Source organism: Myotis daubentonii, chromosome 10, assembly GCF_963259705.1.
Source record: "Myotis daubentonii chromosome 10, mMyoDau2.1, whole genome shotgun sequence".
NCBI lineage: Eukaryota > Metazoa > Chordata > Mammalia > Chiroptera > Vespertilionidae > Myotis > Myotis daubentonii.
Window position 1 is genome coordinate 62,017,529 of NC_081849.1, and position 132,181 is coordinate 62,149,709.

Consider the following 132,181-nt stretch of genomic DNA (forward strand, 5'->3'; position numbering starts at 1 on the left):
TGTGAGAACAGTTGTCTAACACAGAACTGATACTGAGCTGATTTTTTTAAGTGAAAATAAAACCTTCCCTAATAAAAGCTATGCATTCCAAATGATTTTAATATATGCAAAGGATGATAGACCTTAGAGGATCTAGATTCTCTGGTTCACTTCTTGAAGAACTGTATAGCTCCAACTAACAGTTCTGGAACCCCAGAATTTGGGATAGGATCTATACTATACCCAAGGAGTGTATGTCTGAACCCACCTTTGGCTAGAGGTAATAAATAGACCCTAAGTTCCTACTTTGGTCTCAAGGTCTAGAGATTTTCCAATGTTTGTTCCAACTTGCAGTTGACTCCTAGAATGTCCCTACCCTAATGGAATGAACCCTACACTACCCTAGGTTTGTTATAAGCTTACCAGGCTCCCTTGGGTCCCACTTGAACTTGCCAGGTCCTGGAAGCTCTGAGGATGGAGGTAAGGACCCAATGTTTCTAAATTTGCCTAATTATAATTATCACCTGAATACTTGTTAAATAATGCCCATTGGGTTAGACCTGGAAATGTGTGCTTTTTTACGAATTGTTCCATGAGCTCCTTCTGTCAACTTTGGGAAACAGGAGCCTAGCCGGCTACATTTAGGCTACTTAGTAATAGGTGATTTGGGAGTTTCTTTTTGATTTAATTATTGAAGTCTGTTTTCTGTGTTCTCACGCATGAAAAACTGTGGTGAACTTAATGAGATCCATCATGGTCAAAAAAGCACAAATAAGTGCTATTGGTTACTTAAAAGTGCGAGAACTAAAGCAAAAATGTCCACAAAGTAGAAGCAACTGTGTGCATGGGTATTGGTATCAGAAGTCCGAGAAAGCTAGGAACTCCTAATCCTAGGCTAAGGGGCAGCAGAGTTTCAGAAAATCAGAAACAGGTAGCAATGAGCTGGTGGCCAGGCCTAAAGGTAGATTCAGTCAAGACCCTGAGAGGGAGAGGAAGTGACAATTGCAAATAAGGTTGTATTACAAGTAAACTGATTTAACTACCTTGATTATCTGATCACAGATTAGGAGAGAAGTGTCATAGCTGAAAGCTGGTTAGAAGGGGAGAGATAAAACAAGTTGATGTTAAAACACTTTCAAAGGCATAACAGGATTCAGTTATACAATATTATTCTTAAGGGTAAAATAATTCAATCTCTTGTCCAACAACAGGAAATTGGTTAATTGTAGTAGATTCATATATTGGTATACTTAACAGTCTTTCTTTTTGGGGGAGAACCAAGATGGCGGCATAGGTTAACGCCGGAGTTTGCTGCTTTGAACAACTACTTCAAAAGTGAAACTAAAACACGGAAGGGACATCACCCAGAACCACAGGAACGCTGGCTGAGTGGAAGTCCTACAACTAGGAGGAAAGAGAAACGCATACGGACACTCAGAGGAGGCGCAGTGCTGAAGTCAAATTCTGAGGTGCGGAGTGCGCGGAGCGGGCTGGTGGCGGAGGGCGCGGTTGTTGTTTTCAATTGGGAGGGAGTCGCAGACTCTGAGCACCAGATCCGGGCGAGTCTTTAGGGACCCAGACTCAAACGGGAGAAGCGGGACTGTCTGGCTTCGGTCAGAGCGAGTGCAGCTTTCTCTCCGAGCTTTGCAGCGGGTGCTGGGACTCAGAGAGGCAGAGGCCCTGGGGACAGGACTGAGAGCCGCCATAACTGCTCTCTCCAGCCCACCCTGTTGATCCTGTGCGACCCGCCCCGCCCAAGCCCTGCACAGAGGCATTTGCCGGATAGCCTCAGGCAAAGGCTAGATTAGCACCTCCCTAGAGGACAGAAGTTCTCTCACTGCTGACACAGCTGATTCTCATAGCCACTTGGCCTGGAGGTCAAACCCTCCCTGGAATTAGCTACAACAATCAAGATTTAACTATAAGACTTCGAACAAAGACCACTAGGGGGTACACCAAGGAAGCGTAACAAAATGCGGAGACAAAGAAACAGGACAAAATTGTCAATGGAAGATATAGAGTTCAGAACCACACTTTTAAGGTCTCTCAAGAACTGTTTAGAAGCTGTCGATAAACTTAATGAGATCTACACGAAAACTAATAAGACCCTCGATCTTATATTGGGGAACCAACGAGAAATTAAGCATACACGGACTGAAATAACGAATATTATACAGACGCCCGACAGCAGACCAGAGGAGCGCAAGAATCAAGTCAATGATTTGAAATGCGAGGAAGCAAAAAACATCCAACCGGAAAAGCAAAATGAAAAAAGAATCCAAAAATGCGAGGATAGTGTAAGGAGCCTCTGGGACAGCTTCAAGCGTACCAACATCAGAATTATAGGGGTGCCAGAAGATGAGAGAGAGCAAGATATTGAAAACCTATTTGAAGAAATAATGACAGAAAACTTCCCCCACCTGGTGAAAGAAATGGACTTACAGGTCCAAGAAGCTCGGAGAACCCCAAACAAAAGGAATCCAAAGAGGACCACACCAAGACACATCATAATTAAAATGCCAAGAGCAAAAGATAAAGAGAGAATCTTAAAAACAGCAAGAGAAAGAAACTCAGTTACCTACAAGGGAATACCCATACGACTGTCAGCTGATTTCTCAACAGAAACTTTGCAGGCCAGAGGGGAATGGCAAGAAATATTCAAAGTGATGAATACCAAGAACCTACAACCAAGATTACTTTATCCAGCAAAGCTATCATTCAGAATTGAAGGTCAGATAAAGAGCTTCACAGATAAGGAAAAGCTAAAGGAGTTCATCACCACCAAACCAGGATTATATGAAATGCTGAAAGGTATCCTTTAAGAAGAGGAAGAGGAAGAAAAAGGTAAAGATACACATTATGAACAACAAATATGCATTTATCAACAAGTGAATCTAAGAATCAAGTGAATTAATAATCTGATGAACAGAATGAACTGTTGATTATAATAGAATCAGGGACATAGAAAGGGAATGGACTGACTATTCTTGGGGGGGGAAGGGGTGTGGGAGATGTGGGAAGAGACTGGACAAAAATCGTGCACCTATGGATGAGGACAGTGGGTGGGGAGTGAGGGCGGAGGGTGGGGCGGGAACTGGGATGAGGGGAGTTATGGGGGGGAAAAAAAGAGGAACAAATGTAATAATCTGAACAATAAAGATTTAATTAAAAAAAAATTAAAAAAAAAAAAACTTTCTTTTTTAAAAAAGTTATATTTTTATTGATTTCAGAGAAAAAGGGAGAGGGAGAGAGATAGAAACATCAATGAGAGAGAATCAATGATTGGCTGTCCCCTTCACGCCCCCTACTGGGGATTGAGCTTGCAGCCCGGAACCCTCCAGTCCACAGGCCGACACTCTATCCACTGAGCCAAACCAGCCAGGGCTTAACAGTCTTTCTAAATGACCTAAAAAAATAGGGAATAACTTGGAAAGGTTTTTACCCTGTAGTCAACAGGCAAAAGCCTGTTATAAAGTAGCATGTACAATGTTGTCCAATTTGGGGGAAAATATATATTCATTGGGGGAGAGGAGCTAAAAGTTAATAGCTCAGATTTGTTTGTAATGGTGGTAAAAAATAACATTAAATCTACCATCTTCACCATTTTTTACAAAATATATCTTTATTGATTTCAGAGAGAATGGGAGAGGAAGAGAGATAGAAACATCAATGATGAGAGAGAATCATTGATAGGCTGCCTCCTGCTTGTCCCCTACTGGGCATCAAGCCTGCAACCCGGGCATGTGCCTCTGACTGGAATCGAACCTGGGACTCTTCAGTCCACAGGCCAACACTCTATCCAGTGAGCCAAACCAGCTAGGGTCATCTTCACCATTTTTAAGTGTATAGTTCAGTAGTGTTAAGTAGTGTGTACAACATTCACATTATTCTGTAATATCTCTGGAATTATTTATTCTAGCCACATTGAAACTCTATACCCATTAAACATTAATTCTCTCTCCTCTTCCCCCTAACCCCTGGAAACCACATTTCTATTTTCTGTTTCTATGATTTTGACTATTTTAGATACCTCATATGAGTATAATCATACAGTAATTGTCTGTGAATGGCATATCTCACTAATCATAATATTCTCAAGGTTCATCCGTGTGATAGAATGTAGTAGGATTTCCTTCTCTTTTTAAGATTGCATGCTATTTCATTGTATGTATACACGTTTTCTTTATTCCATTTCTCTGTTGATGAGATTTGGGTTGCTTCCACCTCCTGGCTGCTGTAATGAACATGAGGACGCAGATAGCTCTTTGGGCTCCTGCTTTGAACTCTTTCACTCATGTACTCAAAGTGAGGTTGCTGGGTTATAGATGTATCCTTGGAGTTTTTTGAGTTTTATAAATTTGTATATGTTTTTATTCTCAGATTTTGGGAAGTTTGGGCCCATTATGTTTTTCAAATAAGCTCTGCTCCTCCTCCCCCTCCTCCTCCTCCTCCTCCTCCTCCTCCTCCTCCTCCTCTTTTCCTTCTTCCTCCTTCTCTTTCTTCTTCCATAATATACATGTTTTTCAACTTAATGATGTCCCATAAATTCCTTAGCTCTCCTCATTTTTCTCCAATCATTTTCCTTTTTGCTCCTCTGTTTTAGAAACTTGAAAGTCCTGCCTTTGAGTCCACTGAATTTCTCTTCTGCCTAGTCGGATTTGATATTGAGTCTTTTTAGTGAATTTTTTTGTTCAGTAATTATTTTTTTTCATTTCCAGAATTTCTGCTTGGTTCTTTACAGTTTCTGTCTCTTTGTTGATATTCTCATTTTGGTCATGTATTGTTTTCCTGATTTTGTTGGTCTATCTGTGCTCTCTTTTAATTCATTAACTATCTTTATAATGCTTATTTTTAATTCTTTGATAAATTATATGCCTATTTATTTAGGATCAGTTTCAGGAAATTTAATTTTTTCCTTTAAATGAACCGTTTTCTTGTTTCTTTGTATGTCTTGTTATTTTCTATTGGGATTTTTAGCATTTGAAAAGTCAGCCACCTCTCAAACTTTATGGTCCTCTTTCATACAGAGGGGGACATTCTCCATTCAGCCCTGCTGGGGTTCCGGAGACCTCTCAAACCTGCTCTGGGATGAGTTCTCCCTGAGCCTGTGTGGAATATCCTAATTAAAAAGATCTGCCTGTTTCAACTCTACCGCTCCCCCTGATGTCTGATACTGTGGCTGCTGGTGCTATAGTGTGCCATGGTACTGGAGAGTCACCTAGTGTCAGTCTGTGGTACTGCATTTTCTAAGGCATGTTGATCCCCTTCAGTTCTCAGAGGCCAAGCTCCCAGTCTGGCTCCTGGTTCTTGTCAGTGCTTGGATTCAGGCAAGAAAAAAACTGGTCCCTTGGGACGTCCACCTAAAGGTCAGCCGGAAGGAGCATAAGCTAGACCAGGGGTGGGCAAACTTTTTGACTCGAGGGCCACAATGGGTTCTTAAACTGGACCGGAGGGCCGGAACAAAAGCATGGATGGAGTGTTTGTGTGAACTAATATAAATTCAAAGTAAACATCATTACATAAAAGGGTACGGTCTTTTTTTCTTTGGTTTTATTCATTTCAAACGGGCGGGATCCGGCCCGCGGGCTGTAGTTTGCCCACGGCTGAGCTAGACGGAGACGTTCTCCCAACTGTCTTGATGGTAGCTGCTTCTCTTTGCTTCCTTCCGTTCCATTCTGTCGGTTCTGCCTTTCCACTTTTATTTCCAGCACTTAAAGAACGAACTATTGAAGCCTTGCAAATATGAAGGAATCTTTTAAGAAGAATGCTTTAAAGAATGAAACAGATGAAGATATTTTGTTTGCCCAAAATATTAGTTTATGTTGAGAATTATTGTAGAAGAAGAAACTGAAGAGGCCCAACTTCAATAAAACTCATGAAAGGCAAATTGACAAGCTACCACTTCATGCTCATAAATTGGCAAAAAGTAAAGTCTGACAATAACAGGCATTGAAGACAAGGTAGAGACTTGTGAGCTGCTGACAGGAGTGTGGATGGGTGCAAGCACTTAAGAAGGCAAGTTAGCAACATCTGGTAACATCAAAGATGCATCTCCTTACAACCTAGCAGCTCCATGCTGCAAAACCCACAGTGTGGTCTGAGCAGCAGCAGCAGCACCATCTGAGAGCTTAACGCAAATGCAGAATCTCAGGCCCCATTTCAAACCTACTGAATCAGTCAGCCCTTTAACAAGGCCAACCAGGTGATTATATGTGCCTGAACACAGTGTTGGCAAGAGGAAGTTTACAGTTGTGAGTACACTAAAGAGAATATTCTTGTATTATTTGTTTATTAAATTATTGTCTTATTTATTGTTATTAACCTAATTAACCTACTCTCCCCCCACTACCCCCCACCCCCATATATCAGGAACTATGCATTTGGGAAAAGGAGACCTGTACAAAACCACATAGTATTCTGTGTAGTAGCATTTCTCACAGCCTCTCACTGACTGATCAGGGCCATCCTGGATCAGCCATGGGATACACAGAGGCTCTTCTGATATTCCGACCAAACTCTGATACCAAGAGCTACTCCTATTTAACAGCTGAAAGGCTGGGCCCTGAGAGAGTGCTGGATTGTAGGATGGACATCTAGACCCCAGGAGGAGGTCTTGGCATTCGATACAGGAATGGATACTGGGTTCGAGGTCAGGGTCCTGGGATGGAGTTCTGGGCCCTGTCATAAAGTCCTAGGACCTGGATGTAAGTCTGCACCCAGGCTGTAAGTCTGGGTTGGAGGGAGATCTGGATCCCCGGATGGAGGTCTGGGCCCCAAATGGGGTGCTGGTCCCTGAATGGATGTCCGGGACCTGGTATGCAGTTCTGTATTCCATTTCACGAATGTGTTGTAATTTATTTAACCTCTCCTCTGCTGGTGGACTTTTAGATTTTTCCAAATATTTACTAACACAAATGATGTCAGGATGCACTTTCTTGGATCTTGCCTGCATACACTCTCTCTCTCTCTCTCTCTCTCTCTCTCTCTCTCTCTCTCTCTCTCTCTCTCTCTCACTGGTCTTTCCTCACCAATCTGAACAACCTCATGACTGCTGACTTGGGCTTTTTGTGCTTTTACGGAACTGTCCATCACACCACCACCATGTCACATTGTATATTCCTGACCACTTTGAGGAAGAGGAGTAGGGAGGGGTCTGTGGAGCTGCAATGTCTAGACTTTTTCTTCATTGTCTTCTGCTCACCAAATGGAGCCCACCTGTCAATAGAGGGGTTCAATGACGCTTCCCCTAAAATCGGGGGAGTAGGGAGCTTCAAATGTCTATGGAAGACCCACTTGCTTTCTAATTTCTCTCGGTTTCCTGGGTGTGGGTCACCTTTCTCCTAAGCTGTCCTGCCTCGTAACCTCTACTTTCACCATGACAGTGCAGAAGAGCTGGTAAAAGCAAGGAAACAAACAAAAAAAACCTTGACATCTGCAATTTCCTTTTTTTTGCTGTTGTCTAAGGCAGTGATGGTGAACCTTTTGAGCTCGGCGTGTCAGCATTTTGAAAAACCCTAACTTAACTCTGGTGCCGTGTCACATATAGAAATTTTTTGATCTTTGCAACCATAGTAAAACAAAGATTTATATATTTTTTTATATATATTTTATTGATTTTTCACAGAGAGGAAGGGAGAGAGATAGAGAGCCAGAAACATCGATGAGAGAGAAACATCGATCAGCTGCCTCCCGCACATCTCCCACTGGGGATGTGCCCGCAACCCAGGTACATGCCCTTGACCAGAATCGAACCTGGGACCCTTCAGTCCGCAGGCCGATGCTCTATCCACTGAGCCAAACCGGTTTCGGCAAGATTTATATTTTTGATATTTATTTTATATATTTAGATGCCATTTAACAAAGAAAAATCTACCAAAAAAATGAGTTTGCATGTCACCTCTGACACACGTCTCATAGGTTCTCTATCACTGGTCTAAGGGCTGCTATAACCCAAGCCACTGAAGGAGGTGACATTGCCCCAAGCCAATGCTTGACTTCTCAGCCCTTGTCTTAGTCCCCTAGCTTTGTGGCGAATGGCCTTGCCTGTCCCACCATGCCCTTACCTGCCAACCCCTCACCCTGAAGCCATGAGTCAGCACTTCCAGCTAACTGAGTGCAGCATCTCTCAGAAGTATGTCCTATGTCCTCTCTGCTTCTGATGCCTGCTTTTTAAAAAATCACTTTACAAGCCTCTCTGGGCTAGCCTCAGTTTTTAAGTCCTAGAACTTAGCTCTAACATTGTCCAGATCTCGAGTTAATACCTAATAACACTCCCCATCCTTGTTTTATTGCTGATAATCAAGCTTTCTCTTCCTGGCCTTGCAGAAAATTGATGTTTCTCTTTTGCCTTCATATGCTCAAGTGAGCCATAGCCAAATACCCCCAACCCCATTTTTTAACCCATATAACAGCATGGAGTGAAAACTGACTATGAAATATTCCTCTCTCACCCTTTGCTGATGGGCCCTCCACCCCTCTCCATCAGCGTTCCTAGTTCCACAGGGTTCCTGACAACACTCCCAGCCTGCTTTGGAATACAGTCTTCCCTCAGGCCACGGCATTTGCTGATATTTTATAAACAAGACTTTCTTTAACTGGTGCTTGGTAAACTGAATGAACAAGTACTACTCAAAAGATGGAGCGAGGCCGAAACCGGTTTGGCTCAGTGGATGGAGCGTCGGCCTGCGGACTGAAGGGTCCCAGGTTCGATTCCGGTCAAGGGCATGTACCTGGGTTGCGGACACATCCCCAGTGGGAGATGTGCAGGAGGCAGCTGATCGATGTTTCTCTCTCATCAATGTTTCTGGCTCTCTGTCTCTCTCCCTTCCTCTCTGTGAAAAATCAATAAAATATATATTAAAAAAAAAAAAAAAAAGATGGAGCGAGAACTCATTATAACTGCCAGCATTGTTTCCAAAGGGCTTAACAAACTCTGCACTATTGCACTGGTAAACATTTGTTTTAAAGATTCGGTCTTACCAGAAGCAGCCTTCTAAACAGAAACAGGAATGGTGTACAAGTTATAGTCCCTACCTTGTAATGATTTTGATTTTCCAAAACCTAATTTTTTTCTACACATTAGTTATTCTTTATCCTGCGACAGTAGCACTTTATCTCAGCCCCAATTCCCATTTAATCGGGAGATTCAGAAGAGAGGAGTACAAAAGGAAAGTGACTCAACGTGAAACAAAATTTCTAAGTAATGCTTGAAGCAGGAGACCAGCTGGTCTCCTGACCAAATTTAGAAGGCCGGATCAGTATACAAGTGTTTGCTGACAGTGTGTATGGAGTGTGTCAGTCTATAATAATGTGTATATGTACATCTGATTCTTTTAAAGGACAGGTTCTCGAATCCCCCAAATCCCACTGTAGCCAACGCTTTCCTGGGCAGCCCTATGAGAGCCAGGATCCCTCCGTGTGTCCCAGAACGCGGCACGTCACCACCGGAGGTGCGTGAGATGACCTGAGGAGGTACGCAAACATGGTTTTTATGTGTGTTTCAGTCAGTTTCTAATATTTATTTTACAATTGATTATTTTTCTATAGGAACATTAGAGTATTGTTTATATATATATATATATATATTAGTATAGCCTATCAAACTCCTGAATTCATGGGCACTACTGTTTAGAATGAAATTAAAGTATCGCTAGTAGATTCAAAGATGAACATTAAGTAAACACGGTGATAAAATGTACGCAGATCTGGCCAAAACCGTGAAGGTGGTACAGGAAGGACTGAAGCTGCGAAGGCCCTGCCCTCTCGCGTGCTGGTCAGAGCATGGAGGTGCTTCCTCTGACTCTGCCACGGGATGCCTGACCTCATCCTTTCGTTTCCTGCCGTATTTCCAATCAGCCGCCACGGGCCAAGTAAGCTAACTCGGCGTCTGCTAACTGGTGGGCGAATTATGCTGCATTTGGATGTGGGGCATTTCTCCGTTCAGGAGACAGTGAGTTGATGTGGATTTGGCTTACTGTTGAGAAAGAGGAAGAGGGCGTCTGACCTCCCCAGGAGCCCTGGGCAGCTGACTGGATGTCATGGGGCTCGCTGGCCTGCAGGCATCTTAACAGCAGGCTCAGGCCCTGGCAGAGCAAACCCCATGACTCCATGGGGCTGCCCCCCCGCCCCGCCCCCTGCCATTGGCACTGTTGCGCCAGAATGCCCTAGTGAATGATACTGCTTAAGTGAGCAGGTCCTGGAAAGTCTTTAGTTTATTAGGATTAGAGGGCACTTGATCTTGTAGGATTTTATTTATTTTAACAATTGTCATTTATTTGCTGAGTTATAACATTTTTTCTAGAAAGGCTGTGAGATGACTTACAAAAATACATACAGTAAGCCCTGGCCGGTGTTTCTAAGTGGATAGAGTGTTGGCCCGCACACTGAAAGGTTGCAGGTTCCATCCCCGGCCCTGGTTGGGGCGCATGTGGGAGGCAACCCACTGATGTGTCTCTCGCACATCCATGTTTTTCTCTCTCTCACTCTCTCCCCCCACCTCCCTCCCTTCCACTCTCTCTAAAAACCAGTGGAAAGAATACAAACAGTAAGATAGACGTTTAAAAGAATAAATGAGGAAACGGGGCAAAAGGAAAGTGAGGGCAGGAAAAAATGGAGCCAAGCAGGAGAACTGTCACCGCAGTGTCCCCGTGTGAGCTCGACACTTGCTGCTGCTGGTGGCAGCGGTGGAACTTTGGGGGAGCTTCTTGGGCATACAATCCACAGGGAGCAAGAGCCATCGGAAAGGAGAGGGAGGCAGGGTAGCTGGCCACTGCCTTGTAACTCACACAGAAGGTTGATCATTATCACAGGACACCTCAAGGGAGGCCACAACAACCTACTGCGTTTGAAACAGTCTCCCCTCCCTGGCCAAAGTCCCCCTGGGGCATTAACGCCCCAATTCTTCCACCTCCTCAGGTCTGCAGGTAGTGCTCCTGTTCTAGGGGGGGGGGGGGGGGGGCAGGGCAGCCTTCACTCTGACCACACAGGCTAGGAGGAGAGGTAAGCAGGGTCAACAGATCCGGGGTAGAATTGGGTGCCCTCAGTCTGTGCACAGAAGGCTCCCCATATCTGGATAAATCTGGAGTTTCCAAAAGAGGTTTGTGGGGACCGGGGCCGCAGGATCGGAAATTGCCCTGGGGCTCAGGGGTTGTGGGACAAACGCTTTTCAGTTTCCAGCTTCTCTGCTCAGACCCCTCGGCAGAAATGAAAGCATCTAAGGATCACCCGGATTTCCGGGTTGCCTTTCCAGGTTCAAACAGCAGCCCCGCCATCAGTGAACCTTGGGGCTGGCACTATTCATTGCCTACCTCAAAGCCCTTCCCTTATTCCTCATTTTCTGACGTGTTCAAGTTTTGGGTGAAAATCTCTAGTTCTCAAGGGAGGAGGTCAGTCCCTGGTCTAAGTGAGCACGGATCATTGATTTCGCGTCCCCGAGCAACCTGCGCAGGTTCTGGCTTTGACCACAAGGGGAAGTCTGCTCCCGGGGCCTGGGGGGTATTTTCCCCTCCAACAAGAGGGGAGTGTAGTCGGTCAAGGTCTGTGGCCATGTTGCTGCCAGTTCTTTGCCTTTGAATGTGGTCAATTGAGGAAACTATTGAGGAACTGCTATACTATCTTGAAACCCTAAGCCCGTGGTCGGCAAATTGCAGCTCCCGAGCCACATGCGGCTCTTTGGCCCCTTGAGCGTGGCTCTTCCACAAAATACCACGTGCGGGCGCGCCTACGGTGCGATTGAAACTTCGTGGCCCATGCGCAGAAGTCGGTTTTTGGCCTGGGCGAGTCTATTTTGAAGAAGTACTGTTGATATTTGGCTCTGTTGACTAATGAGTTTGCCGACCACTGCTAAGCGGACAGAACAGGCCTTGCCCCAGGGCCCTGAGCAGACTTCATCGAGCTGTTGAGTCAATGGATTTTTTCTGTGAGAATTAAAAGCCTTATCCGTAGGCTATCCTGTTACTTGAAGCCAAAAGTAGCCCTAAGATCTTGTCATTAGCACTGCAAGGCTCTGTGTGGAGCAATCAGAGAAATAAAAGATACACTGGGTGTGGTTTTCATCCTCAGGAGACGTTTGGTCTGGTTTAGGAGCTGGCAAAGTTTTTCAGCAAAAGGCTGGAGGTGTTTTAGACTTTGTGAGCCGGACAACCTCTGTCACAACCTCTCAAGTCTGCACGTGTGACAAAGCCACAGAGACGGTGCACGAGTGAGGAAACGTGTATTTCAATAAAGCTTTATTTGTAGACACCAGCATTTGTATTTTGTATACTCTTGTTCAGGTGTCACAAAATATTATTTTCCCCTCAACCATTTAAAGATGTAAAAACCTTTCTTAGCGGGCTGTACAAACTGCGAGGTGGGTTGGATTTCATTCATAGATTACGGACTTTGTGCGGGCAAGGAGAAGCCTTGGGGAAAATGTTATCTTTTCTATTTACAGAAAGGGAAAAAAGAAAGTAGGGAAAACACAGGTTTTAAAGTCTCACTGTTCTTTCAGTTTTGTCCTTAAATTAAAGAAAACCTCTGGGCAGTTGCCAAGGGCTGACCCTAGTTGAGCAAGGACTGGACAACCAATGTGAATGGCAGAAATATTCAAGGACTGTCATGCTTTTGGGGTGTCGGTTGAGATATGTCACTGAGACATTCACCCACACTTTTTTCTGTTAACCCCACTGTTTCAGCTTCCAAATGTTAGCCTTGAATGGGTCTAGAGCTCACTTTGTATGTAGTGTTATGTGGGGATCTAGTTTTATCTTTATCCACATAGCAGCAAGATTTCGCAAGGCTATCTTTCGGAAACCCCTCTTTTTCCTGGTGTGTTATAGTGAATGGGTGAGTGTCTGTAGCCTGGAGAAGAGAAGGGTCACATGTAAGGATGTGCACATGGGTACCCAGCAGCAGGGAGAAGCAATGCCTAGATGTCCTCATGGCGACATGGATCTTAAGACTTTAGGGAGAACGTTACACATAACACGTGTGTAACACAGGGACACGGGCACTCGCCACCACGGCACCCCCTCCACACAAGCCCTGGGAGCAGAGAGTCACCTCCAGCACCGGATGCAGGGGTGGGGATACGGGAGTGAGGAAAGTGAAAAGAATAAATGAAATATAAAGCAAGGGAGCGGGCTTATGTGGAGACTAATGATGAGAATGTGCTCCAACAGAGGAATAAAATTAGCACTCTTCATCTAGGTTAACGCTGTAAAAAAATTTATTAGCATCTCGATAAACCAGATCTGTTTCATGTCGTGGCCTGGGGTTTCCTGATGGTTCTTGCCTTCTGAGCGAAAGCTTGGGAATGTGTCACGCTGCAGCCAGGTGACTGCCTGCCGGGAGGCGTGGCAGCCACATGATGAGGGGAACATGCCAGTGGTTGTGTCAGGTTTGGGTGGGTGTCAGGGAGTAAGAGCGTGAGAAAGGATTGGAGCAGCATTTTGGGAAGACCGGCGGGGTTGTGAGGCGGGATCAGAGGCTCAACGATCATCCACCCAGATGACAACAATGACTGACAGTGATGGTTACTTTTCTATGCCCGACAGTAATCTCAGTGCTTCACATCCTCACAGCTACCCACTGGGGGCAGACCCTTCAATTGTTCTGTATTTTTTCTGATGAGGAGACTAGGGCTCAGAGAGGTGAGGTAATTTTCCCAGGGGCACACAGCGAGTAAGCAGTGCTGGAAGTGGGATTTGAACCCTTGCTGTCTGGTTCCAGAGTCTGCCACTGAATCCTCTCACTGTGCTGAGGGTTTCACTCGGTGTTGGCTGTGTCTGGTTGAAGCTATATCACCAGCACCACTTAACTTATGCTCTTGGTATTAATGATTTACTTATAAAAGGTTTAACTTTTTTAAAATATGGGGACATTCGGTACTATAGGAGGGACAGAATACAGATTTTTTTGGCCTTAAAAATCTTTTTTACAAGAATATTTTTCCCGTGGTTTTATTTCTCAATAAATTAAATATGCCACTGAGTATTTTTTAAAATATATTTTTATTAATGATTTCAGAGAGGCAGGGAGAGGGAGAAAGAGATAGAGACATCAATAATGACAGAGAATCATTGATCGGCTGCTTCCTGCACACGCCCTACTGGGGATCCAGCCCACAACCCAGGCATGTGCCCTGACTGGGAATTGAACTGTGACCTCCTGGTTCATAGGTCAAAGCTCAAGCACTGACCCACACCCACCTGGCACCACTGATTATTTTTAAATAGAGGCCCGGTGCACAAAATTAGTGCACGTGAGGGGGTCCCCTCAGCCCAGCCTGCACCCTCTCCAATCCGGGACCCTTTGGGGGATGTCCATCCTGGATTGGGCCTGAACCGGCAGTTGGGCATCCCTCTCACAATCCTGGACTGCTGGCTCCTAATCGCTCACCACCTGCCTGCCTGGTCACCCCTAACTGCCCCCCCCACCCCCGCTGGCCTGATCGCCTCTTACTGCCCCCCCATGCCAGCCTGGTCACCCTTCATGACCTCCCCACCCCCCACTGGCCTGGTCACCCCATGCAGCCTGCTTGTTCAGTCGTTTGGTCGTCCCTCACTAACCCCCCTGCCTGTCTGGATGGAGGCAGCCATCTTGTGAGGGCGTGGGGGTTAATTTGCATATTACCTCTTTATTATATAGGATAAAAAATATTGAGGGCTGTATTCTGTGCTGTACTATGACGTGTCCTTCCTGGACCTGGACACTGAGAACAACAAAGGTGAGAAGGAGCCGTTTTGATGGTGATACCATGAAGACAAGTTCACTGGTTAACTCAACCTTTTAATCTCTAATTGTATTATTTGTAACCTAGTCAATGGAAAAAAATTGTGGCGTGTCTTCATTTGTCTTGAAATTAAATGGTTGCAATTTACACAACCAAACAGATTGAAATGCTGTCGGATAAAAAGAAGAGGAAAGGAAACAATGAGGATGATGTCAGCGCGCTTATCAATGGGAAAGTTAAAGGCTTGCATTCAGGGCTCTCCGGTGGTACGCTGCTCTTTCAGACCAATGTTTTGGAGTGTGTTCAAGCCCAGAAGAAAGAGCAGCAGTCTTCATTAGCCAGAGACAACAGAGGCGTTTTCAGTGGGATTTAATGCTGGGTCGAGACTGCAGCAAGCGTGGAAATAACTGCGGCTGAACTCATTGAACGGATTGGTGCTGTTTACTGCTGTTCAAAATGAAAAGACCCCATTGATTCAAGTTCTCTTCCCCGATTCCCTTCATCAAGTGTGCAAGGAAACTGGCATGGCACTGCAGGCCAAAATGAGTGGCAGCATGAAAAAGAGGCACGTGAAGGAAGTGGACTTCCCTGGCAGGAACACCCAGCGCCCGTCAAGAGGAACATTGACTGACCACGGGGCCAGGCCAGGGGCCACAGCTGTCAGATGAGGCCGAGGGAACACGTGGCTTCTGCGAGGAATCGGTTCTGAGAGAGAATGAAGGCTGGGGCTGGGCCGAGTGGCAGAGATCTCAGAGTGGTGAAAAGACAGCTGGGTTGGCGCGGGAGAGCTCGCAGGCCCCCTGAAAGGCAGCCCTGCTGGGAACGAGGGCCACTGTTCCATGGCTGCTGCCCCCAGGCTCCCCACCCCTGCCCAGAGGAGGTGGCCCTCCCTGTGGGTCAGCTCACCCTGGACTGCAGCACACACGGGTGGAGTTTAAAGGTTAATCCACCTTTTAAGAGGAGAGGATTATGACAATACGTTTTCATAGGCACATCCTTCAGAAAGACAGCAGGGCAAAAGGGGACTCTCTCGTGAGGCACAGGAAAGCAACAATCAGGAAACAATATATAGAAAGAGGAGGAGCTTTAGGACTGAACTCTTCCTCCCTAAACACATATCTTCTACACTAATAAAAGACAAACATGAAAATTGACCATACCTTCACTATGCCTTAAGCCACGCCCACCAGCCAATCAACGTGACTATATGCAAATCAACCCAACCAAGATGGCGGCCGGCAGCCATGGAGCTGGAGCAAGCAGGAGGCTTGGTTGCCCCGGCGATGGAAGAAGCCAAGCTTCCTGGCCAGCTGCTGCCTCCTCTCAAGGCAACAAAGTTTCAATTATAGAAGGTAAATAAACCCCAGATACCTGCTTCCAGTCGCCATGGCCATGGAGCTGGAGCAAATAAAAAAAGAGGAAAGGCTGGGAGCGTCGGTCGCAGTGGGGCTTGGTCAGTCTGAAAAAAGCCATCAGCCCCTCACCCAGGCTGGCCAGACACCCCAGTGGGACCCCCACCCTGATCCAGGACACCCTTCAGGGCAAACCAGTCGGCCCCCACTGGTGCACCAGGCCTCTATCCTATATAATAAAAGGGTAATATGCAAATTGACCCTAACAGCAGAACGACTGGGAATGACTGGTCACTATGACACACACTGACCACCAGGGGGCACACCTAAGCTGGCAGTTGGATATCCCCCAAGGGGTCCCAGACTGCGAGAGGACGCAGGCCGGGCTGAGGGATCCCCCACTCCAGTGCACGAATGTCATGCACCAGGCCTCTTATCTTTATATAATTTTTCATACTATTATAAAAAAAGTTTAGATGCATCTGAAAACAAAATAGTACAGGGGAGGGTAGGTGGGTGAGAGGCAACCCACCAAAAACCTTATATGCATATATGCGTAACCCATGGGCACAAACAACAGGATGGTGAAGGTGAAGGGGAGAAGCAGGGGGTCAATGGGGGGAGAGGGGGCATATGTAATCCTTTCAACAATAAAGATTTAATAAATAAATGAAAACAAAATAGTACACGCTGCTGCATGTAGAAAAGAAAGCCCAGGGTGTGAGCACACAGGTTGCCAGGAGCCGCAAAACCAGTGCCCAGCATGGCACCGCGGCCGCCATGAGTCAGAGGCACGGGCTCGCTGAGCGTGCCCCAACAGATGGCTCCTTTGATTCTCAGTCTCAGAACCTGTTGCACATTCTGATCGTGAACACCAGAGTCATGATCAGACGAGCAACTGAAGGCACGGTCGGACAGGGTCTAACAGGAAAAGTAATGTAACTTTTAAACTCTGTAAAGAAAGTGGTGTGATACGGTGGCTTTTGTAGACTTCTTTACAACGTGGCTGCCTGGCTTGCTCCGAATCAGCGTTTCCCAGCTTTTTTCCAACTGTGACTTTGGCGGGATCCGTCCCAGCACTCTCTGACAGTCCCATGTGCCTTTAGGACCCAGGCATGAACAAACATCAAACTCCACACAGTCCTCCCCACAGCAACTTGGAGGACATATTGTGCTAAGTGAAATAAGTCAGGCGGAGAACGACAAGTACCGTATGATTTCGCTTATAGGTGGAATCTAAGTGAACAAACAGAACAGAAATAGACTCATAGATACAAAGAACAGACAAAGTTGCCAGAGGGGAAGGGGGCTGGTTGAAAGGCTGTGGGGATTGCAGATGGACCCTGTAACCAAGGCAGGTGCCCTTGATCGAACCGCAGGCTAACTCTCTATCCACTAAGCCAAACCAGCTAGGACTCTCTGTACTTTTTAAAAATGTGAAGTGATGTATGTGCCTCGCATTATATTGCATTGTACAGTGCTCCCTCTGCCCTCACAGTGCACCCTGACACAGCATCTGCATGCCTCCTCATCTGGCCACTGCCCCCACGTGGGTTGTGAGCCCCATCAAGCTGGGTCCTGTGTTCTTCTTTTCATCCTCACTTTCTAGCACCGTGCCCAGCATACCGGACAAAGGGTATTGCACAGTTAATCATTATGTAATTTTTTAATTTTTTAAATATATTTTTATTGATTTTAGAGAGTAAGGGAGAGGGAGAGAGAGATAGAAACATCAATGATGAGAGAGAATCATTGATCAGCTGCCTCCTGCATGCCCCCTACTGGCAATGGAGCCTGCAACCCAGGCACGCACCTTTAACCGGAATCGAACCCGGGACCCTTCAGTCTGCAGGCCGACATTCTATCCACTGAGTCAAACCGGCTAGGGCATTATGTTTTTGTTTTTGTTTTTAAAATTTTTTTTAATATGTTTCTTTATTGATTTCAGAGAGGAAGGGAGAAGGAGAGAGAGAGAAACATCAATGATGAGAGAGAATCATTGATCGGCTGCTTCCTACTGGGGATCGAGCCCGAAACCCAGGCATGTGCCCTTGACTGGAATCGAACCTGGAACCCTTCAGTTGGCAGGCTGACGCTCTTATCCACTGAGCCAAGCAGGCTAGGGCTAGGGCATTATGTGTGTGTTTTTTTAAATCCAGATGAAATTCTCATATTATCCATTTTGAAGTGAACAATTCAGTGGCATTTAGCACGTTCCCATGTTGTAGAGCCACCATCATTACCTACCTCCCAAATGTGTCCATCACACCAAAATAAGGCCCCTCACCACCAAGCACTCCCCCCATTCTCTCCGCCATGCTGCCCCTGCAGGCACCAATCTGTTTCCTATGGATTTGCTTGCCCCGGATATTTCATGTAAACGGAGTCACACGATATGTGGCCTTTTATGGCTGGTTTCTTTCTCTTAGCATCATGTTTTTGAGGTTCCCCCACACGTTAGCATGTCTCAGTACATTTTTTTAAATGTTCCTTCTTCTATCCAAATTATTCCATCCCACCTGGAATGCACTCTCCCCTGCCTCCCCTGTGCTCAATCTAACTCATCAGGCTAACAATAGAACAGCCATTGGCGCTTTGTGATTGCAGAGGTGAGCGGAAAAGGACGCACTGACCTTCGTAATTAATTTTCTCCTCTTTCCCTAAAAAGCTAGAAGAAATATGTTGGTTGACGTATAGCTTTAAACCTTAGTAACCCTGAAAGCGAGGCCGTTTCATTACTTATTCATGCGGAGAGCACCCAGACAGAGACTGAAGCACTAGACGAAAACAGAAGCCCGTGAGTCACTCGTTAATGCTTAAATCTGAAAACCGTGACTCTGATTATAACACGTTCAAAAGCCCACGGGCGGACAGGGCACATCACATGAGCTTTCTCTCGCTTTGAACTGATTCTGTATCTTCGGTTTATTCTTGCCTTTCTGTTCTGCCAAGTATCAAAGGCTGTGTTTCAACAAGTCTTGAAAGCTTGGAGAGGTACTTCCCATCGCTGTTCTTATCACATGCTCTTCTTCACAAGTAGACTTTTTTTTTTTTTTTTGCTAACTCATCTACTGTACCATTTTAATAGGCAGAATAATGGCCCCCAAAGCTGTTCCCATCCTAATCCCTGGAACCTGTGAAGATGGGAGGTGGCAACGGGGGGATTAAGGTTGCAGGTGGAATGAAGGTTGCTGATCAACTGATTTAAGACAAGGAAATGAATCTGGATTATCCAGGTGAGCCCCATGTAACCACAAGGGTCCTTCTAAGGGAGAGAGCAAGGAGGGAGGGTCATTGTCAGGTGGGATGTGAGAAAGGCCCCACCGGCCAGGCTGGCATTGCAGGTGGACGGGGGCGGCGAGCCAGGACTTCCAGGGAAGCCGCTGGAAAAGGCAAGGAAACAGTCCTCCTACAGCTTCCCTCTAACGCTTTTATTTCTGCCCAGTGAGGCCCATTGTAGATCTGACTTCCAGAATATAAGACAATCGATCTGTATTGTTTTAACCCTTGGAGTTTCTGCCATTTGTTACAATAGCAATCGGGAACAAATGCAACAGCTGTTTACAAACGTTGGGGAGAAAAGAACCTTAATTTTTATTTTATTGCTTAAAAACGCCAGGTTGGCCCTGACTGGTTTGGCTCAGTGGATAGAGCGTTGGCCTGCAGACTGAAGGGTCCCAGGTTCAATTCCAGTCAAGGGCATGTACCTTGGTTGCGGGCACATCCCCAGTAGGGGCTGTGCAGGAGGCAGCTGATCGAGGTTTCTCTCTCATCGATGTTTCTAACTCTCTATCCCTCTCTCTTTCTCTCTGTAAAAAATCAATAAAATATACATATTTTTAAAAAACACGCCAGTTTGAACTGAGCAATTCCTAAAGTTAAAGGTGTTAACTCCACCCCTCCACCCCCCCTTTTTCAGGTGCTGCTCCTCAAGCAGGGACTTTGGCCACCACGAGGGGCGTCAGAACCCAGGAGGCTTAAAGGTAATTTTGTACATTCTCAAAAGTTGACTATTTTCTCAACATCGTTTCCAAACTGAGTAATCATGTCGATGATACCAAGTAATTGAGATGGGTCTCTTCTTCCATTGAATAATTTCAAACTTAAATTACAGTATCATTTTATCTATATATATAAAAAAAAAAACCCCAAACTTGTCCAAAATAGCCCTGTGTCTGGTCCTATGACATAAACTAGTTCACATGTTGTCTGTCAGCTGTTGCTGCTCAAGCTACCCGTGACCCAACGGGTAGTGCTTTGAAGGAAGAACTGGTGTCCTCTTCACCTGCCTTCCTCTTTGCCTGCTGCCCTGTCCATCTCCCCTGGACGGGCCAGGGAAGGAGAGAAGACATAAAAGAAGATTTGATCCCTATGTCTGTCTCCCTATTTTTTTAAATATATTTTTTATTGATTTCAGAGAAGAAGGGAGAGGGAGAGAGGGGGAGAAACATCAATGATGAGAGAGAATCATGGATGGCTGCCTCCTGCACGCCCCACACTGGGGATCGAGCCGCAACCCGGGCATATGCTCTGACCGGGAATCAAACTGTGACCTCCTGGTTCAGAGGTCGACGCTCAACCACGGAGTCACGCCAGCCGGGCTCTGTCTCCCTATTAATGAAGGTTTTGTTACTTCCAATTTAGAGAGAGTTCGTCTGGCCAAAAACACAAGCCAGAACTAATTATCAGTAACAAGGGGCAATAATACTTAGAAAATAGGTCAACAGTAAGTTTTTCCTAAACTGAAGCTGTTTATGAAATTCTAAACGTCACATGTTTGTTGTAAATAGCAAACAGACTTACATAGATTATTCATACACTGTACGTAAGCACGTGCATAATTTATTTGTAATGAAGACACTGTTGTTTCTAGCATGAATCATGTATTCCCTCTGGTGTTTTTCCTTCACATTTGTCTCTAAGGCTGTCAAAGGAGCACTGAAGAGCGGCGTGTGGCCTTCGGGGAGGGAGTTGGCCACTCCCGCTCTGTGGATTTCTATTCCTTGTTAGCGCAGCTGAAACACCAATCAACACCCCCCCCCCTTTTACCCTCACCCCACGCAGGACGTCTGAATCTGCTGAAAATGGTTCTGTGGCTGTGACTTGAAGATCACACACAGTGAAGTGTTCATGTTGCCACCTTTCCTGCACATTCTGCAGCCAGAACTAATCTGAGCGTATAAAATTCATGTTCCAGACGAGCTTGTTTTGACATTTAATGCCTGCGTTCTGCAGCGCGAATAAACATGCTGTACGTTCTCTGCAGCTGACCCTGAGTGATATAACACAAAGCTCTGAGAGCAGTTACCAACAAGTATGCAGGTTGCTTCCACATTTAGATGGAATTGCACAGAGATCATAACGCGTGCTTTTGAGTCCGTTTCTCAACCAAGGGGGGTCTGAGCAGCTGTTTCAAGCATCTTCTGCACAACATGTGTTATCCATGCACATAATTCACAATTTCAAGTGACCGAAGACACACACACACACACACACACACACACACATACACACACACGCACCATCACCATCTTCGCAGCATTAGCCAGCACTGGGAGGAGCTGGTCATCTAGCTTAGAGCAAAGGAAACATAATTGTGACATTTCAGCATGAGCTGGGTGAGTGAGTCAGTAAAGGAACAGCAGCAAGTTGATCACCCATGAGGCTGGAGATTCCGATTTTATTTGGCGAAGGACCTTAGAATAGGGTCCAAAGGGAAGGAAGTTACTAGGAACTTCTTGGCACTGTGGAGTCGCAGCGTTGAAAGCGTGCCTCTCGAAAGCGAATAAACATGCTGAGAGCGAGTGAGTCAGAAGCACATGAATTGTAAGAGGTTGAACCCAAGAGGCCACATCAGGCAGTGCTGTTTAATACCATCACATGATCCGCCCCGAGGCCCACATTTAATTAAAAGGAGTGGGGCGCAGGAGAAGAGGCTGCTGTTTGCAGATGGAGCCGGAGGAGTTGGGAGCTAAGCCTTGATTGCTGGGTCCGGAGAGCACGGTCAGCATGGAACGCGCCTACTGCTTCCTGGGGTGTCTGCTTCTGGCTGCAGGAGTGCCCCTTGATGCCGCCAAACGTGAGCGATTCTCAAAGCTTCTGTGTTTAACCCGTTCTCTGGCTAGGGGCTGCGTGCTGGGCTGTCTGGAGTCATGTCGCCTGAGCCAGAGCTAGACTCCATGCTCAGTCATTTCTGGAAACCGCTGGGAATGTTGGAACCACAGCAAAATGCCGCCGGCTCCATTCTTTGCTTCAGGCTCATAGAAACTAATAACCGTGCAGCCTCTCTCTGATGGAGCTTTTATTTGTTTATTTGTTTGTTTATTTATTTATTTATTTATTTATTTATTTATTTATTTATTTATTTATTTATTTTCCCCATCACAGTTGGGACCTACTGTCTTGCCAGACAGGGGAAGGCGGGGGTGCGAGGGGAACAGTCTCTGGCTGAGAACAGAGCAGCGCTTCCCCCCGAACTTTGGTTTCGATCCGGTAGGGCAGAGCGCTCAGGTCAATCAGCTGAATCTGGAGACAAACTCTCTAACAATCCCAACCCAGAAGCCCACCCCCAGAGGTTTCTCCCCAGAGCTGCGTGAACTCGCGGCCGCTGTGGTGAGGTTACTGCGAGAAGAGCTGGAGCCCAGGCCTCTATTCTGGTTTGCACTGCAGGTTGGCGACTTGTTAACAATACAGATGCGCAGAGCCCAGAAACAAGAATCTTTGGAGGGGGGTCGGAGCACCCTTGTTTAAAAAGCTCCGCCCTAGCCGGCTCGATGGATAGAGCGTCCGACTGTGGACCCACCGGTCCCAGGTTTGATTCTGATCAAGGGCACGTTACCTCGGTTGCAGGCTCCTGCCCCGGCCTGGGCCCTGGTCAGCGGCGTGCAGGAGGCAACCAATCGACTTCGATGTTTCTCTCCATCTTTCCCTCTCTCTTCCACTCTCTCTAAAAATCAATGGAAAAATACCCTCGGGTGAGGATTTAAAAAACAACAACATAAAAAGCTCCTCTTGTGAGTGGAATGCAAAGCCAGAATTTGAGCCATTTAGGTCAGATGCAGCCCACTGGTCCAGTCCAGGGGTGGGTGGCGATGGCGGCCCCGTGCTCCAGCAGTTAGAGTGGAGCAGGAGTGAAGTGTGCATCACCCAGAAGGGCCACCCCACCTGGCTCCAGAAGGCATTCACTGGATGAGAAGTCAGGGATCCGGGCCCAGGGGAGGGAGGCGCTGATAAAGGACCACATCTGCATCCCCACTGGCAGCCTGTGTGCAGGCTGCTTCCCTCAGGTCATCCCCACAGCACCTTCCTGGAGCAGCCTGTCCTCGCCCAGTCAACAGGCAAGGACACCAGAGCCCGGCCTGCTGCTCCCCTGCTCGGCCTGAGGGAGCAGCATCTCGGACCCTTGGCCAGAGGGACCTGTGCACACATCCTTCCCGCCGCCTCCTTGCGGGAGAGAAGTGTCTGTAATTAAGTTGTCCTCACAGAGTGGGAACCCGAGAGAGGAAGGAGCAGGAAACTGCTGGCAGCCCTGGGGGGCAGAGCACGTGTCCCTGGGGCTGGGAGGCCCAGGCGGGGCGGGACGTGAGAAGGGGGCGCTAGGGGTGCAGGAGCCCCAAGGTCGGGGCAGGGATGACATTTGGGGGGAAATAGAGGGAAGTGGCCAGAGGCATGACCAGTTCTGTTCAGGTCCAGGGAGACCCTGCCCGCCATCTCCTGAGAATGGGCCCCGTGTCTTTGACCAGGGACTGGGGTGGGTGCCAGGGCCCGAGAGCGCTGGCCTGTGTCGGCCTCACGTGGCTTGTGCACAGCTGGGGAGGCCGGCGTCGTGATGATCCCGTTTCCCAGACCAGGAAATAGGCCACAGAGAGGCCAAGAAACTGGCCCCAGGCCACACAGTGGGTAAGGGGAAGAAGGCCGCTGCCACCCACTGTCCTTCCTGCGGTGGCACGGCCGTGGGCTCCCTGCCAGCCGTGGGCAGGCACAGTGACTTAGCTCCATGCAGCTTTCGTTTCCTCCTTTGCCAAACTGGGTAAAGGGGTTCTTGAGAGATCAGCCAACGATGGGTGCTTGGAGTGGGAAACCTACAAGGTGGCGATTGTCTTCCTCAAAGAACCTCCTGGGTGGCTCCCCGGGAGTCCGGGAGGTGGAGGGACCGAGAACTGACCGGTCCCTGGAGGCCTGCGCCCAGCTCTAGCCTCCTTTCCACCGACACCCCTTTGCTCTGCTCAGTGAAACAGATTAGCGGGTTGAATCTCTCCGTTGAATTGAGAGGAGCCCCAGCCCGTTAGGCAACGTAACAAAACCCTGATGTTCCTGGCTCCTCCTGGCCCTAAGCCAGAGCTTCTGGCCACAGGAAACGGGATGGGTAGGATTCACCGCGTTTCACACGCTAAGGGATCCTTACCGCTGTCCAGTCACAGCCCTGGGAGGAGGGAGGGAGAGGAAGGTGCTGACAAGCTGGTTAAGGATCAGCCTCAGCCTCAGTTGGCGATGGGCGAGCAGGGAGGCCAAAGTGCCCACAGGAAAGCCAGGGCTGAGCTAGGAGTGACTCCATTGACCTTCACACGTATCCCCACCCCCAGCACACCTCTCTTTTTCCCCTTCTAGTCTGCTTACTATTGGGTGTTTTTTTTCTTCTTCTACTTTTAATTCAACTTTTAACTCTGAGGTCATTGTAGATTTATATACAGTTGTAAGAAATACTACAAAGAGATTCCCCAGTGCCCTTTACCAGGTTTCTCCCAATGGTAACATCTTATAAAACTAGTGTATGATATCACAATCAGGATATTGACATTGATACAGTCAAAATACAGACAGTTCCATCACCACAAGGGTCCCTCATCCTTTTAACAGCCAAACCCACCCAGCCCTAGCCCCTAGCAACCACCAATTTATTTTCTACATTTATAATGTTATGTAAATTGCATCGTTACAGAATGTCATCTTTGGGAATTGGATTTTTTTTTTAACTCAACGTACTTTATTGACGATGTTGCATGTGTCAGCAGTTTGTTCTTTGTTATTACTGAGTGGTATTCCATGGCATGGATGAACCACACTTTAACCCCTCATCCAGTGGGAGATATCTGGGTTGCCTCAGCTTGGGCTGTTTGAATAAAGCTGCTAGGAACATTCATGTCCAGGTTTTTATGTGAACATAAGTTTCCTTTTCTCTGGGATAAATGCCCAAGAGTTCAATTGCTTAGTTGCATGGTAATTACATGTTTAGTTTTACAAGAGACTGCAAACTGTTTTCCAGAGTGATTGAACCATTTTACATTCCCACCAGCCATGTATGAGTGATCCGGTTTCTTCCCATGGTCACCTACATTTGATGTGTCCCTATTTTTCATTTTAGTAATTCTGAAAGGTGTTTAGCGGTGTCTCATTGGGCTTGTAATGTACATGTCCCTACTGCTTGGCGATACTGAACATCTTTTCATGTGTTTCTCTGCTGTCTGCACAACCTGTTTAGTGAAATGTCTGTTCAGGTCTTTTAATTGGATTGTTTGAGTTTTAACATTGAGTATTGAAAATTCTTCATATATTCTAGATATCAGTTCTTTCTTGGAAATGCAGTTTGCTAATATTTTCTCCCAGTGTGTAATTTGCTGTTTCATCCTCTTCACATGGTATTTCACAGAGCAGAATTTTTTTCATTTTAATGAGGTCTCATTTATCATTTTTTTCCCTCAATGGGTCGGATTTTTGGTGTCACGTCTAAGAATTCTTGTCTAGCCTGGAGCCTGAAGACTTCTCCTGGGCTTTCCACATTTTTATAGCACCATTTGCTGGCTTTCCTCCATCAGATTGCTTTTGCATCTTTGTAAAAATCAGGGCATTTTTGTGTGGATCTATTTCTGGGTTTTCTATTCTGTCCCATGGACCTACGTCTATTTCTTGTCACTCTCCTTTTAATTTTGTATTTTTCCTTGACTTCTGACATTTAACATCAGAAGAAAGATCTGCTTTGATTGTGTTTCTGGAAACACTGCCTTTCTCTCAGGAGCTGAGGAAAAGGGAGGTTCTTGAGAACAGTGGGAAAAACCGGTTCTTGGAATCAAAAGGTGTGAATCTTCATTTCTCCTCCATTAAAGATGATCCTGAGTGGATCCTCTCACTTCTCTGGGCCCGAATCTCTTCATCTATAAAACAAGGGGTTTTGAACTAACTAATCTTAGTTCTTTCCAGATTGAACATTCTACCATTCTGTGATTCAGTTCGAGTAAATTTCCAGTTACAAACATTTATCGATAAGCATGCATTTCCTGCCCTTGCTTAGTAGTATCATTTTTCCAAATAGGAACAATCTCATAGAATCACAGGACATTTGGTTTTCGTCTGATTTGAAGGCCCAGAGAAGACATGGCCTGGGGTCACCCAGCCTGTCTAGTAGCTGAACCAAGACTAGAGACGAGATTCTGTGACTCCCAGTTCAATGTTCTTTCCTATTCCATCTGCCTCCCTTATAAGAAGGGAACAACACACCGCTCCCTCCTCCTTCCAGGAAGGAGGAATAGAAGACAGAGGTTAGTGGCATCCATTCCATACACTCCTCTGACTGCCTACCAAATACCACCCTCATGGAAAGCCTCTTCCAGGGTTTAAGAGAAGACAGCGTTTCTGGCCGTAAGAATCCACAACCACACCAAGAAATAAGACCATATGAATTGATGCAAAAACAGTTTATAATGGTGTATAATCTGTAGCTGACAGAGTTTGGGGATGTAATGGATTACTTAAATAGGTTGAGTAAGACACTTAGTATCTCAATAAGTCCAAAGGTAGGCAAGACTAGCGCAAGAGCTCAGCAATATCATCCAGAACTGTTCATCCTTCCATTCTGATATGTTGGCTTGCTTCCTCAGATTTGTGACTTCATGGCTAGGGCTACCCCAGCTCCAGGCATCACATCATTGCCCTACCATCTCCAAAATCTATTCTGAGTAGAATTACCTAAATACACCAAGTAAAAGATAGAGTGAATTTTTTAAAAAACCAACAATATGCTATCTATAAGAAATACACACACACACACACACACACACACACACACACACACATATATATATACACTGGTATATGATGGAAAATGATGTGCCAGTTCAACACTGGGCATTAATATCAAGGTATTCTCAGAAGAAGGAGTATTACCAGAGACAGAAGTCAATTCCTCATGATAAAAGGATTAATTTATGAAAAAGATTAAACATTCAGAGCTTCAAAATACATAAAGCAAAACCTGACAGAACTGAAAGAAGAAACTGGAAAATCCATCATAATAGTTGAAGATTTCAACATTCCTCTCTCAGTAATTGAAAAAACAAGTAGACAGAAAAACAATAGGAACCTAGACGTCTCAAAAAACACTGCCAACCAGCCTGACATAAATAACATTAAAATCAAACACTTTGCTCAACAACTGTAGACTATACAAGTGCCTATGGGTCATTTACCAAAACAGACCATATGCTGGGCCACAAAAAAAGTAGATTGTTCAATAGTGGGCTGCCCAGTATGGATCTCTTGGAATCCTGGAGGCATTCCTGAGCCTGGCATTCCTTTAGCCAAGTGAACAATTCAGGATGGGAAAAGATGCAAAAATTGATCTGAAAACTATTGGTATCTGTGTTTTCCTGATGACATTGTGTAAATCAAAATATTCAGAGGAGATGTGTTGAACAAACAAATGATGGCTAAGAAATGCTGACTTTCAAATTTTTCTTTGATTCATCTAACGTACATGAAGTTATAGTGTCTGAATACTTGTATTAAAGGTATTTCCAGTGGAGATTTTTTGAAAAAACCTTAACCTGTTTGACATATTGGAAATATTATGTATGTTCTTTCTAACCTTATGGAATAAAAAGTGACTTTAACCATTGTTAGGTAAGTATTAAACGAGGAATAGAGTTGACTAAATAATTGGTTTTTCAAATATTGATACAGGATTTCATGATGTGCTGAGCAATGAAAGAACTTCTGGTCATATGAGGAAGCACAGCCAATTAAATGGTTGGTATTCAGATGAAAATGAATGGAATGAAAAACTCTATCCAGTGTGGAAAAGAGGAGACCCAAGGTGGAAAAACTCCTGGAAAGGTAAGTGGAATGATTCAACCCAAACAACTGTCACTTCCTATTTAAGTCCGTCTGAGATCATGGACTTGGAAATCACGTGGCTTATGTTTCTTCTGTGAATGACAGTGCTCTAGGCATCTGGATTTGGCAATCTCTCTTTTATCTCAACACATCACTTTCTAAGTCACATATACACACGCAGTTTGATCTCCTTAGAATTTACAAGTTTATGGTTTTTGGAAGATTAGAGAGTGAGCAGGTTTAGTCTCAAACCTATTTAACGAATGTGTGAACAGTCCTCTCCAGATCTGAGACTCCAGAGTAGTTTTTGACCATCTCAACACTGTGGCTTGTCAGGAAGTGAGTATCTTTCTATTCACATGAATGAATGACTTCTTCATTCATTGGTTTTGAGTTTTAAAAAAAATATGAACTTTTAGTACTTGGCTTCTCAATCCAATTAAGCAGATTGTAAAACTTATTTTAAGTGAATGTTCTTTCTGTGTTTAGAGAATTTTTTAACTGGTCTGACTTTTATTATTTATTAATTCCTTTTATTATTTATCTTCTAGAATGTTGTATTCTGATAACAAAGTTAGGAATCCATAAAATAAATTAATTTATTGTAAAGAGGCATAAGGATCCTCTGTCTGGTCCTTAGAATTAGATGTAACTTGATATCATTCATCAGTGAAAGGAAAGAGATGCTTGATCATGGAGCTCCATTTTTCTTTGCCCTAGGAGGCCAGGTGCAGGCGGTTCTGACCAGTGATTCCCCAGCCCTGGTGGGCTCAAATGTAACATTTGTGGTGAGCCTGGTGTTCCCCAGATGCCAAAAGGAAGATGCCAATGGCAACATAGTCTATGAGAAGAACTGCAGAGATGGTAAGGAAAGTTATTCACTTCACAGGAACACGCTAGTTCTCCGAACTACTGGAGACCCAGCTCAGAAACCTTGACCCTCGCAGGAGCTGCTCCCGTAAATGCAAGATGCTGCTATCATCCCATGTCACCCTCTCAAGTTGATGATGGGGAGGGTGAGAGTGTGATTCTACTCAGTCCCTTCACCATTAGCCAATGATGACTAATGATGACTTGCAGCAAACAGATGACTCTTTGCTACTTGGAACCCTCTTGTCAAGCTCAGTTTTTTCTTAGTGTCCAGGTGATTGGACAGAGAATACCTTGTTGATTCTCAAGTTTTGGTTTTATTACTTGGAATTCTTTTGGCTACTCAAGGAATAGCCAATTTGACAGATGTTTGCTGCTTAGAGTCATTCTGCTCACAGGCATTTCTTAAGCAAGTGCTGTGTGGCTAGCACAAATGACAAAATATCTCATTTTGGATTTGTTTTGCTCTTAGTTAAAGCAGATAAGTTCCTTGTTAAAGAGTGAAAACACACACAAATACATTAAGGGAAATTTTCTCGTTGGAACTGTACATTCTTAAAAATGCGAAGCTAATTACCGGGATTCTTCAATCAGTGACAAGGCTATTAAATGCATCTAATGATCTAATTTTATCATTTAGAACTTCAATTAAATGGTCAACATGTTCATTCCTTATTAATTTATCATATTCCTATGAGGAAAACACTAAATTCTGTACAGAACAGGTTTGATAGTTAAAAAGTGTTGTATTTAAAATTCTGTAGCATTTTTCTCTTTGTTCCTAAAAAAATATGCTGATTCGTATGAATGTTTCAAATGACAATCTAGCCCTCTGAGCATTTTTTGTATGAAAGAGTTCCTTTGACTTATGAAAATTCTAATGAAATATTGATCACCACTACAAAGGCCTGGGGATCAGTAAAGAAATGACTGACTCCAGATGTAGGGCAGGGTTGCAGGTGAGCTGGGGTATCTCCCGGCATGGGGGAGGGGGGGTGCTCAGAGACTGATGGGGACCTGTCACAAGGACACAGAAGCCGGCTTGAAGGGGCTCTCACTGGCCCTGTTTGAGTCTATTGAAGAATAAAAATACTAATTGCTGTAATGGATTGATAAATAAAAAACTCCGTAAATGTCAGTGACATAAAATACCAAGGGTTGTTCTAGATGAAAAACAATACTGATTGTGACTTATTTAAAACGAAAAATGTCATACGTACAGAAAAGTACTAGTAGAAAGTAGGGTACACTGAACAGCCAAACACCCTACCTAGCTTCAACAATTTAAACATTCTGGGTATTTGTGGGGTTTTTTGTTTGTTTGTTCTCTCTCTCTCTCTCTCTCCTTCCCACCCTCCCCTTCCATCTCCCTTCCTCCCTTCCTTCTTTCCTTTCTTCCTTTCTTTCTGAAACAAAATAGCCAAATGTAGTACGTGACCTTGATTACTGTGGGAGGTGGTATGGCTTGTGCCTGTGTAAGAGAATGCCCTTATTCTAAGGAAATGTGTGCTGAAGTCTTTAGGAGTGGGCAGTCATGATGTACAATGAGTCAGGAAGAAAGGCTACAGATAGAGTGTATCCAAATAAGAAGACAAAACTACCCTCAGTTTGGTTTGAATACAGTTGTGATTTGGAGACTCAGTGTGAAGATAAAGTATATGGAGTGAGATCTCTAGATCAAGCATGTCAAACTCAAAGGCTAACACGAGCCAAACAGATGAGGCATGTGGCCCACGGGCCGCGAGTTTGACATGCTTGATCTAGATCGAACATTCCTGATTTTTGTTCTATATACTTACTGAAATTGAACATATATCACATATACAGAAAAATGCACAGATCATAAATGCACCATTGGATGAATTCTAAATATTAGGGCTGTAGTTGTTCAACTATATTTAAACTAGGTTTGAAAAAATATGAGAAGTGTCTAATTCAGTGACGAGCATTGAGCAGTCTGATCCAGACGATGATCACAGTTTTTCTTTCTCTGCTTAGGAACGGGCCCATCTGCTGACCCGTATGTTTACAACTGGACAGCGTGGGCCGAGGACGCTGACTGGGGAAATGGCACCAACCAAAGCTACCACGTGTTCCCCGACGGCAGGCCTTTCCCGCACCACCACCACCACCACCACCGGTGGAGGCAGTGGGGTTTCGTCTACGTGTTTCACACACTTGGTTGGACTTTTACAAACCCCTTTAGCTTTTCCTTTATCTTTCCTTAAAATTTAAAAATGTGTCTCTTTTCTTATTCTATAATCAAGAATTAATAACATTGAGAGTTTAATCACAGTTAACCTGTTAACTTTCCTTAGCTGGGATGTATATGGCTTAGTCTTGCCAAATTTCCAGGACACCAAAGAATTGAACGGAGGGGGGGAACCCCTGATTCAGCTTTCTTTGTTAAAACAAAACTCATTTTTTTTCTGTCTGAAACAGTAATCTAAAAAAAATACTAATATTTATTTATTTTTAATATATTTTATTGATTTTTTACAGAGAGGAAGGGAGAGGGATAGAGAGCTAGAAACATCAATGAGAGAGAAACATCGATCAGCTGCCTCCTGCACACCTCCTACTGGGGATGTGCCCGCAACCAAGGTACATGCCCTTGACTGGAATCGACCCTGGGACCCTTCAGTCCGCAGGCCGATGCTCTATCCACTGAGCCAAACCGGTCAGGGCTACTAATATTTATTTATTTGAATGGCACACAGATGGGCATTTGTTGATTTATTCTTTAGTTTTTTATATTGTCAAATGAATTTTTAAGAATTAAAGGAATGTTTTTTTAGGAAATTTGGAAAATGCAGAAATGTACAAAGGAAAAATAAGTTACCCATAATTAATACCAGAGGTTATCACTGTTAACATAATGGTGTTTTCTTCATTAGTATTTCTTGATTACGATTATAATGTACGCACATTTTTTTCTTAATGTCACGAGTTTTTGACCACATCATTAAAATTCTTTATATACATTATTTTAATGACTATATAATATTCCATTGTGAAGAAATAACATAATCTAACCACTGCTCTTCTTTGGCATAGCCAAAAAAAGAAACCTTTGTTTTCTTTTTTCACCCACAAATGGTATCCACTTTGCATTATTGCTAGGAATTTAGGTTATTTCTAGCAAAGCTGCTAAGTCCTTAGTTAAAAATGTCACCAGATGCCACCTGGCTCTGAGGATTTGAAAATTGCTACCAATAGTGCAGCCTCCAAATTTCTAAATGTTTTGTCTTTTATTTCGTAAATTAGAGAAAGCTTCTCTTTCTCCAATTAACTATTTGCAAATCAAAACAAAATATTAATAATGCATTCTGATCGAACGAAGTACAAAATACCTGTCAAATATTGTGCCATCTATTTAAATCATTGGTTTAAAGCTGACTTTTTTCAATGCATGTCTGGCCCTTTGTCTGTCACCTCACCCAGTGTCATGATTTCTTTGACCTGACATGGAGTTTTCACGGAGTCACTTACGCTTACTGACACTCAGAGTCTGTTTAGCCTAGTTAACATCCACTCACTTAACTAGTTAAGATGTCTTTATTTACGATCAGCTTTTAGCCAGGAATTTTTGGTTTTCTAACAAGACTATTTTGAATTCTCATCTTCTGCTGAGGTCTTAGAGTTAACAGATATTGTCCCTCAACTAAGCATTGCCCCTGAGGTCTCTCTCTCAGTGCCAGAACTAACATTTTCCTCACATATAATAAACCTCCTCAGAGACTCCATCAGAACTGCCTCTGCATGTCACTGGTACAGGGGGGGTTCCAAATTACACATCCCTGAGAAGTCTAGTGTATTTTACTAACACCTTTGACCAGGCGATAAACATGGTCTTTCACCACCCCCACCTCACAAGCATCCATCTTACAATACCTGTCGTTCCACTGACACAGCTATACCAGGTGACTCAAAAGGAGGAGAAACATCCTTGTGCCCTGAAGGAGAGGAGTCCCTTTCACTGCTGGACAGTGGCAGTTAGATTAAAGGTTAGGGTTCAGAAAGACAAAGAATGGCTCCAGGGTGTCCTAGAATGCTTTTATAGAACCGCTCCGTTCCTTTTTATACCCACCCCACCGTCCATCACTTACTGCCTAGTTATACGCAGCTACTATTAGAAAGTGGAGGATTCCAGTCCCCTTAAAAAAAAAGATTCTTAATAATATAGCCAAAATAGTAATATTATTACAAAAATAAGGTTGATTCTTGGATACATTTTTTAAAACGCCATTGGCCGCTTCACCATTACATTAAAAGTATTTCCTGTGGGAAATACATCTATTTCAAGTGCCAAGTCACTTATTTATAGTAAGTGTTTATTTATGAACCAACGACTGCATTATCCCACCAAACGGCTCTGTCCGTTTTACCCATGCAGTTACGTTTATTTAACTGTGGGTTTGTTTTATAAAGTTTTATGTAACAACCCTTCCTGGTGCTCCCTCCCCAGAACAATCTCAAAATGTCCGTGGCCCGTCGTTAAGAAACAACTTCCTATAAAGGTCATGTAATAGTAACCAGCACCTAACCGTTTCCACCCTCTCACAGGTCAGTATTACCAGAAATTGGGACGGTGTTCAGCGAGTGTTTCTATAAACACAACCAATGTGACGCTTGGCCCTCAAGTCATGGAAGTAGCTGTCTATAGAAGAAACCGAAGGACATACACTCCTGTCGCAAGAGTGAAAGATGTGTACCTGGTCACAGGTGAGTGGTGTGAACGCTCAGGTAACTGAGGAGGAAGGAGGCCCTTCGTTCTGATGGTGCTAGTGGGCTCAGAAGCAGTGAGAGCCGAGTGCTCTGGGTGGGGTTACCATTCATCTGGACTCCTCCTCCAACTTATATTCAAGGATGTACGCCCTCTGTTTTCCAGATTAACGTGGGGAAACTCTAGAAAAACTTACCCAGAAAAAAGAAAAGTGATGCTGAATTATCCCTTATTTAAAATTTTAACTTAAAAGTGTTACTGAAGTCATCCACTTAAAAACCAAGCAATCATGCATTCTTTGTATGTATCTATATCTTTTAGATCAGATTCTTGTGTTTGTGAATATGTCCCAGAAGAATGATCGAAATTCCTCTGATGAAACCTTTCTTAGGGACATTCCCATTCTGTTTAATGTCCTGATTCATGACCCCAGCCACTTCCTGAGTGAGTCTGCCATTAACTACAAGTGGAACTTCGGGGACAACACTGGTCTGTTTGTTTCCAACAATCGCACTTTGAATCACACGTATGTGCTCAACGGGACTTTCAGCCTTAACCTCACTGTGCAAGCTGCAGTGCCTGGACCTTGCCCTTCACCTACACCCAGACCTCCAAAACCCACTCCTTCTTTATGTAAGTGTTTTCCAGGTGATCTTTGCGGGGGGGGGGGGGGGGGTCCTTAACTGCTAAAAAAAAAATGGCATGTAAGTTAGAGTGCAACATTCCTAGTTAAAAGGGTTGTGTAGAGACTCTGCAAAAATCTGTTGGTTTTTAAAGCCATTTTATCACTATTTTAAGCTATTAGAATATGGACGAAAGGAGAATGTGCTCAAAGACACTTTGCAGGTAAACGCTGGTGACTTGTAAACCACTCTTTGACCTTCCTGGTTTTCACTGGCCTCGGTCACGTGCACGGGTACTTCCCCCTTCTAGCTCACACATTCTTGTTCGTCTCCCAGAGTTTGTTGCTGAGAAGACACACTGGCGCCTTGCAAACATTCAGGCCATCCCACTTTCCTTCCTCCCTCCCCCTTTTCTCGCCACTTCCACTCTCCTCCCTGCGCTGCCCACATCCACTCACTGTCCCATGAAGACACAGCCACACCTAAAAGCTCTTCCTAAATGGCCCAAAAGGAATGTACCTTCAGAATATTTCTTGGCCAGCAAGCTGGAAAGACTCCAGGCATTAAGACTGTTCCGGCTATGAAGCTTAATTAATTAAATCCCACCCTCTACTAACAGTACATGAGGACATTCCAGAAGTTCTTAAGCATCTACACTGGGAAGCCTCAGCTTCCCTTGCCCACTCAGCCATTAGCACATCTTCGCGCCCCAGGATCCAGGGGATTGTAATAGGCTGACATCCTCTCATTGGACACAAGAGGGCGCCATCACCAAGCCCAGAGGGACCACGCCATCGTGATGTCTAAACTTGTCATTGTTTTTACCAAAAACCTGTTTGTTATCAACAATAAACTATCATAATAGTGTTATTCATAAAATGAGATCTTATTAAACCAAACATATGTAAATCAAGACACTATAATTTATTACTAATTGTATTCTTTAAAATATATTTTATTTTTTAAAATATATATTTTATTGTTTTGTTACAGAGAGGAAGGGAGAGGGATAGAGAGTTAGAAATATCGATCCAGCTGCCTCCTGCACATCCCCTACTGGGGATGTGCCCGCAACCAAGGTACATGCCCTTGACCGGAATCGAACCTGGGACCTTTCAGTCCGCAGGCCGACGCTCTATCCACTGAACCAAAACTGTTAGGGCTATTTTATTAAATTTTATTTATTGATTTTAGAGAGAAGAAACAAGGCAGGGAGGGAGGGAGGGAGAGAGAGAGAGAGAGAGAGAGAGAGATAGAGAGATGAAGAAACATCCACTTGTTATTCCACTTATTTATGCATTCATTGGTTGAATCTTACATGTGCCCTGACCAAGGATGGAGCCCACAACCTTGACAAATCCGCATGATGCTCTAACCAACTGAGCTACCCGGCCAGGGCCCTTCTGTCTGTTAAAGTGTTAGTTTTTCTCCATTAGCCATTTAATCATACCTTGACTTTATAAATATAGACACAGAGATATAAACTTGATTTTAGGTGTGTCTGCAAAACAAGATGTGCATTTTTATAAGCATTCTACCAATGATAAAAGCAACTTTCATTATTTGGTCATTTTTAAAAGTTTTATTTTGAAGTATAGCAGAGTCATGATTCCATGCTCTAACTTGACAGCTAAATTCTGCCTGTCAAGAACCCTAAAAGAAGTTCTCTAGTTTCCTGGCAGCAGCCAGCCATCTTTAATACCCTATACATACCAATCTATTGCTACAGAACATAGCGGTTAAATTCCAGGATTAAATGAGTGATTACCCTGTAACTTCTGAAGGACCACTGTGAGACTCAGGGGACATCCCCAAGAGTCTGCCACAGACCATCCTGCTGATAAACCGCTGCCTTTGAACCCAACATGGCATCGGAACCTTCGGGCTTTACCCAAGTGGCATTTCCCAAAGTGTGTGCCACGGAACACTTGCTTCCAGAGATACTCTGAGAAGTGCTCTGAGAAGGCCCCTCAGAGCTGAGGAGCTTCTCGCTCAGTCCCCAGTCAAGGCTCTGAGGAGGCCTGGCGAGCTCTCCCACAGGGCTTCGTGCCTGCGTGTCCCTGTGGTAAAAAGGGGGCCCTTCTGAATGAAGCTTGGGTGCCCTTCCCACAAAACTGGGTCCATTTCATGCCTTCTTAAATTTTAGAGAAAGTAATGTTGCACTTTCAGTATCATACTTTCTTTCCAGTCTTTTTATCTTGTTAAAGGAATACCAACACCTTAATTAGAGCTTTTGAAATTATAACTAATTATCATTTTATTGGGGTAAAATTGTTGTATCACATTATATTAGTTTCAGGTGTACAGAGCATTACATTCTTTGCTTTAATCAGATTCAAAGGGTTATTTTTTAAAAGCATCCTGTGCCCACTCCTTTTCTTCCCCACATCTCTGCTCACCAATAACTGAGGACTCTTAGAGTGTAAGTTTAGCAGCTATGAGACAGCCAAACAGGGGGAAAATTGCCTTCTTCCATGTTGCTTGTTTCTGAATCTATGATGCACCTACCTTACTATTTAAAATTATATATCTTATATGTGCTATAGCATACCGTATCTAAGTAGATGTATAGAAGTGCATGATGGGACAAGGAAACTGATGTTTATTAAGTACTTCCTAAGTGGCAGGTATGAGAAGCAGGTTTTATATACCTCATCTCATTTAAGTTTCATAGTTCAACCTCACTAGGTCAGGAAGTATAATTCCCATTTTACAGATGAGTCCACTGAGGCAAAGAGAGGTGAAATAATATGCCCATGGTCTCAAGCAGCTAAAAACAAAGGATCTGGGATTTGAGCCCAGAAAACCTGCCTCCAAAATTAAAATATGTCCTTGTCTATGATGGCCTGCTTTATTTCATCATGACTGTTGTGTCACATATTTAAAATGGCTTCTACCTTTCATTTGCTTCCTGTGTTTAAGCAAAATATGAGATTGTGTTTACTTACATAATTTTTTTAAAAATATATTTTATTGATTTTTTACAGAGAGGAAGGGAGAGAGATAGAGAGTCAGAAACATCGATGAGAGAGAAACATCGATCAGCCGCCTCCTGCACATCCCCCACTGGGGATGTGCCCGCAACCCAGGTACATGCCCTTGACCAGAATCGAACCTGGGACCTTTCAGTCCGCAAGCCGACGCTCTATCCGCCGAGCCAAACCGGTTTTGGCGAACTTACATAATTTAACAATTATAATGCCTTACAGCTCTCACATCTATATGCATCGTTACACGTTTAGTTCACATTTCTACAGCAATTTAAAAGTATAGGATTCTTGATGTTTTTCTAAAGAGCAGGCAGACAGGTGTTTAGATTTTTGGTTCTATCATGTACATCTTTTACATTCTCAGCAACTAACCTAAACTCTATTATTCAAACTCTGCAGCACCCGCCGGGGACAGCCTGCTGGAGCTGGGGGAGGTTCCCGATGAAGACTGCCGGATTAACAGATACGGCCACTTCAGAGCCATCATCACAATTGTAGGTAAGACTAGCAGGTGAAGGGTGTTGGAGTCTACCTCAGGCCACCCACTCACTTCACTGACTCTGGCGGGTGCGGGTGGGGAGCAGGGCCACCCACTCTCTGTCCAAGGTGAGGCCGCGCATACACGAGCAAAGACTCTGCTGGTGTCTAGATTCCCACCTGCCTGCCCAGCCTTCCCACCACATCCCAGTGGAAATGAGCCTTCCGTGAGGCCCACATGCTGATGAGCCTGCCCAGGCCCTGAATCTCCGGCCCCGTGCATCCCGGAAACCTGAATGAATGAGCCTTGAAAGAAGGCCAATGACAAGTGCCCACAACTTCTGCTTTCTTCCCTAGTTGATTTCACAGCCACACTTCTTGTATGTAAGAAACGAGAGTGAACAGGCCACCACACACATTTGTGCATTTCAGGCACCCACAAGCACCCAGCAGAGAAGATAGGTGGGGTCTGCAGCCAGGCCATGCACCCTGGTCCTCGGGGTGGGGGTAAAACCCACGCTGTGTGCCCTGGGGCTGAGCCGCTCATGAGCAAAGCTGGCCAAGGCCTGCACCCTGGGCTGCATCCCCCTAGGGCAGCTGTGGGCAAACTACGGCCCACGGGCCGGATCCGGCCCGTTTGAAATGAATAAAACTATTGAAAAAAAAGACCGTACCGTTTTATGTAATGATGTTTACTTTGAATTTATATTAGTTCACACAAACACTCCATCCATGCTTTTGTTCCGGCCCTCCGGTCCAGTTTAAGAACCCATTGTGGCCCTCGAGTCAAAAAGTTTGCCCACCCCTGGTCTAGGGGCACCTTTTCCTGGAACGCCTGCCCAGAGCGGGTCCTACCTTCTAACACAGACACGGGATCCAGAAATGAAGAGCTAGGGTGGGCTCAAGAGCCATTCAGCTTGACTTTGAAAATGCTGCAGGGACATGTATGCGAGGCGATGGGGTCGATTCCCGGATCTGGGGGTGTGGTGTGTGAGAAGGCTGTCTCCGTTTGGTTTGGCCTCCTGATGTGTTAAGGAGTAGTTTGATTTGGGCTGGTTTCCACTGTATGTTGATGTGTTTTTCCATGGGGGCTTGTTTTGTTAGAGGGAATTCTAGAGGTGAACATCGTGGATACGGCAGAAGTCCTGATGCCCCTGCCACAGCCCGAGGACCCCTTGATGGATTTCCTCGTGACCTGCGAAGGGACGTGAGTACTTCGCCTCCCTCAGCGGGCGGGTCAAGTGAGGACCCCAGGCCTGAGCAGAGGCCTGACTCCAGTCTCCCCGACTAAGTGGATTCATATTTCTAGTTCATCAGTAAGTCAGGACAAGAAAGGGCCCTATGAGGCTTTCTCAAGGATGCGTTTGTTTTGCTAAAGTGGAGCCATGCTCATTACCTTTAACTGTTGATGAAGCTGAATAATAGTTACTGATTGAACAGTTACTATGTTCTTACCATTGTACATCTGTTCTCACACGATCCTGTGAGTCTCCTCATTTTACAGATAAGGCCACAGTAATTATAGAACTTGCCCTCATAGACAGTGGGTACCTGACAGCACAGTTTACAGGTCAAGGTCTGGCTCAGAAACCCACTCTTTTTTTCCCCCAATATGTTTTTATTGATTTTAGAGAGGGAGGAAGGGAGAGGGAGAGAGAGAGAAACATTGATATAAGAGAGAATCATGGATAGGCTGCCTCCTGCACGCCCCCTACTGGAGATCAAGCCTGCAACCCAGGCATGTGCCCTGACCTGTAATCAAACCTGCGTCCTTTTGGTGCATAGGACGATGCTCAACCAACTGAGCCACACTGGCCAGGGCAGAACCCCACTCTTAAGCTCCCCGAGGCTCCTCCAGAGTGGCAAGAGGCCAATGTGGAATAGCTGGGTCCTAGCATTAATTAACAGCAATGCCTGATAATCCTGTCTCTCTTTATAATTTACAAAGCTCCTCTAGTGCATTATATAATTTGGCTTCCTACGGTTTGATTATAACTATAGACTATAGACCAGCCGTGGGCAAACTACTGCCCGCGGGCCGGATCCGGCCCGTTTGAAATGAATAAAACTAAAAAAAAAAAAAAAGACCATACCCTTTTATGTAATGATGTTTACTTTGAATTTATATTAGTTCACACAAACACTCCATCCATGCTTTTGCTCCGGCCCTCCGGTCCAGTTTAAAAACCCATTGTAGCCCTCGAGTCAAAAAGTTTGCCCACCCCTGCTATAGACTATAGACTAACTATAGACTAACTAGATACTAGTGAATATATGTACTATATCAATTAATTGTTCATGAATTAACTGATTCACATACACATAAATCCAGTGATTAAAATGTATGTGTATGTTGCCCTAGCTGGCTTGGCTCAGTGGATAGAGTGTCAGCTTGCGGACTGAGGGGTCCCAGGTTCGATTCCAGCCAAGGGCATATGCCTGGGTTGCGGGCTCCATCCCCAGTAGGGGGTGTGCAGGAGGCAGCCGATCAATGATTCTCTCTCATCGTTAATGTTTCTATCTCTCTCTCCTCCCTTCCTCTCTGAAATCAATAAAGAAATATATTTTAAAAATAAATAAATAAAAATACATGCTATTTAAAAAAAAAGAAAATGTATGTGTATGTAAAGGTATAAATGAACAAGAGCGTGGAACAGTATAAAAATGGTAGCTAAGCCCTCACCGGTTTGGCTCAGTGGATAGAGCGTCGGCCTACCGACTGAAGGGTCCCAGGTTCGATTCCGGTCAAGGGCATGTACCTTGGTTGCGGGCACATCCCCAGTAGGAGGTGTGCAGGAGGCAGCTGATCGATGTTTCTCTCTCATTGATGTTTCTAACTCTCTATCCCTCTCCCTGCCTCTCTGTAAAAAATCAATAAAATATATATATTTTTAAAATGGTAGCTAGGAAGCTCTCCAGCTTGGTGACTGAGGGTTGACAGGAACTAGAGAAAAAGCCGACTGAAGAGTGAGGCTGTGGCAGAGGCCAGGGCATGCCTCCATCGCAGCCCATGCCCCCATGGGACCCAGCATCAGAGCCCTGTCTCTCCCTCCAGGAAGTGTACTCAGAAGTGAAACAGTGACCAAGACAGTCCTGCCTGGCCGGTAGCCTAGTGGTCACCAGGGCAGCTGTCAGACATCTCTAGTTCAAGTCCCAGCTCCACCTCTGACTGCTGCGTGACCTTGGGCCAATTATTTTCTGTCCTGGGTGCTTCGTCCCTTGCTGCACTGGGATAAAGTTACCTTCCTCATAAAGTCATTGAGAGGAATAGACAGGCCATGTCATATATCTAAAATGCAGCGCCTCACACAGTAAATATCGTCTACTCAGCTGTTGTCACTGCTGTTGCTGTGTTTTCCTCTGCAGGAAGCTAGGCAGGGCCGGCTCCAGCATTTAATAATGTATTTGCCTGAGACCTACGCCGCCTGCATCCTAGAGAGTCAGAGGGTAGAGGGAATGGCTTGGGCTTCACACAGGGTCCAGCAGCCCCTGCCTACCTTGGTGGCACATAATTTCTTCCTGTTCCATCCCTGGGCCTCACCTTCCGGACAATAAGGAGGAAACAGTAGCTCAATCCCAGGCTTGTTTAAGGATAAATTACGTGACAATTTGATATCACATGGTTTGAGGAAAAATAAGGTGGATTTCAATTTTATGGAAATGATTTTTCCTTTAAAGCTGTTTCATCCCTCTCTCCCCCTCTCGGTGCCGTGCACGCCCTCAGCATTCCCACCGAGGTCTGTACCATCGTTTCTGACCCCACCTGCCAGCTCGCCCAGGACACGGTCTGCAGCCCCGTGGAGGCGGCCATGGGCGACGCGTGCTTGCTGACCGTGAGACGGGCCTTCAGTGGCTCCGGGACCTACTGTGTGAACCTCACTCTGGGTGACGATGCGAGTCTGGCCCTCACGAGCACCCTCGTCTCTGTCCTGGGCAGACGTGAGTTCTGTGTTTTGGTTGTGGGAGCATTTCATAGTGTAGATAAAGGGCATCGCGTTTCATACTGAAGAGCTTTGTTATCAATGTTTAATTTTATTTCAACGCAAAGTTTATTGAACTCTTGTTAATGTGGGTTTGAGGACTGGCATTAAAATCCAACAGCAAATCTATTTAGGGAAGAGATGAGAGAGAGAGAGAGAGAGACAGAGTGAAATCATGGCCAAAGAAAGCTTTTGATGAAAAAAACTCAGCTCTGATCACGGAGCAGTAATCACAGGATCTGATCACTGAATGCTCGAATGGATTCCTATGCCAAGGGGGAGTGTGAACCAACATCAACAAATAACAGTGTTCTCCAGTTAAACCATGGCAAAGGGGAGGCTGGGATCAAGTTGTCATGAAAGCCGCTGGGCAAAGATATGAAGCCAAGAAGAGAAATAAGAAATCAAGTGGGGTGCTCGCTTCAGCAGCACATACACTAAAATTGGAATGACACAGAGAAGATTAGCATGGCCCCTTGAGTGTCGCTCTTCCACAAAATACCACGTGCGGGCGCACACGTACAGTGCGATTGAAACTTCGTGGCCCATGCGCAGAAGTCGGTATTTTGTGGAAGAGCCACACTCAGGGGCCAAAGAGCCGCATGTGCCGACCACTGCCCTAGGCTATGAAGCTTCCTCGGTGCCGGCAAACCACTGTTCTCTTATCTGGATTCAGTGCGAGATGCGTGTTCAATGCTTCTTGTAGTGAGTGATAACTTTAGGGGTGACCCGAGCCATCTGTCAGAATCCAAATTAAGGACGTCCAGGAGAGCTTTGAATCCAGTGGGGCTGTCCCTTGGTGACTCAGGTATCAAAGTCAGAATTCAGAAAAATAGATCATTGCTCAAAGGCAAATCCATAGACGCTCAGCTTTTACGCATTGATCCAATGAACACGCACGAAGCAGCTGCAATTCTTTCAACAGATTCTCAGTGAGCATCTACTCCGTGCCCAGCATGGCTCTAGGCACAGGCTATACGGTTCTAGGTCGAGTAGGGAATGAGACGAAGAAGACCCCTGCTTTAGTGAGCAGACACGGAGCACAAACAGATAAGAAGGCATTGTGATGAAATCAGAGCAAGGCAGGGGAGGGAGAGTGACTGGCATGGGAGAGAGGCGACAAATGCTGGCTTTTCAGATTGGGAGGTCGGGAGACTTCCTGCCAACCCAGCCGCTCCCACGTGGTGAGGGGCCTCCGCTGAACGGAGACCGGAATTTGAATCATGAGCAGCCGGGTGCAATCCTTGCAGGCCACCTGCAGGGTCAGGGGAACCACTCTAACGGATGATTTCAGAAGGTCCTACTGACTGCTGAATGCAGCAAGGGTCATTGGGGGTAAGAGATCTTCCCAGGGGAGAGGGCTGGTGGCTGGGACGGCAATGGTGGTGGCAGAGGAGATGGAGGGAAAATAGATCAACTCCAGTTATACTTTGGCGGTAGAGACAAGATTTGCTGGGTTCCTGGAGTACAGAGAAGACATAACCCTTGCTTCGTGGTTCTCACAATTTAATAGGAGAAAAAATGTGTGTAAGGAAGTAACTGCAACACAACGGGATTGAGGCAGAGGAAGAGAGGCGAGCAGTGACCAAGGAAGGGGCGACCGCCGCCTCATGAACGTCTGGAAGGCGCCTCAAAGGGGTGGACACTGGAGATGACCTGGGGAAGGACATTCCCCGCAGAGGGCGGGGGGATTTGAGGGTGTGGGGAGGATGGGCAGCTCCCAGGTTTCCAGCACAGCGGGTAGGTAGGTAGGTAGGTAGGTAGGGGACCATGAGGCCAGAGCCGTGGGCGGGAGGATCAGGGAGCCCTCCATCACATGGGCGCTGCTGGGTCCACTGAGACCTGAGCGGGTGTCTTCAGGACGTGACATCTCTCCCCTGAGCCCTTAACACAGTGTTCCAGACACGCTAACTCGTTCTCCAAATGGAAGATCAGCTGACCCGCAGGCCATGTATTATTTAATGGAAAAGATCGCCGAAAGCCAGAGGGAGCTGTGTATCTTCTGAGAGCTCCCTTTGTCATTTATTTAATTGCACGACAAGCTGCACGTCCTCCAGGTGGAAGCTGTCGCTAATCTGGTCTTTCTTCTGTTTTTAAGGCCCAGGCTCCCCCGGGAGAATGGCGAGTGGTGCCCTGGCCTCCGTGGGCTGCTTGGCCATATTTGTCGCTGTGATCGCCCTGGCGGTGTACAAGTAAGTTGCTGGTTCTAACACTTTCCATCACTGTGGTACATTGAAAATAAGTAGCAATGTGCTGCGCAAATGGGCCATTTCCCCCTTTTTGGCTTTTAACCATTTTGCGTGTAGGAGGAAAATCTTCCATTGAATGATGAATACCAAACTAGCCTGTTGATTTTGCTGCGGTTTGTTGTGTGTGTGTGTTTTATAATCCAAACAACGCTACCAGATGTCAGCCACTTAGCAAAATCGTGTCAGCTCAATATTTAACATGGAAGCTCAAATTGTAGTAAACAGGCACATGTCTTGCATGAAGAAGAGGAAATAAACTTATTTCCAAAAGACATCCGTGTCTTAGTAAAAGCCATAGATTAGGTAAAACGAAATGAACCCTTTTGTACTTGGGCGTGTAAAAGCTTGGGGGAAAGTAATATCTTCCAGGTGGGGATGTTTTAAAAATCTTTCTAACACATTGCTTTTCAGAAAACGCAAGGAATACAAACCGATAGAAAACGGTGCTGGGATCAACGGCAAAGGCCTGAACGTTTTCCTGGAGCACGCAAAGGTCAAGTTCTTCCCCGGCAGCCAGGAGAAAGACCCACTGCTCAAGAACCAGCCAGGAATTCTTTAAACCTTCAGCCCGATTTCTGACCAACAGCTCGCTCTTCAGTGCCGTGTGTGTGAGCTGTGCTAGCGTAGAGGACTATCAACTTTTTTTCCCTAAATGTTACTGTAAGATATATACTGTGGTTTAGGGAGGTGTAATTTTTTTTTATAGGTTAAATGACATTATAGAGAAGTGGAGAGACTTTATATGGCATGCAGCCTCGCCGTGTTATGGAACTGATGGAGTCGGTCAGCCGTGCTTTCTTTCATTATGATTTATGTTTCACTTATAATGTCTTAACATGATTAGTAGGATCGACATACTGTGTCCAAAGAGTAGGTGGAGAAGGTACTATTCATCAGAGTGACCAGGTTGCCTGGAAGGCGAGGCTGGACGCTTTCTAGCTTCCCATATACACACATGCGTACAATCAATGCACTGTACCCCTGTCCCTAAGCCCACGTTCCCAGGTAACTGACGCCTATTTCAATGAGCACGCATGAGCTCCCAACAGAACAGCAGGCTAAGCCTCTACTATGATGCAGATGCTTGTTACACTAAAATAATCATCATCATCATCATCATCATCTAATCAATGGGTGTGAATATTTTTGCGACAACCTGCTCTGCCCAACTGTGTAAAGAAATGGTATCCATTCGCTTATCCCATGGACAGTTAGCGCTTTCTGTATGTCAGGCATGTTGCTCCACAGATGGCCCAGCACTCGGTGTTGACGGTCTTGTGTGTGTGTGTGTGTCTGAGTTTCTATGCACTCCAGCGCATTTATTTGAAATTACATATTATGATTTTCCAAAGGAGACCCCTGGTTGTCCTACTACTTTCTCTATTTAAATGATATAGAAACTTGCCCTGGCCAGGTGGCTCAGTTGGTGGGAATATCGTTCCATATAACAAAAGGTGACAGGTATGATTCCCGGTCAGAGCACATACCCAGGTTTCGGGTTCAATCCCCAGTCGGGGCGAGTACAGGAGGCAACCGATCAATGTTTCTCTCTCATATCAATGTTTTTCTCTCTCTCTTTACCTTCCTCTCTCTCCAAAAATCAATGGAAACATATCCTCAGGTGAGGATTTAAAAAAAAAAGATACAGAAATTTGGTCAGTAAGGGTTTAACCTCCATTTGTAACTAAAACTATTTACCATATGTCAGACATGACATTTTTTCCCTCTCTTCCCTGGAAAATAAAGTATGAAAAGAGACAAGATCCTGGAATTGTAATTATTTTTTAATTTGTTGTTTGCCTTTTGATTTTATTTATAATTTTGGCACATAGAACGTTGTTTAATGTGGCCCATGGAGCAAGAGAATTTCATAAGCATTTTATACTTTTAAATGTATATATTTAAAATTTCACAGTGTGTGAAATTTCAATAAATTTAATATGTAAGTGTATGTAATCAGACCAATCTAAAAGAAGAGGTTTTCCATAAACAATTGTTCTGGACTCCTGAAACAGTCAGTATTATATTAAAAATGAAGGCAAGAGGCTAGTTCTAAATCCTAGATCAGCAAACTTCTTCTGAAAAGGGCCAGATAGTAAATACTGTAGGTTTTGTGAGTCATACAGCTTCTGTCGCAACTACTCAACTCTGCTACCACATACATAAATGAAAAACAAGTTCAAGCAAACACCTTCTTACAAAAGCAGGTGGGCCCTCGCCGGTTTGGCTCAGTGGATAGAGTGTTGGCCTGCGAACTGAAAGGTCCCGGGTTCGATTCCGGTCAAGGGCACATGCCTGGGTTGTGGGCTCAAACCCCAGTTCGGGGCTTGCAGGAGGCAGCCAATCAATGATTCTCTCTCATCATTGATGTTTCTATCTCTCTCTCCCTCTTCCTTCCTCTCTGAAATCAATAAAAATATATATTTTTTAAAAAGCAGGTAAGAAGTCAGATATGCCCCACGGCCACCATTTCTAGACTAAAAGAGACTAGAGAGACACAGCAACTGAAAGCAGCTTAGGAGTCTGGGTCAGAGTCTGCGTGGAAAGTCAAAAGGCTATGAAGTATATTCTTGGGACAACTAAGGGAAATTTAAGTGCATACATACTGGATGCCAGATGATCTTACGGAATTATTGTTAATTTTCTTAAGGAATGGTGAAGAATTTTACAAGGAGCTGGTGGAGATCAACATTTAGTCTTGTGCATTCACTTCCTAGATGGCCTAGATGCCAAAAATTAAGCTATTTGTTCTGAAACCATCTCCGAAGTATAAAGAAATTGCAGAACATGAATTGTGATATTTCTCCCCATTTATGTGTTGGCTGCAGGTCTCTGTTCTCAGCCATGGGCTACTCTGCCCCTTGGGAGTCATTGGTAATATTAGGAGGCATTTTTGGTTGTCACTACCAGGGTGAGGTGCTCCTGACATCTAGTTGGTAGAGGCTAGGAATGCTGCTAAACACCCTACAAACTACAGCACAGCACCCCACAACAAAGCACCCCATATGATCTGGCCAAAACGTTAGAAACCCTGTCATGGATTAGTTGAAGAAACCCTTGACCTGATGTAAAGACAGAAGACGTGGATTCAAGTCCGGCCCTGCCACTTAAAGGTGAGTAACCTGGGCAAGTTGTTTGACCTTTCTTGAGCCTCGGTCGTCTCATCTGTAAAATGGATATGTGGTCCCTCCTTGCTTATTTCACAGGGCTGCGACAGACCCCTCTGAGAGAATGGACGGGCATGAAAGGCCTCTGTATATGGCACTGTGGTATATACCACTATGTGAGGCCTGAGGACAGACAGTGGAAAGATGCTTTGTCATCTTTATGACGATTCGGAGGCCAGGACATTAGTACCTACACAGAAAAGTATTATCAGGTTGCAACAGAATCCCTTGGAGGTTAAAACACAGACGCCTGAGCCCCACCCCCAGAGTTTCTAGTTCAGTGTTTGGGGATGGGCCCCATAATTTGGATTTCTCACCAGTTCCCAGTGATGCTGGTAATGTTGCTCCCAACACAGAATTTTGACAACTATGGTCTTGAGATCCAAACTTTCCTTCTATCAACAGAGGGTAGCAGAGAGCAGCAAATATGCAGTCCATCACCAAGGACTAGTCAGAGGCTGGATGAAATTTTTATCAAGCCCCCCAATATTTAAATCTAACAAATAGCAGGAGAGAGAGCTGAAATCATGAATTATTTAGATTTATATTCTCTATGTGACCTTGGCAACTACTCATTTAACTTCTGCTGAGTGGCTATCTATAAAATGGGGGGGGGGGTGACGATTAATGTTTGCTGAGAATTAGAACTTCCCATGAAAATTGAAATGTGTAGGTAATAAATTATTCTGGGAATTTCTTATTCTTAGGACTTTTTATAAATGTCTGCTTTTTAAACACTTCTGACTCACTCATAAACATGATTGCCCTCATTGAATTTTCAATTGTTTAACAGTTTAGAGGCAGTACTCTCCCTCTCTCTTTTAAAGTTTACCAATAGACCATTAAGTAATCATACTTAGTGGCCTCTTTTTAAAAAATATTTTTTATTGGTTTCAGAGAGGAAGGGAGAGGGAGAGAGAGATAGAAACCTCAATGATGAGAGGTAATTATTGATTGGCTGCCTCCTGCATGCCCCTTGCTGGAGATCGAGCCCACAACCCAGGTCTGTGCCCCAACCGGGAATCAAACAGAGACCTCCTGGTTCATAGTTCAACCACTGAGCCACACCAGCCGGGCTAGGGGCAGTACTCTCAATGCATTCATTGCATCCGGAATGTACAATAATTCCAAAAGTTAGTGACAAGCTAAGGATAGATGAAAAGATAGTCATCCAGGGGTGACTACCTTCTGATGGGGCTCCTGGTTGGGGAAATATCCTTTAAGATTTTTTTTTAAACAATGGTCTCACAGCTGTTGGAACCCGTACCCTAAAAATTCAGAGATCAGTTCCCAGGACTCACCTCTTGCAGACTGATCTTCATCCTTCAACCATCCTGGACTGAGCATCAGTATGGCTCAAGCTCTGGTCTGGAGAGGACACAAGCAATGGACAAGAGAAAAGGACTCTGCTTGGAGCTTGGGTTCCAGATGTTAGTGCAGTGAGAGCACCAACCTCTGGCCTGCAGCCCCATCCTGGCTGACCCCACTGACCTCAGCTTCATCGGCAGAAGCAATTCCTCTGCTATTTATAACCGAACCGCCGTTCCTTCTGTCCTTGAAATTCTGGGATAAAATTTGCTTTGGAGAGCTTCCAGAGGCTTTGGGAGAATTTGGGTGCTTTAATGGTATTTTAGTATTAACCACTTTTAATTCTCTGTATAATTTTCCCATAGATATCATCATGTCACCTCACTAATCAAAATTTCTCTCATTTACAATGCAACTCTCACTGTAAATTGCATTGTACAGGTTTTAATGATGAAAATTAAATATTAAGACTAGCTTAGTGAGTCCTTAATTTTAAGGTGTTTATTAGAATAAATTTCTCTAGTATATTTTTTATATAAAAAAAGATTAACTGCTAATGAGAATGTGGCAGGAGGATTTTGTGGCTGTGGATAGTTTAAAATTTTTGTTTTTGGAATTAAGTAGAGGAGGTAGTTAGGACTTAAGCCAGGCATCTTCCCTTTAAGCACTGGAATCTCCTCATCTATAAAACGGAGGAAAGGAGAAGAAGAGGGAAACTAGACTGGAAGGACTCTAAAGTCTCTCTGACTTCTAATGCTTGTGCAAAATGGGGAGGATACTACCCGATTTCTTTACAGTGATGTAGGGAGGATTGTGTCCTAAATTCACAGTTGGCAGTACAGTGTATGGGCCAGATCTGACTCTCTGCCTGTTCTTCTACGCTCTATGAGCAAAAGTTGGCATATCTTTAATAATAAAAGCATAATATGCTAATTAGACCGAATGTCCTTCCGGACAAAGCCGGGGCTGCGAGGGAAGCCCAGGTCCCGGGTGCCAGAGGGAAGCCAGTGCTGGCAACCAGGGGAAGGAAGACCTACTCTTGCACAAATTTCATGCACTGGGCCTCTAGTCTATATACACTGAGTGGCCAGATTATTATGGCCACCCATCAGTACTTCATTGGGCCACCTTTTGCCTTCAATACTGCGACGATTCTTCTTGGCATTGACTCCATGAGATGTTGAAAGGTGATGCGAGGAATCTGACACCATGCCTGATGAATAACACTGTCCAGTTCTGTGAGATTTAATGGTTGTGGAACCAGCTGCCTGATGGCTCTTTTAACTTCGTCCCACAAATGCTCAATTGGATTGAGATCTGGTGATTGTGGGGGCCACCTAAGCAAGGTAAAGTCTCCCTCATGTTCTTGAAAGGACTCCTGCACAATACGAGCACCGTGGCATGGCGCATTGTCTTGTTGGAAGAAGCCATCTCCATTGGGAGGCGCCATCAACATGATAGGATGAAGTTGATCAGCAACGATACGGATACGTAGGTATGTTGTGCTATTCAGACGTCCCACACGAATTAAAGGGCCCAAATCATGCCAGGAAAACATACCCCAAACCATACCACTGCCCCCACCAGCTTAAAGGGTTGTATTCATGCATTTGGGGTGCATGCTTTCATGCTGTTTCTGCCAAATTCTCACTCTGCCATCTGCATGATGCAACTGGAAACGTGATTCATTGGACCACATGACTTTTTTCCAATGCTCGACTGTCCAATCCTTCTGTTCCTGTGCGAATTGGAGATGTTTTATCTTGGTAACTGCAGACAGCAAAGGTGTTCTAACAGGCCTTAGGCTTCCATATCCCATACGATGCAGTGTACGGCTAATTTGCCTACAAACATCAGGTGGTCATAATAATCTGGCCACTCAGTGTACATAAAAGGCTAAGCAACCATCCAACCGTCTGGCCAGTTGCTATGACATGCAATGACCACCAGGGAGCAGATGCTCAATTCAGGACTGCTGAGCTACAGTGACTTGGCAGCGGTGGTTCTTGGGTGACGCACCCCAGAACCAGAGAGGAGGGAGCCCGATTTCAGGGTGCATTACCCGAGAACTGCCCTCTCACAATCTGGGACCCCTTCAGGGGATGTCAGAGAGCTGGTTTCCCATGTTATTTCAGAACCCTAAAGAGAACAATGGGAGCAAAAAAAAGGAAGCAAAATCCCCAGTGTGGTCCAGTCAGAAATTACTTCTGGTATTTCACTGATGCACAAGAACAATGGGCAGAGCTGGCTTAAAACCTCCCACTGAAGAAGTTACAGGCACGGGGTGTGACTACCCACCATGACCTGCCCAGTTAGGAATTTACGATCAGATCACCCTGTGAGGTTGCTTTCCATAGAATCCTTTTTCTTCCACATTTTCAAAAATAATTTGAAGCAATTGTTAAATATTTGGGGGTAGTACCCACAGGTGCCTATATTAGTTTCTGTAGTTTTTAGTTTCCCCTAAATTAGTGCTTGGAGTTATTCCTTCAAAAGAAATTAAATAATGGATCAAGCACTTGGAGAACCTACTATGTGCTTGGCACTGTTCCAGGCATTTGGAATATTTGTCCTTCTCTGCTGGGCTCTTCCTCTCAGAAGTCACCAGCCCTAGAGTTCAGAGGCAGCATCTGGCTCCATGACGGCCACAGGCACGTCACTTTTCCTCCCGGATCTCTCAACTCTCAAATCCCATGATTTAATACTGTAACTGCACCTCGGCATTCCTTATGCTCACAGGGTGGACCCCACAGTGCAATCCATTGGCATAAACAAGTCCATCTGGAGAGTGTACATACCCTAAACGGCTGACCTACTAAAAACGTTCTCCAAAAGACCCGTTACACCTCCGCCCCCCACCCCAGCCCAGTCCAGTCCAGGATACAGACTTTCCTCATGGCATTTCCAATTTGCAAGGGAATCTTGATAATTTTTGGTAATGAGCGATGAGTAGAAAGTGATATGTCCTAATTCCAGTCTAATCAACAGCAGCAACGTCTGTTTATTCACTACCAGCTGTTTTAGGCGTTGTGGAGAGAACAGTTAAAAACAAAATGAAGCCCTTGCCGGTTTGGCTCAGTGGATAGAGGGTCGGCCTGTGAACTGAAAGGTCCCAGGTTCGATTCTGGTCAAGGGCACATGCCCGGGTTGTGGGCTCGAGTCCGTTCAACCGGCCGCAGCTGTCTCCCTCGGGCTTCAGACTCCGCCTACGGCCCCGCCTTCGGGCTCTGGCCCCGCCCACGCCCTGACGTCAAATTTCCAGGCCGCGCCGCATGGATCTGGCCAATCGGAGGCCGCAGAAGCTGCTGGGGGCTCCCTTAAGCCCCGCCCCGTGAGTCGACGCGCCGCGACAGCGATGGGGCCTGCAGGGTGCGCGGCTCGGCGGGTGTGGACGCTGCTGGGCCTCAGGGCCCTCTCCCCGGGCGCGGGGCCGGTGGCGGGCGCTGGGGCCCGGCTGCGGGCGCTGGCTCCGGGGCGGCTTCCCGCGGGACCAGCGCTTGGCCGGGTCTGCCTGACCCCCGACCGTGCGCGCGGCCTGCACGGCGGGCCCGGCCTGGAGGAGCGGACGGAGTGGGCAGCCGGCGCGGAGGAGGCCGCCGGCGAGGGGCGCCGGGAACCAGACGCCGCAGGTACGGGCGCGGGGGAGGGCGGCGGCCCCTTGCGGCCGCGGGAAGCGGGGCCCGGCCGTGGAGGCTCGGAGGAGCCCTGGGGGTCACACACGCCCACGGACCCCGAGCTGGAAGGGACTTGCGAGGCTGTTGGCGCCAACTTGGCCATTTCACGGCGAAGAAGCCGTGAGGCCCCGGACGACCCCAAACCCCCGGTGCCCTGGGCATCACAGCCTCGCCCCCTCGCCCGCCTCCACCCTCCTCCTGGGGTCCTGGGAAATGGCCTGGTCCGCTAGCGTGTCGGTGCGTGAGGTTCTGGGGAGGAGCCGGGCTGGGGCGGGGGCGTAAGAAGCGTCGTTGGAGACGGGCGCATGAAGGTCCCCTAACCGCTGGAGGCTTTTAGAAACGAGACACAGTCCGGGAGCGCATCTGCGAAAGCTGGTGGCCGGGCGGGGAGGTGGGGGGGCGGCACTACTGTTGCCCAGGCTAGTGTTGGGGAACTAGCCCGGGCCCTCGGCGGGCCGTGGTGGAACTTCAGGGAGTTATCAATTCCCTTGCTCCAGGGTAAGGAACGGAATATCTAAATCTCTGCAGGAAAGAAAAAAGAGAGATTTTCACAGATAACGGTTGTTCTATAACCCAAGTGGCTTTATAAGAAAAACTCGAGGGTTCAACAGAAGAGCCGTTTTAAAATGTTTAGCCCTCTCCTGGGTTCCCCGGCGAGGCCTGAGTTCCTTCATCTCAGACGAAGGCGGTGGGCCAGGTAACGCAGACAGCGAGAGCCCTTCCAGCCCACGATCTGGGTTCCGCGACCCTCGGTGTCCGGTGTTGGATTTCCACGCCCTGCGCTGTCACCCTCCCCCGCGCGCGCCTGTTCCCTCCCTCTCTGCGCCAGTTCTGTGCCTGAGGCTCATTGCTCCTTCCCTCCGGGACTAGTCACAGAAAGGCTCTCGAGGTTGGGGTGTGGCTCGCTCTGCACACGCAGTAGCAAAGGGTGTGTGGTGGCTCCGTGCGCCCTGAGCATCCTTCCTACAAAAGCCGGGCGGTGCTGGATGGAAGCCCTGCCCGGGTTCGGCGGGCGTCCGGGGGGCCTGGCCTGCCATGTCTTTGAAAGCATTTCGGACCTCAGTCCCGCCCAGCAGCAGCGGTTCCACTGTCAGGGGCCCGTGGCTCCGGGTGCACCCGGTGTTTGACGCCGACTGGGCCACCTGACACGAGCACAACTTTGTGCATTTCAGATCACACGGGGCCCAAGTTTGACATCGATATGTTGGTTTCGCTTCTGCGGCAAGAGAATGCAAGAGACATCTGCGTGATCCGGGTTCCGCCCGAAATGAGATACTCAGATTACTTTGTGATCGCGAGCGGAACTTCCACCCGACACTTGCATGCCATGGCCTACTACATCGTGAAAATGGTAGGTAGGACGCTGTCTTCTCCCTTAGGGACCGGGAACTGGGTGAAATGGAGTCAGTTTGTTAGGCGGAGGAGAAACACGTGAAAGTCAATCTGTCAATGAGATTATATAAGCCCACATTTTCAGAATTTGCGTGAGTGTTTTATGTTCTCTGATAGTGAAAATGATGGGGGTGGGTTAAAGGGGGGGAGGACCAATGTAGTACTGTCAACAATAAAGATTGTTTTAAAAAAGGAAGTTATGGGGACAAATATCCAACCCTAGTGAATCAGGGTATTTCTAATTCTTGTCTTTTAAAAAAATATTAAAAAATAACCTGGGACAGACTAGAGATAGTATATAACCCAGAGGGATTTCTAGAGCAGCACTGTCTGTTATGGTAGCCATTAGCCACATGTGGCTATTTAATTATAAATTAAAATTTAAAATTCAGTTCTTTATTTGTACTAAGCCAAATTTCAGGTGCTCAGTAGCCACATGTGACTAATGGCTACCATGTTGGGTAGTACAATAAAACATTTCCATAATTGCAAAAAGTTGTATAGGACAGGGCTGACCTAGAGTTAATTCAAATGTTTGAGCATGTCCTGTGTTCTCAAGCACTGTGCTGGGTATTGGGAAGGTAAAAATGAGGAAGATTTAGTCCTTACCCTCTGAAGTCACAGTTGAAGAAAGGGAAGGCAGTTCATTTTGCAGCTGTACCGAATATAAATCAGAATGAGGAAGAAAATGTACTTGGCAGCCTTTGCCTGATGCTGATACCACTTTACAGGGAAACATACCTCTCTCACCTTGTTGAAAATTGGACAATTAAGACCAAAAGGGATTGCCTAGAGAAAGGTGGTAAGATAAGAAGGGGGCTGGCCTTACCCGGTTTGGCTCAGTGGATAGAGCGTCGGCCTGCGGACTGAAAGGTCCCAGGTTCGATTCCGGCCAAGGGCATGTACCTTGGTTGCGGGCACATACCCAGTGGGGAGTGTGCAGGAGGCAGCTGATCGATGTTTCTCTCATCGATGTTTCTAATTCTCTCTCCCTCTCCCTTCCTCTCCGTGAAAAATCAATAAAATATATTTAAAAAAAAATGAAGGGGGCTAAAAACAGAGCCTTGGTCCCCGTACACATTAAACAATGACTTCCCGTTCTCCCTTCTCCCAGCCCCCGGCAACCACCATTCTGCTTTTTGTCTATAAATTTGACTACTCTAAGCACCTCATATGAGTGAAATAATACCCTATTTGTTGTTGGTTTTTTGTTTTTTTTGTGACTGGCTTATATCACTTAGCATAGTGTTTTCAAGGTTTGTCCATGTTGTAGCATGTGTCATGTTTTATTGTATGTACAACCAGATTTCATCTGTTCATCCAGTGATGGACATTTGCGTTGCTTCCCCCTTTGGGCTATTATGAATAATGCTGCTAAAAACGTGAGTGTAGAAATATCTGTTCATGTCCCAGCTTTTTAAAATTTTCATTTTTTAATTATAGTTGATATGTAATATATAAGTTTCAGGTATATAATATAGTGATTAGGTATTTATATACCTTAAGTAATGATCACTATAAGTCTAGCACCCTTCTGGCACCTTACATAATTATTACATTATTATTGACTATATTCCCTATGCTGTACTTTACATCCCTGTGACTAATTTTATAACTGGCAGATTGTATTTCTTAATTCCCTTCACCTTTTTTTGCCTATCTCCCCACCTCCATCACTTCTGGCAACCATCAGTTCTGTTTCTTTAATTTCTTGCATTTTTTATTGTTTTGGGAGGGGTGTCACCAAGTTAACTTTATTTTATTTAAATCATTTGTTATTTTTCAAATACAATTGATATATAGTATTGAAATGTGGAGTTTGGGGTGCAGACTTTTCTTCCCATGAGTTCTTGTCCTCATCAAGTTTGAAGAATAAACTCACAGACAAAAAGACTTCTTTAATAAAAAATGTAGAAGCTTATTGGAAGCAGATACAAACTCCATCTGGGCAGGGGTGTCCCCAAAGGGGACAGCATGGGGAGGGACCCCCAAAGGGGACACCATGGGGAGGGACCACCCCCCCATGGGAAAAGCCTGCTCTTTCTCTTTCTAATGGAAAAAAATTAAAATATTCTGCCTCGTGTCCCTTTGTCTCCAGTTTATGTATGCTGCAGTTCTTAGTTTGAATCTGACTTTTTCTTCTTTTTAATTGTTTTATTGCTTAAAGTATTACAAAGAGTATTACATATGTCTCCTTTTTCCCCCCGCCCTTGACAATCCCCTGGCCTCCCCTACCCCCCAGTGTCTTATGTCCATTGGTTATGCTTATATACATGCATACAAGTCCTTCGGTTGATGTCTTACCCACCCCACTCCTGCCCCCCAACCCTCCCCGGCCTTCCTGCTGTAGTTTGACAGTCTGTTCGAGGCTGCTCTGCCTCTGTATCTATTTTTGTTCATAAGTTTATAATGGTCTGTATTATCCATAAATGAGTGAGATCATGTGGTATTTTTCCCTCATTGACTGGTTTATTTCACTTAGCATAATGCTCTCCAGTTCCATCCATGCTGTTGCAAATGGCAAGAATTCCTTCTTTTTTACAGCAGCATAGTATTCCATCGTGTAGATGTGCCACAGTTTTCTAATCCATTCATCTACTGATGGGCACTTAGGCTGTTTCCAGATCTTAGCTATGGTGAATTGTGCTGCTATGAACATAGGGGTGCATATATCCTTTCTGATTGGTGTTTCTGTTTTCTTGGGATGAATCTGACCTTTTCTTATAGGTCCCTTTCCTTTATTTAGGACCCCTATGTTTTCCTTATTGGTCATTTTGCTACAGAGAATTAGTTTCAAAGCTCAAAGCCCACGTGGTGTCCCCCCCATTTTCTCTCCCCCTTATCTTGCTGGTTGGAGTCATTTTTGATTTATCTTACGGTTTTCTTCCAGTTGTGCTGGCAGAGAAAGCCTTATCTTATAGCTCTCCCAGCTACTCAGGTCAGGGCTACTTTTGGTCTAACTTATGGTCACTTTAATTGCTCAGGCCAGAGGTACCCCTGTCTGTCCTTGGTTTATGGCTGTTTTAATTGCTTAGGCCAGAAATATTTCTATCTGGGTGTGGCACTTTTCTATCCTCTGTAGAAGTAAGTAAGATAAGCATACCCTGGCGTCTTTACTAGTAAGTCTCCATCTATGCATTCCTCTCCCTTGGACCCTCCTCATTCTCTAAACCTCCCTAAACAAGCTACTAGCTAACCCTTTCAGTATTATATTAGTTTCAGGTGTACACCCCAGTGATTCACTATAACTTACTAAGTGATCATCCGGATAAATCTTGTACTCATCTGATAACATACATAGTTGTTAGAATATTACTGACTATTTCCTACTCTGTACTTTACTCCCATGACTAGTCTGTAACAACAAATTTGTTTTTCTTAATCCCTTCTCCTCTTTCACGCATCTCCCAACCCCCTCCCATCTGGCAACCATCAAAATGTTCTCTGTATCTATGAGTCTTTTTCTGTTTTGCTTGTTCGTTTATTTTGATTTTTAGATTTAATTGTTGATATATGTGTTTATTGCCATTTTATTGTTTATATTTTTTATCTTTTTTTTTCTTCTTTAACATTTCATGCAATACTAGTTTGTTGGTGATGAACTTCTTTAGCTTTTACTTGTCTGGGAAGCTCTTTATTTATCCTTCTATTCTAAATGATAGCTTTACTGGATGGAGTAATTTTGGTTGTAGGTCCTTGCTTTTCATTACTTTTCCATAGTGTAAATGTCCCACAGCTTTTTTATCCATTCATCTACTGATGGGCACTTGAGCTGTTTCCAAATCTTAGCTATCCTATATAATAAAGAGGTAATATGTAAATTAACCCTCAGGCCCTCACAAAATGGCTGCCTACATCCAGGCTGGCGGGGGTTAGTGAGGGATGACCAAATGACTGAACAAGCAGGCTGCTTGGGGAGACCAAGCCAGCAGGGGGGCAGTTGGGGGTGACCAGGCAGGCAGGCAGGTGAGCGATTAGGAGCCAGCCGTTCAGGATTGTGAGAGGGATGTCCGACTGCCGGTTTAGGCCCAATCCTGGATTGGAAAAGATGCAGGCTGTGCTGAGGGGACCCCACTGCCACCCTTCCCCCCCGCATGAATTTCGTGCACCAGGCCTCTAGTTGTAAATAATGCTGCTATGAACATGGGGGTATATATTCTTTCTGAAACTCCATACTGTTTTCCATAGTGGCTGCACCAGTCTGCATTCCCACCAGCAGTAAACTAGTGTTCCCTTTTCTCCACATCCTTGCCAGCACTATTGTTTGTTGATTTCTTTATGATAGCAATTCTGACAGGTGTGAGGTGTTATCTCGTGGTTTTAATTTGCATTTCTCTGATGATATGTGACTTTCAGCAGTTTTTCATATATCTCTTGGCCATTTACATGTCATTTTTGGAGAAATGTCTGTCGGGTCTTCTGCCCATTTTTAAATTGGATTGTCTTCCTTTTGTTAAGATATATGAGTACTTTATATATTTTGGATATTAACCCCTTATCAAATGTATCCTTTGCAAATATGTTCTTCCATACAGTAGATTTTCTTCTCATTTTGATGGTGGTTTCTTTTATTTTGTGCAGAAGCTTTTATTTTATTTTATTTTTTAAATAAATCTTTATTGTTCAGATTATTACAGATGTTCCTCTTCCCCGCCCCCCCCCCATAGCTCCCCTCCACCTGGTTCCCACCCCACCCCATGCCCTTACCCCCGCCACCTTTCTCATCCATAGGTGTAAGATTTTTGTCCAGTCTCTTCCTGTACCCCCCACACCCCCTTCCCCCCGAGAATTGTCAGTCCACTCCCTTTCTATGCCCCTGCTTCTATTGTATTCACCAGTTTATTCTGACTTAATTTTTAGATTCACTTGTTGATAGATATTTATTTGTTGTCACTTCGTTGCTCATAATTTTTATCTTTACCTTTTTCTTCTCCCTCTTCTTAAAGAATATCCTTCAGCATTTCATATAATCCTGGTTTGGTGGTGATGAATTCCTTTAGCTTTTTCTTGTCTGTGAAGCTCTTTATCTGACCTTCAGTTCTACATGATAGCTCTGCTGGGTAGAGTAATCTTGGTTGTAGGTTCTTGCTATTCATCACTTTGAATATTTCTTGCCACTCTCTTCTAGCCTGCATGGTTTCTGTTGAGAAATCAGCTGACAGTCGTATGGGTACTCCCTTGTAGGTAACTAACTGTTTTTCTCTTGCTGCTTTTAAGAGTCTCTCTTTGTCTTTAGCCCTTGGCATTTTAAGTATGACGTGTCTTGGTGTGGTCCTCTTTGGATTCCTCTTATTTGGGGTTCTCTTCGCTTCCTGGACTTGTAAGTCTATTTCTTTCATCAGGTAGGGGAAGTTTTCTGTCATTATTTTTTTTTTAATATATTTTATTGATTTTTTACAGAGAGGAAGGGAGAGGGATAGAGAGTTAGAAACATCGATCAGCTGCCTCCTGCACACCTCCCACCGGGGATGTGCCCGCAACCAAGGTACATGCCCTTGACCGGAACCGAACCCGGGACCCTTCAGCCTGTAGGCCGGCGCTCTATCCACTGAGCCAAACCAGTCAGGGCCTGTCATTATTTCTTCAAATAGGTTTTCAATATCTTGCTCTCTTCTTCTGGCACCCCTATAATTCGATGTTGGTACGTTTGAAGTTGTCCCAGAGGCTCTTTACACTATCTTCGTATATTTGGATTCTTTTTTCTTTTTGCTTTTTAGGATGGGTGTTTTTTGCTTTCTCGTATTTCAAATCTTTGACTTGATTCTTGGGATCCTTTAGTCTGCTGTTGGATCTCTGTATATTATTCTTAATTTCAGTCAGTGTATGCTTAATTTCTGACTGGTCCTTTTCCATTTTTTGGCATTCTCATTAAGATCTTTGAAGGTCTCACTAAGTTCCTCGGAGGTTTGTAGAAGATTCTTGAGTAACCTTATAACTGTGGTTCTGAACTCTATGTCCAGTAGTTTGCTTTCCTCCATTTCTTTCATTTGTGACATGTTTCTTTGTCTCCGCATTTTGGCTGACTGCGAGGACCCACTGTGTCTACAGTGGAAGAACTGCTGTGCTGGAGATACCCTTATGGCATAGGACTTGCTTCAGTGTGGCTTTGGTGCTCACTGAGTCTGCCTCTTGAGTGTGTTCCTTATGGATGTGAGGAGTTGAAATCTGGTATCTGACCACTGGGTACCCTGGCTCCTGGATCTCCAAGTCAACCACTATGTGAGTCCACCCAGCAGGAGCTACAGCTATATCAGCAGGTTTCTCCTCTTTGTTTGGGGTTTGGAAGTTTTGGAGCTCTCTGACCCAGCTGCAGTCTGTTAGGTTAAGGCTGCAAAAGGCCAGGCGGTTCCCTTGCCCTGCTTGGGTGGGGATGTAAATTGAGTGGGGCGGGTTCTCAGAGAATCACCAGGGCGGAGCAAGCAGCAATGGCTGTCATCAGCCATCTCCGCGACTCCTCGTGTCTCTGCGTCTCAGCGTCTCTGCGTCTCTGCGTCCCCGAGTCCTGCGCCCCCACAGTAACAATGATCCCTGCGAGCAGCTCTGTGAGAAAGCCACCCTCGCTTTCCAACCCACTGCAAGACAGTCCAATTTCTCCCCGTAGGTGTCTGGGTCCCCAGAATCTCGCCATAAATGAGTTCAGTGCATTCGAGAGCTTGTATCCCCTTCAAATTGAAAAAAACCGCGCACCCAGGTGCAGCCCGCCTTGTGAGCGCCTCTGTACCTCTGCTCTTGGCACCTCTGCACCTCCTACCAAGTCTCAAGGCACTTTTTTCTTTCCTTCAAGTTGTAGAACTTCCACTTGGCCAGCTTTCGCGTGGTTCTGGATGTTTTGTCTTTTAGTTGTAGTTTTAATGTGGTCAAGGGGGGCAGCACGTACAGGTTTATACCTTATGCCGCCATCTTGGTTCCAAACTCTGTTCCAGAAGCTTTTATTTTGATGTAGTCCCATTTGTTTATTTTCTCCTTAGTTTCCTTTGCCCTAGAAGATGTATCCATAAACATATTGCTACATGAGATTTTACTGCCTATATCAGCCGTGGGCAAACTACGGCCCCGCGGGCCGGATCCGGCCCGTTTGAAATGAATAAAACTATTGAAAAAAAAGACCGTACCCTTTTATGTAATGATGTTTACTTTGAATTTATATTAGTTCACACAAACACTCCATCCATGCTTTTGTTCCGGCCCTCCGGTCCAGTTTAAGAACCCATTGTGGCCCTCGAGTCAAAAAGTTTGCTCACCCCTGGCCTATGTTCTTTAAGTTTTTTAGGGTTTCATGCCTTACATTAAGTCTTTTATCCACCTTGAGTTTATTCTTGTGTGTGGTATAAGTTGGTGGTCTAGTTTCATCTTTTTGTATGTGTCTGTCCAGTTTTCCCAGCACCATTTGTTGAAGAGCCTGTCTTTACTCTATTGTATGTTCTTGCCTCCTTTGTCAACTATTAATTGACTGTAATGGTGTGGGTCAGTTTCTGGGGTCTCTGTTCTGATCCATTGGTCTATATGCCTATTCTTGTGCCAATACCAGGCTGTTTTGGTTATAATGGCTTTGTAATGTAGTTTGATATCTGGTATTGTGATCCCTCCCATTTCGTTCTTCTTTCTCGAGATTGCTGCAGTTATTCGGGTTCTTTTATGGTTCCATATAAATTTTTGGAGGATTTGTTCTAGCTCTGTGAAGTATGCCATTGTCCATGTCCTTTTTAAAAAAAATTTTATTGTTTAAGGTATTACAAATAGTGGTACATATGTCTTTTTTTTCCCCACTGACCCCCCCCCCCCAATCTCCCCTATCCCTGGACATTTGCCCTCGTCCCTCCACCCCCAGTGTCTTGCGTCTGTTGGTTGTGCTTATATGCATGCATGCAAGTCCTTCGGTTGATCTCTTACTCCCCCAACCCTCCCCTACCTTCCTGCTGTAGTTTGACAGTCTGTTCGATGCTTCTTTGCCTCTGTCTATTTTTGTTCCACAGTTTGTAATGTCCTTCCATAAATGAGTGAGATCATGTGGTATTTATATTTCACTGACTGGCTGTCCATGTCCTTTTTAATGCTGTTGAAGTAAGTTCTCATTAAGTTCATTAAGCATCCTTATAACCAGTGTTTTGAACTCTGCACCTATTAGATTGTTTGTTCCCATTTTGTTTAGTTCTTTTTCTGGATTTTAGCTCTCTTCTTTCATTTGGGTCATATTTCTTTGTTTCCTCATTTTGGCAGCCTCTCTGTGTTTGTTTCTATGGATTAGGTGGAGCTGCTGCATCTCCCGGGCTTGGTAGAGTAGCCTTAAATAGTAGGTGTTTTGTAGGATCCAGTGGCACAGCCTCCCTGATCACTCAAGATGTGCACTTAAAATACGCACCCTCATACCCCCAATGTGGGCTGTGTATACACTCCTCTTCTAGTTGAGCCTTGATTGCTGTTGATATGTCAATGGGAGGGATTTACCCCCAGGCCAATTGGCTATAAGGACTGTGCAACCATGGACCACAGACCACTGTGGAAGATCAGCTGTGCAGGGGCTCGTGCCACAGAGCAGGACTTAATTCAGCAGGGCTCTGATGTCTGCCGAGTTCACCCCTTGAGTGTGTTGCTTGTGGAGGTGGTTGGGTGGTGCTTTGATGTGGTCTGAAACTGTCCATTGGGTGCACTAGCTCTGGAGCCTTTTGGGAGGTGCAGGCCAAGGTCAGCTGCCACCTGTATTCTGCTGGGGGCCACCTGGTATGAGCTACAAAGCAATCTACAGATGGCTATGCTGGGTTTAGGTTGCCTAGGCAAGGCCAAGCTGTGAACCAAGGCTGATTGCTGCTAGTGCCAGGCCTGAACCCACTTGGTGAGAGGTATGGGGCACACTGTTGTGCGGGTGCTGATCCTATGGAACAGGAGTCATTTTAGTGGCATTTTGGTACCAGCTGAGGCCAGCCACTGGTTGTGTAGGGTCTGGAGCCTCTTGGGAGAGGGTATAATGTGAGCCAAAGCCAGCCATCACTTGTGACAGGTTGTGGCCACCTGGTAGGAACTACAGTGCAAGCCGAGGTGGTTGGTTGCCACTTGTGCTAGGGGTTTTGGGGAGACACTGCAGTGCAAGGCGAGGCAGCCACAACTTGTGCTGAGCTTAAGAATATTTGGAAGAGATTACAGTGTAAAGTGAGTGTGATTATGTACAGCTGAGCTCGAGGGTGTCTGGGAGAGATTGCAGTGCACATTGAGGCTCGCTGCTTGTGTGGAGGGCCTGGGGACTGTGGAAGAGAGACCAGCCAGGAGAACAGGTTGGGTGGGGCAGGGTCTCAGGGAAATGCCAAGGCCAGGTGAATGGAGAGAGACAGATTTTGCCAATTAGGTGGGAGGAGAACTCAACAAAGGAACAGTGGCACCTGCCAGGTCTTTTGTCCCTGAGAGAGTTTGCATGATCCCTGCCCCTCCAGCCCTTACTGTAAAGTTAGTCAATATAATGCCTCCCCAAATGACCCAGGTGCTGTCTCTCTGCACTGGAGCTTAGAGCAAGTGAGTTTGTGCATGAACTCTTTAAGAACAGTGTCATGGTCTCCCACTGTCCTTTGACTCTCAGATGTAATCCCTGCTGGTGTTCGAAGCCAGATGTTAGGGGACTCCTCTTACCATCATAGTTGACCCAGGCTGGGGAGCTCTATGTGGGGCTTGGACCCTTCTCTCATCTCAGGGGCAACCTGAGATGTTCCTCCATTTATTAATTACCACACTGTGGGTGTGGGACCTGCCTGCACCATGCCTCTGCCCCTCCTCTCCATCTTGATGTGGCTGCTGCTTTATATCCTTAGTTACAGGAATTCTGTTCAGCTAATCCTCAGGTGGTTCTCAGTCTGATGGTTCTATAATTTAACAATAATTTTGATTTGTTCATGGGAGTTCAGGATTTATCTACTCCACCATCTTGACTCCATCATGTCCCTGCTTTTAATATCAAAAGTGGAATTGCCAGATCATGGTAATTATATTTTTAATTTTTTGAGGAACCAGTAAACTCTTTTCCATAGTGGCTATACCACTTTACATTCCCACCAGCAGTTCACAAGGGTTTCAGTTTCTCCACATCTTTGCCAATACTTTTTATTTTCCGGCTTGTAAATAATAGTAATCCTAATGGATGTGAAATGGTATCTCATTGTGGTTTTAACCAAAAGAGAGATTAACCAAAGAATTTACATAAAGATTATTGTTGAGCATTTTTTCATGTGCTTATTGTCCATATGTATGTCTTTAGAGAAATGCCTGTTCAAGTCATGTGCCCCTGTTTTAATTCAGTTGGGCAATGTAGGAAGTTCTCTCTATATTCTGGATATTAATCTCATGTCAAATGAGATTTGCAATATTTTCTCCCATTCTGTAGGTTGCTGCCTTTTTACTCTGTTGATAGTGTCATTTAATGCACAAAAGTTTTTAATTTTGGTAAAGTCCAGTTTATCTATTTTCATTGTTGTTGCCTGTGGTGTCATATCCAAATCATTGCCAGATCCAGTGTCACAAAGCTTTTCCATTGTGTTTTCTTCTAAGAATTGTATAGTTTTAGGTCTTATATTTAGGTCTTTGATCCATTTTGGGGTAGTTTTTGTAGGTGGTGTAAGGTAAGGATCCAACTTCATTCACATGCATGTAGATATCTAGTTTTACCAGCACCATCTGTTGAAAAAACTGCCCTTTCCCTACCCTGGCCAGTGTTGTTCAGAGGTTAGAGCATCAGCCCACGCACCAAAGGGTTATGTGTTTAATTCCCAGTCAAGGGCAGGTACCTGGGTTGCAGGTTTGATCCCCGAGTGTGGGAGGCAACCAATCAATGTGTCTTTCTCACATCGATGTTACTCTCTCTGATATTGATGCTTCACTGTCTCTCACTGTCATTCTCTCTCTCTTCCTACCCTTCATCCCTCCCTTCCATTCTAAAAAAAGAAAAAATATATATGTAAAAAATATCATCTGGTGAGGATTAACCAAAAAACAAAAAACTGTTCTTTCCCCATTGAAGGGATTTGAAACCCTTGTTAAAAATCATTGGACATAAGAGCTGTCTTATTCCATTGTTCTATATGGCTACCTTGATGCTGTTTTGTTTTGTTTTTTAATTTCATTATTGATTTCAGAGAGAGAGAGAAATATTGATTTGTTGTTCCACTTATTTATGCGTTCATTGGTCCTTCTTGTATGTGCCCTAACCCAGGATAGTACCTGCAACCTTTAGCGTATGGGGATAACCCTCCAACCAATTGAGCTACCTGGCCAGGGCATGTAGTAAGTTTTGAAATCAGGAAGTTTGAGAACTCCAACTGTTTTCTTTCTTTTTCCTTCTTTCTTAACCATTTTAAGTCTTTCAATATATGAAATCAGGGTCTTTCCACTTAATTGGCATCTTTAATTTCTTTTAGCAACATTTTGTAATTTTCAGTGTACAAGTCTTTGGCTTTTATAGTTGTTTGTTTCTAAGTATTCTTTTGATTCTAGTGTAAATGGAATTTTCTTAACACTAGAAAGACTGAAATTTAGTATATACCTATATTGCCCAAAAGCAGTCAAAATGACTGCATTGTGAAAGAATAATATCGGAGCACTCTTCACTTATGTTCCTTAGCTTTTCCAATAACTCACTTCTATTCGACATTTCTTTCATGAATTTAGGGCGCAAAAGAAATAAAATAAACAACTTATTAGAACAAGTATCACTGCATAAAGATTCGAATAACAAGTACTAGTTTAGCTTATTGAGCAACTGCAACTTATCAAGTATCGACAATTTATCATGTACTTGTATGTCATCATGTGACGGTAATCGAAAAAAAATGAAAACTGTTATTTCAATACAGAGCCGAACTGTTATTACTCAATTCAATAATAAGAATCATTTGATTATTTAAAATTTCCCAAGCAGTCAAAATGTCTGCTTTTGGGCAATATGGGTATAACACATATATATATAACGGAAATGAAGGAGGGGGGAGGTAACTACAATTATTAATAAACGCATTTATATGTCGTACAAAAAGTCACAAAATTCTAAGACATTGTGTCCTTATATACATAATTGTTTTTCTAATTGAAATTAAAAAGCAGTCAAAATTACTTCCTTGGGCAATCTAGTGTTAATTTCCTTTTCAGGTTTCTCATTGTTAGTGTATAGAAATGCAACTGATTTTTGTGTGTTGATTTTGTATCCTACAATGTTGCTGAATTCATTTACTAATTCTAATGGTTCTCTTCTTCTTGCTTTATTCTTTAAGGTTTTCTACATATAAAATCATGTCTCTGAAAATAGATAACTTTATTTCTTCCTTTCTAATTTGGTTATCTTGCTTTATTTTTTCTTGCTCTAATCATCTGGCTAGAATACCAATACTGTGTTGAATATGAGTGAAAGTGGACATTCTTGTCTTGTTTCTAATCTTAGAGGAAAAATCTGGTCTTTCACCATTGAGTATGATAATAGCTGTGGGCTTTTATTATCATGAGATAGTTTCTTGTTGAGTGTATCATGAAAGGATGCTGAATTTTGTCAAGTGCTTTTTTTTGGCATAAATTTGTGATGGTCCTATGGTTTTGTCCTTCATTTTACTTATGTGGTTTATTACATTGATTTTCGTGTGGAACCATCTTTTCATTCCAGGAGTAAACCCCACTTGGTTGTGTATATATTTTTCAATGTGTTATTGAATTGATTTGTTGGTATTTTGCTAAGGATTTTTGCATCATTGTTCATCAAGGATTCTGACCTATAGTTTTCTAATAGTCTTTGTCTGGCTTTGATGTCAGGGTAATGCTAATCTCATTAAGTGTATTAGGAAGTGCTCCCTTTTCTTAAATTTTGTTGGGAGAGTTTGAGAAGAATTGGTGTTGGCTTTTTAAAAAAATAGTTGGTAGAACTCACCAGTGAAGCTTTCTGGTCCAGGGCTTTTCTTTGTTAAGAACCCAACCACCACCACCCCCCCCCCCCCCGCCCACCCTTTGTTCATAAGCTGATAAGCAAAATAGATCCAGAAACATAGCAGCATGGAACAGACTATCGAATCTCAAAGAGAAGGGGGTGGTGGGCGAGCGGGAAGAGATTAACCAAAGAATTTATATGCATACTAGAGGCCCAGTGCATGAAATTCATGCATGGGTAGGGTCCCTAGGCCTGCCCGGCCATTAGGACTGATCGGGGGCCTTCTGGCTGCCGGTCAGGGCCTCTCTTCCCCAGCTGCCGGCTGGGGCTTCCCTTTGTTCTGCGCCCCCTGGTGCTCAGCGCATATCATAGCAAGCGATTGGTCTCCCAGTCAAACTCCCGCAGGGACTTTGCATATTAGGCTTTTAGAGAGAGCTATGCATATCCCATGGACACAGACAATAGTGTGGTGAAGGCCTAGGGCAGGGGGTGGGTGAAGGCTATAAGGAGTCAATGGGGGAAAACGGGAGACATCTGTAATACTTTCAACAATAATGATTTTTAAAAGTTGAGATAGACTTGTTTTGAGAGGTTTTTGATTATTGATTCTGTCCTGTTACTATTACTGAATAGGTCTATTCAGACTTTCTATTTCTTCATAATTCAATCTTGGTAGGTTTTGTTTCTAGGAATGTGTTCATTTCATGGAGGTTATCCAATTTGTTGGTGTACAATAATTCATAGTAGTCTTCCTTCTCTAAAATTGATAGTAATGTCCCCTGAATTGTTTCTGATTTTAGTTATTTGGGTCTTCTATTTTTTTCTATCAATCCACCCAAAGATTTGCCAACTTTATTGATCTTTTTAAAAAACAAATCTTGGTTTCATTTTATTCTCTCTGATCATTGTTTCCTTCTTTCTGCTAGCTTTGTTTTTCATTTCTTAGTTCTTGTAAGTTTTTGATTTGGGGACTTTTCTCATAAGCATTTATAGCTATAAGTTTCCCTCGACACTGTTTCATTGCATCCCATAAGTTTTGAAATGTTATGTTTTAATTTGTCTCAGCGTATTTTCTCATTTCCCTTGTGATTTGTTCTCTAACCCATTGGTTTCTTAAAGTGTTAATTTCCACATATTTATGGATATTTTTAGTTTTCATTCTGTTGATTTCTAGTTTCTTTTCATTGTGACCAGAAAATATACTTTATTTCAATTTTTTAAAAAACTTATTAAGACTTGCACGGTTGGTGTGACTCAGTGGTTAAGCATCCATCCATAAACCAAAAGGTTCAATTCCTGGTCAGGGCATATGCCCAGGTTGCAGGCTCGATCCTCAGCAGGGCGGGTGAGAAGGTTGCAGAGGATTGATGTTTCTGTCCCTCTCTCTTCCTGTCTCTAAAAATCAATTTTAAAAATTTGTTAAGAGTTGTTTTGTGGTCTGGAAAATGTTTCATGTACATTTATTTATTTTTTTTTTTAATTAAATCTTTATTGTTCAGATTATTACATTTGTTCCTCTTTTTTCCCCCCCCATAACTCCCCTCCTCCCAGTTCCCGCCCCACCCTCCGCCCTCACTCCCCACCCACTGTCCTCATCCATAGGTGCACGATTTTTGTCCAGTCTCTTCCCACATTTCCCACACCCCTTTCCCCCCCCCCCCCAAGAATAGTCAGTCCATTCCCTTTCTATGTCCCTGATTCTATTATAATCAACAGTTCATTCTGTTCATCAGATTATTTATTCACTTGATTCTTAGATTCACTTGTTGATAGATGCATATTTGTTGTTCATAATTTGTATCTTTACCTTTTTCTTCCTCTTCCTCTTCTTAAAGGATACCTTTCAGCATTTCATATAATCCTGGTTTGGTGGTGATGAACTCCTTTAGCTTTTCCTTATCTGTGAAGCTCTTTATCTGACCTTCAATTCTGAATGATAGCTTTGCTGGATAAAGTAATCTTGGTTGTAGGTTCTTGGTATTCATCACTTTGAATATTTCTTGCCACTCCCTTCTGGCCTGCAAAGTTTCTGTTGAGAAATCAGCTGACAGTCGTATGGGTATTCCCTTGTAGATAACTGAGTTTCTTTCTCTTGCTGTTTTTAAGATTCTCTCTTTATCTTTTGCTCTTGGCATTTTAATTATGATGTGTCTTGGTGTGGTCCTCTTTGGATTCCTTTTGTTTGGGGTTCGCCGCGCTTCTTGGACCTGTAAGTCCATTTCTTTCACCAGGTGGGGGAAGTTTTCTGTCATTATTTCTTCAAATAGGTTTTCAATATCTTGCTCTCTCTCATCTTCTGGCACCCCTATAATTCTGATGTTGGTACGCTTGAAGCTGTCCCAGAGGCTCCTTACACTATCCTCGCATTTTTGGATTCTTTTTTCATTTTGCTTTTCCCGTTGGATGTTTTTTGCTTCCTCGCATTTCAAATCATTGACTTGATTCTTGCGCGCCTCTGGTCTGCTGTCGGGCGTCTGCATAATATTCGTTATTTCAGTCCGTGTGTGCTTAATTTCTAGTTGGTTCCCCAATATAAGATCGAGGGTCTTATTAGTTTTCGTGTAAATCTCATTAAGTTTATCGGCAGCTTCTAAACAGTTCTTGAGAGACCTTAAAAGTGTGGTTCTGAACTCTATTTCTTCCATTGACAATTTTGTCCTGTTTCTTTGTCTCCGCATTTTGTTATGCTTCCTTGGTGCACCCCCTAGTGGTCTTTGTTCGCAGTCTTATAGATAAATCTTGATTGTTGTAGCTAATTCCAGGGAGGGTTTGACCTCCAGGCCAAGTGGCTATGAGAATCAGCTGTGTCAGCAGTGAGAGAACTTCTGTCCTCTAGGGAGGTGCTAATCTAGCCTTTGCCTGAGGCTATCTGGCAAATGCCTCTGTGCAGGGCTTGGGCGGGGCGGGTCGCACAGGATCAACAGGGTGGGCCGGAGAGAGCAGTTATGGCGGCTCTCAGTCCTGTCCCCAGGGGCTCTGCCTCTCTGAGTCCCAGCACCCGCTGCAAAGCTGGGAGAGAAAGCTGCACTCGCTCTGACCGAAGCCAGACAGTCCCGCTTCTCCCGTTTGAGTCTGGGTCCCTAAAGACTCGCCCGGATCTGGAGCTCAGAGTCCGCGACTCCCTCCCGATTGAAAACGCCAACCGCGCCCTCCGCCGCCAGCCCGCTCCGCGCACTCCGCACCTCAGAATTTGACTTCAGCACTGCGCCTCCTCTGAGTGTCCGTATGCGTTTCTCTTTCCTCCTAGTTGTAGGACTTCCACTCAGCCAGCGTTCTTGTGGTTCTGGGCGATGTCCCTTCCGTGTTTTAGTTTCACTTTTGAAGTAGTTGTTCAAAGCAGCAAACTCCGGCGTTAACCTATGCCGCCATCTTGGTTCTCCTGGATCTGTTTCATGTACATTTAAAAAGAGTATGTATTCTGCTGTTGTTGGGCGCAGTGTTCTATTTAATGTCTGTTAAGTCCGATTGTTTTGCAGTGTTAAGTCTTTTATTCTTCATTGATATTTTGTCTGGTTGTTCTGTCCATTATTGAAAATGGGGTAGTGAGTCTCCTATATTACTGTTGCCATCTATTTTTTCCTTCAATCCTATCTGTTTTGTGTGTCTAGGAGCTCAGACTTTGATACATATGTTTATAGTTCTGTCATCTTGTTTAGTTGCCCCTTTTATCATTAATGTCCTTCTTTGTGACATTAATATATCTGTTGGGAATAGATGTGGGCATGATGAAAGTCCCATTAACATTGCCTCCCCTGAGAATGAAGGGAAGCTGGGATGGACAGACAGGATGATGTAGGTGAGGACCAGATATTGAATGAACTTAGGACTCTGTGCACCAGAGACACTGTGGTGAATGTGTAGGGTGGCCCTATCAGAAGGGTTTGGGGCAGGGGTGTTCAGTAGAGAGGTATAGAAACTGGGAAGGACTTAGGTGTGTGGGGGGGTGGGCTAGTTTTCCTAAGTTATTAATTATGGGGCAAATAGGAATGAGTAAGCTAGGTTCCAAGTTAAGACCAAGAAAAACTACCACCAGAACCTCAGTAAGATTTCCCCCACCCCGTCTCCCTTTAATATACGATCTCTCCTTTTCCAGTACAAATTCCTAAAAAGTAAAAATGAGCCTCATGTGAAAATTGAAGGGAAGGACACTGATGACTGGCTCTGTGTGGACTTTGGTAAGTTATTTTGATGCATTGAACTATTTTCAGTTGCAGAAGGATTGAGATCAAATTGCTGTTTTCCATATAAAATTTTTGAAATGTTTTCATTGTAACCCAGGTGATCTTATTCACATGTGAAAAGCTTACCTAACCTGGTATGTATGGAATGAGTCAAAGAGGTGAAAGATGATAGAGAACAGGATGGGTAACATGGTAGAGATGGTACAGATCCCTTAGTGGTGCTAGAAGGCTTGGGGTACATATAACCTTGGCCTTAAATATCTTGGCTGAGGTGAAGGGCACTCCAGACATAGGACTGGAATTTGAAAAGACCTACCAAATCTGGGTATTAATATATACAATAGTAACTGTCAAGAACTGTGAGGAGTCTGAGATTTTATCTTACTTATAAGCTAACAGGTTAGTTGGCCAGTATCTGGATATTGGTAAAAGATTAAAGGCTACTCCAGGGTGAGAGATGGACTCATAACAGCAGTAGCCAACAGCAGCACTTTTGGAGCAGGTTCCTTAAGCCCCAGCTTCTATAGAGCAACATGGGGCCTGTACACATAGTTCTAAGAGAGGAACTGGGTATTTACATAGTTTATGATGGGCAGGAAGCAGGTCTGCTTTTGCTCTGGTGGAAGACACTTTTTCTGGCAAGGCTGTAAGTCAGGGTTTCTCAGCTTTGTCACTTAACGTTTTGGACCAGGTAATTTTAGTAGGAGTGGGTAGGAATATCTTGTGCATTGTAGGATGTTTAGCAGTATCCCTCTCCCTCTCCCCCATCCATTGTACAAATAAAAAATGTCCTTGAGCCCTAACCAGTTTGGTTCAGTGGATAGAGCATCAGCCTGCGGACTGAAGAGTCCCAGGTTTGATTCCAGTCAAGGGCATGTACCTTGGTTGCGGGCACATCCCCAGTGGGGTGTGTGCAGGAGGCAGCTGATCGATGTTTCTAACTCTCTATCCCTCTCCCTTCCTCTCTGTAAAAAAATCAATAAAATACACATTTTTTAAAAAAATGTCCTTGATTGAGAACCACTGGTGTAAGCAAAGCTGCCCTTTGCTCCAGAAAGAGAGTATCTCAAAAAAGATAGCCCAGCCCTGACTGCTTTGGCTCAGTTTGATAGAGCATCAGCCTGTGGACTGAAAAGGGTCCCAGGTTCGATTCCAGTCAAGGGCATGTACCTTGGTTGCAGGCACATCCCCAGTGGGGGGTGTGCTGGAGGCAGCTGATCGATGTTTCTCATCGATGTTCTAACTCTCTATCCCTTTCCCTTCCTCTCTGTAAAAAATAAAGCCCAGAACAAAACACATTTGGAGAATTCTCAAGAGAAAGCTGACTGGCTAGTGGATACAGTTAACTTGTATATATTGGCATCATGTACCACCTCTGTGATGCACTGAGACAAAAACACAGCATTTCGGTGGTATTTTGCTGGATGGGGCCCATAGTTTTCTAACAAGTTTTCAGATGGTGCTCTTCTGTGGTCCACACTTTTGAGAACTATTATTTGCGTTCCTATATTTATACTGTAATGAACTATTAAACGGTTGTGAGATCACAAGCATAACAGCAAACAAACTGCTTCTTTGTCACTCTTACCTGTCCTTGATAGGCAGCATGGTGATTCATTTGATGCTTCCAGAGACCAGAGAAATGTATGAACTGGAGAAGTTATGGACCCTGCGTTCTTATGATGACCAGTTAGCTCAGATCGCACCTGAGACATTACCTGAAGACTTCATTCTTGGAATAGAAGATGACCCTTCTTCCCTGACTCCAATGGAGTTCAAATGTGAATAAAATACTGGTTTCCTCATTTCAGACTGAGTCGCTTCTCAAAAATATAGCTCCTAACCCCCACCTAATTGGGTAAGTTATTATCAAAACAAGTCTTATCTGACTGTGGACATCATGCTAACTGACACCAGGATGTGGAGACTGCAGGTAAAGGAGCTTCAACTACAGTTTTAATGTTGTCTTTGTTCCTGAGATCCCAGGAGGATTTCCTGGAGTTATCACTGGTCCCCATGTTTCACTTGAACGCTCTACTCAGATTTTTAATTAATTTTGCTTAAGTGTAAGTATTACTAGGTAGAGTGGAATAGATAACAATTTTAAAAATAAAGCAGAAACACATAACTAGCCCTATAATTCTTAGTTCATTTGCAAACAGTATTATCAAGGTTCACATTAAGTACCATGCAATAAAGAAAATAACTAATAGATATTGGTGCTTTAACTTGAGAATGACATAGCATTACTAAAAATCTGTTTAAATTTATAACTTACATTCATACTTATTTGAAAAATCAAAAATAAAAACATACTACACATCAAGCTGCACCTAATGATGAAAAACTTTATTCTGCATCAAGGTGTCTGGAAAATGAAGCTGCATTTGGGCACATTACAAATGAGGAATGATCCATATGCGGTGAGTACAAACTCAGTTACAGAATTATTTTCTAGCTATTACCAGATACTCCATTACCAATGCTTAATTGAAAGTAAAACATGATTTGCCACACTAAAAGGCTAGAAGTGAAATATGACAGAATTTAAACCAGCAGATATAAATGCAGCACCTATCTGTATTTTTAAAAAAACAACTCATCAAATATTGGCAAAATCAAATACTGAGGAAGAGTTCTGGCCATAAGCACATCTCACCTAAAAACCAACCCAAAAGCCAGTCCATGATTATTTTTTAAGCAATTCGCTGTTGGGGGTTGGGGGGGATTATGAATGCTAGATGAATTCAGTGACAAAAAGGGCACTTTTTGGCTAACACTACAAAATAAACTGGTTTTCTGAAAACATTTCAAGTCATTTCCAAAATGTCTGATACACTGATCATCGGAAAAACTTACCTAGTCTGTAGAAATTCATTTTGAAATACAAATGAGGCAAAATGATTTTTTAAAGGCAATTATATATGTCCTTCAGATCCATGTAATATGACGACTGTGATCCTTTTATGAACAAAAAGCAACACAAACAATTCTGAGAGCAGTGTGGCCTTGGAGACCACCCACACCCACATCATTGTACATACTGGGCTTTACCATCAAGTTACAGAATGGGCAAATGAGTTCAGGTCAAAAGTTTTATCACAGTCATTCGAATTATATTCCAAAAATTGTTTTCTTACAATAACTGGTTGCACAGAATACAGAAATTCTGCTGTATGTAATGTAATATTTTAGGTGGCCTTTCCTTTTTTATCATTGTTTAAAAATCTTCAAAACAGCTTAGTGAGGCTCATGGCAATGCCTGGCACATGCAGATATAGCTTTTTATGGCCTTTAAACACTCACACCATCTGACTGCCCCATTGGTCTTTGCAATCAACTCTTTTGGGGTCTGCTCAAAGGGTAAACCAACTGCTCTGAGGTGGATTGGCAAACTAAGCATCCTGTAAGACAAGCTGGGGCTTGCTTTTTGCCAATCAGTTTCAAGTCCACAGGGGCTGCATATCTCCACTGATGCACTTTCTTTAGGTAGTGATAGTCAGAAGCACAAAGCAATTATGCACTCAATCACTTAGCCAAACAAAAACATTGACATCTCCTGAAGCCATTTAAACTAGCCATTCCAAAACTTCCTGTGACCACTTTGCTCTGTTAGTACCATCAAAAACTTTCCCTACCATAAACAAAAAAAATAAATGGTATTGCTGCTCTCCAAATATAGGCACTGCTCCGTGTCACTGGACATTTATTGGATTTTCCAACTAAAAACTGTCAAAAAGCCTCAAAAACCTGAAATTAATTTTCCAGCTTTACTGTCACCAGCCTGAAGTAAAAAAATTTTTTTTCACTTATTTGCCTGTTAGCTAATTAAATTTTATTTTTTAAAAAACAGTTGGACTTTTATCTTTATAAAGTATATAAAAATTTCAAAAAAAAAAACCCCCACAAAATTTGCTTTCATTGCATTACTGAATACCTGAGGTAGTTGAGTAAAAATGCACATTTAATACCCCTGCCAACACCATTCAGCACTTCCCTTACGTTATTCATGTTAGTGTTAGATAAAAATAAAACAAGTTTTTCTACGTTGATACCTTAACATTTTAAGTTCCTATAATAATTCTATTCTCACTTAGGAGCAATCTATTTTTATTTGATGAATTTAGTGAGTGCATTGTTAAGCCAATTTCTTGCATAAATGGAAAATGTTAAGAAAAATTAGAAAATTTTTACACTGAAAATACAACAAAAGGGAAGTGCAGAGCTCCTCTTTTCCTCCCTCCCCCTTAATTTTTTTTTATCTTTTTAAAGCTGGGTGTCATACATTTCAGAGAGCATAAAGTATACATTCTCACAGAGACAGGAGTTCGAAAGTTGCCTGGTCCTCAGAAACAACTGGCTAGGTAAAAACTTGTGCATGTGATTCTGGATGGGGGGTCAGCCCGTCTGTTGGTTAAGCAATCTGTCTTTGGTTTGGCATCTGCCTCTGTGGTGGGCTGTTTCCTGAGCCTTTACTTCCGTCTTGACTGAGGTGGTCCACTTTGCAGAGCTCTCTGCTGTTGGTGCTGCTTTACCTGAGTCAGAATTTCCTGAATTTTTCTCTGGGCAACCTACAGAAGGAGAGAGTTTTGAAATTTCCAACTGATGAACAGTTACTCAAAGTTGGTTTACTTTCCCATTTCAAAAAACTTCAAACAGAAGTTTATTTGAAGATTAATTATCCATACTAATTAGTTTGCTAGTAGTCTCTGAAGTCACCTGCTAAAAGAAGAATTAAGTGTTTGGCACTAGAATCAATGGGCCCACCTGGAGGCATAGACACGGGTGTGACGGAGAGCTCAGTTTCTGGGGAAGGGGCCATGTCCATCTGTGAGGGTGGCAAAGAGATGGATGAGGAAGATAAGGCATTCCAGGAGAAGCATAAAAAGAAACTCAGGATAGAAGTGTTTCCTGGCCATTAGTGGAATTAAATCTGGCAAAACGTGAGCTGGTCCTTGAGCCTGAGGCAATTCCATTTATTTTAACATCCGAATTCCCTGTTATAACATCTCTTGCCACCTATAAGCTAGAATGAAGTGTTTTGTTAATAGTAATAATGCAGTGGCTCATCTCTTTAGTTCTTCTCGGCCATTTTTAACTTAGCTATGAGATCACAGTAGACCCAGCCTGGAGTCCTATCAAAGTGTGTTCTTCAGTCTTTTTTCTATCCCGAATTCTGTACCCCCTGGAATTAAACCAACTCATTTGAAAACATAAATCAATTAAAAAAAATTTTTTTTAAGTGTTTGGTACCCACAGGAAAATTGTTTCCATTTGGGAAAAAAGCATTAGAGCTTGCTTATCACATCAGAGCCCACTTGCCTGGCAAGCATAGAAGTGACCAGTTATTTTGACCACCACTTGATCATTCTCATCAGGCGTCTGGTCACGAGGGACAACAACTTCTGCACTAGATAAATTCTGGAGCTCATTCACCTGAAAAAGATAAATACAAATCATGTTAAGTTTTGTTTTGTTTTTGTTACCATTTCCTGAGCACTTACTATGCCAAACACTAGCTATGGCTTTACAAATTTCACTGAATCCAGTAATGTTTCTGTACAGTTAGTAGTATTGTCCCCATTGCAAGATGATGAAAACTAAGGCTTAAGGAAAGAAACTGATTTGCCCAAAGTTACACAAGTGAACGACAGAACCAAATTCAAACCCTGAGAGTCTGCTTCCAAAGTGTACGCTTTCAGTCACTTCAAAATTGTAAATAGCTTTGAAAATGACTTAGTTACATGCATTAAAACTAGGAAACAATTTTTTTCGGTTATAGTTACAAGTTATAAAAGATGAAATTAAAAAAAAATTTCTCATGTCATTGTGCAATAAAAATTAAAAGCTGAGTTATGTCAACAGAAAAATGCTGAATGCCCCTTATAAATGAGTTTTCTCACACAAAGTGGTCTGAAAGAGAGGCATTACTTTCACCAGTAGCTAACACCAACACTCAGGAGGAACAAAGGACAGTCTTCTCCGAACCTTGGCCCAGATGGTCCTGCTTTTTATAAATTAGCCAAAATTCAGGGACTTGGAACTCCTAAGTACCTTTCAACGCTCTCCCTTTCATACCACTGCACAGGTTTTGCTGAAGTACTTGCCGTTTTGCCTCCTTTTCCAATAACTCTGCCAGCAGCAAAGGATGGCACTCTGATATGAGCTTCAAGTTTCACCTCTTCTTTAGGACTAACAAAGTTTTCTTCTTTAATTTTTCCATAAATTCTTCCCTGAGCCTACAGATGAGAACATGACCTGTGAATCAGTGTCATTCATGTAGGAGACAAAAAGTCCTTGAACATTAAAGATTGCCCAAGTCTACGGAATAGTCCTTCGCCAGTGATACGTCTGCATTTGATAGATGGAAGATTGCATAAGAGACTGAGAAGTTAGGAAGCCCGAGAAAAGGTTGACGGTAACTGCATGTCATAGATGAGTCAATTGAATGTTGATGAAAGAATGGACCATATTCTTTACACAACAGTTAAAGGCATTTGCTCTCCATCTGAAAGGTAAAACCTCTCCTCCAGGCAATAAATGAATATATCTTTCTGAGCAGAAGAGACTAGGGAAGAACTACAGAGCCAGCTGTGCTAGGCTCACAGGAAGCCAACTCTTGTCTAAATGGGCCAGTGAGAAACCTGCTGAGAGAAATAGTTTGTTTTTTCCTCTTAACCAGATGGTTTCTACTTTGAATAAGACTATAAAAAGTTAACATATACTTCTGATATTTACAGTCAGCACATCCTGTCACCTACTGCATACAACTAGAAGTTACACATAAGAAACCTTCCCTGTGGTGTATAACCATTAATTTGCTCTGCTTTGTACCAAAGGAAAAAAGTCAGAGTTAAGTTTAATTGGACAAGAGTAATTAGAGAGACGATGAACTGGGGCTAACAGTTAATCCACGGAAAAGAGGAAAACACATTTTAATTCAAGTTTATGGCTTCTCAGGGACAAGAAAATTTGAGAACAAGTTTTCCGAGAACAAGTTTTCCAAGGCATATTAACCAGGCAGGTTTGTAAATTTCAGTATTAAGGGTTCACCTTCACATATGATAATGACGCTTTGAGCAAATTCTCTTTCGGAAGACAGGTAAATCCAAAAACCACTACAGAACTCTCAAAATTAAAACAAAGGCTTTGGTTTTGAAATGTAATTGGTTTGTTTCTACTCTTTTTTTTTTTTCAATTTAATTTATTGTGGTTACATTGGTCAGAAAAATTATGTTTCAAGTATACAATTCTAATTTTTATAGAATTGTATGTGTGCCAAACTGACCACAGTGGCTGGCAAGCAAGACCTCAAATTGCTCCTCTGTTCTTAGTCTTAGAAATTTCCATCGAGAAATTGTTTCTACTGAGTATTAGAAATACATTGAAGGGAGAAGCCAGGTTAGTGTTCCTGAAAAGAAGGCTTTCATATTCTCCACATCCATTCATTTGCTCCCTGTGCACAGACTCCAGGGCACATACCTTGAACTGGGCCTCCGGTGGCCCGGTTATAATCACCATCCTCACTTTCGCATCTGGGGCTTCAGCTGGAGCAATCTGGAACAGACCCATCAAGGGGTTATGACAGAAAGGTGACACAAACCAGCCTGACATTTGCACCTGACTTAGTGATATGTAGAAAGCATTCCAGAAGGAAGTTATGAAGAGGCAATAATGTGGGTTTATTAGTGATTGCTCCTGCCACACACTTGTCCTTACATTATGCCTGGTCCTAATGTAAAAGTCCATTTGCAGCCCTTCCGCTAATCCTCACTACATCCTGACGAGGTATTCCCTCTATACATATGGGCAGACGGAAGGCTGGAACAGTTGCATTACCTGGCCCATGATCACACAGCTAATAGAGCTGGAGGGAGAGTTGGGTCTGTATCTCCACCACCCATGCCCCTATCACTACACCATCGTTACTCAGAGTGTGGTCTTTGGCCCTCGTGCATTAGAGCTCCCCAAGTGTCTTGTGTGAGCAAGAAACTGATAAATTCATAAATTTAGACAACTGGTAAATTCCCTCAAGTATCGCACTGAGTACCATATGAAGTAAAGTAACCTCAGGACAGACTCTACCTTCAATTCCAAGTATGAGGTGTCAAGAAGACTCATGTTTCTGTAACTGACTGTATTTAAAGCTCCAGGGCAGCCACAGTTGGCAGAACAGTACCTTAATAGAAGCTCCTGCAAAGCGAGAAAGCTGTTTGATGTGCTGCCCCTGCTTGCCAATAATGGCCCCGACCGATAAGGCTGGGATAAACAGATGAACAGTCTCCGTTTCTGATTGCTGTCGGGAAAGAAACACAGGACATTCATGCTTGCTGCATACAATCAGGCTATTATCGGTGGCATAGGGATGGGGGCTTCACATACAGCAGGAAAACGGGGCAGTTGGAAAACCACCGCAGTAAGCTGACGTGAGTTTACCTAACACATCGAGAAGATCTTATTTATATACTCATCCTGAAAGCACTTGCATCTAAATTATCACTTCTGTACGCAATGTTCTTAAACTTTAAAATGTCACCAAATTATAGATTTAGAAGTTATATAAATGTTATAAAGTTTAAATGTATTGCAATAGAGGCACAGATTATGTTTACAATGAAGATTCCCCCATCACTATATCCAAGGAAGATTCTAACAAGTAAATGAAGTTATGAGAATAAAATCACATCACAGAAAAGTCAAGAACAAAATCCATTGTTCCTTCACCTTAACCTGACAGTTATTTCATTATATCTGAGGATACTACTTTAAAGACCTTCACCTGGCCAGATGGTTCAGTTGGTTACAGCGTTGTCCCATATACCAAAAAAAGGTGGTGGGTTTGATTCCTGGTCCTGGCACATAGGATCCCTGGTAGGCGTGTACAGGAGGCAACCAATCAATGTGTCTCTCTCACATTGATGTGTCTCTTCCCCCCACCCCTTCCATTCTCTTAAAAAAAAAAGAAAGAAAATATATACTCGGGTGAGGATTAACAAAAAATAAAAACCAATTCTAAAAAAAACATGACCTGGCTGATGTGGCTTAGCTGGTTGGAGTGTCATCCCATGCAACGGAAGATCGTGGGTTCAGTTCCCAATCAGGGCACAAACCTAGTTGCGGGTTCCAGATGGGGCGTGTACAGAAGGCAACCAATCGATGTATCTCTCTCATGTCTATGTCTCTATATCTTCAAGTGAGCATTAAAATAAATACCTTCATAAAGTCTGGTTTCCAATTTTTCACTAATTCATGTAAAAATCTTTAAACATAAATCTTGTGCCCTTGTACAAATGCTTCTAAAATTTTATGTAATAGAAATGCTGTATCAGAGCATAACCATTTAAAACTGACATATTTCCAAATTCTCATGCTAATAAATGTATCTTGCAGTCAGTATATTAAGGGGGTATTTTAGTCTAAACCATGCCTTTCACACTTACGAAAAACACAGCAATGTATGATTCTAGACCCCACACCTAGTTTTCTACAAATGAAAATCATCTAAACTCTGCTTATCTTGAGTTTGTTCCTTTATGGCCTCACCATGTACCTCATATTTCCTGTAAGAGAACCTAAAGCTCAACTCCAGGAAATATTCTTATTAAAAACAATGGATTTTTCTCTGAGTACTGGATTTTGTTTCTTCAGCATCTGTCTAGATAGACGCACTATATTCTTTATAGCTTGGCATTAATTTGGTATTCCCTATTGTTTCCCAGGATGTCATAACACACACAACACAGTTGTCAGCTAAATGAAGTCTTGTCTTGTAGCTCTAGAGCAGTGGTTCTCAACCTTCTGGCCCTTTAAATACAGTTCCTCATGTTGTGACCCAACCATAAAATTATTTACGTTGCTACTTCATAACTGTAATGTTGCTACTGTTACGAATCATAATGTAAATATCTGATACACAGGATGGTCTTAGGCGACCCCTGTGAACGGGTCGTTCGACCGCCAAGGGGGTCACGATCCTACAGTTTGAGAACCGATGCTCTAGAGCATTCTTAGAATAAACATCAGAAGACTGCCTTATCACTAAACTTTTTTTTAAAAAAAAAAATCACAACTCTTGCCTGTGGAGATTTGTAGTAGGGGCTTGTCCTGCACAGCTTGGTCAGGTGACTACTATTGCTATCCATCAGTGAAAAACACCAAATAAAATTACTTCATCAGCATTTCCAAGTCATAAGAACCATGTCTTTTTTCGGAAAGCACCATACCTCAGCCTGCCAGTGTGTTATGCAGTTAGCATATGCCATTTATTCTTGAGGGACCCTTTAAGTCCTATCATATTTTAATAACTAGATAGACCAACTGAATTAATGCTGACACTGACCATAAACTGTGTTCAATGTCAGCATCTATTACCAGCATTCTCCCGGTGCATGAGATGACACTCAACCAACTGAGGGAGACACTGGCCAGGGCTTAACCAATTTTTCTTTTTTTAAGTAAAGCTAGGATCTAAAAATTTGTGTCACTGAGAACATCCATATCATGTTCTTTTGAATTATTTACTTTTTGAGGGGGGAGGAGTTTAAATGATCAGCCTAAATCTAAGGTGTAACTTGCCCAGATCTGTCCCACTGTATTTTGCTGTGACTATAATTATTTGTTTTCTGGGCCTTGTTCCAGTAAGATTTTATGCTGCTTACAAAGAACACATAACCTAAAAAGATAAAACAAAGGTGAAGAAATAAGAGCATAGGGACCTGAACAGAAGAGATAAGATGAAGCCAGAAATGCTAGTACACAAATTCGACTCTCAGCTCCTTAGCAGCTGATTAAGAGAAGAAGGAAAAAAATCAGTTGCATGATTTACCATGTCTGTAAGAGAAAAACTTCATTTGCTTAGTAAACACTGCTTTTCCTGTGACTAATCCTGGAGAGCGACTTGTGAATGTCCTCAGAGGATGCAGGTAACAGGCATCATCTTTTGAGCGTGAGACCAGCCAGCAGAGCTCCAGCATGTCTCAGCCTGGAAAGTACTGAAGACCACTGCTCGGAGGCAAAGACATGTCGTCAAAACTCAAAGGCTGAACAAAAGGTAAATCATCTCTCCACAAGTGATGAAAGGTATCTATGCATTTGTTTAGTTGAGGTGTTGGGGGTTTAAGAGAAAAGTTGTGTAAAGTTTGGAAAAGGAATGGTGGTCAGTAGAGAAGGTTCCAAAGGACCAAAACCGAAGAGCAAGAAGGGGCAAAGACCTGAAGAAAGAATCAGTATGTAGACAGAAATGTGTTCTGCACAGGGATGAAAACAGCAGCAGAACCTGTCAAATATAGAAGGCATCCGAGGGAAGCAGACTGAGCACCCCAGGAGGTGGTGCCCAGTCTGACAGTGACGTGTCCTCTTGGCACCGTAATAAAACGTTGACTCATCAGATGTCTTGATGAAGACATTTCTGAACATCGCCCAGTTCCCTTTGCTCCAATTCCATATCCACCAGGCATCTCCCTGGCCCTAAATTATTTTTAAAGGAAACTTTCCTCTGAGAATATAAGGACCTCACATAAACATCCTGTCCCCTTGACAATCATGACACTGGCTCTCTGGTACAAAGCAGTCTTACGTGGGATTCGGCATATTAAGCCATGCTTTTAGGACTCGGGCCATAAGATAAGCAGATAACTTCATGTTTACTTACAAAACTAAAACCAGAACAATGGGTATGATAAGCCTCCTCCACCTGTGAATTCAAGTCTCTTGAGATGGAGCTTGAAAAAACTCATCAGCATTGCCCTTGCTCTTAAACACACTGCGTTTAAGTTAATGTTAGCTGCATTATCTCGGACCCTTTTTCCTAAACCTTCAGAGGTGAAGGATATTCACAGGACACAAGCTGCTTCCCAGTGGATTTCTGCCAGATGCCTATCGGCAGAACTTCCTTTGGAGTTGTTGGCAGACTCTATGTTAGAGCTTAAAAAAACAAAAGAACAAAGCTGCTCAACTGCAAGTTTGCATAACTGGTGCAGTCTGCCCATGAGTAATTCCTAATCATCTATGATACAAGAATGAGCAAACAGTAAGGTTAAGTGTATTTACTTTGTGGGGAACAGAACCTAAGACATGACAAAGGCATGGAGACGTGCATGCCAGCCAACAAGAGCAGCCTGCAGGAACCTGGAGGGACGCCAGTGTTTTCCTTGGGCTTGTAAAATAGATACTTCTGGGTTTCTTTGTTTTGTTTGTTTTGTTTTAATGGATTTTGGTCTGGAACTGGAATTGAGTTTACTCAACTCCGTGACCTAAAAAAAGTATTGAAATCTTAAAAAAAAAAAAGGGAGGGGGCAAAGAAACTTTCCCCCCATAAGAAGTTATCAGGGCCTCTTGGAGGTAATTAATGTGTACAAGGAATTATTTACTTTGAAACTGTTTACTGATGAAAGAGCTGTACCCATAGCAAGAAATCCTCAGAAGGACTGAGATTCCACCAAACAATCATCTGATCTAAAAATTCCTTTCAACTCATATTTTGTTTCTTGAAGAGCACCTTAAACTAGCTAAGACCTAAGGAACTGCTCACCTTTCTTGCCTCTTCCATAAGCAGGAAGTTAGCAATTTTAAGATGATGCTATTATTTGGAGACTTTTGGGAAGACTCCAAAGGCACTACCAAAATTAAGACAACAGCACTTGGTCTAACTTCTGCCAACCCCAAAGCAAGCTGCCAGCACTGTCAAGCTATGGATGTTGCTGTGTGGGTGACGCTGTGTGCCAACTCCAGCTCTTGCTCTGCTCACTAGCTGCCAATTGCCTCTTCCCTACTGTTTGAGCATTTCTGAAAGGAGCATTTCCTGTCATTTATAAACTCGAAGTTTGCCAATTAAGTACTGCATGAGCCAGCTGCTAGGCGGAACTGCAGACTTTTTGTCTGCTGGAGGAACCAACTCCATGGCTCTATGGGAATAATCAACCTGGCAGGTTCCAGGGAGAAGAGTATGAACAGAGGCAAGGAATTTATCCAAAGACAAGCTGCATCCATTCTATCATGTTACAAAGCAGAAGTGAGGAAACGGAGGGGGAAAAAGAAAATGAACCAACTATAAAAGAAAGAGGGAGCACTACATAAAAAGTCAGATTCCTTGAAACATTTTGTCATGAAAACCTACTCCTTGCCAGGCAATATACACTTGAAGTAAAAGCAGAGATGTACTGCTAACGGCATCAAGGCGCAGCAGGCTTCTCCACAGCAGCGGTGGCTCCTGGCTGTGGTAAATGCCTGCCAGCCTTTCACTCTAGCCTGCGTTTAAAAAATATCCCAGACCTTCCATATTATGTTCTTCAGAAGAAGAAAAACGAAGCCAAAGGGAATAAAAGGACTGCAGGAAGCAATGGCAAGCAAAAAGATAAAGCTTTGGTAAATTTCACTATTGCCTTTAAAAACAGTAGTTGGTGTATTTGTTTCAAAAAGTGGTGACCACTTAGTGATTTGGGTTTAGAAAAAGAACAGTCTACTAATAATACAGGAAAGGCACAGCTATTCCAACTAAGTATTCCTCCCCTGTGAAGTTATATCCTAAAACAAAAATGACAAGGAATTGTTCTCTCAAACGTTAAGCCAAAAAATTCCCTGACAGTTATTTGGAAGTAGACTTTATGTTAATTGGTATCCAGAGACAGTAAGATTCTCTGAAAATGGTGTTTTCCCTTTATTCGATTAAAATAATCTGCAGGAGTGAAACTAGAGCATGCAGTTTTCTCCTCCAGAATTAATTTAGGCTCCTGGTTTGGGGGGAGGGGAGGGTAGACAGGTGGGAGGACCTTAAAAGTTTACCTCCTCCCTTCCAAGCGTTGAGAGATCCCTTTAACATGCCATACTGCTAAGTCCAGGATGCAAATAGCCATCCCTGACACCTGCTCATCTCTTTAATGGTAGATTCAGTTTTCCCAGCTTCTCTTGCAGGTCGAAATGGACAGGTATTATGTTCTAGCAAACAGGACACCAGTGGATGTGTGGAAAGCTACCTTTAGGCAGCCTCTTTAAATGAGGTGACTTCCAATTCTGATCCTTCATCCTTGCTGGCTGGAATCAGACTCAATGGTTGGAGCCTGAGCGATCACCCTGGACCAGGAGACAGTATGCTAAGCCAACAGGCGGCCGGCCCTAGATGAAACAGCAGAACTACCACCAGAACTACTTGGACTATCTGCCCTCCAACTCTTCTCTTAAAAAAGGAAAAATTCATTTTAACTACATTTTTTTCACTCCAAACACACAGCCAAACTAATCCCGATGATATAGCATGCCAAAATCTAGAAGCATGAAAACAGACATATGGCAGCATCCCACAGACAGCTTTGGCCTGGTAGTTGCCTATGGGTTGGAATGACAGGTGGTGAGAGAAAAGAGGGGGGCGTGGGGTGGGAAGTTTTCTCACTATGCTTTAAAGTAAAGCCTCAAACAAGTTAGAAAGAGGGACATATGAGTGGTGTGTTTATGCTTATCCCAAATATTGTCTCCCACGCATTAGTCTTGATAGGAGATACACTTTTCCAACATTTAAGTCCACCCTCCACAGACTAGTAAACATTCTTTCCAGAACAGCAGTTCCTGACAATGAATGGGCAACAAAAAGCTCCTGAGGACCCTTACAAAACCACAAGCTCTGAGCCTCCATCTACTCCGACTGAGATTCTGATTCATTTAAGTCCAAGGTGGGGCACAGTTAAGAAACAGGGCAGCTGTTGTGAGTTAACCTTGGCTACACAGGGGAGTCATCTATGGCATTTTCCAAAATAATAATGCCTAGGTCTCACCTCCACTCCCTACCCTGTGCCTGGGGAAGGGGAGGATTCTAATTCAAAAGGTCTGGGAAGTTCTAATGCAATTAACAAAAACACACACACACACCCTTAACATATGGATCAGAGGAAGCTATATTATACAAGACTGTCAACTAATGAATGTAAAAGAAGACATTAAGGCAGTCACATGCTTTGGGCAAATGTCAGCAATGGATATTCAACCCACTGCTGTGAAAGACACACAATCTCAAAGTACTACTGATTACTTCTTAATCACAATTGGGAAAGGTATTTTTATAATGAAAAAATCAAACAGACCTGGCCTTGATCATATGATCAAACTTAACATGACAAATAACGAGACACTGACATCACTTGTTTCCCATTGGGACAAGATATTCCTGCCTCAATAAAAGGTCTGATCTGAGCCTAATCTGAGGCAGTCAATCAAATCCAAATTAGGAGATATTCTCTAAGACCACTAGCCTGGATTTGTCAATACCATAAGGAAGAAAAAAGCGAGGCACTGAAGGTGAGTACTGTTAAAAAAGAAGGGGAGGACTAAAGATATGACAATTAAATGCAATGCATGATCCTTGATTGGGTTCTTTATTGAAAAGAGAGATAGAGAACATTGTTGGGGTAACTATGGAAATTTAGACATGGCCTGCATGTTAAATAGTGTTCTGCCAAATTTCTGAAGAGTGATGATGATATTGTAGTTAACATCAAGGAGAATGTACTTGAGAAAAGTTCAAAATAGTGCGATGTTCTCATTAATAATCACCTATAATGACAAAGTTTGTAAAAATATATACCAAATATATGAGAGGACTGTCCACAGATGTGCTTGTGAGAGGAAAAGGCAATTGCAAAAGCAAAGATTTCTTCCATTTTGAAGAAAAAGGTAGATTACAAAAATATATCTCCTTTCCATTTTCTACTTCTATGGCTAATTCCTGACACATTCTTTGAGGTCCAAGATGAAGAGAGAGATGAGTTAGCAGTAGCTTACAATCTATAGAAAAACCACAAGATCACACTCATCAAACACATGCAATATATACACAATTTGTCAACCTTCCCAGCTGGGTAGACAGATGTGCCTTTCTTCTTAGCACTTAATGTGCTAGGTGGTACCTGCTACACCAGTGTCACCAGAAATGTTCGGTTCAAAGTTGGGGATTCCATGTTATCACTGCCTAGAACACGTAGAGTAAAACGCCCATTGGAATTTTTCAGAGAACATGGATTTCTTTATCCCCTTTAAGAGTGAGAATGTCTTTTCCAGCCCTTGAACCACAAGGCCATAGGGGTTCTGAGCTCTTGCCCTCTGAAGTGTTTGTGCCTTCCGGCTGGCAGCCTCCGCATCTTTTCCTGTTCTAATTGGCTGCTTCTAATTGCACCTACTTGGTTTTTTCAATATATATGTATATTATTTTTATTTGTATTGATTTCAGAGAGAAAGGGAGCGGAGAGAGCTAGAAACATAAATGAGAATCATCGATCAGCTGCCTCCTGCATGCCCCCTACTGGGGATCGAGCCCGTAACCCAGGCATTTGCACGTGACCAGAATCAAACCCAGGACCCTTCAGTCCGCAGGCTGATGATGCTGTATCCACTGAGCAAAACTGGCTAGGGCAGCACCTACTTGATTTTGTTTTAAAGTCTCAGGAGAACCAAAGACCACAATTTAAAAAAGATCATTGACCTCCTTCTCCCATTCTTAAAATAAAATTGCTACTCGTTTAAGTCAGACATTTCAAATTATAAAAGTGCTTCAGAAGTATAAGTTCTTAATATGAGCTCCCTCTTAAAACAATTTTTTAACAACATAGAAACCCAATACACAAAACTATAATCAGAAAACGGACTACATCCAACGAATATTCATATTCTTTTATTTGAATGCTTAAAATATAGATACCTAGCAATTAAATTTAGGAATTCTTGCTACTGAAGTATAGATGATGATGATGTCCAAGAATGTTCCGACATGCTACCACTCGTAGTATGAAAGGCTTTACTGACTGGAACATGACATACAACCAGCAGAAAGAAACAGAATGAGGAACAGAGAAGTTAGGTGACTTACCCAGAGAGAAAGCTGGTTAGGGCAACTAGCAGAAGTGGAGGTTAGAGGAGAGCTTCTACAGCACAGAGTTACTTTGAATCGGCTCCTAGTAGCTTTCAATAAATGTAATTTTATACAGAACTGTCAGGGACACATCTGCCCTAACCTCAGCCATATGACAAATGCACCTTTTTGTAATCAAGATTGTAGGAAGCCTATCAGAGGTAAGTCCATATACTCTCAAATTCCCACTCCAACTTTTCTACAATATTGAATTCTTTAAACACTAGAAGTGTGTGACCTAATAAAAGAGCCTTTCGAGATTACTCATCTAGTTCAGTTTCTTCACTGTTCAGGTTAGAAAAACCCAAAGCGAAGAAGAGACTGACCTATGGTGACACAAACCCAGGGCAGAGTTGGGCTAGACCTGGAATCTCACCTGCAGTGCTCCTTCCCCTACCCCGGTTAACATCAAGGTCAAACACATCAGCTACTTCCACCACCTTTGGCTGTAGTGGACAGTTTCACTTAAGGCACAGTGAGTCTGTTCACACGACATGGAGCTGGGACTCTGAGGCCTATCCTTACATTGATGGGCTTTGTCATATTGTTTCCAAGCCCAAACATGTGGGAGTGGCAGGGGAGATGCAAATGCTGCTGACAGTCAAGGCAGAAACACACCCTAAGAAGAAAGCAAAAGCTATGCACACCCAACAGTGGAGGTTTCAGGGAATTCCAATCTTAGAGAGAAAATATGGACAACCTCAGCGACCCGTGTTCTCTGTAGAATTCCAGTGGCGTTTCACTCTACACATATTCTAGGCAGTGATAGTGGAACCCCCAACCTATTTCACCCAGACATGTCCCTGAAGTAGCACAGGCGATACCACTCAAAACGTTATATGATAAAAAGAAAGCCAAACAGGAAGGGAGAGATACAAAACCAAAAGCATGAAGGAAGACCCTAGACCAGGGGTGGGCAAACTTTTTGACTCAAGGGCCACAGTGGGTTCTTAAACTGGACCAGAGGGCCGGAACAAAAGCATGGATGGAGTGTTTGTGTGAACTAATACAAATTCATAGTAAACATCATTACATAAAAGGGTACGGTCTTTTTTTTTCAATAGTTTTATTCATTTCAAACGGGCCAGATCTGGCCCGCGGGCCGTAGTTTGCCCACGGCTGCCCTAGAACGTTAATTTTATTTCACATGATTGTCTACCCCCAATTATAATTGATAATATAGATTACGTTCAAAAAGAATTATTGGATAAGGTGTCTACTATGCTGCAATTATTTTCATACTATCACTGGTCTCTTTCTGACCTCAGGGAAAATGCTATTCTTAAAAAGCAAATATAAAAATAAGGTTTATTTCTTTTTTTTTTTTAATTAAATCTTTATTGTTCAGATTATTACATTTGTTCCTCTTTTTTTTCCCCCCCATAACTCCCCTCCTCCCATTTCCCGCCCCACCCTCCGCCCTCACTCCCCACCCACTGTCCTCATCCATAGGTGCACGATTTTTGTCCAGTCTCTTCCCACATCTCCCACACCCCTTTCCCCCCCAAGAATAGTCAGTCCATTCCCTTTCTATGTCCCTGATTCTATTATAATCACCAGTTCATTCTGTTCATCAGATTATTTATTCACTTGATTCTTAGATTCACTTGTTGATAGATGCATATTTGTTGTTCATAATGTGTATCTTTACCTTTTTCTTCCTCTTCCTCTTCTTAAAGGATACCTTTCAGCATTTCATATAATCCTGGTTTGGTGGTGATGAACTCCTTTAGCTTTTCCTTATCTGTGAAGCTCTTTATCTGACCTTCAATTCTGAATGATAGCTTTGCTGGATAAAGTAATCTTGGTTGTAGGTTCTTGGTATTCATCACTTTGAATATTTCTTGCCACTCCCTCCTGGCCTGCAAAGTTTCTGTTGAGAAATGAGCTGACAGTCGTATGGGTATTCCCTTGTAGGTAACTGAGTTTCTTTCTCTTGCTGCTTTTAAGATTCTCTCTTTATCTTTTGCTCTTGGCATTTTAATTATGATGTGTCTTGGTGTGGTCCTCTTTGGATTCCTTTTGTTTGGGGTTCTCCGTGCTTCTTGGACTTGTAAGTCCATTTCTTTCTTTTTTTTTTTTTTTTAATATATTTTATTGATTTTTTACAGAGAGGAAGGGAGAGAGATAGAGAGTTAGAAACATCGATGAGAGAGAAACATCGATCAGCTGCCTCCTGCACATCCCCTACTGGGAATGTGTCCGCAACCCAGGTACATGCCCTTGACCAGAATCGAACCTGGGACCTTTCAGTCCGCAGGCCAACGCTCTATCCACTGAGCCAAACCGGTTCCAGCCTGTAAGTCCATTTCTTTCACCAGGTGGGGGAAGTTTTCTGTCATTATTTCTTCAAATAGGTTTTCAATATCTTGCTCTCTCTCATCTTCTGGCACCCCTATAATTCTGATGTTGGTACGCTTGAAGCAGTCCCAGAGGCTCCTTACACTATCCTCGCATTTTTGGATTCTTTTTTCATTTTGCTTTTCCGGTTGGATGTTTTTTGCTTCCTCGCATTTCAAATCATTGACTTGATTCTTGCGCTCCTCTGGTCTGCTGTCGGGCGTCTGTATAATATTCGTTATTTCAGTCCGTGTATGCTTAATTTCTAGTTGGTTCCCCAATATAAGATCGAGGGTCTTATTAGTTTTCGTGTAGATCTCATTAAGTTTATCGGCAGCTTCTAAACAGTTCTTGAGAGACCTTAAAAGTGTGGTTCTGAGCTCTATATATTCCTTTGACAATTTTGTCCTGTTTCTTTGTCTCCGCATTTTGTTATGCTTCCTTGGTGCACCCCCTAGTGGTCTTTGTTCACAGTCTTATAGTTAAATCTTGATTGTTGTAGCTAATTCCAGGGAGGGTTTGACCTCCAGGCCAAGTGGCTATGAGAATCAGCTGTGTCAGCAGTGAGAGAACTTCTGTCCTCTAGGGAGGTGCTAATCTAGCCTTTGCCTGAGGCTATCCGGCAAAGGCCTCTGTGCAGGGCTTGGGCGGGGCGGGTCGCACAGGATCAACAGGGTGGGCTGGAGAGAGCAGTTATGGCGGCTCTCAGTCCTGTCCCCAGGGGCTCTGCCTCTCTGAGTCCCAGCACCCGCTGCAAAGCTCGGAGAGAAAGCTGCACTTGCTCTGACCGAAGCCAGACAGTCTCGCTTCTCCCGTTTGAGTCTGGGTCCCTAAAGACTCACCCGGATCTGGTGCTCAGAGTCTGCGACTCCCTCCCGATTGAAAACAACAACCGCGCCCTCCGCCGCCAGCCCGCTCCGCGCACTCCGCACCTCAGAATTTGACTTCAGCACTGCGCCTCCTCTGAGTGTCCGTGTGCGTTTCTCTTTCCTCCTAGTTGTAGGACTTCCACTCAGCCAGCGTTCCTGTGGTTCTGGGTGATGTCCCTTCCGTTTTTTGGTTTCACTTTTGAAGTAGTTGTTCAAAGCAGCAAACTCCCGCGTTAACCTATGCCGCCATCTTGGTTCTCCCCTCCTTTTTCTTTCTACGGTTTATTTCTTAACTAGAGGCCCGATGCACAAAATTCATGCACTCGGGGGGGGGGGGATCCCTCAGCCCGGCCTGCGCTCTCTAGCAGTCTGGGAGCCATCAGTCGTACATCCTTAGCGCTGCTGTGGAGACAGGAGAGGCTCCCGCCATCTTCGCTGCACTCACTAGCAGTGAGCCTGGCTTCTGGCTGAGCAGTGCTCCCCGTGTGAGCACACTGACGACCAGGGGGCAGCTCCTGTGTTGAGCATCTGTCCCCTGGTGGTCAGTGCACATCAAAGTGACTGGTCATTTCGCCATTCGGGCGATTTGCATATTAGCCTTTTATTATATAGCAGAGGTCCTCAAACTTTTTAAACGGGGCCAGTTCACTGTCCCTCAGACATTCCACACATGCGCACTGTGGGCCGGGACAAGTCGGCTGCTAAGCAGGACAGGCAGCAGCAGCAAAAACACCCGGCGGGCCGGATAAATGTTTTTCGAGGGCCGCATGTGGCCCGCGGGCCGTAGTTTGAGGACCCCTGTTATATAGGATAACCTGTTTACAAAATAAAAGCTATTTAACATTTGCACACAAAACTGAGTTCAGAGTTTTAAAAAGTACAAACACTCAAAATGAAAAAGTCCAGCTTTTACTGATCTTCCAAAGCAATTAACTTCCAGATAAAGTTAAAGATGAAGGAATACTTTTAAAAGTCCTTTACTCCAATATTTAAAAATAAGTAACCTCTTCCCCCCTCTGCAAAGTCTCAAACTTTTGACCTTTGAAAGCGCATGCTGACAGCTGTGCCGGCCACCCCAGAGCCCCAGTAATAAGTCCTGTGTCTACAAGGAACAGAAAAGATGGTCCTATTGACTGGAACCAGAAAGCATGTGCTGGCTCTACACTAATTCCAGATCACATGGGAACCAGGTTTTACATTGAGATTTCCCCCAACCAGCTCACATCACACCACTCAAAGGCAGCAATGCTCCCCCGCTCAACCATAAAGACAGCCAAGGCGCATCATCTTACCTCAAACTGTGGGTAAGGGGGAGTCATGGCTGCAGGGGGCCCTGAGGTGGGAGGTGGCATCCCTGAAGTGGGCGGGAACAGACCCAAGGCATTCAGGTTTAACCCAGGAATTAAATGTGCTTGAAGCTGCAATGGCAAAATTAAAAAGATCATGTATAAGTGAGTATACATGACAATATTCAGATTGTAACCTCTTGTCTAGTTAAAATCATCTGACACAAAAATTTTAGAACAAAGCAGATGTTTCCTGTGACTACACTTGAGCAGATAGTTTATATCCGTTTATATTCTTGGTATTTAAAATCCGTGTGCTTGTTTGCGGCCTCCTTGATCTGAAGCCACACGGAGTTTCTCAGGGCAGGGACGCAGCCGTCCCTGCCCTTCAGGGCAGCTCGCAGAGCTCAAAGACGCACCGTACACTGCAGCACAAGGTACAGGCAGACAAAACCCCGCACCCGTCGAAGAAGTAAGGGAACAAGGTTTGTTCACTGAAAAGCAGACCAGACCAGACATAGAGAACAGACTATTAAGAGATCTTTACTTCCGGATAACATTTGGAGTCATGGGTCTAAAGGCCTAAAACAAAGTCAAGGCCTTTGGAAATCAGGTCCTCTCTGCATGTAGCTCCCACAACTAAACCTACCCTGGAAGGGGCGTTCGTTTCGGTTTAATTTATAAGGGCTGAGGAGGTGAGGTGGAGATCAGAGCTGAGACTTGTGCGTACTTGAGAATCCTTTTAAAAGGCCTGTAGAGTTGGATTTACTCCCAGTTAACTCGTACATTTGGATGAGCAGTGACAATGTGAAGGTAGGAAGGCAGTCAAGTGGACTAAAGTGATTAGCATTCTAAGCTCCCCTCACAAAGGTGACAACATCTTTACATTTCCCTTCTGTTAGGTGTAATGTTTCAGATGAGAGGCCCAATTGAGGACAATCTTTTTTTCAATCATTTACTTTAAAATTGAAGATGAACTTTACAAATGTTATATCGTGAGCACCATTCCATCCATTAAGGAACGTCAACAATTCACTATGTTCTAGTCGCTACACAGATTATTTTTATCTCCAAGGAACCAAGTTTAAAATTCATATTCATAACAGTAGTTTTACATGCACTGTTATCTATTGTAATTCTAACAGGCATGCAATGTAGGCAGTAGCCCCATTTTTCAGATGAGGAAACTGATGCTCAGAAAGACCAAATTAAGTTGTCCAAGAAAACAGAGCTGCAGTTAATAAACAGGTGAACTGGGATTCAAACACAATTCACATACCTCTACTGTATTAATTTCCTTCAAATTAACGTTGTGCAGGAGATAATAACCTTTTTAAGGAAAGTATTAGTCTTACCTCACAGATAAGGGAACTAAGTCTCAAAGACTAAATACTTTGCCAAAATCACAGAGATAGCCAAGCCTACTGTCAGAGCCCGTGTTTTCTAGGGCACTTCCCTACGGTGCTAAAAACCAATGAGAACCTAATCTAATGACAACGCCATTAAAGAAATCAGTATTAATGGAACTGAAAACATCCTTTAACTTCATCAAAATAAAGACATGCCCTTGGTATTAAAACTAACATTCATAGAAGCAATATCGTTTTCATAAGACTCCCTGATTTTCTTCATTATCTCTTCCTCAGCTTTGGCACATGTTTCCACGCTGCCTTTCACTGTGATGGTGCGCTCCGGATTATACAGCGTCAATTCCTGCAATCTGCAGATTGAAAACGGAAGGAGAGAAAGAGAATGGAAATTATGGGAGGAAGATAGTAGTAACAGTTCAGCCACAGATGGCTGTTAACACCCAAATGAGGGGGCTGGCAAGCTGTAAAAGTGGGCGGTTAGACATGATAAAAAAGGAGTGAGCCTCAAAAGACTTAAATCCAAGAACTGTAAAGCCAGAGGAGAGAAAACACTTCCCCTCCCACCTTCTCAATAAAATTCCCTGGGTGCACGTAGTTCAATTAAATTCATGGCTTAAACACAGTGTGCTTCTTAGCCACTTACAGTTGAACCACTTTCATAATTTACCAGTAAAATATAAGGTACATGATTGGAAGGATATAGTTTCAGCAGAAACCAAGAACCAGATGCACATAACCTTTAATGAGTATGTTCCCGGTCTGCATTGACCAGCTCTAGGCATAAGTGGCATTCTCCAGCAACTGCATTTTCTGGGTCACCAGTCAAAGAATAAGCATGGAAATGTTTCAAAAGGCAGAGTTCACATGTATATAATTCCTCTTTGCCAGTAAGCTCAGAATTTAGATAAAGTATGCTGGAGGAAATCATGTAACTCAATCCACATTTTTGTTTTTTACTTTTTACTTTTATGTTTTCAAAACATTTTTCAATCCATTTTGACTACATAATTTTTTTAAAAGGGTCCCTGGATGACCATTTAGAAAAGTAAAAAATGAGAATGCTGCAGCAATATTCAGAAACTCCCTGCTCAACCCAGGTCCTGCTGAAGCTTCCAAGCCTTCCGATGTTATGAGGCATCGACGCCTGAGCCAGTCCCGTGGAAAGTAAGGACGCAGAGTGGGAGGGTCCGGCTCTCCTTCAGATTCCCAGAGTACAATTCTCATTTTCACAACTAGCAGAATACCGTAAGCTCAACGTGAGACAGATGAACAGGGTATTATTCCTTTTTCTCTCCAACTTGCTAAAAATGTAAACACCGACGTACTATTTGTCTTAGGCTGTTTAAAGAAGAAGTGTATTTCTCATCTCCATCTTCAACCACCTTGCCCCTGCCAAGCTTTTAAATTACAATTTTCAAAATAGCTGCTTCTAGAACAGCTTTTAAGATCTTCCCCCACGTAAAACCCTCCCTTTTCTGAGCATAAACATCAAGACAGGGTAGGATCATGCATTATATTTACCACTTAGTGGTTTTTTAAATTTCTTTAGTCAGGCAGGACCGTCCTCCTTCCTTTCCACCTCCTGCTTTGAGAACTCCCTGCTACACACACCCAGTGCTCAGCTCTCCTTAGCCCATCCGCCTCTTCCCACCTTATCTTTTTTCTGACACTCAGATGGGAACTAGGGCCAGTCACGCTCGGAAAAAGGAAAACCTCTCCAAATCATTCCAGAGCTGTGGCCCCAGGTGTGGTACCAGCCTCCCCACACTGAACAGTAAGAGCGGCTGCGACTTCTGAGGCTGTGTTACAGACACTGCCGCTTCCGTCCTGCTCTCGGATCATTCACACGGGCAGGAGGCAGCCCTGGCAGGAGACAGCTGCCGTGTCTCGTGTCCCAGGGACACCCACGCAACCTGTGGAGCGGCCCCTGTGGTGAGGAGCTGAGGCCTCACACCATCAGCCAGCACTGACTTGCCAGCAACATGAGCTGAGCAAAACCACAGCCGAGCTGCTCCTGAATCCCTGACCACAGAGACTTGGTGACCCATAAGCCTTTCCCACTGTCGTAAGCTCTCAGACGCTGGGATATTGTCTTACACATCCATGGGTAATAACCTGGGTTCTCTCTAGGCACTTGGGGGATACAGGTCATCAAACCTGAGCAAAGCCAGCTAGGAAATACAAATGTACAGCTTTCGTGCCCCTGCCTCTGTGGTGGGATTAGAGAATCTTTCAATGTGGGCTGGAGACAGGCAGCAGACAGTGGACTGAGTCTGAGAAACGAAGTATAAGCAGGGTGGTGCCAGCTGGCTCGGTCAGATGGGACGGGCTATGCTTAGCATGAAACTCCGGAGAAACACAGCGCTCGAAATTTTCTTATTTAAAAACAAGCCAGGCAGCACTTACGGAGATATCGTGATTTTAGTGTCTGTGTCTTGCTCGATTTTTTTAAGATTTCTTCCTTCCTTACCAATAAGACGGCCTACAAAGTTATTATGGGCTAAAATCTTCAAGGGAAGCTCTTCTGTGCTGTAAATAAATATATAAAAAAAAGAAAAGGCCATGAAATCGGGGCAAGTACCCCTGCTCGCAGGGAAAAAGAGAGTATTTGTTCATTAAACATTTACTTCCTACCCACCACTTAGGAAGCATGATGCCAGGAGAGTTTGAACTGCCGACCATCAGCCACATTCTAGCAATGCGTGAACAGGGGGTAAAATCATTAATATGTATCTGGATAGAAGTTAATTTTTAAAAACGGTTTCCTTTTATTCATCTCAGGGACTACCTTCCAATGATGGATTCTGTTTAGCTTTGAAAACAGCTCCTACTCAAATTCTTGTTCCTAAATTCCCAACTCCAGAACACAATGTACAGATGCAAATAGTATGATTTTAGTATAAATTTTAAACTCCATACCTGGCAACACAGGCACAGTTTAGACAAGGAAACAAGGAACTCAGCGGTATTACACTCTGGGGACGAGTGTAAGAGCGGGGGGCGGGGGGATGGGGGGGGGGTCACATTTCATTTGCACCTTTCTGAATTTCCCAAACACATACCATTGTTTATAAACGTCATTGGGCCTGGCTGGTGTGGCTCAGTGGTTAAGCACTGACCTCTGAACCAGGAGGTCATGTTGTAATTCCAGTCAGGGCACATGCCCAGGGTTTGAGCTCAATCCCCAGGAGGGGGCATGCAGGAGGCAGCTGATCAATGATTCTCACTAATGTTTCTACCTCTCTCTCCCTCATTTCCTCTTTCTGAAATCAATAAAAATATATGTATTAAAATTATTTTAAAATAAAAAAATAAAAACATGCCCTAGCCAGTTTGGCTCAGTGGATAGAGCGTTGGCCTGCTGACTGAAGGATCCCAGGTTTGATTCTGGCCAAGGGCACATACCCAGGTTGCAAGCTCAATCCCCCGTGTATGGCGTGCAGGAGGCAGCCAATCAATGATTCTCTCATCTATCTCTCATCGCTCTCTCTCCCTTCCTCTCTGAAATCAATAACAATATATTTTAAATAAATAAATAAAAACATTGGGGTTTTGGGCGGTGGGCCTTTTCTTTATTGTTCTCTATACCAAAAAAAAAAAAAAAAAGAATTAGAATCTTAAAGAACCATATAACTAACCTTATAACTAAAATATATTTAATATACTTAAAGGTCCCTACAAATTAAATGCTGCATTAGGTCCCAGGCTAACTCCAGCACCTTACTCTGGATTCTGTTCTATGCCCAGCACTGCGCTGAAGACTGAATGGAGCACAAAACCCAACCTCCGCCCAAAGTTCCTGTGGGAAAGATAGTTAAGACTTCCGACCTGGAATATCCAAATAAATCCCCCGCTTATCTCAGCACAGGATTAGGGTTCCCACCTCAGGCTCAAAGCCACGGCATGAGGACTTGGGCCCTGCGGTGGGTAAATCCAGGGGTGCTCCTGGACCCCAGGTGGGCTTATGTCCCCCAGCCACCTTCTACAGCTGGACTGTCCTCACTCATGCCACTCACCCCACAGCCAAACACAAAGGAAAATATGTGAAGGACTTAGGCTTTACACCAAATCAACGTGCCAACCCCCGGGCCTCCTGGGGCAGCAGCTCCCGGGGTTTGGTGGCAATCCCCCAAAACCGTGTCAATTCAAAGCAAAACAGCACGGACATCAACCTTTCCACGGGTTCCCCCTCATTACTCACAATTTTATGTCTTGGGCCTCCTTATGCATAATCTCCAGAATAGACTTACAAGCCGCAGAGGTGCCTTCCGGGGTAGAGAGGATAGTAATGGACTTCTCAGCAGCGCCTGCGTTCTCTTTACGGTGGACATCGATCCTTAGGGTGGGTGAAAGGAGGGGAAAGCGAGGCCGTGAGGCACGCATTCACAGAGCTTTACAATGACCCACACCCACGTCAGGGCTCTGGGCAAGAGATGAGTCACTTCCCTCAAGAGCAGAAGCTCCCGATACACTGTCAACGGGATGCCTCAGAGAGGATTTTAATTCCGGGAACACTCCCCTCTCTCCTCACTCTGACCCAGCAGGGACCTGGTTTCATTCTGCCCGAGCTGCAACTGCTTCCGGGTCCCTTTTCGATGGCACAGAACAAGCGTGTCGCATCGGAGAGCCTCGGTCCAGACAACGGTTTTCTCTGCTCTGAACCACACAGGACCTGGACCTGGAGGGCGGGAGCTGGAGGCCCACAAACCAGATGGAACTCTTACTCCATGGTTTGCTCTCGCTGTCCATCGGATGAGCACATTTCACTCGCCCGTTTCCTTTTGCAAAGCTCACCCTGTATTTTGCCTCCTTCATAGAGGAAAGTCCACAAGAAAACCTGAAGAGAAGGCAATTCAACTTCAAAGAAAAGCAAAAGGCCACTTAATGCAATGTGTCAAACCTCACCAGTAATTATATACACACCAGTTAAAGTAAGGCATATTTTCTTCCAGACCTGCAATTATTTTGAGAGATAAAATTAAGTACTGGCAAGAGGACGGGGACTCTGGGCACACCCACACTTTTGGTGGGAATGTAGAACACCCTTGCAGGACCTATCAAAGCTAAAAAGCTTATCAACTTTGACTCAAGAATTCTACTTCTTGTAACATCTCAGAGGCCGTCCCCCAGGTGTGTCGAGAGAGTGTTTTCACGTCAGCACTGCTGTGGTGAAAGGGAAACTCTGCTGTGAAAACTGTCCTGCACACTGCAGGGCTCAGCAGCATCCCTGGCTCAACCCACCAGGTGCCTTAGCTCATCCCTCGTCCCGTTGTGCTGACCAACAATGTCTCCAGACACTGCACGTGTCCACGGGGCTGAGCGGGTCACCCTGGGTGAAAACCACCAGCACAGAAACGTTCACTGCAGCATGATTTGTAGCAGAAAGAACATTGGGATTAACTTTAAAAACTCACCAGGAAGAGATGATTAAATAGGCGTATACCCGACCAAGGGGGGTGGGTAGGGACTGGGAGGAGGGGGATGGAGGGGGGAAGATGGGAGATATCTGTAATACTATCAACAATAAAAAATATAATTAAAAAAAAAGAAAAACTTCAGCATCAGGTAAATTAAACAAACAAACAAACAAACAAATAATGAATGTATATCCATATCAGAGAGACGTTTAAAAACGTGTGGTATAATTACAAATACCAACATTATGAGAGTCCCTGACCTTCTGTGAAAAAATACAATGCGTACCATAAGATTTCTCCTTTAAAGCTACACTTATTAGTAGATACCAGGAACAAATCCTATAAAGATACAACCCCAACTTAACAATGGCTACCATAGGGGGTGACATGAAGGGTCACCCTTTTTTCTCATTTGCATACGTGTTCATTTTGAATTAAATACAAAAATAAGAAGGGCCCGGGAGGCGGGGACTTGGGGAGACGTTCTAACACTATTGCGGGGTTGGATGGACCACAGCGGGGAAGGTTTGTGGGTGATGCTCGGGTCCCCCGCCCGCTGAGGAAATGGATGAGGACGGGCTTCCTCTCATGGGGTCAGGCACTGACCTGACCAAGGTGCCAGCTATTCAACAGAAAAGAACGGTGGCATTTCTAAACCAGTTTGTGGTGCAGTTCCTCAACCGCTTCCCACAATCTGTGAGGAGAAGCTGGCAGACCTTTCTCTCAGGCACTCTTCGTATCCAGCAAATTGAAACAACTCTCAAAATTTTAGATGCAAGGTTCTCATCTATCCCAGGCCTAGATGATGTCACAGTGGAAGTCTCCCCTGTAAGTGTCCCTGGAGTCACAAATGAAACCACTTCAGAGCCATCACAGCAGAACAGTTTACAAGAATCTGGACCACAGGAAAGTGAAGTAACAGCAGAAAATATCTTAACTGTAGCCAAGGATCCAAGATATGCCAGATATCTCAAAATGGTTCAAGTGGGTGTCCCAGTGATGGCAATAAGAAACAAAATGATATCAGAAGGACTAGACCCAGATCTTCTCAAGAGGCCAGATGCTCCAGTGCCTGATGGCGAAGGTGAAAAAAATGCAGAAGAAAGTTCAGATAGTGAATCCTCTTTTAGTGACTAAGATTAACTTTCATAATAATTACAGATAACACGTGTAGAGGTACTTTACATTCTATCAGAAAGAGAGTCTGAACTTGACCTCTTTTTCAAAACATCAAGTGGCCAGATATTTACCACCAAGCTTCCTCAGTGCTAAAATTGTAATAATAATAAAGCATTTATAACCTGGCAAAAAAATTAAAATAATAAGTCTGCTGTTGTTGAAAAGATACAAGAAAGAAAATCAACCATCCAAAAAACGGGGTTCAGTGAAAATGAGACCTTCATGAGTCCTTCTGGCCCCTCAGACACTAGAAGACAAAGAGCTGTGCAATTCCCCGTCGTGAGAACGGCCACTTCACCTTGCCAGTAAAATCTAGGTTTGGATTTCATTTTCCTAAATGTTGGCTGAAAACTGAAGACATATTTCAGAAGCAAAACCTATTGCTAAAAATAAGGGCAATGCAGAAATGAAACAAGTAAGAGCTAACTCGAAATAACTAATTAAAACAGCACCTTAGACAGCAATCTCCTTTTCAGGCACCATTTTTCCAGCCACTATTTCAGAAATCCCCAGCCACCTCCAGCATTGCTTATCTTCTAGGAGGGGACACGGCAGACTCCCCCCTTCCAGAGCACTTCCGCCCGCTCACTGTGCTTGGGATCACTAGACTCTGATCCTCAGAGAGAAGGGTAACCCTCTGAGGCCGTGCCAGAAGCAGAGGACCCGATAACAACTAGTTTCAATGGCAAGAATTAATTGAATCCTCTGGATGTAACAAAAACTGCTTCCCTTCCCTCTCCATCCGCCATCTTCTTGCCTTAAATAAAACAGCTCAGTTTAAAGAAGCTCTTTCCTCTGACAAGGAAATGAATAGCATTAAAAAGACCCCTTCTAATCTGCCATGTGACGAGGAAGGAAAACTATTTCATAATGAGTTTCTGCAGGTAATGCAGAATCAAGGGAAGCAAGAAGCCCTTCCATTTTAAGATTAAAACCAGGCAAACTGAACATTAAAACTGATCTAGGCCCTGGCCGGTTTAGCTCAGTGGACAGAGCGTCGACGCATGGACTGAAGGGTCCTGGGTTCAATTCCCGTCAAGGCTTAAACCTCGGTTGCAGACTTGATCCCCATCCCTGGTTGGGGCAAGTGTGGGAGGCAACCAATCGATGTGTCTCTCTCACTCTCTCTAAAAAAATTCAATGTAACGTATCCTCAGGTTAGGATTTAAAAACAAACACACAAAATACTGATCTAGGCTATGGTACCACTGTCTTCCCATCTCATACATGACGAGGTCAAGGCCACTGATTCTGCACAAAGGTACCCAACACCATACGCCTCCTGCTTCAGAGCAGGGACGGCAGGGTCAGCCATCACTCTGCAGGTGGAGTGGGCCCCCCCCCCCCCCATCACAAACCCCGTTCTCTGTGGTTCTGCAGGAACAAGCAGCAGTTAGCTCAGTGCAGGCACGGTGCCTACAACGAATATGGATTTCCTCTGAAGCCTGCTGGAGCCAACTCAGCACCGCAGCTGCACTTCCAGGAAAAGGCTCTCCTGAACTCCTTGGACCACATGAAATGGAATCAATGTCCTTACTACATTTAAAAAACAAAATAATCCGCAGCCATCTCGTACCGGCCCCAGGCCATTCCCCGGCGCTTGGCAAAGAGCGACTGACCCCAGCGAGGTCTGTGTGCAGCCGCACCCCAGGATGTGCCCGGAAGCACTGCCCAGAACCAGGGTGGGACAGGCCCATCCCAGCTTCTCAGGGTCAAAATAGCCACATACAGTATCACAGGTTGGTCAATAAAGCAAAGCAACTAATACACGATGCAGGGGAGTCACATTTCACTCATCTGCCAAATACGAGAACCTTTCACATATCAGGCAACCCGCTCAGCACAGTGGGAAATCATCACACACAGCTCTGCTTGCTGCTCCTGAAAAGTTAGCTCCAGGGTTTGGCCAAAAATCACCAGGTCCCTTCAAATCTGCAAGTTCAAACTCCCAACCAAGATGCTAAAGAATGAGCCATCCCAGCTACAGGGCATACGCATGGGATAAATCTGAACCATAGGCTGGATGATTCTTTACTCAAGTAAAGCAAGACTGAAAAACTACCTCTATCCTGGACCCAGAAAATTACTTCCCAAAACAAAAAGGTAGGTATCGCCGGGGGTTGGGGAGCAGAGAATAACCTAGAAGCTGCCCTTCTGTTTGCCAGGATCTTTCACATCGCAAGTGGATTAGGTATCATTTGCTTTCCATTAACATGTGAAAATTTGAGGTTCCCCTTTGAGACTGATATTTAGTCCCGTATTTGTATAAAATAAACACTAAGATATCAAAGTCGCAAGGTTTTGCCAGATTCCCAAGTACTGGAAGGGATCATGACCACGTTCACAAGACCCAGCACCATACAACACGCTGTTACTAAGATTCGGGGGAAACATTACCGCCCACCACACACTCGGAATACTCACTTAGATTGAGTCTGTTTGGTGATGTTCCGAATGGTGGCACCTTCTTTTCCTATAATGGCTCCGACGAACTGGGTGGGGACTAGCAGGCGTAGAGGCAGGTCACAGGGTTTCTGCTTGGACACGGATCCTGGAGAGCCCTGTCTCGATGAGCCCCTCTGCCCAAACCCGCGGCGGCCTCGGGGCTGCTGCGAAGCGTTCTGCTGGGAGGCCATCTCGTCCGGGATGTAGGCCACTTTCAACGTGAAGTTCTCCAGCTGGAATCCATTCAGTTTGTCTAACGCTCTGAAAGTTGACGAGGAGCAAGGGTGGGAAGAGAAATCGAACTCTATAATAAACCCTTCAGCAAAGCAATACCTATATCTCCTCCACTCAGGATCATTGGCTCAAAATCTTCTGAATAAAAAGCCACAGAACAGGTAACCCAGAGCAACTTAACACCCTAACACCCACCCCACCACACACACACACACACACAACACGGGGAAAAAAACCTGACAAGTTTCCAAAGGGAATATATTTGTCATCTAATGAAAAATGGAAAAAATTTGTCAAAATTCACATAAAACATTACATCAGTGTCAGGTGTACACATAAGGACTCGATAGTTGCCTATAATGTGAAATGATCACATCTGTCTGGCTAACATCTGTCATCGCACATAGTTACAGAATGTTTTTTTCTTGTGATGAGAATTTTAAGATCTCTCTCAGGAACTTTCAAATATGCAATACAGTTGTATTAACTCCAGTTAACAGGCTGTGCATCACACCCCCATGATCTACTTGTTTTATAACTGGAAGGAGTACCTTTGCTCCCTCACCCACTTGCCCACTGCTTATCTCAGATATCCACCAATCGAATCTATGAACTTGTGTTTGTTTGGGTGTGTGTGTGACTGGCTTTTTTTTAGACTCTACATGTGAGACCATATTGTGCTTACCTTTTTCTGTCTGACCTCTTCCTGACTTATCTCAGTTAACATAACATCCTCAAGGCCCATCCACGTTACTGCATTGCCAGCATTTCATTCCTTTTCATGGCTGAATGCTATTCCGTTGTGTATATATACACACCAGGCTTTCTTTATCACTCATCCATTGATGGACACTAAGTTGTTTCCATATCTCAGCTACTATAAATAATGCTGCAATTGAAACTCTTCATTAAGCCATTAACCCAAGAGGTCACTAACAGCGGAGGAGCCAGGGAAGGGAGTGGGCAGATCTCGTCCAGGCTAGTCTTTCCAAGTCAGAAGGGAGGAGATGTTGGAAATATGCACCTCCCTTGCTTCACCTTCTTATAAAATACAAACATTAGACAGTGTAAGCTACACAGGACAGATCTCTCTCAAACTCTCACAGGAGATGGATAGGATTTGATACTCAGGATTATCACTCAACACATTCTCAGCACCTACCATGTGCCAGCCCCTACTATGCACCATCCCTGAGCAAACAGCAGCCCTGACCTTCTGGAGTTCATGGTCTGGCCTGGGGCAGAGAGGCAGGGTGATGATGGGCCAAACGAAGCTATTTTCTACCTTATCTATCTGCCCATCTGTCCACTTCTCTACTGTGAGAGGAGCCTTACTGCACTGTTTTTTTGTTTTTTGTTTTTTCATTTTTAATGTTACTATGGAAAAGTACCAAATCTTAAGAGTCCATCTCAATGAGTTTTCAGAAGTTCAGCCTGCAACCCAAATCCAGAGCAAGGACACACCAGCGCACCAAAGCCCACCAGTACCTCCCTAGACTTCGAATATCATGGACTGATTCTGTTTTAAAAGTCTAGGTAAATAAGTATATATTAGTACATGTTATGTGCTCTCATGTCTGGCCTCTTTTATTTACCAGGCTTATAAGCTTTACTCAAGTTGTTTTTTACCTCACTTACGTATTTTAAAAGTGGAGAACGCAATAAAAAACGGACAGAGACGATACCACCAAGACACCAAAAGCAACACAAACACACTTTTAATAATACACACTCCCAAGTACACAACAGAATTAAAAACAAACAAAGGTCCCACGCTTCCCTAAGGTCACTCAGATTCTGCCCCAGTGGGCTTTGAGGTCAGCCCCGGAAGGCAAAGACAGACAGGCACGAAATGGTCTCTCCCTAGTTGCTCAGTGGTCATTTCTGGTTCCCATATTGCTTTCCTTATGTGGAGATCTTTCTATTTTGACTTAGATGGAACAGGAGGGTGGCAAAGAGAGGGCCCCACCACCAGAAAGGGCACCGAAAGCACGGAGCCAGAACTCAGGCCTGGACAGCCAGACGGAGCGCGTGTCCTGGGGACCCAGCCTCGGGCCCTCTTCTCCCACGTCAACCCCCTTCCCTCACCGTCCCACAGAACCGAGGACGAATTCGTCACAATAGGTCCAAGAAATACAGAAACACAAAGAAAGGAGCAGGATATTTCTGCCACTAGCACCAACCCATCAAGACCCTTCCCGGAATCACTGCTGACCACCATAACTTCTGCAAACAGACCACTTCTTTCCCTGTTTATATCAAACGTATGTTCAGCATCTGACATAACTGGGATCATGATGTACGTAATTTGTGTTTTGCTTTTTTCCCAAATATACCTTGGGATGTTTCCATGTGATGTCTGTGTCAGAGGGCATTCTTTCCATAGGCTTATACAGTGATAGGAGGCACGTGGCACAAATTATTTTACCAACGTCCTGATAACAGAACCGTAAGTTAACCTATTAATCCTTGCTTTCTCCCTCTCCCCTTTTTTTCTTAAGGGAAATGTAAATTAAGGGCATTAATTTCGTTTTCTTGTTGTTCATCTGTTTTATTCGAGGATATTTTTCCATTGATTTTTGGAGAGAGGTGGGAAGGGAGGGGAAGGGACAGAGAGAAAGGAACATCTATGTGAGAGAAATACATCGACTGGTTGCCTCCCGCACGCACCCGGACCAGGTCCAGGGATCCAGCCTACAACCAAGGTACGTGTCCTTGACCGGAATCAAACCCGGGACCCTTCAGTCCACAAGCCGACGCTCTATCCATTGAGCCAAACCAGCTAGGGCTAGTTTGGTTATTTCTGAAGGAGGACAACCGTTAAGAAATTGTATTGATATTTATGATGTATACTTTTATAGAAAGTTGGAGCTGCAGAAGTCTCAACCAATTAGATTTTCCTTCTAAACAACTTTAAACCTTTTTCAAGGCCAGGAGAAGCTCATCACTGAGGTTCTTTCAGAAACCCACAGAAACATGGGCCCACCTAGGGAGTCAACTGTACCTACAGGCACTCAGCAACGGGCTCAGCACACTCCTTTCCTGCTGCAAACAGTATAGCTGACTTCAGAAGGAAGTTCTGAGCGTGGAATTCAGTCAGTAATGTTACAAAAAGTACCTATTTCTTTCTGGAGTGAGACAGGCGGACACTGACGTCACTCTCAGGGAGGTGACCCTCAGGTCCTCAGCGCCTGTGGTGTTCTGGGGCTCAGCCAGTCACGTGCTCCTAAGTGCCAGCTCCTCGACTGGGCATAAAACTGAAACGTCAAACTTCATGTGCTGCTTCTAGAAGACTGTTGTTGTTGTTGTTTATTTCTTGTTTTCCTGCGGGGTTTTGGGGAGGAGGAAAGGTTTTCTCACGGGGGAGGTCAGAAGGCACGGTGCTCCGGTACCCAGTATACTGTCTGGGCCCCAAAGGCCCCAATGCATACATACTGGGTGTCCCCCGTGTGCCTGCCCACTGGCAGTTTCCGACCCCTCAAACCACAGCACTCATAGGGGCAGAGCCGAAGAAGTACAGGAGTGACCTAACGCAATCAAGGGCGTTCCGTGACAAAGACTCCACGTTTCTCAATAAGTAAAACACTGAACCCTTTCTGTGCAGAGTCTGCTGCTCAGCTCTGTCCTTTGGTGGCTTGCTGAGCCCATGGGTAGAACATCACAGAACTTTCACAAACATACTGCCTATGTGAGAAATGGCTCACCTGTCCAAATTTCAAAAGCTGGGCTAGGAAACAGAAGCATGGCGAAGATGAGACTTTTAATAACACTCTCGAGAGCGGGCGCCCATAGTACAGGAACACACGTGGGGCAGGGAGCATAGCCAATATATTTAGTCCCACCTCCGGTCCCTCATTGGCTGAGGACTATTTTGGTCACCTGTTTCCTAATAGGTCGCCTACATCTTACTGTCTCCCATTGGATTATTTAAGAAAATGGGGTGGGGCCTTTTCTAGTCGCCTTCACCTCCTTGTCTAGGGAAATCTTCCTAGGACATGTGCTATCAGTCATGGGTACAGCTCTCATCCTGTCTCCCCACCCCCACATCCTGTTTGCTCTGGGGAAATTCAAGAGCCGCCTGGCCACATGCTGTTTCTTTTCTACGAAGGTAAGTCAGAGGCATGCTTCTTACATACATACGACACGTATGGTGAGAAGGTGACGCTGTTCACAAGATTTGTGGTGGTGGGTGATCATTTCACAATGTATACAAATATCAAATCATGTGGGACGCCTGAAACTAAGATAACGTTATATGCATCTATTACACCTCAATTTAAATGAACAACTGTCATAATTATTAAAACATATGCATTCAGCTCAGCAGAATCAAGGGTGTTTTTCCAAGCGTGCTCCTCAGGACCCCGTTTCCCGTCTTCCCCTGGCTCTGCTCTGCCGCTAACCTGAGTCACTCGGGAGATCCTGAGTACTAGTAGTTTTGCTGTCAGTAGCAATAACTATTGATAAGAAATTTATTAGGGCAGATCACAGTTTAGGGAGCTTTGAGAGAGAGCGGATATGTAGTTTAACTTAAGGATGAGGGAGGAAGGAGAGAGAAGAAATGAGACCAGAGAAGAATTTAAACTCATTGAAGGGCACACACACACACACCTTAGTAGTGAAAAGAGGCTGAACTAGAGACCAGAATTCTAGTCCAGCTAAAACAATAAATAGCCATGTAACCTTGGAAAGGTCATGTTCTTATTCGGCGCTAGGTTCCTCACCTACAAAACGCAGCAATTCGATTTATGATCGCTTTCAACTCAAAAATTCCATGTCTAGAATTTCTGTTTTCTTCTTCCCAGACCTTACTGCTGTATACAGCACAGATTCTAACAAAATGAGGTTTAACCGTTACTGAAAAGTCACACAATTCAGTTTTCTGCTTGTGCCAAGAATGTAAGGTCGAGGCATACAATTGAATAATAATTACTGGAAGCCTGGTAACAGCACTGCAGGGATGCAACTTAAGGAAATAATTACTGCCAAAGCCCGGAGATTGACCTCTGAAGGACTTCACAATTACACTGGTTCTACAAGCACACGCGCATACACCCAAAAAGCAAAAACAGCAAAAACCCTGCACACCACCTGTGTTACAGAGGACTGACACATCGACCGTGGTAGGGGCGAAACGCTATGTAGCGATTACCAACAGTATAAAGACAGTCAATGGAAATAACGAAACGCTACAGAGGATCTTGGTAATTTTAGAAGTTATGACACATGAGACAAAGTCTACAAAACTTGATGGTTATCTCTGAATGGCAAAATGGCAAGAAACTCCTTTGTCTTACTGCTCTGTTACTTCTTTTTCCAGAATAAAATCTTCTAGTTACATGATTTTTACAGTTTAAGGGTGATTTTCCTTCTCTTAGCCATCAGCCAAGATGTTGAAAACACTTCTAACCATCACAGTGTACACCTGATGTGGGTCTGCAAACTGACACAGAAGGATCTTCGATGATAGCTTCACAATATAAACAAACTATACTCCGATTCCCTAACGAAAATAAACATCAGAAATAAGAGCCCAAAAGAAAAGAAAGTATAAAAATTAAATGCCTGCAAATTCTGAAGGGTTATTTCCTTGTCACACACGACAGATCTCCCAGGGAGCGACGGCTACCTTGGACGATGTTACCCGAGCAACTCTGGGAGGAAATGGGTGTCTCGAGGCCCAGCCTTTCTCCCTCCAGGAACAAGGGATACTAAATACTGTCTCTGTTTTTAATGACTTATTTTTTGTTTTTATTATTTTTATTCATTTTATTATTTTAATAATCCAAGACTTCAAGTTAAAACAAATAGGTATCTCCTAGTAATACAGTACTCTAAACATCTGATTTTTCTAACCACAAGGTGGCAGGAATTTCCATGTTAAATTCTGTCTTAGAGACAGCCTTATTGAGGAATCAATCTTCTTAAAAGTGGCATTTATAGAGGTTTAAGTAACAAAAAGAGGCAGCCACAAAAGCCTTTAAACTAGGTTCCTAACTCTGAGTATCAGCAGCCAGTCATTATCTGGAATGGAGTATAAATGAAGTATATTGAGCAAGAACAGAGTATCATCAGCAGGAATGAAAAAGGTTGGAAAACACTTAATAGCTGCTAACTTTGGAGTTCTTGTGAGGTATTATGATAGGTGTTTTGGAAGCGCTGCATAGGTTCTCTCAACAGCCTCATGAGCTAAGAACTGTAATTATTTCCACTTTACAGGCAGGTGTGAACTAAGACAGATCAACTTGACCAGAGTGACAGCCAAGAGTGGTGGCACAGAGGTCACCCCATGGACTCTGGAATGTGAACTCCAAGCCTCCACGCTCTGCCCACCCCCACACCAGCACATCCCAGCTACACAGACTCCCAAGTATCAGACTCAAGGAAAGAAAAGTCAACTGAGAATACCGACTCCGCCCGCGTGACCTGAAGAGGTGAGCTTTGAACGGGCTCTTATTCCTGATGTTTATTTTTGTTAGGGCAAGGAAAAGGCAAGGGAATCTCACACCACGCTGGTTTAGGCAGCAGGTGGCTGTGCGCAGCCCAGAGGACAGGCGTGCAGGGCTCAGTGGAGCAAGTCCTGGAGGGACCACCTTCCCCGCTCAAACCACCTGCAGCTGCTCTAAAAGCAGCCCAGAACCAGTGGGTTGGGCAAGAATTACTACTATTTCCTTGGTGCCCATGTGCTAGGCCATTTGATAAGCCTGTTTTTCTAGAAATATGTGCCTAAATGAATGACTACATTGGTTTCTTGTCAGCTCTCATTTTGTAGCTCAGAAAACTGAAGCTCAGAGAGGTCAGGGTTACAGTCAGAGGCATCCAAGGAGGGAAAGAGCCGATGCCTCGCAAATAAAATCAATTCTGCCAAAACCGGTTTGGCTCAGTGGATAGAGCGTCAGCCTGCGGACTGAAGGGTCCCAGGTTCGATTCCGGTCAAGGGCATGTACCTGGGTTGCGGGCACATCCCCAGTAGGAGATGTGCAGGAGGCAGCTGATCGATGTTTCTCTCTCATCGATGTTTCTAACTCTCTATCTCTCTCCCTTCCTCTCTGTAAAAAATCAATAAAATATATTAAAAAAAATAAAATAAAATCAATTCTCCTCACAGAATGAGAAGGTACTCCCCATCTCTTTAAAAAAGAACTTACTAGAAAATGTTCACAACACTGTATCACAAGACTGACTTTTCCATTCTTTAAATCTATTAACTTCCTCTGAATTATTTTCTAATACTCTTTGCTCTTTGGAATTTTTGAGGGAGAGAAAACCCAATATTCTTATAAGGAAACTCAACGTGGGCAAGAATTAAAATCAGGTGATCCCTCTCCAAACACACTTTCACCAGTGGGAGGCCCATCCCTGAGGACAGGGTTCTGCCTTTAGTCACCGGCAACATTTGGTCAATACGTAGATGCTATTCATTGAATCACTATTAGAAAAAGAGATGCAAAGAGCATTTCCCTCACTGAAATGCCCATTTATTTGTTTGGGGTATTTAATTACTGAAATGACAGATCCCTAACAGCCTTTTTCTTTCCCCTTGGGACCAAGAGGGCAGGGCAACCTCTAACAACACTTGTAAAAAACGTCTCCACGCGCAGTTTGCCATCAGGGTGGGATTACGTGCAGCAGCGATTCTGCCGTGGTTCCCAGCCACAGTCGGCCCCTCCTGTGCTTGTCTCAGTGCTTGGAATGCAGGGGCTGCTAAATGTCAGCCAGTTCCGACTCAAGTTCAAAACTAACAAACGTTCTCCCATGCGGCTGTTAGTATCGTCCAGTTAGCTGGCTATCCTCACCTAAGTTTTCAAACAGGACAACTAGGACAGGCCTCTGACAATCTCCAAATACCCTTGGGTTTAGCATGTCACCCCACAGTTTCCATCTAACAGAGTTGGCTGTAGCAAGCACTTATTGGAGATCTCCGTAAAGAAAACGGAGTCTGCGTTCTCACTGTCCTCACTCTGACCTCTGCCCCCGTCTACTTGGGTATAAAACGTGAACATTTTCTGTTCTTCCCTTGTACACAATTTTGTTGAAGAATAAGGTTGGTAAACATCAGTTTTACAGCTCACACCACAATTTCTAAGATGTCCAAAAACATCATGTTAACTGTTAACTTTTTTAAAAAAATGAGTGAAAGATACAAACAGAAGAAAAAGCAGAGTATTTTTAAATCTCTTAAAAGTCTCATTAAAAATGAATCTCAGAAGTCTCATTTTTTAGGGAAAAAAGTGAAATGAACATAAGTAGATACTGCTTTTCACACACAGGATCAGCTAAGCCTGGGACAGCCCTGTGTTAGGGAGTCAGAAGGCACACTCACATGGACCAATGGGGATTTAAACTAGTTCAGATTCTATGAAAGAGAACTTGCCAATATTTAAAAAAATTTTAATAAGTATCTTGATCTACTTCTAGGAATTAACCCACACCCATATTCACACACATGCAAAATGACGTGCAAAAAAGAGATTCCCTACCACAGCAATTTTCAAACCGGTGTGCAGCAAGAACTATTAAAACATGCAGTGCCTGACTATTTAGTCGGCGGCACTGCCCTCTTTTCCCTTAGATTGTCAAATAAAAAAATGACAACTGCCAAGACGATAGCCATGTGGTGAGTCAAAACTTCACCTATTCTTTTGTCAGATCAGCAACAAATATGATCTATTTTTTGGTGTGCAGCAGAAATTTAGCAATTACTTTGTGTGCCATGAGCAGAAAAAGGTTGAAAATCGCTACACTCCAGCCTTTCTCATAACTGCAAGAGACTCGAAATAAGCTAAACATTCAATTTGGGACTAAGTAATTCTATATTCATACAATGAAATTCTGTGCAACTTTAAAAAAATAGGTTTCTATGTACAAAACACTCAAGTGCTATGGTATCATTTGTGTAAAAAGGAGAAAAAATAGAGACACATGTTTGTCTTCCATATGGTTATCTTCAAGAAAGTTGGGGAACAAAACTAGGGGGGAGAGCTGCACCATATACATCTTTGGACCTTTACATTTTTGAACCATGTGAGTATTACTCACATATAAAAACTGAAGTCCCACTGTGTGATGCAAATTTCCATCTCCTCGCCAGCCCTATCTTTCCTCTCCTGGCTCCTCCAGGGGTGGGCACTGCCTGTGGTCAGCTAGCTCGATCACCTTTCCCCTTCAGGGCTCAGGTCGGCCAGTGTGGTCTCTCCTTTCCCCTTTCCCATGCAGAGGGCAGACAGCTGTCCCTGCCTGCACCGTGTCTGGAGCGGTGAAGACTGCCATGGTCCCTGACACTCAGCTCTCTGCTGCTGGGCACCCTGCATGCCATTCCTGTTTGCAATATGAGCAGACAGGTCAAAAGCAGTATTTGTGGGATCCTCATTTTCTCTCTCTAGTGTTCAGTCAGTTCATTAGATCATTCCCAAGCCTACAGAACTATTTTTCCTAAGGAAGATTGTTTTATCTGTAAAGTTTAGCCTCCCCATTGCATTGGAATACATTTTTTCCCCACCAATCTAAAATCAAATTACACTGGTTCAATGTCTGCACACCCCTAAATGGCAACAGTAACCATTAGGTAAATCAGGGAGCAAGAAAACAACATTTAACACTGTTGTTTAACACATGACCTACTTACCAGCTTTGAATAATACAGCAATAATGCATGTATCATTATCAATAAGGGGAAAATCTTAATGTAATTTGATGGTACCCAGGTCCACAGCTTTTTGCAAATAGGGTGCAGTTCAGCTTCATCCCATATCCATCTACCACTGATATACTGAAAAGGTAATAAAACTTTAACCAATGCAAATTCTTATCATACCGTTAAACATTAAAAGATTTGCAAGGTCAAACTTGGCAAAATAAAGTTTATTTCTGCTGTCCACTGGGCCAAAATATAAGTACTATACTTAACCTGCTTACTACCCACATAGATAAAAAGTGTCAGTCCGCTTACTGTCTGGCTTGGTCCTTACTGGAATAGGTTACGTTTACGACTGCAGTTTCCGAGTCAGTGTTCACTGGAGGGAGAAAAAAAGGAAGAGAAAGAAAAAAGTTAGTCTTCTTTTCACTTCCCCCCTTTTACAAATTTGAAAGCAATTGAGAAGACGTGTACCTTGCTCACAGCTTTCCACCACTCCATACTGGCCTAGTAAACTATCCAGCACCTATCGGAGGGGGAGAAAATTACAGATTTTCAGTTTCCCAAGGTATTACGAGGGCAGGAATGTTTGAAAATCACAAAGAACTGTGATGAAAAAGAGCCCCCAAAATCAACTGGGTTCTGGACTATCATAGTGAGGGACGGGCACCATTGTGGGGTCCCCTCTCCTGCATCTCCCTGACTGTAGGCTCATTTCCTGGCGATAATGAAGCAGTGAGGCAGCGCAGCACTGCTCACAGCCACAGCCGCCGGGTCCAAGGCTGGAGCAGGAGGAAGCATCTATTTCCCATGCAGACAGCAACGCATCATCACACTTCCTCCTTTATACAGAGTCACGAGACAAGGGCCCACGTCAAGTTTCATCTTTAAGATGTTCCTTCTCAAAGAACTTCCTTTTATAGCTAAAATGGACGCATCGGAACCGACGACTCTCAAGGCAGGCCAGCAAAATGAAGAAAGAGCATAGCTGATCCTCTACCTGGAGCTACAGACTAAGCTGAGTGGTATATCAATACTTGGTAAAAAGTATTAAAAAAAAAAAAAAAAAGAAGTGAGCATTTCTAAATCTATAGTAGACTGGAAACGCACAACTTGAAACTGTTTTAGCATCTTTCCTGTGGCTGCATTACTCCACTGTGCATGTTAGTCTCATGAGAGGCCGTGAAAGCAGCACCTACATGTTATCAGACCATGAACTGTGGGTGTACATCTCATCAGTACAAACCAAATCCCACTGTCTTTCACTTCCAAGAACTATAAAAAGATTTTTTTTGAAAGGTAAACCAAGATGAGTTTCTATTAATTTACAGGGAACCAATTATTCATTAATTTAATTGCAAACTTTGAAGGACGGGCCCTTGAGAACGGGTTCTGGCCCCCAGAACACAGTAAAACATCAGAAATGCACTAAATAGTCAGGGTAATTTCCTATAAACTTTAAGCAACTTCTTCTAAAGCAGTGGTTCTCAACCTTCCTAATGCCGCGACCCTTTAATACAGTTCCTCATGTTGTGGTGACCCCCAATCATAAAATTATTTTCGTTGCTACTTCATAACTGTAATTTTGCTACTGTTATGAATTGTAATGTAAATATCTGATATGCAGGATGTCTTTTCATTGCTACAAATTGAACATAATTAAGGCATAGTGATTAATCACAAAAACAATATGTAATTATATACGTGTTTTCCGATGGTCTTAGGCGACCCCTGTGAAAGGGTCGGTCAACCCCCAAAGGGGTTGCGACCCACAGGTTGAGAACCGCTGTTAAAGGAACATTTATCTTATGTGGTATCTTTCAGGCTTTTGTCTACTGATTCCGATTTGAAAACTATAGGCAGGTATGTCTGGGGATGAGTTTTTTTATTTTACTGATATACTGAATTAAAAGTTCCCCATTTTAAATAAGGTTAATACCTATTTGTGAATGGGGAATCGTTACATTTTTTCATAGTGACGTTTTGATGTGAATTTCCTTTGAGTGGGGCCTATTAATAGAAGCGCACTAATCTTTGTCTCTAATTACAGCTGCTGTTAAATCAAAAAGCTTAATCTATAATTCAGAGCACTCAGCTGACCACATGTCATTTCATGTGTCTGTCTCAGCCACCAGGATGAACGATCACATGAACAGGAATTTCTGTTCACTGTACTGTCCCTGGCACCTGGAATGTACAGGCACGAAAAGACATTCCCATAGCCCGTAAGTGAAGTAAGTGCTTCTCGGGAGGAAATTCTAGTATAGCTGACTAGGAACGGCACTCTCCAGTAGTGTTCACCTGTTTCAGGGGTGAATTGACATGCATGTCACGTTGATCACAGACATCTTTTATAAAGGCAAAAAATAAAAATAAAAAACTTCTTACAATGCCACCCAAGGAGGCATAATATGAAACATGTAACACCTTAAAATCTATAAAAAGCAACCTACTTTTATTTTTAAGACAAAAATGTTTCAATGCCAAAGATGTTTTATATGTATATTAATAGAATTCTAAAGAGGTATTTAAATTCATTCCGTCTTAAGTAATTAAAGCAGCAGGACAGTCCAGCTACCATTTAAATGAAAGCCCTCTAACAGCAGGGCTTGATAGCAACTTGGGTATCTTGAGGGGCAGGGGTGTGGAGGGGCCTGGAGATGGTGGTGATGGAGGAGGGGTATGGGAGTAGGTGCCAATTTAATATGTTCATTTAAATAAGCATCATTCTTAATTCTTCTTAAAAGCAGTTTTTTAAATAAGTACATTACTCTCCATATTGTTTAGCTTCTATCTCAACTTTTTTTAATATTTTTTTTTTATTTCAGAGAGGAAGGGAGAGATAGAATCATCAATGGTGAGGGAGAATCATTGATTGGCTGCCTCCTGCACGCCCCCTACCTGGGATTGAGCCTGCAACCAGGGGACGTGCCCTTGACTGGAATGGAACCCGGGACCCTTCAGTCCGCAGGCTGACGCTCCATCCACTGAGCCAAACCAGCTAGGGCAATCTCCTTGTTACTATTATAGAAGAAAAAAAAAAAAAAAAAAACTACAAAAGCTAAATACCCGTGTTTATAAACAATATTGACTAAACCTACAAAAATAATGCAAAAGAAACTAATATTTTGCAAATGGCCCACTGGCAAAGTGACATAAATTATAGATATATTTCTTTTTATATATGGACACACAAATATGCACATATATTTGTATGTAAGTATATACATACATACAGGCAGATAAATAAATGATACAAGAAAACTTCTAACTTAAAAAATCGAGGAAATATACATAAATTTTTCACTGCATTCACTGTACAAAGTTTAATATGTCCAAAACAAAATTGCTTGTAGAGTTAAACATTCTATTCCTAGATAATAATAAATGCTACTGATTATCAGAACTATCCTGTGTGTAAAATCTCTGAGGGGAAAATTAGAAACTACAATTCTATCTTCTAAAAATGGTGAATTTTATTGTATGTAAATTATACTTCAATAAACCTTGCTCTAAAAAAAACACAAAACAAAAACACACACTATAATTCTTAGAGGAAAAATAGGTCCATCATCAATCTTGGTACCTAGGTTGAGGACAAGTTAACCAGACAACCCAGGGGGGTTTACCTAGACACCTGAGATGGATTTCAATGGGTCTTTGAGGTCTTCACTCGTCATTTTTGCATAAATTTTGGGGGTCATCACAGCTGAGAGAAAGATTATCAATAACCCAAGCAGAATCACAAATCCCAGAAGGGTTTCCAACCCCCAAGTGCTTGAGCAATGCTAAGTAGCCCGTTTTCCTTAACTGGTTGGGAAGGCATTTATCTGAGTGTGCTGTGTGCAGGACTCACTGAGCTCCCCACGTAAATACAGCTCACTCCTCACAAGTCTGCCCTGTTGACTCAGCCTGCGTTACAGGAAGAAAAGACACATGTTCCTGTATCTGCCGCATAAACCGCCCACCACCATCCCTAGATTCTTGCCTTCTCTCAGTTCCTAGAATGTCTTGTCTCTTCTCCCATCTATCCCAACCACAAATGTTTCTTTTAAACAGCCTTGTTTTAATGGTAAAAACAAACAAAACCCAAAATACTTCCACTGCACATTTCCAACATTTCCACAATCTCTTAACAAACCAAAACCCTCATTCCTAAATGAACTTATTTTACTCAAGCCCACAAGAAAACATTTCTCTATGCTTATGTAAGTTTAAACTCCAACTGGGAGGGGAAGACGCTACCAAAGCAAATTTAAGCCGCAGAGAGAAGGAATGTCTTGGCAGAATCCTACCTTTTTATATATTTAAAACTTAAAAATCTCAAATGTTCAGCACTTTAAAAAAAAAATTAAAAGTTCATCCAAATGTAGAAATAGCAAAGAAAGAAGCACATGCTTAAATACAAAGATTGTCACTTTCCTTAACATAGTGGTCAAGACTTAGATCATAACAGCCTAGAGTGGAAACAATCTAACTGCCCACCAACTGATGAAGGGACAAACAATGTGGTGCAGCCACACAACGGAATGATATTTAGCCATAACGGGAATGAAGTACTGATACATGCTACAACACAGATGAACCTTGACAACATTAAGTGAAAGACGCCAGTTCCCAAAGACCACATCTTAAGGGCTCCATTCATATGAAATGTCCCGAACAGGGATCTCGGCAGAAACAGAAGGTAAATGAGTGGCTGCATCAGGCTGGTGCGAGTGGAAGGGTGACAGCTAAAGGTTTCTTTTGAGGTGATGAAAATGCTCTAAAATTGACTGTGGCGATGCTTGCACATATCTGTGATCATACTAAAAACCACAGAACTGTGCACTCTAAATCGGGGAGTTGTGCAGTATGTGAATTATAGCTCAATAAAACTTAAAAATAACTAAGATCAATAATACTAGCTAATCACCTAGGTTTGTTTAACCCTTGAAGTATTAAAGTAAAATTTTATCAGTTTTGCCATTACGTATGTCCTCATGAAACCATCGCCATAATCAAAATAAAAGTTTCTTCATGCCCTCTTCAATCTAGTAGCCTAATTTATTCAAACACGAACACCAAAATATAGTTGAAAACTACCTTTGTAACTCACACATGATCAGAGTTCCTCTGCCACAGCAACCCCACCATCACCCCCGACAAAACTAGCTATTTTCAGCTGATCCCCCTGGGCAGGGAGGAGGTTCATGCTCTCCAGAAAAACCTTCTGATCACTTGCTCTTTACACCCACCGCTCAGGCCCCATCACCTCTGGACCATCTGAACCAAAGGTCTAATTGGCATCCTTGCCTGCAGCCCACCACCCCATGACTATTCTCCTCCTGGAAGTTACTACTCTTCAGTGGCTTCTGAATGCCCACACAACTTGCCCAAACTGCAGCAGGTATAGGTCACCAGTGTTCTGGTACAGCCTCCCTCTTCCAACATCTTTAACTGCTTCCCCCACACCCACGCTCCTGCCACACCCTGGAGAGTAGGGAGAGCGCTCTTGTTTCCATAGCACCTGAGCTTACCTAATCCTGCAAATGAAAACCATGTCATTTTATCATCTCTTCACTGGTCTTCTCCCACTGGACTAGTGATTATTAACCATAGTGATTGACTACATGTCAGATGTGTTGCAAGTAATCCATCCCTAATAGTTACACTGGCTTCCATGTATGGATGTCAGAAATTTTGTATTCACTTCATTTCCCTGAAGCTCATTATTTAAAGTCCACCTAGTATTGCTACCTCCTACTCTGAACCCTCAGATTCATTTTAGCTTCCAATTGCTTGTTCTCATAACAGTTAGACCTGCACTGTCCAAGTGTGACAGCCACTGGCTACATGGGGCTATTGGGCACTAGAAATCCGCTCAAGTGTAAAATATATGCCATATTTAGAAGACATAGTAAAAAAAAAAGTTTTAAAATATTGATTACAAGTTAAAATTGTTAACATTTTAGCTACATTTGGTTTAGCAAATTAATTTCACCTGTTTTCTTCTTAACTTTTTTTTTTAACATGGCTACTAGAAAATTTTAAATTGCCTAATGGACTGCATTATCTTTCTAATGGACAGTGCTGGGCTGGACTGATTTTTTAAAATCATTTTTTATTTTCAATTACACTTGATATACATCATTATATTAGTTTCAGGTGTACACCCGTGACCAGACATTACACAACTTAGTAAGTGATCACCCCAATAAATCCCACACCCATCTACCACCACACCTAGTTATTAGAATATTATTAACTACAGTTCCTATGCTGTACTTTTTAAAGCTGAGCTAATCAACTCACACCCTATAAACTCTAAGAGCTTCCCTTTGTAACTGGAATAGCATCCAAAATCCCTAACAAGTGTCTGAAGGCCCGTGTGACCCACTCTCATCCAATGCCACTCTCTCCGCTCCAACCACACTGGCCTTTCAATAGTGACTTCTGGGGAACACCTCAGGGTGCTTTCTAGTAGCAGCACTGTCCCACATGGTTTTTCTATATTAACTCATTTAGGCCACACAGTCCCATGAGGTATCATCCCATTTCACAGATGGGTAAATGACGGCATAGATTCTAAGGCAGCTGTGGGCAAACTACGGCCCACGGGCCGGATCCGGCCGTTTGAAATGAATAAAACTAAAAAAAAAAGACCGTACCGTTTTATGTAATGATGTTTACTTTGAATTTATATTAGTTCACACAAACACTCCATCCATGCTTTTGTTCCGGCCCTCCGGTCCAGTTTAAGAACCCATTGTGGCCCTCGAGTCAAAAAGTTTGCCCACCCCTGTTCTAAAGTGATGGAGAAATGATTTAAGCCCCAGCTGTCAGATGTCAGAGCCCACACTCTTCCCCAGATGCTGAACTAAGTTGCCTCACTTCTTTACCCAATTAAATTGAAATATGACACAAACTAAAACCAGTTCAATCCTGACTTTTCTTGAAGATCACTATCATCATCTGGTAGGCAAAGAACTTTATCAACTCCCATGTTTCAAGTGTTATTACTGTATTTTTATGTACTTTATTCAGATAAAGGTATTAACCAGCATTAACTTGTTCTATATTTTACTAACAGAAATATTTGTTAAAAAAAACACACACTCCAAATAATATAAACTTAGGGTCTCTTCTGACCACCTACTTCTAAACTATTTACTTCCCCCAAACCCTAAAAAAAAAACCAAAAAACACCATGGTCAGTTTGGTGGGTCTCTCCAGATGGTTTTAGAAGTATGTGTGTCACATGAAAAGATGCTCAACATCATTAGTCCCCAAGGAAATGCATTTCAAAACCAAATGAGATGTTGCTTTATACCCAATAGGAGTGGCTATATTTCTTTAAAGGAAAACAATAAGTCTTGGCAAGAATATGAAAAAATTAGAACTCTCAAACACCCCTGAGAGGAATATAAAATAGTGCAGCCTCTGTGGAAAACAATATGGCAGTTCAAAAAAAAGAAAGAAAAAGAAAAATAGAATTACCATATGACCTGACAACTCCACTTCTGGATAAATACCCAGAACTGAAGGAAGAGATTAGAAGAAATAGTTATGTACCTCTGTCATAGCAGCATGATTCACAAGTACCAAACAGTAGAAGCAACCCAACTGGAGAAACAAAACATGGTCTGCACATACAATGGCATATGATTCGGCCAGAAGACAGAAATGAAGTACTGATACACACTAAGTGTGGATGAACCTCAAAAACATTATATTTAGTGAAATATGCCAGACATAAAAGGTCACGTATTGCATATTCCATTTATCAGATTGGTAACTCCACAGAGACAAAGTAGGCAAGTGGTTGTCAGAGGCGGGGGGAAGGGAGGATTGGTAAAAGGCGAAAGATTTATGCGATCTGAAGAGAAACCAGAGTATTGAGGATTGGGAATGAGTGCTAATGAACAGGTAGAAAGATTCTTTTTGGGGTGATGAAAATGTCCTGGAATTAGTAGTGATGGTTGTACAACCTCATCAATATGCTAAAACCCACTTGGTAAATTTTATAATTATGTGAATTTAAAATTTTTTTTAAAATATATTTTATTGATTTTTTACAGAGAGGAAGGGAGAGAGATAGAGAGTTAGAAACATCGATGAGAGAGAAACATCGATCAGCTGCCTCCTGCACATCTCCTACTGGGGATATGCCTGCAACCCAGGTACATGCCCTTGACCGGAATCGAACCTGAGACCTTTCAGTCCACAGGCCGACGCTCTATCCACTGAGCCAAACCGGTTTCGGCTAAAGTTTTGTTTTTAAAAAGTATGTGTATATGCATATATACATTCACACATGTACCCATAGAGGACAAATATTTTGAGTTTTTAATTTTTTTAAACTAATGTATTAATTACTGTTCTAAATATTGACATACTAGCGGCCAAGTGCATGAATTCGTGCACGGGTGGGGTCCCTCAGCCTGGCTGGCAATCAGGGCCGTCTTGCCCAGTCCCAATCAGGGCTGGCTGGCCAGCCAGCGGAAGGGACCACGGGAGGTTGGCCAGCCGGCTGGGAGGAGGGACCGTGGGAGGTTGGCCAGCCACGGGAGGTTGGCTGTGGGAGAGCACTCAACACTAGGGGAAGCTCCTGCGTTGAGCGTCTGCCCCCCTGGTGGACAGTGCATGTCATAGCTACCAGACAGTCGTAATGGTCGCTCAGGCTTTTATATATATAGACTAGTGGCCTGGTGCACGAAATTCATGCGGGGGGGGGGGGGGGGCGCGGGGGTCTCAGCCCAGCCGGCACCCTCTCCAATCTGGGATCCCTCGGGGGATGTCCGACAAACCACCAGTCAGACATCCCTCTCACAATCCAGGACTGCTGGCTCCCAACCACTCACCTGCCTGCCTGCCTGATTGCCCCTAATCACTTCTGCCTGCCAGCCTGATCACCCCCTAACCCAGGGGTGGGCAAACTTTTTGACTCGAGGGCCACAATGGGTTCTTAAACTGGACCGGAGGGCTGGAACAAAAACTTGGATGGAGTGTTTGTGTGAACTAATATAAATTCAAAGTAAACATCATTACATAAAACGGTACGGTCTTTTTTTTTTTTAGTTTTATTCATTTCAAACGGGCCGGATCCAGCCCGCGGGCCGTAGTTTGCCCACGGCTGCCCTAACCACTCCCCTGCCAGCTTGATCGATGTCTAACTGCTCCCCTGCCAGCCCAATTGCCCCCAACTGCCCTCCCTGCCAGCCAGATTGCCCCCAACTGCCCTCCTCTGCCAGGCCAGTCGCCCCCAACTGCCCTCCCCTGCTTGCCTGATTGCCCCTAACCGCCTCTGCCTTGGCCCCCACCACCGCGGCTGGGGCGACCAAGGAAGCCAAGCCTCCTGCCCGCTCTCCGGCCAGCTCCGTGGCTCTGGCCAGCACCGTCATCTTTGTAGCATCAATTTGCATATTCCCTCCTTATTGGCTGTGGGCGTCGCCATCTTTATCACAAAGTGATGGTCAATTTGCATATTACTCTTTTATTGGACAGGATACTTTCTTACTCACTCCTCACAATGTGGCTATTATCCCCATTTTGCAGATGAATCGATAGAGGCAGAGTTTACATAACCTGCTTAATATGACAGTATTCATCTTGCTTTTTCCCTGCCATCCTGGTGGCCAATCCATGTTGGTAAATACAAATCTAGCACATTCATTTTAACTGCCACATGGAATTCCACAGCACCAGCTATTAACCTGCTATCTTTTCTCCAGTTCCCTCCGTCACAGCAGCCCCCCAAACCTTGAACACTGAGCCTCCTGTGGTCCACCCCCACATGCCACAGGTTTTGGGAGGGTCCGGCAGTGAGCCAGGAGAGCAGTGACTGCCCAGGCCTCCTCTAGGCCTCAGCCCTAAACCAAAAATTCAAACACTAGGGAGGGAATCCTAGACGCAAACCACGGTTGCACTTACTCACTTATTCCTTGTGCAGAAAGGCCGGGATTATCGCTCAACAGCTACAAATTGCTAGAGGAAAGGGAGAGACAGCAGTACAAAAGCCTAACTACAATTCTAACATAATCCTGGGTAAAGGCACTGATTAAAAAGTAACTTATCCAAGTGAAGTGGAAAATATCCAAAAGTAAGTGGCCCCCAAAAGTGGTAGTAGACTATCCCAGATGTTGGCATTTAACCCTCGATTAAAGTTTTAATTTTTTAAAGAGAGATGGGGGGTGAGGGGGAGAGAAAGAGAGAGGGGGAAGAGAGAAAGAGAGACATTGATTTGTTGTCCACTTATTTATGCATTCATTGGTTGATTCTTATATGTGTCCTGACCAGGGATTGAACCCACAACCTTGGCATATTATAACGATGCTCTAACCAACTTAGCTACCTGGCCAGGGCTACAATTTACTTATTTTTAATATAAATAAAAACAGCTAGAGAAGGAACAGAAAGGTGGGTTCCAAAGTCAGTATTGATAAGAATATTTCCCATAAAAATGACTCCTTCACATGTGCATTAGTGATTCTACTGGACTCTATGGAGCCTTATAATAAAATACCTGGAACTGATGAATGGGTGAACAATGTGACATATTCATACACTGAAATATCACCTGGCCACACAAAGAAATGAAGTACATTCTACAATATGGATGCACCTTGAAAATATTATGTTAAGTAAAAGAGGCCACGTATGTATTTCCATTTCTATGAAATGTCCACAATAAAGTATATCCATAGAGACAGAAAGTAGATTCATGGATGCTAGGGGGCGGAAAGAGACTGGAAGACAGGAAGGGCAGTGACCGTTAACAGCTATTGGGTTACTTTTTGCAATAAAAAAATGGTTCCAGAATTAGATAGAGGTAATGGTTCCTAACCCTGTGAATATACTAAAAAACACTGAATAAAAAAATGAGCCCGGCTAGTGTGGTTCAGTGGTTGAGCATTGACCTATGAACCAGGAGGTCACGGTTTGATTCCTGGTCAGGGCACATACCCGGGTTTCAGGCTCGATCCCTAGTGTGGGGTGTGCAGAAGGCAGCCGATCAATGATTCTCTCTCATCATTGATGTTTCTATCTCTCTCTCCCTTGCCCTCCCTCTGTGAAATCAATAAAAAATGTATATTTTTTAAAAAGTGATGCCAAAAAAATAAAGTTCTCCTCTTATTTTTAAGGCTCTCACCGGAGAAACAAGTGAACAACGGGCGGAGCCGAATGCATGAGTTTACTGGGGGCTGAACAAAGGAAGGAACGTTGCTTACCCCACCACGCCACTGTAGCAGGCCTGCACCCTGTTCCTACAAGGTCAGAGCTCTCGATGAGCGAGGCCTGGGGGCAAAAGTCAAGCAGAATCCCTCCATCCATTGCTATTTGTTTTCCATGACAGACATGTATCTCATAAGAAGTTTAATTGGTTTGGGGTGTACAAATTACCACAATATGACCAAGCTACTGTCAAAAAACAGCCCATACAAATGTCCTTAAGTTTTTCCTCATTCTAAATGTATTGCCCGGTAGGGCAGGAGGATCTAGACGGCAAACCAGGATTTACCCAAACCCACCCATTGCTCTCAATCTCTGCAGTGTGTATCCAAGCTCAAGGCATTAGTGGAGCCCAGACACATATTTGCTGTACTTAAAACCTGCTAATTAAGTGCTTGAGTACAACTTCTGGCCCAAAATTCTATTTGGGAAGCTTCTACCCAGATCCTACCCCTCAGATTGTAACATGATCCTGCATCATGCTGTGTTAGCAAAGATCTAAGTACCGATTTGGATAATTCCTATTCCTGATGCACTGGGCATGCTCAAGTAATTTAAAGGTTTAAAAAGCAACAAAAGCCCATCAATAGTCAAGAAAAAGGTATAGTATGAGGAAGACAATTTTGTTAACTGCAAACTTTTTAGGAAACCAAGTCTATAGGAAAGCAAGTTCACCTCATGGATACTCTATTTCTTCATCTATTAAGTTCACCAGGGATTTTAAAGATGTTGCAAAAAATAATAATTTTTAAAATCTCAATTTCTAATCTTCAAAGTACTCTTCCCATGCTGCTTTCCTCTGCAACGGCAGATTCCCAGAGGCCTGTCTATAACTCCCCACTCCCAGTACATGCATGGAAACAGTATGCTTTTGTGGCTTCTACTTGGTCAATTCAAAACATATCTCCACATCGCAAATCCATGTCTCTACTACTGCTCACAACTGAATCAAAGTCTTACACGGCTGTATCTGAGAGGCCAGCCCACAGCCAGCTTCTCTACATCCTAGCAGCAGGAGTGGCGGAAGGGGGCAGCAGGGAGGCCTGGAGATTGGAGCACCAGTTTCTAAGATGAGCTGTAAGATTTATAACCCAGTAATTTCCTCAAAAGATGATGTATAGAAAGGCTATTTCAAAATTAACGTTCAGCCATGAATACAACGAAAATCCACTACGCTATGTGGATTTTGAATTCAAAACCCTGGAGGTTCTCCATGGTTCTTGGGGGGAGAGGGGAATTCTGCAATTTAATATGGTTCAAGACTATTATCATGTATTGCTTTCCAACCTCATCTCTTATCCACTCCCAACTAACTCCTTAGTAATCTCTTAGCTGTAAAATGGAACACATTTTAGGTCTTATGACAATAAGATTCAATCCCTGATCACTCCCGGTCTTGGTTAACTCCCTGCACTGGGGTGAATAGTATCCTCTAAAAATGCATGTCCACCCGTGTATGTGAAAGTGGCTCCATCCAATGGCTGGCATCCTTATAAGAGGAGGGAAATACAGACACAGAGACACCGGGAGAACACAATGTGACCACCCAGGCAAAGACTGGAGTTGACGCATTCACAAACCAAGGAACACCAGAGATGCTGCGACCACCAGAAAGAAGCTGGGAGAGCGGCTTGCCAGCGCTGTGATTTTTCAGATGCCAGCCTCCAGGATTGTGAGAGCATGCAGTTCTGTTGTATTCATCCTCTCAATTTGTAGGAATTTGCTATGGCAGTCCTAGGAAACTAACACACCTCACTTCTCCTCCACAGTAAGCACTTGTATTCAACCCAGGGGCTTGTCCATTCATCCGTCTACATCAAAATTACACTCTTTACTGCACTGCTGTATCTAAAACAGCACACGATCACAGACCTTGGAAAACCAATATGGCCACGGAGGACCATCCCATTGGCACACATACGTACACACACAGTAATTAACCACCAAACACACTTTCAATTCTTCATGTGCATTCACCCATTTAATCATCCAGACAACCATCATGCTATTAAACCTGTTTTCAAGATGCAACAACTGAGCTTCTAAGAGGAAAGGTCACTTGCCCAGTCAGACAGCAAGGACATGGAGGGTCAGGATCCAACCCCCCCACACCCTCTAAAGCCAGTGCTCATTACACCACATCATGTATTTCTCAGAAGGTCACCATATTGAATGGAAAATGATTTTTAAAAATCTCTTCATACCAACATGAAGAGCAGAAAGTCAATAAATATCTTCAGTTGAAAATAATCTTCATACCAACTCTGGAAATCCATGTGGGTCCCCACAAAAGCATACATCCCTACAGACACCTGCACATAAATGCTCTTATCACCTTTATTTGTAGTAGTCAAAAACTGGAAACAACCTCCGTCCAAAGATGAATAGATAAAATTGTGGTATATCCACATAATGGAATACTACTCAGCAATAAAAAGGAATGAGCAATTGATTCACATAATATGGGTGGATAGTAAAAGTAATTATGGATGGTTTAGCTCAGCGGATAGCACAATGGCCTGGGGACTGAAGGGTCCCAGTTTCAATTCTAGTCAAGGGCACATGTCTGGGTTACGGGCTTGAGCCCAGTGGGGGGCATGCAGGAGGCAGTTGATCAATAATTCTTTTTTTTATCCCTCCTGAATCTTAGAAATCCTTTTGATGTTTCTATCCCTCTCTCCCTCTCTCCCTCTCTCTACCTTTCTGAAATATATATATAACTAATTTGTAGTGAAAGAAACCAGAGCAGGGGTTGCTTGAGGGGAAGATAGTACGGACTACAAAAGGGCACAAGTAAACTTTTAGGCAATAACAGTTATGTTCATTTTTTATTGTGTGGTGGTTTCACAGGTATACACTTATGTCAAAACATATCGAATCATACACTTTAAAAATGTGTAAATTACTGTATGTCAATCACCTATATATAAAAGCCTAAGTGACCATTATGACCAGACAACCAGCCAGTGGCTATCACGCACACTGACCACCAGGGGGCAGACGCAACACAGGAGCTGCCCCCTGGTGGTCAGTGCACTCCCACAGCCAACCTCCCATAGCAGGCCAACCTCCCTCGGTCCCTCCACCCAGCCAGCTGGCCCCCGATTGACCCTGATCACTGGCCAGGCCAAGGAACCCCACTCGTGCACAAATTCGTGCACCAAGTCTCTAGTACAGTGGTTCTCAACCTTCCTAATGCCGCGACCCTTTAATACAGTTCCTCATGTTGTGGTGACCCCCAATTTCATTGTTACAAATTGAACATAATTAAAGCATAGTGATTAATCACAAAAACAATATATAATTATATATGTGTTTTCTGATGGTCTTAGGTGACCCCTGTAAAAGGGTCGTTCGACCCCCAAAGGGGTCGCGACCCACAGGTTGAGAACCGCTGCTCTAATACCTCAATAAAGCAATTAAAACAATATGGTTTAAGTTGTTATAAATCAGTAAGAAAATGGAATGACTACCAACATTTGACTTGAGAAAAGGATTTCTAAGATTCAGGAGGGACAAAAAAAAAAAAAAGCATTTCTATTTTAACCCCTAGAGTGCCGGGGAGCACGATCGCGCTCCTCTGAGTCTTCCACCAAAGGTGCCCGGAGCGTTATCACGCTCCTCCTGCAGTGTCCAGTTCTAAGTCTGCTTTTATTAGTGATGATGATATTGCTAAATATGTCAATTCTTGCTGTGAAGATGACGATTTTGTGGAAGATATTGAATATGTAACTTCATTTACTTGTGATTCATAATTTTTTTTCCTAAACTGCTGTAAAATCAGCAAAAATGCCTTGGCAATTTTAGCATAGTTCCTAGGATATTGGTTGGCACTCAAAGGGTTAGAAGGTTAAAATGGACAGCACTCATTGCATTAAGATGGACAGTGGTCACTTTCTTAGTGAGAATAGCCCAACTCCTCAGCCCCTCAGTAAGCACTCAACAAGTCTCATCACCATGCTTAGAGTTAACCCACTTCAGCTTCCACGACCAAGAACTTGCTGTCACCCAGTCTCAGCATGTCTTCTGTCCCCAGGGTGGCCTTGCCCTGGGCCCACAGAAAGTCTGTGCCTGTCACCTCACCATTAATCACCCTGACCGGTCCAGTCCTTCATGTTAGTGCCAGGTAACACAGGTAACATGTCTTTAAACACGTAAATCAAATACTTTAACCTTTTAATACCTAACAGCTCATTCACCTGTAATGAATGACAGTCTCATGTCCAGAGAACATGCGTGTATAACCTTCCCTTCACTGAACAAACATCAACAACTGTCAAGGAGAAGAAAGGCCCACACGGCGGTAAGCACAGTGCAGATGCGCACAGAACGTTACCGTCAGTCGTGTCCTCCTCGCAGACACAGAAACCAGGCCCCCGAGGGAAACAGCTGTGAGGGGTTCGGGAGTACCTCAGACAGGGCACAAGTGAGGGCTCTGGATAAACAATGAACCCCTCAATGTGCTCTCTTCACATACTGGGAGGATTTGTAGATGTGAATGAAATTGCAGACACTCTCAAGGGAGCAGTAGAGATGTATGGAAGTCAAATGGATAGGCTTTTAATAGATCATCCAGCCCAAGGAGACAAATAATGATCTTCTTGCATTCCAGCTGCAAACGATTGGTTGTGACTATCCAGAACGTGTTTAAGAAGGATTCCAGCCCTGACCGGTTTGGCTCAGTGGATAGAGCGTTGGCCTGCGGACTGAAGGGTCCCAGGTTCGATTCCAGTTAAGGGCATGTACCTTGGTTGCGGGCCAACCCCAGTAGGGAGTGTGCAGGAAGCAGCTGAATCGATGTTTCTCTCTCATCGATGTTTCTAACTCTCTGTCCCTCTCCTTCTCCCTTCCTCTCTGTAAAAAATCAATAAAATATATTTTAAAAAGAAGAAGGATTCCAAGGTGTAATCCAGGCTCAGTGGGAAAAGCTCTCTCTGGGAGAGTCCCTCCTGCTGTGGAAGGAAGGGGGCATGGCCCTCAAGTACCACACGTTTCCCACCACTGATCCTTGCTCAATGGGCTGGGTCCTCCAGGGGCCAGTGTTATCACAGGGCACACAAACCCATACATGGTTCCGTGAATTTTGGTAAGCTGAACAATGAATCTTACCCACGTGTACACCATAATTATTTGGATGGATATATGGGTTGTTAGATTTTTAAAAATATATACTTTATTGATTTTTTTACAGAGAGGAGGGGAGAGGGATAGAGAGTTAGAAACATCGATGGGAAAGAAACATCGATCAGCTGCCTCCTGCACACTCCCTACTGGGGATGTGCCCGCAACCAAGGTACATGCCCCTTGACCGGAATCGAACCTAGGACCCTTCAGTCCACAGGCCGATGCTCTACCCACTGAGCCAAACTGATTAGGGCTGGGTTGTTTGATTTTAAAAACTAATTGGTTATTGAGGGTCTAAAGGTAGGGAACCAGGGATCTAGTTGACACACCAAGGTCTTTTAGCCACAAAAAAGCCTACCCGACTAAAAAGTAATTACTTCCCAAAAGGATGAAGCAACTCACCAAAGACAATTGACAGGGACTTTTCTGAATATCCATAGGAGAAAATTAAGCCAGAGGAAATGAAGGATTTAAAAATGAGTATGAAATCAGTAGTAAAGTTAAAACCCTAAAAATACACTTTGAAGTAGAGGTAACCCATAACCTCTTAACAGAGAACCTGGACCCAGTCATAGAAGGTAACGAAAGCTCTAGTATATACAAGAAAGCTCTGTCTCTAGTAGCAGAGGAAAGCATCTGAGCAAGGCCCTCTTATTACACAAACATTAATTAAACAGTAAGTCGGGATAAACCCCCAGCATACAGAAACAAAGCTGTGTCTGATGAAAGACTTGCCCGTGTTTAGTTAAGCAAGAAACTAACACGATTAGGTCATGTCTTTTATGGGGGGGAAAATGATGAAGATTATATGAAATCAGAAATATTTGTTCAGCTGGGAAATTTCAAGCAGGGTTCAACAATCCTGGAATATTGGAAGTGCACAGAGCATGCTCTGGGTTGATGGACATCAGGTTTGCTGAGAAAGGAGAACATGGAGGTAATGATGGGTATAAATCCGGCTTAGCATTAATCCATCCTAATGAGGCCGGCGTCTTGGGCGTGGCCTGCCCAATAACACAGTACCCAGGTTTCCCCACAGGTCACAGAAGAAGCAACTGCAGGTCCCCTGTCGAAGGTGTTCCACCATCAGCATCACCAACATGAACTGCTGGAAATATCTTATGATCCAGGACATTTCCTGCCTTATGAGAAGAATTCTCCTCAATCACTAAGAGTCTCACAGTATGTAAAACATGGCTGGAAGTCTTCTGAAAGTAAGGTTACAAAAGCCACTGCTTCCCTGCGGCTTTGCATGGAGAAAGTGCAGTGTATTTTAAGTATATAACGATAAAGAGAAATAAAAAACAGCCTGAGCCCTAACTGGTTTGACTCAGTGGATAGAGCGTCGGCCTGTAGACTGAAGAGTCCTAAGTTCGATTCCGGGTCAAGGGCATGTACCTTGGTTGCGGGCACATCCCCAGTGGGGGGTGTGCAGGAGGCAGCTGATCGATGTTTCTCTCTCATCGATGTTTCTAACTCTCTATCCCTCTCCCTTCCTCTCTGTAAAAAATCAATAAAATATATTTAAAAAATAAAAAAAAAAAACAATCTGAGTTACTCCTCTTAAACTACATTGCAAATTTCTCTCACGGAATACAAAAGCATTCCCTAATAGTGAGGGAAGTTAGGTTCACTCCCATCACTGACAATATGTTTTATAAAAAGGAATATTTATGAACAACAAAGGAGGGGATAAAACATTTGAGCGTTCGGCTAGGGAGAATAGGAGTGAAATCTCCCAACAGACTTTTCCAGAAACATACCTTCACTCTGGGTGACTCGAGAGAGGAAGGGCGAGATGAGGAGGCAACACAGTGACAAGGTAGTTCACGTGGAGATGAAGCATTTAGAACTTTTTATGGCAGACTGACAGGAGTTTTATAGCCACTAACTCCAATCATAAAAATCAGGGCTTGACTTTTTAACTAACTTTACAATTTTATTTTTCTAATAATTTCTGTATTTCATACAAAGTCAGTGATTGATTGGAAGTCTTAAAAATCGGGTCTTCCCACCTAGCTGGGGAAGGGACGACTTGGAGAAGTAATGCTCAATGGAGAAGACGTCACCGCTCAGGGAGTGGTGGCAGAACTCCATGGCTCGTTTGGTGGAGAAGGGGCTTCACCGATACCTGGTAGGCAGAGGCCAGGTGAGTCCCATCCTGAAGGGTATGGGACAGTTTCATACGATTAAGAGATGCCCCATGTCCTGCAGTTCTCGAAAGCCCTTGACATTCACATCCACATAAAGCCCATTTATCTGAGCCTATAACCTAACCAAGTGTTTATTGTTCAGTTTTAATTTAATTGTTCAATTTGGAAGACATATTCTATCTTCCAAAACTGCAACTATCATGTAAAATCAAGACACAATTGTAGCCCTCGCCAGGCAGTTCAGTTGGTTAGTGTCCCCCTAATACACCAAGGTTACAGGTTCGATCCCCAGTTACGGCACATATAAGAAGCAACCAATATATGCATAAATAAGTGGAACAACAAACCAATGTTTCTCTCTCTCCTTCTCTCTTCTCCCCTCTCTCTCAAATCAATGAATCAAAGTTTTTTTTTTAAAGAATACACTTGTATTTCAGTCTCCTTATCACCACAGGACAACACAACTCTGAGTCACCCGTATGTCACACCTGTGTATTAGCATCAATACTGGTTCACTGAGGGTTATTCTACACATGGTACAAGCACTTAATTACTTCATCATGCCTTAAGCTCTCGTCATGCCCAAGTATTTATGTTTTGAAATATTTCCTTTTATTTCTCCCTTCTGGTATTAATAGGACATTATACTGAATTTTAAATTATACATGTAAGTGGGCTATATTTTCTGTGAGTTTAACTTCAGGATTATAATTGAAACATTAGAAAATATTTGTTTAAAAGAGGTGCAGGTCTGAGGGATGAAAAATGCAAGTCTATTTAAATATCAAAGTGTTCATTATTGGTCAAACATAGGGAAAAATTACAGTATCATATCTAATAAAAGAGAAACATGGTAATTGGCATACGACCGCTACCCTTCCCATTGGCTAATCAGCGGGATATGCAAATTAACTGCCAGCCAAGATGGCGGCCGGCAGCCAGGCAGCTTGAAACTAACATGAGGCTTGCTTGCTTCAGGGACGGAGGACTCCAACGTTCCCCACCAGCCTTGCCGGCCTCTGAGCCTGCAGTTTAAGAAACATTGTAGAGATAGAAAACCAAGACGGCGGCAGGTTAACGCCAGAGATTGCTGCCTCGAACAACCACTTCAAAAAACAACTAAAAGACGGAACGGACATCATCCAGAACCACAGGAAGGCTGGCTGAGTGGAAATTCTACAACTAGGAGGAAAGAGAATATCATACCCAGACTCAGAGGAGGCGCAGTGCTAAAGTGAAATACTCAGGTGTGGAGTGCGCACGGAGCGGGCTGGTGGCGGAGGGTGCGGCTGTTGTTTTCAATCGGGAGGGAGTTTCAGACTCTGAGCTCCAGATCCAGGCGAGTCTCTGGGGACCCGGACT

At 43.7% G+C, this 132,181-nt stretch overlaps 3 protein-coding genes and 2 pseudogenes across 3 annotated transcripts; 4 read left to right on the top strand and 1 right to left on the bottom strand.

The window, feature by feature from the left end:
- Nucleotides 1-21,931: 21,931 nt before the first annotated feature.
- On the top strand, nt 21,932-45,827 carry GPNMB (glycoprotein nmb). Its single transcript, XM_059712559.1, has 11 exons — nt 21,932-22,123; nt 27,997-28,149; nt 28,870-29,013; nt 31,018-31,200; nt 33,586-33,744; nt 34,067-34,378; nt 37,758-37,856; nt 38,940-39,042; nt 41,560-41,774; nt 43,914-44,007; nt 44,476-45,827. The coding sequence occupies exons 1-11, from the start codon at nt 22,054-22,056 to the stop codon at nt 44,621-44,623; spliced, it is 1,680 nt and encodes a 559-aa protein (XP_059568542.1). The 5' UTR covers nt 21,932-22,053; the 3' UTR covers nt 44,624-45,827.
- LOC132211581 (U6 spliceosomal RNA) lies at nt 42,229-42,292 on the top strand (annotated as a pseudogene).
- Nucleotides 45,828-51,857: 6,030 nt separating the features above from the next.
- On the top strand, nt 51,858-72,479 carry MALSU1 (mitochondrial assembly of ribosomal large subunit 1). The gene is made up of 4 exons (XM_059712561.1): nt 51,858-52,168; nt 53,386-53,564; nt 70,582-70,663; nt 72,271-72,479. The coding sequence occupies exons 1-4, from the start codon at nt 51,895-51,897 to the stop codon at nt 72,456-72,458; spliced, it is 723 nt and encodes a 240-aa protein (XP_059568544.1). The 5' UTR covers nt 51,858-51,894; the 3' UTR covers nt 72,459-72,479.
- Nucleotides 72,480-72,997: 518 nt separating this feature from the next.
- Nucleotides 72,998-113,024, bottom strand: IGF2BP3 (insulin like growth factor 2 mRNA binding protein 3). The gene is made up of 12 exons (XM_059712560.1): nt 112,806-113,024; nt 112,647-112,710; nt 102,443-102,724; nt 97,624-97,758; nt 95,829-95,951; nt 93,637-93,772; nt 92,059-92,184; nt 78,849-78,965; nt 78,152-78,226; nt 76,777-76,908; nt 75,992-76,105; nt 72,998-75,240 (listed from the first exon to the last, which is right to left on the bottom strand). Exons 3-12 carry the CDS (start codon nt 102,652-102,654, stop codon nt 75,142-75,144), a joined length of 1,269 nt encoding a protein of 422 aa, XP_059568543.1. The 5' UTR covers nt 102,655-102,724; nt 112,647-112,710; nt 112,806-113,024; the 3' UTR covers nt 72,998-75,141.
- On the top strand, nt 99,300-100,140 carry LOC132211510 (WASH complex subunit 3-like; annotated as a pseudogene).
- Nucleotides 113,025-132,181: the final 19,157 nt, after the last annotated feature.

Coding starts and splice junctions, on each gene's coding strand:
- GPNMB (XM_059712559.1), top strand. CDS start 22,054: ATGGAACGCGCCTACTGCTTCCTGGGGTGTCTGCTTCTGGCTGCAGGA. Junction 33,745..34,066: donor AGATGTGTACCTGGTCACAG/GTGAGTGGTGTG, acceptor TATATCTTTTAG/ATCAGATTCTTGTGTTTGTG. Junction 37,857..38,939: donor AGCCATCATCACAATTGTAG/GTAAGACTAGCA, acceptor TTGTTTTGTTAG/AGGGAATTCTAGAGGTGAAC.
- MALSU1 (XM_059712561.1), top strand. CDS start 51,895: ATGGGGCCTGCAGGGTGCGCGGCTCGGCGGGTGTGGACGCTGCTGGGC. Junction 52,169..53,385: donor CCGGGAACCAGACGCCGCAG/GTACGGGCGCGG, acceptor TGTGCATTTCAG/ATCACACGGGGCCCAAGTTT. Junction 70,664..72,270: donor CTGGCTCTGTGTGGACTTTG/GTAAGTTATTTT, acceptor TGTCCTTGATAG/GCAGCATGGTGATTCATTTG.
- IGF2BP3 (XM_059712560.1), bottom strand. CDS start 102,654: ATGGCCTCCCAGCAGAACGCTTCGCAGCAGCCCCGAGGCCGCCGCGGG. Junction 97,759..102,442: donor ACCAAACAGACTCAATCTAA/GTGAGTATTCCG, acceptor ACCCACCCTAAG/GATCGATGTCCACCGTAAAG. Junction 92,185..93,636: donor ACGATATTGCTTCTATGAAT/GTTAGTTTTAAT, acceptor TTGCCATTGCAG/CTTCAAGCACATTTAATTCC.